General features: G+C 53.3%; 6 protein-coding genes across 18 annotated transcripts; 4 read left to right on the forward strand and 2 right to left on the reverse strand.

Moving 5' to 3' along the window:
• Positions 1–525: 525 nt before the first annotated feature.
• Positions 526–41,768, forward strand: LSS (lanosterol synthase). 5 transcript variants are annotated; one of them, XR_008297442.1, is made up of 23 exons: positions 526–665; positions 964–1,132; positions 1,785–1,923; positions 4,541–4,649; positions 5,692–5,813; positions 7,192–7,288; positions 9,438–9,573; positions 9,891–9,999; positions 10,564–10,682; positions 12,482–12,579; positions 13,048–13,075; positions 15,057–15,113; positions 15,794–15,865; positions 16,194–16,244; positions 16,885–17,034; positions 17,651–17,747; positions 18,615–18,720; positions 25,426–25,491; positions 26,019–26,099; positions 26,637–26,807; positions 27,792–27,870; positions 28,434–31,622; positions 32,199–33,271. XR_008297442.1 is itself a non-coding variant. In XM_027041364.2 (23 exons), exons 1-22 carry the CDS (start codon positions 652–654, stop codon positions 28,563–28,565), a joined length of 2,202 nt encoding a protein of 733 aa, XP_026897165.1. In that variant the 5' UTR covers positions 526–651; the 3' UTR covers positions 28,566–28,582; positions 41,644–41,768. The 5 variants fall into 5 exon arrangements, 4 of the variants coding, with proteins under 4 accessions (XP_026897165.1, XP_026897163.1, XP_026897162.1 ...); XM_027041364.2 differs by lacking the exon at positions 32,199–33,271 and adding an exon at positions 41,644–41,768 and having other exon boundaries at positions 28,434–28,582; XM_027041362.2 differs by having other exon boundaries at positions 28,434–28,582.
• Positions 33,700–37,798, reverse strand: LOC128315074 (uncharacterized). Of its 2 annotated transcripts, XR_008297449.1 has the most exons (4): positions 37,717–37,798; positions 36,781–36,996; positions 34,684–34,943; positions 33,700–33,809 (listed from the first exon to the last, which is right to left on the reverse strand). XR_008297449.1 is itself a non-coding variant. In XM_053220417.1 (3 exons), the coding sequence occupies exons 1-3, from the start codon at positions 37,489–37,491 to the stop codon at positions 34,534–34,536; spliced, it is 648 nt and encodes a 215-aa protein (XP_053076392.1). In that variant the 5' UTR covers positions 37,492–37,697; the 3' UTR covers positions 34,436–34,533. The 2 variants fall into 2 exon arrangements, 1 of the variants encoding a protein (XP_053076392.1); XM_053220417.1 differs by lacking the exons at positions 33,700–33,809; positions 37,717–37,798 and adding an exon at positions 37,470–37,697 and having other exon boundaries at positions 34,436–34,943.
• On the forward strand, positions 35,828–50,770 carry SPATC1L (spermatogenesis and centriole associated 1 like). Of its 2 annotated transcripts, XM_027041370.2 has the most exons (5): positions 35,828–37,212; positions 41,644–41,783; positions 41,874–41,994; positions 49,994–50,145; positions 50,276–50,770. In XM_027041370.2, the coding sequence occupies exons 1-5, from the start codon at positions 37,011–37,013 to the stop codon at positions 50,600–50,602; spliced, it is 942 nt and encodes a 313-aa protein (XP_026897171.1). In that variant the 5' UTR covers positions 35,828–37,010; the 3' UTR covers positions 50,603–50,770. The 2 variants fall into 2 exon arrangements, with proteins under 2 accessions (XP_026897171.1, XP_026897169.1); XM_027041368.2 differs by having other exon boundaries at positions 41,644–41,994.
• A 2,521-nt stretch (positions 50,771–53,291) lies between these two features.
• On the forward strand, positions 53,292–73,747 carry FTCD (formimidoyltransferase cyclodeaminase). 6 transcript variants are annotated; one of them, XM_027041375.2, is made up of 15 exons: positions 53,322–53,447; positions 53,926–54,035; positions 54,209–54,392; positions 55,216–55,344; positions 57,474–57,562; positions 57,682–57,861; positions 59,020–59,157; positions 59,413–59,544; positions 65,061–65,122; positions 65,576–65,705; positions 65,799–65,960; positions 69,566–69,609; positions 69,813–69,951; positions 71,160–71,255; positions 72,232–72,458. In XM_027041375.2, exons 3-15 carry the CDS (start codon positions 54,377–54,379, stop codon positions 72,316–72,318), a joined length of 1,404 nt encoding a protein of 467 aa, XP_026897176.1. In that variant the 5' UTR covers positions 53,322–53,447; positions 53,926–54,035; positions 54,209–54,376; the 3' UTR covers positions 72,319–72,458. The 6 variants fall into 6 exon arrangements, 5 of the variants coding, with proteins under 5 accessions (XP_026897179.1, XP_026897174.1, XP_053076380.1 ...); XR_008297443.1 differs by lacking the exons at positions 53,926–54,035; positions 72,232–72,458 and adding an exon at positions 66,691–66,755 and having other exon boundaries at positions 53,292–53,447; XM_027041378.2 differs by lacking the exon at positions 53,926–54,035 and having other exon boundaries at positions 53,292–53,447; positions 72,252–73,747.
• LOC106987514 (small nuclear ribonucleoprotein G-like) lies at positions 55,356–56,060 on the forward strand. The gene has a single exon (XM_053220418.1). It carries the CDS (start codon positions 55,690–55,692, stop codon positions 55,918–55,920), a length of 231 nt encoding a protein of 76 aa, XP_053076393.1. The 5' UTR covers positions 55,356–55,689; the 3' UTR covers positions 55,921–56,060.
• A 2,017-nt stretch (positions 73,748–75,764) lies between the features above and the next one.
• On the reverse strand, positions 75,765–108,216 carry COL6A2 (collagen type VI alpha 2 chain). Of its 2 annotated transcripts, none has more exons than XM_027041371.2 (28): positions 108,064–108,216; positions 93,052–93,191; positions 92,334–92,932; positions 92,053–92,073; positions 91,285–91,350; positions 90,461–90,514; positions 90,334–90,378; positions 90,069–90,095; positions 89,825–89,851; positions 89,697–89,741; positions 89,125–89,178; positions 88,671–88,733; positions 87,816–87,878; positions 87,512–87,601; positions 86,749–86,811; positions 86,090–86,152; positions 85,830–85,892; positions 85,382–85,444; positions 85,046–85,096; positions 84,705–84,740; positions 84,328–84,390; positions 83,992–84,054; positions 83,772–83,807; positions 83,589–83,634; positions 83,216–83,368; positions 82,537–82,989; positions 82,329–82,367; positions 75,765–76,995 (listed from the first exon to the last, which is right to left on the reverse strand). In XM_027041371.2, exons 2-28 carry the CDS (start codon positions 93,176–93,178, stop codon positions 76,397–76,399), a joined length of 3,072 nt encoding a protein of 1,023 aa, XP_026897172.1. In that variant the 5' UTR covers positions 93,179–93,191; positions 108,064–108,216; the 3' UTR covers positions 75,765–76,396. The 2 variants fall into 2 exon arrangements, with proteins under 2 accessions (XP_026897172.1, XP_026897173.1); XM_027041372.2 differs by lacking the exon at positions 75,765–76,995 and adding an exon at positions 78,692–79,343.
• Positions 108,217–137,634: the final 29,418 nt, after the last annotated feature.

Genomic DNA, 137,634 nt, shown 5'->3' on the forward strand with positions numbered 1-137,634 from the left:
GAGCGTCACCTGACGCCCCCGCTTGGCCCTCCCGGCCCCTGGGCCCGGGGTGGGGGGCGGGGGCGGTGGGGGGGGGGCGGAGGCTCGCCTCACCAGGCCCATCCCCATCAGGGCAGCTCGGGGGCTCAGCCTCCCCCGGGTCCCTACCACCTCCCTCCTCCGCCGAGGAGGCTTCCCACCTCATCGCCTGGAGGCCCAACCTCGAGGCTTCCGTCTTCCCCTCAAGCACTCACCTCCAGCTAGCCGGCCTCTCCCTCAAGGGCAGGAGCTCTTCCCTGCCTGTGACCTCAGCCTGAGCCTCTCTCCCAGATCGCTCCCGCCAGTCCGCCCTCCTCCGGCGCACCGGGACCCTCCCCACGCGGCTCTAAGCCTCAGGCACTCCTCCTCACCCTCCACGCAGCTCGCCACCTGGAGCTCCGGACCTGACTGCAGGCCCCGCTCCGCCCAGGCCACGCCCTCATCGCGCTGGGGCGTCTGGCTCTCCACCACTGAGGCGGCCGGGCGCGCCCTGGGCCCACCCTCGCGGCGTTCTGATTGGCTGCACGGACATCGGCCCACCGCGCTCCACACGTCGCCCGAGGCGCGAGTCTATGTATTGAGCGCGCGCGGACCCGCGCCGGGGCGCGGGTAGGGGACGTCGCGGCCGTCTTCATGACGGAGGGCACGTGAGTCTCTGCTTCCCGGGACCCCTGCGCGGCCCTAGCACGCCCGCTGGACGAGGCCGGGACCCCCGAGAAGGGAGGGAGCGGTCCGGAGCGCGGCCGAGGGGCCGCGGGGGCGGGGGCTTCGGGGAGAAATCCGGCGGCGGGGGCGTAGTGGCCCAGCTGGCGCGGAGAGTTCTCATTTTGTGAGCTGAGGAAAACGGTGGCCTGTGGGCTGCCGGAAGGGACGGCCGCGGCCTCCGGGCTCCGACTTGGGAAGAAGGGGCAGGACGGCCTCTCACCGGAGCGCGACCATTTTCAGGTGTCTGCGTCGTAGAGGGGGCCCCTATCGCACCGAGCCCGCCACCGACCTCAGCCGCTGGCGCCTCCGAAATGAGAGGGGAAGGCAGACGTGGACGTATTTCCAGGAGGGGGAGGATCCTGGCCGCGGGCAGACCCGGCTGGAGGCGCACTCCCTGGGACTGGACCCGGTAGGTGCCCGCGCCGGGCGCCGCGGGCAGGTGGGCGGAAGCCGGTGCGCAGCCCCTGCCTTAGCGGGGAGCGCCGGGCCCGGCGGGGGTGGGGCGTGCGGACCAAGATGTCCCCTAAAGGTGGGCCGGGCTCCTCTGCTTCAGTCCCTTTAGCACCAAGTGACGCGGAGGAAACCGCTGTCCTTTTGAGAAACACGTTTTTGATCCAGGAAATTGCATGTGAGCGATTCGGCTGGTGGAAGGAGTGTGCGGCGTCGGGCGGTGGGGCTTCTCCCTGGGGCCCTGTCTGCCGCTGCCACCTGCCGTGCCGTTCAGTCCAGTCCCGTCCCGTTGGCGGCCCTTCCCGAGAGAGGCGGGGGGAGGGGGGCAGGCCCGGGGCAGCACTGCACCCCTCCCGCGCGCCTGGACATCTGTCTTATTGATTTAAGACGTCCCAGAGAAGTTATGAAGAAATTTGAAAATAGTGACTGGAAAGCAGGAGAACGTAGAACCTTCCTTTTGCCTCTTGAGGTGGCAGTGCTTTCGAAGAGTTGTAGACTTTTGATCCGAACAGTTGAAACTTGGAAAGTAATTTTGGCCTGGCTGTAGGTGCTGAGGGTTCCTCTGGCCTGGCCACAGACCCCTCATCTCTCCTCTCTTTTGTCTTCTGCAGACCGGTTACTTTAAGGACTTGCCCAAAGCCTGCACAGCCCACGAAGGGGCTCTGAATGGGATGACATTTTATGTGGGGCTGCAGGCTGAGGATGGGCACTGGGCAGGTGATTATGGCGGCCCACTCTTCCTCCTGCCAGGTAGGTGGGTGCTGCCCCAGCTTGTGGGTGAGGCCGTCCTGGGGTCCTGGTCAGGCCTGGTTCAGGCCCTTGGTGAATGCAGCGTGTATGAATGAGTGAACAGGTGAAAACCCAGGAGCTTACTTGGAAGATGTCTCTGGAGGGTTGCCTTGTGCCTGTGTTGTCCTGGTGTTGGTGCTGGGGAATGGGAGTGCCATCCCCAGTGTTCACTGCCAGCCCAGTGTTTCCGTAAGGGAAGCAAGGGGTACTCTTGTGGGGACAGAGGAGGAGTGGCTCTTGAGTCCCAGTACAGAGTGGTAGGGACACTCCAAGGGGGAGGACCTAGCCTATGTAAAGGTGCTAGCTAGAGTGGGCAGGTGAAGGGTGGGACCTTTTTAATTTTTTTTAAGTTTATTTTTAATCTCTACACCCAACATGGGGCTTGAACTTACAACCCCTGGATCAGGAGTTGTGTGCTCTACCAACTGAGCCAGCCAGGTGCCCTGATGGGTGGGATCTTTAAGGCTTCTTTGGGCAGGTGGGGGGAGGCCAGACAGCTTGGGTGTGTGAACTTGACCTTGAAGGGGTGACTGAGGGAGCCAGGGCAGGGAAACTGCAGGTTCAGTTGGTTGAGTCCTAGGAGGATTGCACTTGGGCCTCCTGGGTACTGAACTGGTTTGGCTAGGTAAGGCCATTGTGTTCTGAGAGTGTTTCACTGAAGAAATACTTGGCCATGTAATGTGAGAAATCTCTTTTGAATTTATGTAGAAGAACACTTTTCTCCTAGTGGGAGGAGCATTGGGAATCCATTGTGTTCTTGTCTCTCCTGGGCTGTACGTCATTATATCTTCTTATCCAGGAACCCACGGGCATATCTTTAGGGGCAAGTCAAGGGCCTTTTTCTTCCCTTGGCCCCACTAGGAGCCTGTTGAGACTATTCCAGAGGTTTTCGTAGGGAAGTAGTGGCACATGATCCCACTGGTCTGCTTTGATCCTGGGCAGAGTGACAGGACTTCACTGTGTCTCAGCCACCTCATCTGTGACATGAAGATGATGAGAATCAGGTTAGGTCATACACGTACAAAACCAGACATGCAGGGAGCTCTTGGTCCTGCGTTATTTTAGGCTTGCTGCTGCAGCTCTGGGCTCATCCAGCTGGGGCTTCTGCTCTGTGCAGGCTGCAGGTTGGGGCTTTTCCTGGGCTTCCCCTTTTTGGACTCTGGATAGACCTTCTTCCTCAGGTTGATGCTGTTCTGTTCAGAAGTACCATTCCAGCGTTCTTCCGTGGCTGAGTGAGCTTTGGTCCTTCCTTTATCTGCTTTAATTTGGAAAATGCTCCTGGTGGGGGGGGGGGGGCGATTCTGTATAGACAGTTCCTGACTGAGTGTGGTTCATGTGGCATTGACTATTCCCAGGGGTCTTTATGGGGAAGCAATGACATGGCACTGGCTTGCTGTGACCCTGGGTAAGGTGACAGGACTTCACTGTGCCTTGGCTGCCTCATATGTGATATGGGGAGTTGGATTAAGTCATACATATACATATATGCATCGCTGTGGTGAGCCCTGATTCTAGGGTCCAACCCCCTGGGTTCCCGCCCCAATCCCACCACTTGGGCCCCCTGCCTCAGTTTCCTTGCCTGTAAGATGAGGGAGACACTGGTTCTGTTTTTTGCCCACGTATGTTTCTTTGTCTTGACAGCATTGTAACTGATGAAAAGAGATGGGCTTGATTTGGGATGACTTTTTTCTGTGAACCTCTGTAGCATCTCCAGACCTAGCTGTCCCTTCTTCCAGGCTGTGTCTGTGTGTGGCCATGTCTTCCAGGGCTTCTGATGCCTCTGATCTAGAGCCAGGCATGTATCTCATGGTGCATTTTGGCTAAGGCCTACCCTAAGACACCTCTCCCCTTGTAGGGTGCTATAGCATGTGACTGATGGAGCCAATGCTGGGGGAGATAAGAGTGGGGTTGAAGATGGCTTGGGAGCACCATGTTGAGGAGGGCTAGGCTGGGTAATGTTTATTGTCCTTCTCCCACATTTGCAAAGTGAAATATGCTAGTAAAAAACGTATAGGGGCGCCTGGGTGGCTCAGTCAGTTGAGCATCTGACTCCTGATTTCAACTCAGGTCATGATCCAGGGTCGTGGGATCAAGCTCTGCATCCGGCTCTGCACTGAGGTTGGAGGCTGCTTAAGATTCTCTCTTCCTCTGCCCCCTCCCCCTCTTGACTCTCTCTCTCTCTCTCTCTCTCTCTCTCTCTCTCAAAAAAAAAAAAAAAAATTCCTACGTGTGGTTGAAAAAAAAAAACGTATAAAACAGAGAAACATAAGCAATAAATATTCTGTCCAGGGGTGACCCATTTGGTATTTCTTTTCCAGCAGGTATGGACAGTATTGCAGAACCCTGAACTTGGCTGGGTGGGCTCTGCACACCCTATGTAAGGAGTGTCCTGTGTTGTGGCTGCTCCCCGGGCCCTCACTCCCAAAGTCCCTCATGAGGCCAGGAGGAATAGCCTTCTCTGGCTTGTTTCCATGCAAAGGAGACCCAGCTCCCTGTTGGGTTGAGAGGAAAGGGGCCTAGGCTTGGCAGTACTGAGTGTTCCTCCTCCCAGGAAAGGAACGTCCTTTCTGCCACACAGGTCTCTTGATCACATGCTATGTGGCGCAAATCCATCTGCCAGCCGGATATAAAGAAGAGATAGTGCGGTACCTGCGGTCAGTGCAGCTCCCTGATGGCGGCTGGGGCCTGTGAGTCATTTTGTTACTGCACACATGTGCTTACTTGTGCACACATGTTCATATGTAGGAGATATACCTGTCAAGGGTGGGGTGACTAGCTCTGGACCTGGGTGGGTCGGGGGGAGAACCTAGGAGGAGGGAGGTTGGCTGGATGCTGTGTGCTGAACTCTGGTTTCCCAAGGGTCTTACAATAGGTGGCTACTTGCTTTCTGGGCGTTGGTTTCATAGCTTATGTTGTACCTGGACTTTATGACTGGTTGAGAGGCTCTTGAGACCCACACCCCACAGAAAGCCACCTGGCTGTTATTGCTAAGGCAAAAGGAAATTGTTCTGGGCCCTGGGATGGCAGCAGGTGGAACCAGGGGGGCCAGGTAACCCTCCCCAGGTCTCAGTGTGCCTTTCTGACACTTAGCACACTCTGGGAGCATGGTCTTCCCCCAGGATGGTCAGCTGCCTGCCCACCTTGGTCATGGGCTCTGCTGCCCTTTGTTCTACACCCAGAGATGGGGTTCTTTCTGGCAGGCTGAATCCACACCACAGGGATTCTCCATTACAATTCTTGAAGGACAGCCCAGCCTCTCTTCATCCTTTGACAGAGTTGTGGGCCTCAAGCTTAAGGCCTTGGCTCTCGGGCCTGCAGGTCCCAGGGCATCTTGGTGGATGTTGAAATCTCACTAGTGCCCTTGGACAGGCACAGGGTCTTGGCCTTACCTGCCATGTTGCCTCTGATGCTTGTTCTGTGTGCTGTAGTGACAAAGGAGCCTTAGTTGGATTTGCACCCTGGGACTGGTCATGTTGATTCAGGCATGGGAAGTAAGCCGAAGAGGCAGGCAAGTCCTGCACAGGCACTTTTGGAACTGTTCAATTATGGGAGGCACGTGAATTCTTACTGGAAAATTGCTGTTCTGTGTTTTATTATGTTGTCATGTTGTATCAGTGTAAGGTAATTTAGTATTTTTGATTTTCTGAGGAAATTTTGCTGAAAACCTTGCTTAATTCCTTACAAGTAATGAAACATGGCATTCTCTCACTCTGTCCTTTGCTCCCCTAGGCACATGGAGGACAAGTCCACAGTGTTTGGGACTGCACTCAACTATGTATCTCTGAGAATTCTGGGTGTTGGCCCTGACGATCCTGACTTGGTACGAGCCCGGAACATTCTTCACAAGAAAGGTACCCCTGGCACAGCGTGCATTGGGTTTAGAGTCCATATCACCTGGGCATAATGAGCTCTAGCAAATGAGAACTAGAAAGATCAGCCTCCATTTGAAATCCTGGGTGAAATATGTGAAAAGGGATCCATCAAAGCAGAAAGAGATGGACACATTCCAACCTCACTGGTATTGTTTCAAAAGGGAATTAAGATAAGTACATAATCCCGTTTGTCTCACACAATGGCAAAGACTCAGCCAGTAGTCCGCCAGTGTGCTGCTGGCAGGGCTATCCCTGGAGTGGCTTTTCTGGAGGCAGCTGGCTCTGCTCAGCCCCACAGTCACCCTCCCACACACCCCGTGGGGCTTCCAGCAGCTGGCGCCTCTCCCTCCCTCCCCTCTGGACTCTGAAGGTGACAGATTATAGCTCTGGGGGGCGTCTTGGCTCCTGCTGCTCTACAGGTTGGGCAAGGTCTCTCCCATTTGTGTGTCACAGACGTTCTATGATATGCCTGTCCTCCTCGTTCTCGGTGCTCACACAGAGGCCTCCCGTCAGCTCCTTGAGGCCCCTTCCTACCTTGGGCCCTGTATGTGGTACTTCCTCTGCCTAGAGCCTCCTGACCCACTCCCACCCTGCTGCCCGGGAACTTCTACTTAGCCTTCATCCAGCACTGTGGTTGTCACTTCTGTGGGAGCCCTTCCTGACCCACCAGGCTAGATTAAGCCTCTTGGTGGACATTCTAATAGATCCTGCGTTCTTCACAGGTTTTGTTCTGATGGTGAACTCGTTGTTAGCCTCAAGGCTGCTTTCTGGTTCCTTGCGTGGTGAAGGAGTTTCCTAGTAGCTTTGTGGGTGTTTGACTTTACACACCTGGGTTTGGGGTGAGGCCTTGTTGGGAAGCATGTCCTGGACAGTGTTTCTGTGCCTAGGCCTGGTGCTTCTGGAAGTGGCCCCAATTTGGCGTCTTGTGTGTCTCTGAACGCCATGTTGGGGCATGGACATGTCTGCCAAGTAGGGACTCCCAGATGAGGAACAGTTAGGTATGGTCCCCCGAAGAGAGAAAGCTGAGTGTATGCTCATTTCCCCTCATCACCTTCTCTAGGCCTGAGGCTGCTGCGTGCATCTGGGCCCCTCGCCTGCCCAGGTAGCTGCCTTCCTGCAGGTGGAGGCTATGAATGTCTCTCTTGGGGCTGGACACACTTATTCTGGGGAAGCAGCTGGTTCCACTCAGCAACTGTGCTGTTGGGTGGTTCTGAGCAGCTCTGGAACCTGCTGCTCATCTGGGGTTGGAGGATCCTTAGCACTGTCTTCAGTTCATGTGAGAAGAGGCACACGTGATTTCTGAGGAGCTAATCTTCATAGTAAGAGGCAGATGATCTGGGCCTTTTCTCTTCTGCAGGTGGTGCTGTGGCCATCCCCTCCTGGGGGAAGTTCTGGTTGGCTGTCCTGAATGTTTATAGCTGGGAAGGCCTCAACACTCTGTTCCCGGAGATGTGGTATGTTTGTCCTTCTGAGGTTGATGTGTGGCTGGGTTGCCAGTGCCTTGCTGAGTTGTGTGACGGGCCCTGGATCGCTTGCTGCCTGTTCCCCAGATGAAGAGGCGGTCCATTCTGTGGAGTGAGGCTGTGTTAGGCTCCTGGTGGAGGCCTGCTTGGCTGAATCCTGCAGACAGATGGAAGGGGTTCCCACTTGGGCAGGACGGAGGGAGGTACCGTGGGGGTGGGCCATGTGGCAGGTGGGTGGGGCCCTGCAGGGCTGGGAGAACCAGTGCTGTCCTGTGTCTTGTTAGGGATGTTTTGAGCATCTGTAGAAGTGGAGACAAGAAGGCAGTAGGCTATGCAGCCCTTGCCAGCCTCAGCACTGGAGTGTGCTGTGCTGTTTGTTCTGTTCCCTTAGCTTTCTGCTGGTGAATGTGAAAGTTAATCCCAGACATCATACTTTATCTGTGAACACTTCAGTGTGTATCTTTAAAAGAGAAGAATTTCCATGTTACAACAGAACCACAATGCTTTTTAAATACTCAGTAAAATCGGGGCACCTGGGTGGCTCAGTAGGTTGATTATCTGACTCTTGATTTCAGCTCAAGTCGTGATCTCACTGTTCAGTTTGTGAGATTGAGCCCCATGTCAGGCTCGGCGCTGATAGCACGGAGCCTACTTGGAGTTCTTGCTCTCTCTCTCTCTCTCTCTCTCTCCCTCTCTCCCTCTCTCCCTCTCTCCCTCCTATCCCTGTCCCTCCCCTGCTCGTGCACATGCCCTCCTCCTCTCTCTAAATAAATAAATAAATAAATAAATAAATAAATAAATATTTAGTCAAATCAACACTAATGTGATACTTCTAATCAATGATATTCACATTTTGTGAATATCTACTGAAAGCTATGGGCGTCTTCCCAGAGAACATTCACGTGTGTGTAGATCCCCCAGAGTCCCCGTCAGGAGGTGAGCCCCCTGCTAGAGCCCCTGCTGGCTCCTGGGAGCACACCAGTGATGTTGCAGCCCCCCAGAAAGCTATCAGGGAGGTTGGAGGGCTTCTGTGTTAGATGACTTTGGTAGAGGAGAGGCATCGGGTGAAAGATCCTGATGAAAGTGCTGAGGACCAAGCCTTTGCAGCCTTGAGGGGCAGTGAGGAGGCAGTGGGAGGGGGTCTGTTACCCAAGGCCTACACTTGGGAGGAGTCCGGGAGGCATTCTGGGGCTATCCCAATGGTGCTCACTGGCTGCCTGCTGGCTGCACCCTGGACCTGCCTGGTGTGTAAGGAATGGGCAGAGTGCCAGGAGGGTGTGTGGGTGTCAGAGCACTGTTTGTTGTCTGTGTCCCTACATGGTGGATCTGGCAGTCAGTGCTAGGCTGTGAGGGCACTGCCAGTCTTTCCTGGAGTGGTTTTGAAGGGATGGGTAGAAGATGAAAGGAATGTGTGTAGGAGGGGGACCAGAGATCCTGGACCACCAGCTACAGAGAGATTGTAAAATACCTCCCTTTAAAGTGAGTAGACAAGCCCTTGAGGGTGAGGGAAGTGGCCTGAGGACAGGGTTGGGAGAGGCGGGAGCCTGCCCAGCTCGTGACTGGCATGCCCATGCCTCTCACACACGAGAATAGGAGGCTTGAAGGGAAAGCGTGGGGAAAATACTCTGGGTACCCACCTACGTGGGAAGCTGGTGGAACTGTGTATGCTGAGGTCAGGCTAACTGGGCAAAAACGTGTTGGTGGTGATAACTCTCCAAGCCTCAGTCCTTGGGAAGATGTGCCAGTTCTAAAGGGTTTTAGGTAAACTTTTTATTTTGGAACAGTTTTCAATTTCCAAAGAAGTTGCAAAGATAGTCCAGAATGTTCCTGTAGACCCTTCACCCTGTTTCTGTTATTAACAGTTTATATTACTGTGGTAACTTTGTCTCAGCTGAACCCACAGACAGTCCTGAAAGTTTAAGAGTTAAGTCTCCTGGTTTTAGGATGTGCCCAGCTGAACTGAGAGGAGTGGTTGTCACTCTTGCAGACTATGCTCCTTGGCACCCCATAGGAACGTGGCTGTGACATGCCGACTTGGGCTGAGCATAGCCATCTACCCCAACTCCACCCTTGGAAGGGCCTGGGATGTACTGGTGGTGATGGCGGGGCCAGATCTCCTGCTGACATGCCGTCTCCCCAGGCTGTTTCCTGACTGGATGCCTGCACATCCCTCCACACTCTGGTGCCACTGCCGACAGGTCTATCTGCCCATGAGCTACTGCTATGCCATCCGGCTGAGCGCTAAGGAGGACCCACTGGTCCAGAGCCTCCGTCAGGTAAGAATTCCTGGGCAGGGACCCCAGGTGAGGGGTTACCCTTGAGTCCCGACTGTACACGCCTGCTTGCCGGAGACCCTGCAGGGCTGAGTTCTATGAAGTGGGGGTGAATCCTGCACCTCCCCATATCATAAGTGACTTCCCAAAAGGTCTTGCACGGTGGGATGGCCTCAGGGCACCTGTGAGCAGAGTCCTGGCCTGCACTGTGTCGTGGGGAAGGAGGTACTGAGATGGGGCTAGGGGTGCAGATGTTCCTTGGGCGTGCCCTCGGGAAGGGAGTGGGCAGAGGAGGGTGCTGAGGTGCTGCTGCCCCCCAGGAGCTCTACGTGGAGGACTACGCTAGCATCGACTGGCCGGCGCAGAGGAACAACGTGTGCCCTGATGATCTGTACACGCCGCACAGCTGGCTGCTCCGTGTGGTATACGGTGGGTGCTTTCTGAGGGGCTGGTGGGCCTCCTACACCTAAAACGATGCTGACTCTCCTCCTCTTCCTCACCGCCTGTCGTTTGGGTCCTGTGGTGACCAGGGCTACCGTGTGCGCCACGTGTCCAGTAGGCCTGCCCTATCTTCACCTCTGGAGCAAGCCTGTGGCTGGGGCTCCTGGACAAGAGGATTGGAGGCTGCAGGCCTGGAGGGCACGCTTGTTCCTTCCTTAGGGGAGAAGGGGCAGGACCCTGTGGGGCCCAGCTCAGACCCATCTTCCTGCGAGAACCCTGGTGGCTCGGGGGCCAGCATGGGGTGCCGCGTGTGAGTCATGTTCCCTTGATCACATGTCGTCTTGCTCACGTCTTCTGTGCTGAGCCCTGGGGTGGGAGCTGGGTCTTTGCCCCAGTCAGTGCTGAGATGCACCCGGGCTGGAGTTCCACTCGGGGGAGTGGACCCTGAACATGGCATGAGGGACAGGGCAGGGCGCCATACCAGGATGTCCAGGAGGGTCATGGGGAAGGCCCCAGGTGCTGCCCTGTGCTGACACCCTTGACTCCCCGCAGTGTTACTCAACCTGTACGAGGGCCACCACAGCACCAGCTTGCGGGAGCGGGCCATCCAGAAGCTGTACGAGCACATCGTGGCCGATGACTGCTTCTCCAAGTACATTAGCATTGGCCCGGTCAGTGATCCCACTGCTGGGTGTCTGGGCCTGGGGTGGGCACCCAACTGCAGCCCATGTGGGGGGAGGAGCTGGGGCAGAAGACTGTCTCGAGGCCAGTCTCTGGAGCTGGGAGTGGGGGTCTTCCCGGAGGTGAAGCCTCCCACGAGAGCCTGGCAGAGAGAACCCCCATCTGTCCCCTGTGTCTTGCACTTAGTACTCCCTTCCCTTCCTGTCACCTGGTGAGTGTGTAGTGCTGCTCCTGGGGCTGCCTCTCAAGATCTCTCTGGCTGCTGGGAGGGATGCTTGGCCTCTCTTGAGTGTCTTCCCTAGAACTCATTTTCTGCCCTTGTCCTGTGGGGTTTGGAGTGCCGGGGCTCTCGGGTTCCAGTCCTGGTTCCTGCCGCACCTGGTGACTTGGAGCTCTCTTCTCCGAGCCTCCAGGCTCCTGACCTGGCTTTGCATCGTGAGGCTGTGGAGCTTGACAGAGGCCGGGTGTGGACACGCATGCAGAGGCGGGTGTACCCCAGCCGGTGCAGGGTTGGGGGGCTGCCTTACGGCCGTGGGGTGACAGCTGCGGGGGACGTTGTTGTTTTGGGCCCCTGGTGGGCCGTGCCGCGGCCTCTCTGGGGAAGTCCAGTTGGTGTGGCATCCCGCGGCTCCGCTCTGCAGCCTGCTCCCTGGTGTTCTGTGGGGCCTCTGACAGCCTGGTGGGTTGTCCTGCCTCGACGGAGCAGTGGAGCAGTGAGTCGTGTTCCCTTAACAGCAGTGTGATTTTCATGGGCTTTCGGCTCAGAACTGAGTAAAGCATGGCTGACCTACATGAGAACAGCACTTAACTGCTTATGAGAAGCCAGAGTCGGAGGTTTGGGCCTTTAGAACGTTCTGTCCAGGGATGCCTGCCTGCCTCAGTCAGTTGAGCATCTAACTTCGGCTCAGGTCATGATCTCATGGTTCGTGAGTTTGAGCCCCGCATTGGGCTCTGTGCTGTCAGTGTGGAGCCTGCTTTGGATGCTCTGTCCCCTTCTCTCTCTGCCCTTCCCCGATGCTCGCGCACGTGCTTTCTCTCCCTCTCATTCTCAAAAACAAACATTAAAAAAATGTATCAAGGGGCGCCTGGGTGGCTCAGTCGGTTAAGTGTCCGACTTCGGCTCAGGTCATGATCTCGTGGTTCACAAGTTCGAGCCCCGCGTTGGGCTCTGTGCTGACAGCTCGGAGCCTGGAGCCTGGAGCCTGCTTCCGATTCTGTGTCTCCCTCTCTCTCTGACCCTCCCCCCATTCATGCTCTGTCTCTCTCTGTCTCAAAAATAAATAAACGTTAAAAAAAAAAATTAAAAAAAAAGTATCAAATCATTTCTTAAAAAAAAAAACAAAAAACCCAACATTCTGTCGTGAGCAAGCAGTCCATGCCACACAGGTCTTGTCTCTCTGTCTCTCCCCTGCCCCTCCTGCCATCCTGTTCTGCGTCTCTGAGTTATTCAAGGCACACCCTGCATGCCCATGTGGGGGACCCCCAGCCCTCATGGCGGTTGTGCTTGCTTGCCAGTTGCCTCGGCTCACGTTGTTTCTCACAGGATGCTCTGTCTTCTGTCTATGCACGTGCCCCAGGCCGTTCCCATCTCCCTTTCTGGCGGCACAACTTGGCTAGGTCTCTGGCTCTCGGGGCTTGGTGAGCAGTGAGTTGCTCCGCTTAGAGTCGAAGGCCTTGTCTGGCCCGGAGCGAGGCTGTGCTGGGGGCCCAGTGTTTGGGCTGTGGTCCTCATGCTTGGGAGCCACTACAGGTCTGGAGCAAGGTCCTGACTCAGCTGTGTCTCCTGCAGATCTCAAAAACCATCAACATGCTTGTGCGCTGGTACGTGGACGGGCCAGACTCCTCTGCCTTCCAGGAGCACATCTCCAGGATTCCTGATTACCTCTGGTGAGTGCAGCTGGAAGGGCCTGTGGCTGGTCAGCATCACACTTGGTCCCTGACGCACATGGCTGAGAGCCAAGGGCAGACGTGCGTGGGGGCCTCCCCAGCACAGTGGCAGGCGTGGAGATCACGTATGTGTATAGTGACATTTGGAACCAGGAATTTCAGGGGTTGTGTGGAAGATGGTGAGGGTTATCTCTGAGTTGAAAGATTTGTTATGTGGCAAGAACTTCTGGTGGTTTGGGAAGGTAGAGCTAGGAAGCCTGGGGGTGCGTGGGGCAGGTTCTGGTGAACGTCAGAAAGGCCTCGCCGACAAGAGTAATGGGTCAGTCACTGATTGCAGTTGGGACCATGGTGGGTGGGTCTGCCAGGTGGGTCTGCTGACAGCAGTGGGGTGAGCCGGGCTCTGGGTGGCCGCCTGACTTCAGCTCTTTGCCCTCTGCTTCCTGACCTGGGCTTTTCTTGTCCTCACAGGCTGGGTCTCGATGGCATGAAAATGCAGGTAAAGGCTATAAAGCCATGGCCGTTTGCTTCCTTTTCAACCATTCCTGCTCTTTAGGTTTGTTAAGATTCAATAAGTCCTCACAGTGAGTTCTGGCAGCACGTGCTGAGCGGCCGCTGGTATCCCAAGTCCTGAGTCTGAGGGGACAGCCGGGGTGCTTCCTGGGCGTGTGCCGTGTGACAGCGATGCCGACAGGCCCCAAAGGCTGCGGGAAGGCTGAGAGTCTGCAACTCCCCCATGGGAGGTGGGCGTCAGGCAGGAAGGAGGGGAGCCTGTGCTTCATGCCCCCAGCCTCGTGTCCTCGTACCCCTGGCTGAGATGTGCTCCCCTGTGGCCCTTCTCTGTGTCCGCTGCTCTGCTTTTTGTGCCATTTATCATAAATGGTGTTCTGCCACCACCTCCCTCCCTGGCTCATTTCCTGTGTGTGACCCTGGGGGTGGAGGTGTCTGGTCACACTGTGGCTAGGGCTGACCTGACAGCGGTCAGCCTGGGAACCGTTGCATCACCCTGTGGGAGTTTTGGTGACAATGTGTACTGTCACCCACCTGGCTAAGTGTGGAAACACAGAGCCTCTGGCAGTGTTCTTGGGTCAGATAGGCCACTGGCCCTTGGGACAGATACACATGGACCCTGCACTGCCCAGTACAGAGCTCACCTCGGCGTCCTTGCCTTACTCCCAGCTCCCTGACTCTTACATGCCAAGTGGAGGCAGGTCACAAACCCCTGTGTGGGCTCTCCATCCCCTCTGACACTCCTTGAGCACCCCAGCTTATTTGTTCTTGCAAAATCACACTGCTTTTGCCTTATGGGGTTGATGACAGTCCCTAGTTTGGTTTTGTGGCAGGTTTGTTGGCATCAGGGTTTGAGCCAGGTGACTGGTCCTCGAAGCCACTTTTGCCCAGTGGTCTTCTGGGTGCTTGCCCTTCCTTCCTGGATGACTGATTGGTTCCCAGGGCATCCCCCTTCTGGATCTGACTGGTTGTTTCCTCTGTGCCCTGTATTTCCTGCAACTGGCATTTAGACCCTCAGGCTTGATCCAGTTCAGGTTTCTTTTGGCCAGGAGGCTTTCCTGGTGGCAGGTGTCCTTCCTATATATTGTCCTGCAAGGCCATGGTTTTTGTTGCTCTCTCAGTGCCGCCAATTGGTCTGGGCTCTGGCATTGCCATCCCTGTCCCTATTATCCAAGTGTCTGTCACCGTCTATCTTAGTGTCACTGGGATTTGGCCACTGGCATTCTGGTGGGACCAGAGTGTTGACCAATGAACTAGGCTCCCAGGGTGGGATTTGAAGGGGGCCTTCTCAGCTCTGTTGAGGCTTCAGCCAGGCCCCACAACCTCCAGGTGTACTCAGAAGTGAGGGGGTGTTTTTGGTCATCACTGTGATTGGGGCAAAAGCCTGTTGTTGGGTATTGGGACAGTGGAGGTCACGGGCAGTGGTTGTCCAGATACCGGAAGTGCCCTGAGAGGGTTCTGTCCCAACTGGTGGCCTGGTGAAGGCAGGTGGAGCTGCCTGACTCTCATCTGCCTGCAGAGACGTCCCCTTTCTGGCCCTCAGGGGCATTGAGGGGTGCACAGAACATGGAGCCTAGGTCAGGAGTTGGCTAGGCTCCCACCACTTTGCGGGAGCTGTTGTGAGCCCCCAGACTCCTCCTCGGCCCTTGAGGTGCCCTCGATCCCCGAGGATCCTGGGCAGTGGTGGGTGGGTAGAGGGAGCTGCAGCTGCTGTTCTAAAAAAATTTTTTTTTAATGTTTATTTTTGAGAGAGAGAGAAAGAGAGAGAGAGACAGAACATGAGTGGGGGAGGGGCAGAGAGAGATGGAGACACAGAATCTGAAGCAGGCTCCAGGCTCTGAGCTGTCAACACAGAGCCCGATGCAGGGCTCGAACTCACAAGCCACGAGAATCATGACCTGAGCTGAAGTCGGATGCTCAACTGACTGAGCCACCCAAGTGCTGTTCTAATGGCTTGTTCTTGTGTGCAGGGCACCAACGGCTCACAGGTGTGGGACACCTCATTTGCCATCCAGGCTCTGCTAGAGGTATGTGGCTCTGCCTCCTTGTTTTTTAGCCTCCCGTGGCTCCAATTGACTTTCCTGGGTGTCCACCCCTGCACCCAATGTGGACGTGGCACTTGCTAGCCCTGACTCTTTGTCCACCTGGACTCCGAGGCCTCTGGCGATGGTCTTGCTGAGGCAGTGATCTTGCCCAGAAGTTTTGGCAGTGATCTTGCCAGCTGGGAGGCTTCAGGAGTAGGGAGCGTATAAGGTCTATTCCTGGGGAGACAGGGCAGGAAGCTTCTAGCAGGGAGAGTGGGCTCTAGGCTTTTCTCAACATTCAAATTGCTCATTATGGGTACCTCTGAGCACATGCTGGAGGGAAACCAGAATGTGTTTTTGTGCTGGTAGGATTGAGAGTGGTGACATTCTGGAGAACCTTGAAGAGTGGTCAGGGCCACGTATGGTCTGCCTTAGATGGGGCAGGGATCCTCTGGACATGGGCTGGGCTGGGCTCCACTGGATGTGGTGTGGACTGTCTCTTTTGCCTACTTTATTTCTCTGTTACATCTTTCTGACTTGTCAGCAGAATCCAGAGCCTGAGACTCTGGTGAGTTTGCTCCTGTTTCCCAGTGGTGGCAAGACGTCACCAGGATTGTCTGGGAACCACTTCATCTGTGCAGGCTTGTGTCAGCGAGCAGCTTAGCCTCTGTTGTCTCTTCCAGGCGGGGGCACAGCACAGGCCCGAGTTTTTGTCTTCCCTGCAGGAGGCACATGAGTTTATCCGGATCTCACAGGTGAGGTCGGATCTGACCTGAGGGTGGTGGGGCTTCTGCACGCAGAGGTACCGCCTTCTCACCTCTGCCTTGACACCCTGGTCTGCCCTCTCTGGTACCGCGTGGTGCCTTGGTCATGTTTCCCCAGCAGTGGATGGGGGTGGCAGGCCTTGGGCCACGGGGTGATGCTTTAAAGGGTGCCTTTGGCCCCGATGGTTGAGAGGGCAGTAGGCCAGTGGCTCTTGGTCCTTGTGTATTTTGCACCAGCCCTTACTGGCTCTGGTGTCTGCATCTGATGGTGACATGGGCCTTCTCTGTTTTCTGCATGTGCCATGTGGATGCCGCCTAGGTGCTAGACAGCCCCCCTGACTACCAGAAGTACTACCGCCAGATGAGCAAGGTACCACGGCCATCCCTGTTTGCCCCAAGTCCTACGCCCTGCGCTCCAAAAGAGACCACCACAGTTAGCTATGCCTTACTAGTTGAGAGGGCTCTTTCCTCAGTCTCCTGTGGCTTCCTGCTCTGATAGACACACGGTGTGGGGTTTCACCAACACACTCAAGGTTTCCCTGACTGGGGAGTTGTGTGCGTGAGTTAGTGAGCCGTGTGGGGCTTCCTCATGCTGCCACGACAAGTGTTTTGTGCACGCACACACCCCCACACCCACACCCACACACACCCACACCCACACACACACACACACACACACACACACACACACCTGTGCCTCAGAGATGCTATTAGACAGCAGTACATGCAGATACCAGATACGCTGTCGGAATGTGGTTTAGGGTGATGAGGGAGCTGCAGAGGGTGGAGGGCAGCTCCTCTGGGCGTGTGGGAGCGTGGATGCAGTGCACACCTTCTCACATCAGGTTGGGAGGCTGTCCACATGTGTGTGGTGTGGGGCTGCGGCTGCACCTTTATGGTGGCCAGGGCTCTACCTGGGTGAGGGAGGTACCATCACCTCGGGTGGTCCTAAAGATCAGGGTACGGGCTCGGCCCTCTGCCCTGGCCATGACTGGCCCCACACTTTCCAGGGTGGCTTCCCCTTCAGCACGCTGGATTGTGGCTGGATTGTTACTGACTGCACAGCTGAGGCCTTGAAGTCCATCCTTCTCCTGCAAGAACAGTGTCCCTTTGTCACCAAGCATGTCACACGAGAGCAGATCTATGATGCTGTTGCTGTGGTAAGGCTGCTGGGCACGAGGGAGACCCGGCTGCCCCGCCGCCAACCCTTGGGTCCACTTCATGCTGCGTAGGAGCTGCACTTCCCGTGGCTTTTGTGTCCACAAATCCCCAGGGCCAGATTGAAAGCCCAGAGGGGCATGTCCTCTGACAGCGTCTGTGTTTGGGAAGCCGTGAGCCCTGTGTTGGAGGCTTGCATATCTGGCTGCTCCCAGGGGCTGCCTTCAGGAAGGCTGGTATTCTCCACGGGGTATCTGCAGAAAGATGAGAACTTCTGTTTGTTTTTGTGTAAAACCCTTTCAGTACACCCACTCTGTGCGTGTTTTACAATGGAGATCGTGTGGCTTGGCAGCACACATGTAACTTATGAATGGATAAGCAGGTGCATGTCAGGGTCCCAGATGGTCACTCGTAGAGCACCTGAGTGATAAAGTTGTGGCCCACTCCTCCAGACACTGAAGGTCTCAGTTTAATATGAGAACTGGCCCCCCATTCCCCATCCCTGCCCCTTTCGTTTTAGCCTTGGGTGTTTCTAGAATGGTCTGCCACAACCTGTGGGCTCTCCCGCCTGCTTAACCACATGAGTGAACTCTCAGGATGCCCTCTCTCTGGTTTTAGTTGCTGGACATGAGAAATCCTGATGGAGGGTTTGCCACCTATGAGACTAAGCGTGGGGGCTACTTGCTGGAGCTGTTGAACCCCTCGGAGGTCTTTGGTGAGTGGTTGGCCAGCCAGGTGGTACGCAGACCCAGGGGCCCTGCATGCCCTGAGATGGATTTGCCAACCAGAGCCCGGAGTTCCTCCCCCAGGGTGGGAGCAGTGCCAACAAAGGTGTTGGCAGATGATGGTGGATCCTTTAAGGAGCACTCCCTAAACACTGGAATGTTCTGTGCTCCTTGGCCTCTGAAGGTGGCCATAGTGCCTGTGGTTGTGGATGGAAAAGCTGTGGTTTTGTTTCTCGGAGGTTGGCAGAGGAGTCACCTGGCTTTCTGGCTCGAGCCTGGGCTGGCTCCTGCTCTGTTTTCCATCCTCCGTGGAGACCACCCTGTGTCCTGCGTGCTCTTCATGGAGCTCAGGCACCTGGCAGGAGGGTGTCGGTAGGGACCCCCTAGCCCTGTGTCCTCCCTGCTGTGCGCATGGTTCCGGTCTGTAAGGGCAGCTGCTTTACCTGAGTGCCTTCACCTGAGTTTCTCCTTGCAAACCTTGCAAATGCTCCTATACCCTGCTTGCAGGTCTCTGTCTCGCTTCTGTAACTGTTAAATGTGGTCTAGTTGGAGTGGCTCTGCCCTGTACCCCTCTCCTTTCCCCTCCCACTGGCTTAGCTCTTCTGTAGCCAGATGGGCCTCCAGGTCACTGTGTATGTGCCGGCCACTCTCCCCCCCCCCCCCCCCCCAAGTGGCTGTGTCTCCTGGGCCAGTCACTGGGGTCTCTTGCCTTGTTCCTCTGGAGGACCTTCAGGCTCTGGATGTTCCATGTAGGTCTGCATGTTATGCTCTTTGCATTCTTCATGGTGTGGTCTGAGCTGCCAAATTGGGCAACAAGGTGAAGCTGATAGGCATCGATTCTTCCTTCCCTCTTCCAGGGGACATCATGATTGACTACACATATGTGGAGTGCACCTCAGCTGTGATGCAGGCACTGAAACTTTTCCATGAGCGTTTCCCGGACCACAGGGCCAGGGAGATCCGGTAAGGGTGGTCTTGGCACAGGGATGTTTGGTCACTGAGCCACGGGTGTCATCAGCTCAGGAGCCAAGAGCTGAGATGCTGCCACACAGGACACAGAGCGTGTTGTTGCTGGGGTGGGTGGCTCACTGCAGGAAGGGGACTCTGTGGATTAAAACTCAATAACAGAAGGGATTTCCGGTGTTCCTGAGTCTAGTTGTATGCCCTAAAGTACAGTTGACCCTTGAACTGAACAACTTTGGAGTTAGGGTTGCCAAACCCCTGTGCAGTTGTAAATCTGTGTGTAACTTAAAAAAAAATTTTTTTTTTGCCGGGGGGTGGAGGGCGCCTGGGTGGCTCAGTTGGTTAAGTGTCCGACTTTGGCTCAGGTCATGATCTCAGTGTTCGTGGATTCGAATCCCGTGTCAGCTCTGTGCTGACAGCTCAGAGCCTGGAGCCTACGTTGGATTCTGTGTCTCCCTCTGTCTCTGCCCCTTCCTGCTCACGCTCTGTCTCTGTCTCTCAAAAATTAGTAAATATTAAAAAAATTTGAAAAAAATTTTTTTTAATGTTTAGTTTTGAGAGAGGCAGAGAGCAAGCAAGCAGGGGAGGGGCAGAGAGGGAGACACAGAATGAATCCAAGGCAGTCTCGAGGCTCCATGCTGTCAGCAACAGAGCCTGATATGGGGCTCGAACTCACGACCCTCAAGATCATGACCTGAGCTGAATTTGGATGCTCAGTCGACTGATAGAACCACCCAGGCGCCCCATAAATTTGCATACAACTTTTGATTACCCAAAAACTTTACTGATAGTCTTGTGTTGACTAGAAACCTTACTGATAACATAAGTAGTTGATTAACATGTATTTTGTAGGTTATGTGTTATATATACTGTAATAAAGTAAGCTAAAGAAAAGAAAACATTAAAATAATAAGAGGAAATATATTTACAGTACAGTATGATATTTATCGAGAAAAATCTGCGTAAAAGTGGAATCCATGTTCTGAAGTCAGTTCTACATCAAATATGTGTATTGAGGGCTCAGAGTGGCAGAGCTGTAACGCAAAAATGAGTTACTTTTCACATCTCTTAATGAAGGTCAGAAAGATCTGTACCCCCAACTCCAGCTGTGTCCCCATAAACGGTAGTTTTTAAATAAGCCTGTCCTGTTGACATCTGACACATATGCAGAGAGGTGTACAGATCTCCTATGTGTGGTGCCTAATGAATTATCACCAAGTGGGCACATAGATGTAACCAGAAGCTGCCCTCCTGGTTCTCAGGCTGCTCTGATCCTACACTTAGGGAATCAGTCCCACAGCCAGACTCGTGGGTCTGGCTTCTTTCACTCGGCTCGGTGCTCGGTGAGGCCGTGGTTGCGGAGCAGCAGCCCACCCTCTTTGCTGGTGGCATTTCTGTTTGGCGCAGATGCCACACTTTGTTTATCCATTGGTTTGTTTTGGATCCTTGGGAGCCTTTCAGTGGGTTCCTGTGAATTATCCTGCTGGGAACACTCTGTACTTGCCCAGGGCACCCCTTTCTTGAGGACACGCGCTTAGGAGTGTACTCTCTGTGTTGTGGGGTACGTTCATTCACTTTTGTAGATAAGCCTTCATCCAGTGTGATCTCATTGTTTCATGCTTCACAGCAAACCTGGTATAGACTCAAGTTTGGTCGTGGTGTGCTTTCTTTTTTGGATATCGCTGGATCTAGTTAGAAAAGTACTTTTGAAAGGATTTTTACCACTGTGGTTATAGAGAAACAAGTCTGCTCTTTCCCTTCAATGTCTTTGTCAGGCTCTCCCAAGAAGGTAACGCAGAACTTGTAAGAGGAGTTGGAAAGTATATTTTCTTTTTAGATTTTCTGGAAGAGTTTGTGAGGTTTGTGCTATATCTGCCTCAAGTGTTTAGAGGTTCCGTTTGGCCCTGGAGTTCCCTTTGACGGAAGGGGTTAAATTTTTATTTACAGGTTCAGTTTCTTTACTTGTTATAGAACTGTACAGATTTCCTTTTGTTTGTGTTTCTATCAGTTTTGGGGATTTTCCTGTTTAGCTCCATTTTCTGTGGATCAGCACAGAGCTTGCCCACGGTGCTCAACAGCTCCCTTGCCACTGATAGCCTCATTTCCTTCCTGATGTTGGCAGCTTGGACCTCTTCTCCACCAGCAGCTTATCAATCTCACCAGTCTTTTCACAGAAACCATCTTTAGTCTTTGATTCTGTCTAGCTATGTTTATGTTTTTGATGTTTGTTTTTGGTTTCACCAATTTTTGCTCTTTATTATTTTCTTTCTACTTTCTTTTTCTAACTTAGATGGATACTAAAATGATTTTCAGGCTTTTTAAATGTGCACTTAAGATACAGTAAGTCTTGGTGTATCATTCGGTTAAAATTATTTCTGTTGTGAGTTCTTCTCTGGCCAGGAGTTGTTCAGGAGTATGAGGCTTCATTTCCAAAAAAAATGGAGGATTTTCTAGTTGTGATTTGCTGGTTTTCTTCTGTCCTGGCAGGTGGTACAGCTGCTGGGGGGTTGCTGTGTCTGTCTAGTCGTGATATTGTCACCTTGTCTCGTCGTGATTTTGTCACCTCGGCCTGGGGGTCCATGAACCATGCACTGCGCTGAAGGGTGATCTCTGGTCCCTTCCTCCGGGTACAGCTTGTTCTCAGTGACACTCTCATGTAATTGACCTTTTTTAATGGATCATCTTTTTAGGAAGTATTAAAAAAAAAAAAGTAAAGTGTGCCCTTTGGAGGAATCTTGGAGAATGCAGAAGCAAGCAGCTCATCATTGCTGGGAGGAATCTGTGAGGACTGCTTGATCTCCACGTTTCCATGGGTCCTATAGAGCAGGCTCAGTTGGTGCTGGCGAGGAGTCTGAGAGCAGGGGATGACTTTCCATGTCAGGAAGTCCCGTTCTCCTCCTGCAGGAGTTGTGATGGTTGTAGGCATTTCATTGTTTTAGTGGCCCAGTAGTGTCTTGGGTATTTCTAAGTTTTCATTGTCATTTTTCAGCTTTTCCCCATTTTAACCTTAATTAGTGTCCTCTTGCTAAATCTTCATCCAGAACCATTACTTTTCCCTAGATCCACATGATTTTAGGGTCAGCCTGTGTGGGGAGATTCCCCCCCCCTCCACCCTTGCCCTTTCCTGGTAGTGTTGTCCTGGTCCCAGTCACTTCCCCTGTCGGCCTGGACTCCCCGACCCAAGGGGAATAGTGGGATGGGTGGGGGCAACAGTTCGGGAAGCACAGAGTGACTGTTGTTAACTGTGTTAAAGCTCTAGACCATTTTTATCTCTTGCCAGTTTGAACAGAAGCATTTAAATAAATGTATTAATTTATTATATTAAAATTTTAAATTTATCTGGGTGAGTTTTAGAGATATAGTTTGAGGTAGCCAGGTACTGTGACGCTACATATATGGAACATTCCATTTTTACTACCTTGACTTGAAATTCTCTCTTAATTTCAAGCTTACAGGAAAGTTATACTAGTAGTACAAAGCTTTCCTCTTTATCTTTTACCAAGATTCTTCAGCTGTTAACATTTCACATTTGCTTCATTGTGTTCCTTCAACGTATATTTTTTCCAAAATCATTTTAGGGTAAATTGCAAATGTGATGTGCCTTAATCCCTAAAATCTTTAGCATTTCTTTTTAAAAAAATTTTTTTAAGTTTATTTTTGAGAGAAGGAGAGTGGGGGAGGGGCGCAGAGAGAGAGAGAGAGAGAGAGAGAGAGAATCCCAAGCAGGGTGAAGAGCAAGATGTGGGCCTTGATCTCAGAACTGTGAGATCATGACTTGAATCACAATCAAGAGTCAGATGCTTAACCGACTGAGGCACCCAGATGCCCCAGTACTTTAGCCTTTCTTAACAAGGATATTCTCTTATGGAAATACAAGTCACAGTATTAACACTGTATAATATTAATGTCGATATAATCCTATTGTTTATTCTACAGAATTCATTTAAATTGCCCAAGTTGCTTTTATAGCAAAATCTTCCCTCATGATTTAACCCAGGGTCACTGAACTGAGCTGCCAGCTGTTAGTCTCCCCCTGGAACAATCCTTTAGTGTCTCCTTGGGGTTGACGACTGACATTTTTAAGGTTCGTGACAAGTTTTTGTAGAATATCCTCAACATGTGTTTTTCTGGTGTTTCCCCATGATTAGATTCAGGTTATGAAATTACGCATTTATGTCAGGAAGATTACAAAAGTGATGGGGACTTCTTAGTGCATGACACCAGATGTGCACGTCAACATGGACCCTGTGATTAAGGTGATGACCACTTGTTTTCTCCACTGTGAAGTTACTGTTTTTTTCTTGTGGGAGAAAGTGTTAGATTATGTAAGTGACCTGTTTCTCATCAAACTTCTACCTGTTAGTTTTCTCATCTGATGATGATTTTTGCCTGAATCATTATTTATATGATGGCTACAAAACTGTCATTTTTTCCATATGTGTTAGTTGGTGTTCTACTGTTTGCTTTTCCCGTTTGTTTATTAATGTGGAGTCATGGGTTCTTATGCTGTTGACTTTTTCTTTTTTTTTATTGTGTTAAAATATACCTAATGTGAAATTTATCACCTTAATCATTTTTATTTTTGTCTTTTTTAAATTATTTTTTTTTTCAACGTTTATTTATTTTTGGGACAGAGAGAGACAGAGCATGAACGGGGGAGGGGCAGAGAGAGAGGGAGACACAGAATCGGAAACAGGCTCCAGGCTCTGAGCCATCAGCCCAGAGCCTGACGCGGGGCTCGAACTCCCGGACCGCGAGATCGTGACCTGGCTGAAGACGGACGCTTAACCGACTGCGCCACCCAGGCGCCCCTTAAATTATTTTTTTAATGTTTATTTATTTTTGAAGGAGAGAAGACAGAGCCCAAGAAGGGAAGGGACAGAAAGAGAGGGAGACACAGAATCGGAAGCAGGCTCCAGGCTCTGAGCCATCAGCCCAGAGCCCGACGCGGGGCTCGAACTCACTAACCGTGAGATCGTGACCTGAGCCGAAGTCGGACGCCCAACCGACTGAGCCACCCAGGCGCCCCGACAAAGTTCTTTTTAATGCTACTTTGTTAAGTTGTTTTTTCCCTCTGTTGTGAATGGGTGTTGTATTTTAGGAAATAATTTTTCTATCTCTGTAAGGATGATAAACATAATCTCTTTTATATGTTAATGTTATAGATGATTACTATAGATCTTCCTAGTGTTAAAACCCCTCTGTTTCTGGAGGTGTTTTATGCCAACTTAGTATTGCATATGTCCAGCTTAGTATTGGCATATATCTATGCTGTATTCAGTTTCTTAATATTTAGATTTGAATTTTGCATCTATGTTCATTAATCAATAGCCTGAAAATTGTGCTTTGCTACATCACTTTTATATGGTCTGTTGGATTTGCAGAATAACAAGGGGTGTTCCTTCCTCTTGTGTTTTCTGAAAGAGTTTGTGTAACATTAGAAGGATCATTGTTGGTGAGTTAGTAGAACTTACCTTTTAAACTTTTAGGCCTGGACTTCTTTTTCTGGGCAAAGTGAGTCCTGTCTTTAGTAGTTGTAGAACCATCCAGGCTCCCTCTCTGCTTGAGGTGGTTTTGAGAAGCTACTTTTCCAGTAGTTTGTGCGTTCTGAGTTTTCCCATATGCTGCCGAAAGTTTTTTTTATTTTCTCTTAACCTTTTAGTTTGCACTATACTTGTGGTCACATCACTCTTTGGTTGCTAGTGTTACTTATTTGTCCCTTCATCCTTTGTTATCTCTTGCTGAGTCACAACATTACTAAGACTTGGTGGCTTCAAACAGCACATGTCTGTTGCCTCACAGTTTCTGTGGGTCGGGAACCTAGGCACAGCCTAACCAGGTGCTCTGCTGCAGGTTCCATGGGGCTGCAGCCAGGATGCCGGCCAGGACTGGGATCTCATCTGAGCAGCGGCTAAGGGAGGGTCTTATGGCATTCATGTAGTTGCTGGCAGGTTTCCATTCCTTGCAAAATATCAGCCTCAGGGTCTCATTTCTTCTCTGACTGTTGTCTGGAGCCACCCTCAGTTTCTTGCCATCTGGGCACCTCTGTGGTGTCTCATGAAGCTGGGAAGGGCCAGGGAGTCTGCTTGTGAGACAGAAGCTAGACTTCCCTGTGCCCGAGTCACGGAAGTGATGTCCCATCAGCTTTGCTGCAATTTGTTGTTTGGGAACAAGTCTTAGGTGCCGTCCACACCCAAGGGATGGGATGACATGGGTGTGGGTACCTGTTGGTGAAGGTCACGGGGGTCACCTTGGAGGGTGTATTTGTATCTTCACTCTGGCCTTTTCAGGGAACCAGTTATTGTCCTAAAGTACCAGTTAGACTTAGGATGGATCTCTGCCCTCAAAATCTATTATTTTCTAATTTTTCATTTCTTTTTAAAATTTCATTCTGTATATTTACTGAAACTCGCGTCAGTGACATTGCGGTGAAACAGAGTTTGTCTGTATCTGTAGCTGCTTGTAATACGGGTTCATCGCTGACATTTTACTTCCCTCCTGCATTTCTTTTCACTGTCAGTTTGCTTCTCCCTCCTCTGCCCTCTCATCCCTTCTTCTCTGACCTTTGCATTTCTTCTCTCAATTGTTGGTTTATTTTTACCTATTTTTGTAAGGGAGACCTTGCTCATTCTTCTGAGGCCGTGGGACGGGTGAACTCCGGGTGGGTGGATTGCTCTGTTGGTTAGCCATCCTTCTGTGTTCCAGGGAGACGCTTGAGCAGGGCCTGGAGTTCTGTCGGCAGAAGCAGCGGGCTGACGGCTCCTGGGAAGGGTAAGTGAGCTCCCGGTTGTGTGCGTGGGATGGGAGGGCTCTGCTCTTTTGTGCTCCTGTGATGCTCAGTCGTGTGCTCCGGGAGTGAGCTGCCAGCAACAGATTTCTGGTGGGCCTTGTTCAGTTTTGAACACTTGGCCTCACCCTGGCGGTGCTTGCTCAGCTCACTGTTAAAGCGGTTTGGCCAAGTGTGTTGGAAGGGCTCGGTGGCCTGGTGCCTGGTTTGTTGTGTCTGTGATTACTCCTTCCTCTGGGTGTGCATCAGTTCTTACACTGCTTTGTGGCGGCAGCAGCTGGAGCCATCTTGTGAGGGCCGGGGATGGCAGGTGTGTTTTCCTTGGCCTGAGAGCCTGGGGGCACTAGTCAGTTGCTTGCTGAAGGCTATGTGGATGGGTTTCTTGCAAATCACCCCAGCTTCCTTGATTCCGTGATGGAGGGTGTTCCCAAAGTCCGGCAGAATTCCTGTTGTTTTACACGCCTTCTGAATGAGACTGCAAGGCTGAGGTCCTCCTCTGTCTCCCCTCCAGCTCCTGGGGAGTTTGCTTCACCTACGGCACCTGGTTTGGGCTGGAGGCTTTCGCCTGCATGGGGCAGACTTACAGCAGCGGGTGAGTATGGGCATTTGTCCCTGCTGGAGTGAGGCTCTTTTCAGCAGGACATTCTGTTGGGGGTGTCTTTTCCTTTGAAGTATTTTGTATTTTTCTAAGCTCATGAGCCAACAGCACCCTTTCTAGTAAAGACACTGCTCTGGGAAGTTTCTGGCTTGTGTGTGGAGGGGCACCTTGGGCTTGCGTGGCCCCCACGCCCAGTGGGATACCCTCTGGGCTGGGCTGAGAGAAGGGAGGCGGCTCAGATCTGAGCTGTCTCCAGCCACCTCACCCAGCTCTGTTTTGTGGTGTTTCGGGGTGGTCATACCTGTGCGGCATCTGCAGCCAGAGAGCTTTACAGTTTATCTTCCCAGCATACCTAGGAGGCAGGTGTCTCTGTGCCCTTCACTTCACATAGTGGGTGGGACTGGGGTGCAGACTGCCTCCCTCCCCCCCACCATTCTCCTCCCCTTACCCCTGGGGAGGCCTGGCCAGTGGGCCATCGGGCCTGGGACCTCCCTGGAGTGACAGCATCTCCTGTCTTGCTGGTCTCTACAGGGCTGTGTGTGCGGCGGTCTCCCAGGCCTGTGACTTCCTGCTATCCCAGCAGATGGTGGATGGGGGCTGGGGGGAAGACTTTGAGTCCTGCGAGCAGCGGCGTTACATACAGAGTGCCACGTCCCAGATCCACAACACATCCTGGGCCTTGATGGGGCTCATGGCCGTCAGGTGGGGGCTGCGAGACCCATCCCCAAGTAGTGGGGTTGGGAGGAGTGGGGTGTGGGTGGCTGACCTGTGAGCAGGCGTGGGAGGAGGTGAGGCCTGCAGGGCGAGGGCATATGTCTGGCCAAACACAGGGCTTCCTGCAGAGAGGCTTGCCTTTTAGAAGACCACCCAAAGTGACAAGGGAGACAAGAGGCCTGTGTCAACAGCGTAGGGTGAGGCAAGTCCCTGTAGCTGCTGTCTTTGGGCCCTCCTACCTCCATGTGTGTGTGTAAGCACAGACACATGCACATGTGTGCACGTGTGCATACATGCACACAGACACGCGTAGTGTCCCAGCCTGTGCGGTCTTGTTGGTTTTGAGGCCATTTGGGGAATCTTCCTAAAACTCCCTCAAAATTAGGCCAGATCAGTGTGAGCAGGAGCAGCAGTCTGTGGGGGGACCTCTAGGGAAGGGGGCTCAGGGACCAACTCCCAATCTGCCTACCACAGCCAAGCTCAGTCCTGCACCCTCCGTCCTGGGGTGTCATCCCTTTCCATGATGAGTGAGGATTAGCACATGTGGCGTGTGCGGCCCTCAGAGGGTCCTGAGGACCAGTGGGCCAGACAGCCATGAGGTTTCACCTCATTCTGTCCAAAAGAGCAGCATCTTGTGGCAGGGCCCTGGGGCAGGTCTGGAGCAGGCGGGGCCATCAGCCAGCCACAAGTGTGGGGCTGCCCACCTGGCCGGCTCACCTCCACATTGGCTGCCTTTTGCATTTTTCTGGGATTCTGGGTAGAAAACGTGCAGCGGTAGCCTGCGGCGTGCTAACTCTCATGGTGGGTTCTGGTTCCTTGTGTGCGTCAGCGCCAGTTCAGTCACCATGCAGGATTTCCCATCTGCCTTGTGCCAGTAGCGCAAGGGTGCGGGTGCAGGTTGGGCTGTAGCCAGAGGCGCTTCCCCCAGAGAGTGGTGGCAGGTGCACTCAGTGCCTCCTCTTCCCCCCCCAGGCATCCCTGCGTAGAGGCCCTGGAGAAGGGAGTCCGGTGTCTGCTTAGAAAACAGCTCCCCAATGGCGACTGGCCCCAGGTATGCTGAGGAGGTCTGAAGAACTCAAGGCCCAGCACCGACCTCGATTTGCACGAATGTTTTCACAGCCCTACGCTGTCCCTGTGTCCCTGGTGACCTCCTCGCGGGCGGGGTCTCAGCTTTGGGGATTTGAGATTAGTGAACACCGCCAATGAGAGCCTGTGGTGGAAGCAGGTCTACAATGAAGCCCTGGCTCGGAGGCAGGGCTGGTGGTGCTGGGGCAGAGGACGCTGGATAGCCTCAGACTCTGCCTCAGCATGGAGTGCAGGAGCACCTTCACCTGTCTCCTCTGATGTGGGGTCATGAGGTCACACGAGGCTGACCCCCTCCCTTGGATGAGTCCAGGGTTGACAGCTGTGAGGGGCTGGTAACTCAGGCCAGAGGGTTTGCTGCAGGGTGAGGGGTCCAGAGCTAGGGTGGTAGCAGGGGGATGGCCTGCAGAGGTTCCCTCGGAAACCCCCCTGCCTCTGGGAGCCTGCCAGCTCTCTGGCTAGGGTCTCTGTTCAGGGACCCCCTTAGCCACCTGCTAGAGCCTTTGTGTTTATTTCTCTGTGTTCTTTCAGGAGAACATCCCTGGCGTCTTCAACAAGTCATGTGTCATCAACTACAGCAGCTACAGGAACATCTTCCCCATCTGGGCCCTTGGCCGCTTCTCCCACCTGTACCCTGAGAGTGCCCTTGCTGGCCGCCCTTGAGGGTGCCTGGCAGGCAGGTGGGTGGTGGGCACTGTCGTCCGGGAGGGCGGGGCAGGAAGGGGGCATCATCTCCGGTGAGCTGCAGGATCCCCTGCCCAGGGGTCCAGTGCCCCTCACAAACCCCTTCCCCAGGGTGGGACCAGGCCTGGGGCAGGGGTGGGGCCGGTGGCTTTAGGTACTTGATTTTCAGGGTAGGTTTAGTTCTTAGAAGAGCTCGTGGAGCTCAGGTGAGGAAAGGAACAAGATGAGCCATGATCCTGGCACAGTGTGTTCTGCAGCACCTAGCCAGGGTGTGCGGCCTTGCTTTGGGGCTGGGAGGGCTTTCTCCACCAGTACTTCAGTTCTTGGGAGAGGGGAGTGCGGCCTCCCCTCTTCCTGCCCGGTGCTGCCCAGGAGCCAGCCCGACTGGGCTTGCCCCTAGGCTGGCTCTTCCTATTTCTTCTGTCTGTGGGGCTGAGGGACGTGATCTGTTCACCGTGGCGGCCCCGGGCACGGCAAGGGACAGGGACCGGACTCGCCGAGTGTCTGTGGCTGTGTGGAGGGGAGTCAGATGTGGCTGCTGGCCGTGCCCTACACCCTAGGTTCACCCACACTGCATCGTGGTCACCAGTTGTGAGCGCCAGTATCGCTCTCTCCCGAGTTTGTAGCCTGCAGTGTCTCGTGCTGACAGGCGCAGGCAGGAGACTAAGTGTGACGAGGGACAAGTGCTCGTGATGGTTCAGTGGTTACCACCATGGGGCACCACGTGTGCCAGGCACAGCGGAGCAGTCAGCGCTGCTGGCTGGACGGGCCTGATGCTGTAGGGTGCCCTCTTGGCCGCCGCCAATGCTCGTGTCCTGGTTTGTGCTCTGAGGGGAAGTGAGGGCTGGAATTCCAGGGTGGTGCCTCTTAGGAGCTAAACCTTTCAATTCCCTTCTGGCTCTATGTCTGGTTTGGTGTGCATGGATTTGGGGGCCAGGATGGAAAAACCTGGGCTCTGGATTTGCCTTTGACCTATGAGGACAAGTGGGTCATGTGCTCAGGGCTTCTCTAGGAGTGTGGCTGTGAGGAGTCACCAAGAGCTTTGAAGAGAATAAAATCCAGGCCTGGTGTTGCCCCTAGGGCCCTGCTCTGGTTGGCCACCCTAGTGCCTCTCTGCCTGTTCTTCTGTGCCACCTCCTGGATTGGTAGCCGCCCCTGACTGTGCTCCCTTGGCAGACCGTCCTCCCTCGGACAGCCAGATGTCTGAGTGTTCCTCTGCTCCTGCCGTTCTCTGCCCAGATCCCTCCAGGGCCATTGCTGAGACTTTACACCATATGGCCTTGACCCTGCAGCTCTCTTGGCCTTGAGTGCCATCCCTGACTCTGCTTGGGGCTTGCCTGCTTTGGGCTTGAGCTGTTCCTTCACTAACTTCTCTTGCCCCAGGGTGGTGCTTCTGCTATGAGCCCTGCAGGGCTGGGTTTTGTGTACACGTAGATGGCCCCATCGGCTCTACTGGCTGCCACACTGTGTGGCATGTAGTGGGTGTTCAGTGGATACCTGTTGACATCAACACTTCTCCCCAGACATTTTTAAACTCGGGTTTATTTTGGCTGGAGGAACTGTTGGGATCCATTTGAAATCATCAGGTTTGCTCTTGCACTTCTTTTCGTGGCCCCTGTTCTCCCCAGCTGGGGTAATAGCAACATAGGTGGTGATTGACCACAGTCTGCTCCTTGAAGTGGCTGCTGTCCCTGGTAGGCTCCCAGCCATGGCCAGATCATAGGGTTAATGAAAATCTGCTTTTATACTGCAAATGTTGTCACTTCTGTGGGCAGCTACCTTAATAAATTGACATGTGATTCCCTTAGAAGCATGTCACACTTGTGTTTTGTCTCGTCTTGGAAAGAGTCACAGATCTGGGGTTTTCAGAGACTCACTTGGATACCATGTTGGACACTGGGCCACCACCTCATCAGTTTCAGGGGATAAGAGTAACTGCTTAAAGATGAGCAGGTGCATGTTGTTTTGAATGGAAATTATGCGCTTCAGCCTAATTAAAAATCAAGTTCTCAACAAAACAGAACAGAAATAGACAGAATGGACTCATGAATATAGAACAAACTGGTGCTTGCCAGAGGGGAGAGGATGGGGGATGAGTGAAATAGGAGAAGGGGCATAAGAACACAAACTTCCAGTTATAAAATATGTAAGTCAAATGATAGAAAGTACAGCATGAAACATATAGCTGATGATACAGCAGTCCCGTTGGGTGGTGACTGCACTTACTTTGGGGGTACTGAGCATGTACACAGTTGAATCAGTGTGGTGCACCTGAAACTAACACAACCTTGCGTGTCAGTTGTACTTGAGATTAAAAAAGAATCAGGCTCTCTTTCCTGGGCAAATCATCAAAGATGCTTGAATTCAAATTATTTTTGGTTATTGGGAGCAGATTCTGAGTATTTACTGGGAAGTTTTTGCTGGAGCCATATTAGGTTTTCTGCATTCACCAGATGTAAACTTTAAACCTTTCCTTTGAGGAATTCTCTAACTATAAATCCTTAACTCACAGTGGAAATTCGACTCTAAGAAAATACTTTTCCTTACTGAACCCAATCAATATGCTACATATATTTAAATTTTATTTAGGCAATAAAATGTTATAAAAAGTAATGCTATTTACTGTTGCTTCTTTATCCTTTTCTTATCTCAGCAGTTATGCTAATTATAGGTTAATTGGTCAGCTTGATTTATCTTTGTCTCCATCTGCAATATAAATTTTTATTCACGATTCACTTTGTTTAAAAAGGAATTGAGGGTAGAAACAGTCAGAGGAAAGTCGATAGGACATGAGGCATGGGTCGGGGTCAGATTGGTTTGTTCTTATGACCTCAGTTTTGGTGCTTAGCTTTCTAGGAGGTGGCTGGAGCTTACACACAACAGCCCCAGTAGTTGGGGAGATGCTGGTCTCACCGGTTGTGGATGGGTCACAGCTAGGGCGTCTGCTCGTGGTGGGATCCCACCATAGTCACCCACATAGGTGGCAATGGAAGGAGGCTGAGGATGCTGCTCTGGAGAGCACCGGGCCACTCTGTGGTATGAACTTCATGCCTGGCATTTTCACCTGGGGTTTTGGGTGCTGTCTCAAAGACTCCCTTTCATCACTCAGGAGGATATAAGGGTGATATGGATAACTTAAGGTTACCTGTTTTCTTCAGTGAAAACGATTCACCCATCAGTTTCTCCATGATGACTACTGGTGGGTGATTTCCAACCTTCCTCTGGGGACAGTGATGGCCCAGGGAGTGTCTGAAACCCATGCTTGAGACAAGTGGAGAACAGCTAGTTTGCATGGCTTCAGGTGGCCTCAGATACCTTCCCCACAACCAGGCCTTTTGTGGGAGTGAGACGCAGTGGGCTGGAGACCCTGTGTCTTTGATGCCCTCTCTGGTTCTTGGGAGGGGGTAGAGAAGTGGGGACTATTCTTGGACCATCCAGGAACAGGTGAGCACTGAAACAGCCCATGGTGGCCAGAATACTTAAAAAAAAAAAGTGCCAGTGACCTGTTGGATGATCTTGTGTGGTCCAACATGCATATGATTGGAGTCTCACAGAATGGGGTGGGAGGGAGGCAGAAAAACGTCTGAGTAATCATGGCTGAAATTTTTCCAGATATGGAATATATAAACCCATAGATCTGTGATGCTCAGCAGACACAGAACAATCACACAGACGAAACATGCCAAAACCAAAACCTCCTCCAGAGCACATCATGAGTTGATGAAAACCAGTGATGAATAAAGGCTTAAAAGCAATCAAAAACAGACATGTTATATACAGGTGAACAAAGGGAAGGACAGCTGACTTCTCATCAGGTAAAATGCAAACCAGAAGGCAGTGCTGCATGACGTCTTTATAAAGTATTAAAAGGGAAAAACTGGTCAGCTTAAAATTCTCTATTCACAGAAAATGAAAGTGAAGGCAAAGTAGACCCTTGCCAGACAAACCAAAACTGAAGGAATTCTCCAGCAGCCTTGCCCTACAAGAAACGTTGTTTGGGCCCAAGGATAGTGATAACCAGGTGGAAACTGATCTGCACCAAAGAATGAGGCCCAGAAATGTTACGTGTAGAAGGCTTTTTCCCCTTTGTTAAAAACAAGCATACAAACAAAAACCTCTTTAAAATAGAATTAACTTTTGAAGGCAAAAACAAGAATGTGAACACGGACAAGAGATGTGCTGGAGGACAACGGCAGATGCTCAGATGCTGCCGAGAGGGCTCCCCTTGTGTGTCAAGTGCTGCGTCCCCAAGTGACAGTATTTCCCGGGACACAGGTTGTTGTAAGTAAAAGGAACCTATTGTGAACCCAGAGTAAACCACTAAAAAAAAGGAAGGGGGTATAGCTAGAAAACTGATAAAGGGGACAAAATAATCCCGAAGGAGACAGGAAGAAAGAACAGACAGGACGATAGAAAATGTGATAAACCTAACTCTTGTGGACTGGATTGTGTCTCCCAACATTCATTTGGAAGAAAAGGACCTAAATTTGGGTATGGGGCCTTTCAGAAGATAATAAGGTTAAATGAAGTCACAGGGTGGCTCTGATCTGATAGGACTGGTGTCCTAAGAAGAGATGAGGGGACACACAGGAACGACCACGTGAGGACAGAACTCTGCCCACACCTGATTCTCAGGTTTTGTGCTTTCAGAACTGTAAGAAAATAAATTTCTGTTGTTAAAGCCACCCAGTCTGCTGTTTTGTTAGGTAGCCCTAGAAAACTGCCGCACCAACCATTTAAGTAATTTTACTAATTGAAGGGCCAAGTGCTCTAGTTAAAAGCAGAAACTGTCACATTGAATGAAAAAGCATGACTCGTGTGTTGTCCGTGAGAAATCTTAAATGCAAAAATACAGGATAAAAGGACTAGTTTAGAAAACTATATGAAAAAACATTAATCATAAGGAAAAGTACTCTGTTAATATAAGGTAGGTTTCAGGAAAAGGAATGGTACTAGAAGCGAAGAGTCATTTAATAACAGTAATGCGTATGCCCTAATAACAGCTTCAGAATATGAAAAACGAAAATGGGCAGAGGGAGAGGGAATCCGATAAAGTGGGAGATTTTAACATCGTCTCAGCAGGAACAATCCTGAGTAGACAAAATCTTGAGCCAACACTTCACCTAACATTCTTTTTCAAGAGCTTATGACCCATCATTCACTAATACCACATGCGGGGTGAGGAAATTTGGAAGGATTGAAGCCATACAGTGGATTCTCCAACTGTAATGGAATGAAATTAAAAATCAGCGACAAAAAGAATACTTGGCAGGGGAGCTACCATTGCACTCCGAATGTGCTGACCCCTGCGATTTCCCCAAATGTAGGAAACTTGACTGCATAATTTGTGATGGGGGAAAAAAAGAGAAAATCCCAAATATCTGGAAATTAAGCATTATACTTCTAAATAGCCAATGATCAATAAATGAAAGTACAAGGGAAATAAAATATTTCAAGCTAAGTGAAAAAAATGACATCGAAATTTGTGGGATGTATCTAAAGCAGTGGTCATAGAAATGGTTCCAGGCTGAAATATTAACACTATATAAGGTTTCAAATCTGTGATTTAAATGTCCACCTTAAGAATTTTAAAACCAGGGGCACCTGGGTGGCTCAGTTGGTTAAGCGTCCAACTTTGGCTCAGGTCATGATCTCCAGTTCATGGGTTTGAGCCCTGCGTCAGACTGTCTTGACAGCTCAGAGCCTGGAGCATGCTTCAGATTGTGCTTCCCTCTCTCTCTGCCCCTCCCCTGCTCATGCTCTCTCTCTCTCTCTCTCTCTCTCTCTCTCTCTCTCTCCTCTCTCTCTGTGCCCCTCCCTGACTCACACTCTCTCTCTCTCTCAAAAATAAAAAAAATTAAAAACTTAAAACCAGAGTAAGTAGAAGGAAGGAAATACCAGATAAAAGAGCACAAGTCAAATGCTGTAAGAAACATAACAGAGGAGATCAGTGAAGTTGATGCTTGGAGAAACTTAACAAGTCTCTGGTCTGATCCAGAAAGAAAGGACACCTACAGCAGGCATTAAAAAGGTGCATTGCCACAGGTCCCGCAGACAGCAGGCAGTATCCAGCCTGGTTACCCCCAGGCCTACTGACCTGGCGTGGTCCGCTCGAGCTCACCGTGCTGCTGCCTCTCTGCATCCCACTGCTCGCACTGCCTGGCTTGCTGTGCCTGGCTTGCTGATCCTTATGTCCTGCTGCACACACCTGCTGGCGCTGCTGCTCCACGTTCACGTTAGGTTTTCTGCTGTGGCCGTGCGGTCTGTCCTCAGAGGCATGAGACCACAGAGTACAATGAGAGAATGTCATGGGGTGCTCAGTGCCAGTGTTCCACAGCGCAGACATGGAAAAATCCCCTGAAAGACACGGTTATTATATAGGTGTTCCTGAGAAGAAGTGGGAAATTTAAATCACCCTGTATCTACTTTAGAAATTAATTTGAAATTTAAAACTTTCCTAGAAGAAAGCTCTAGTCTCAGATGGCTTCCTGGTGAGTTTTGTCAATCATTTAAGACAGAAATAACAATCTAACACAAATACCCAGACATTCGAGGAGGAGAGAACATTTTGCGACTCCTTTGAGAGGGTGTGACCTTGATAGAAAACCAGATCAAGACATTACTGGAAAAGGAAATACAGATCAACTTCCCCACACAAATACAGAAAATATTTAACAGACTACTAGCAAGTTGAACCCAGTGATAAAAGAATGGTGCATCATGATCAGAAAATTGGCAGAGGGTGATGGTCCAGTGGCTGGAGGGGATATGATTTCCATAGGGTTTTCTAGGGGTCGTAAGAAATGGCATTTTAAATGCCATGGTGTAGGGGGACATGCTTTCATGTCCCAGGGCCTTGCTCTTAGGGGTTTTGAGGGGAGACATCCATCCTCCATCCTGGGAACTCCTGCACACCCTTGCTTAGTGGGCACTACCCATGTCCCCGCTGTCCTTGTCTGATGTGAGAGGCTGTGGGTCCAGACACTGGGCCTGTTTCAGGTTGCATGAGGTACGTTTGGGACTTAGAAATCCTCTTTCCCAGGGGTGCCTGGGTTAAGCGTCCGGCTTTGGCTCATGATCTCACGGTTTGTGAGTTTGAGCCCTGCATCACACTCTGTGCTGACAGTTCAGAGCCTGGAGCCTGCTTTGGATTCTGTGTCTCCCTCTCTCTCTCTGCCCTTCTACTACTCACACTCTCTTTCTCTCAAAAATAAGCATTTAAAAAAGTTAAAAAAAAAAAATCTTTCCACAAAACCCGACTCAAGGCTTTCTCTCCTTGAAGGAACCTTATGCTAACTTGGCAGTCTGGGGAAAATAATGGCTTTGTTCTACCTGTACCCCGAGTGCCCTTGATGTGGCATGGGGAACCCTGGATGTTGGGGCTGAAGGATGGAGGATATGCTGGTTCCTTGTTTGGACTCTATCCCTTCCCAAGAGGATCAGGACACGACCTCTCTGGTGCCTCAACGGCTGCCAAGAAGCACGACCAAGAACTCCAGAGCCAGGAAACAGTGCTGAGTGCATTTATTGCCCTCAGTAGTTAGTTGGAAGAGCGGGTGTTGGGGTGGCTTTGTGGTGGTCCCACTACCCGAGGACCAAAATCTGCACCCTGGCAGGACTCCACAAGCACAGGTCTGTGTGTGATTGGTCCGCACAGCCCTTGTGCCCGGTCGGGGGGAGTCTTCAGTTAGGTCCAGTAACAGTCAGTGTTCCGGTCGCTCAGGGCTCACAGTCCAGCCCTTCTTACGAGGGAAGTGGTCAGCAGGCTGCCTCCAACTGCCAGCCCCTTCAGATCAGAGCCCTCCTGGAGTCCACAGGGCTTGTGGGCTGTTGGGGGCACCCGAGCTCCCCTCCCTCTGCCCCACTGCCCCTTTTTCTTAAAGTGTGTGTCCCAGGTGCGCACCCTAATACGTGTCTGCACACCAGACACCGGCCTCGGTTCTGGGGGATCCCGCTTACCCCCCGGAATGGGGAGCCACTCATGGGCAGAGACACCATGAGTCAGGCGGAGTAAAGGCAGAATCCCCCTGAGGTCTGCACATGCCACACGGTGTGGATGGCCTGATGCTCCCCTCAGCCCAGTGCTCTGGCTGTTGCTAGAAGGTGCCGGAACATTCCTCTCTTGAGCTGGCTGCCCTCCCCTCAAGACCCGTCCTCATCCCTCCTGTCTGTTCCCTGTGTTCTCGGCACTCACTCTTGGTGGGAGGTGTTGCTCTGTGGGCACCGGCACAGGCGAGGTCTGTGGGTGCAGCAGGTGGGACGGGCGACGGCCGGGGTGGCACTGGCTCTTTAAGGGCGACATCACAAGGCTGCGGAAGGCCAGGCAGTGGTGGAACTCCAGGGCTGTTTCTGGAGTGTCTACGGCACTGGATTTCCACCTCCATGGGGCTGCAAGCCCATACGTGAGCACCTAAAGGCGTGGCCATGGCCGAGGGGAGTGAGCTGATGAACAGGCTCATGAGTGAGAATGCAGACCTGAAGAAGCAGGTGCGCCTCATGAAGGAGAACCAGATGCTGAAGCGTCTGCTCAGCGAGAGCTGCCAGGAGCGCGGTGGCCTTGGGGGCCGGGACCTGCTCTTCCCCAAGGCACCCGCCTACCCCGAGGACAGCTCCCCCGGGAGCGCAGGTGAGGCTACAGGCAGGACAGCAGGGCCCAGCTGGCTGCTGGGCTCCAGGAGCCGTGGTGAGGCCGTTGTGCCCCGGCAGGGGCCTTGTTCGGTGATGCCGGTGGTCTCGGGCCCCTTCCCATCCCTGAGGTCTGAGTAAACCAAGACCCAGTTCCCCATTCTCCTGTGTGTCCTCAGGTAAGGCCCTCTGGGCCACGAAGCCACATCTAGAAAATGGGGTGGGGGTTAGCCCCCCACCTCACTAGCGGCTACTCACCAGCCCCCTGCACAGAGCTCATGGATGCAAAGCCCCTTGGGCAAACATGTCCTTGGGGTCCTTCAGCCTCAAGGAGGACCTTGAAGAGGGAGCTTGGACAAGCAGAGGGTGGGGGTGGAGGATGGCAGAAAGAGGACAATGACGCCCCAAGGGGCAGCTGAGAAAACCCTATCCCCACCAGTTCTGAATTCCCACCAGAGGCCAAGGCACATGCTTGTCACCAGAAACTTGCTGAAGAGGGACTGACCTCCCAGGACTTGTCACCTGTGTGACATCCCACAGAGGGTCAGTGCTGCCTTCTTGGGCCACCAGGGATGCATTGTGCAGTGGCTGCAAAAGGCACTTGTCACCAAGCCTCATAGGTGCTGTGATTACTGCCAAGAATCAAACCCAGTGTGACTTCATTGTCCTTTGTCCTGGGAACTGGGTCAGGCTGGGGCCACCTCTGAGGGCTCAGAGCCACCCCTGTGTGAGTACTGGCAGGGATGCTGGGGCCCTCCCTCTCTCACCTTCCCTCCCATGCCTGGTTAGTAGAGGTGCGGACTCACAAGGGTCGGGCTGCTCCTGGAGAGACCCTGGTCAGGGCTTCGGTCAGGGCAGAGTCTCTGGGACCACAACCAGCACCCCTGCCTGTGGGTCACCCCTAGCAATCCCAGACTTTTGCCAGACACCAGTCTTAGCAGGAGCTCCAGTCCCCTGGGCCAGCCCAACACCACCAAGCCTTCCACACGGAGGCCTGGAGCCCTTGCTGCAGGGCGTGGGCCAACGTCAGCATGGCTGATCATCCTCAGGGAGGGGCCACCCCCATGCCCGGGGCTCTGGGACACTGCCTTCGGGCCTGGCCACAACCCTCAGCCTTCTTTGGGGACTGGAGTTTGGAACGACTCTTAACACAGCAGCAGACATTTGTGAACAGAAGGGAACTGCCACCAGCAATGGCTCATGTTTCCCACGGGCCCTTAACGTCTGCCTTCAACGCAGGATGTGCTTTAAAAACCTGCTTTCTTCATTCAACAACAGGAGCTCCTGGCAAACTTATAAATAACCCAAGAGGATGTAACATACAAGGCCAAGCTCGTGCTCCTGGCCCTGCTCCCAAAGGGAGCCACTGTCAACATTTTCTTGGGTTTCTGTCTGAAATTTGTGGTGGATATTCATGTGCACATCGGGGGATCTTCTGGGTTCCCCTAAACACGGTTGAACTGTTCTATACTTTGCCCCTTCCATCCACCTTACTTTTGTCACCTGGAGGTCCTCTTTTCTAGATCCAGGGCCTGCACTCCAGCGCTGGAGCGACTCTCGGGGTGGAGGGCAGGGGTTCCCCACAACAGCAGCCCGGCGCCAGGCCAGGCGGTGCCCTCCAGCCCCCTGCCACCTGCCATTGGGGTAACAGCCGGGAAATCCTTGGGTCAAAGGCCCTGTGCTGTTGAAATAGATGCTGCTGTGTCCTCTGCACCCTTCCAGTGCCCTCCTGACCCACAGGACCACGCACAGTGGCTAGGCTCGCACACCAGCTTCTTCCTCAGCTGCCTGTGTGCCCTGTGTGCTATGCTTGTTAGTTTGGTCTGTTTTCTGAGTCTACAACCGCACTGTGTGCAAATGATTTAAATGAGATCGACAGTGTGTATACTTGTTAATTTTGCCTTTGTCTTTGCCCTTGGTATTCCCAGAACCCTGGCTCTGGTGGCAGTTGGGCCTGGGGGTGGAGGGGCATGCAGGCTAGGTGCTGGGAGGACCCTTCTAGTCCTTCTTTTTAAAGAACAAGAAAAATTGAGAAACAGCTTGTTTTGTTCAGTTTCCATGACCTTGTTTGGCCTTGGTAGGGTGCCCTCAGCTCCTGCCCTTGGCCTGCTCCATCGGGAGGCCCCGGGCTCCTGTTGTCTGTCCTGGTGTTCGCTAGGATGGGTCTTTGCTCAGGATCTGGGGACTCTGTTCCTACCTGGATCTGGGCTTTGGTCTTCTTTCTGTGGGATCTCTGGGGATTTGATACCAGACTTGTGACCAGTTATAATCTCAATCAAGAAGCATCTTTTAATTTTTTTCAGTGTTCTAACCTTATTTATGTAATATAGGGATTCAGAATCATTTGGAGCCTGAAAGAATTTATCACTAGGCCCCCAGGCCTGCAGCCCTCAGAGCATAATTGTTTTATAACTTGTAGATTTTTCTTCTTTGCTTACTGGTCCATTTAGTTTTTCTACTTCTTACTGAGTCATTTAAAAATAATTTCCCGCAAGAGTTCTCCTGTTACTGAAATCTTAGTGACGATGCAGTTGTGTATAATGGTTGCTTGTAACTCAGACCTCTTCCTGGTCTTTCTTATGTTGCTTTTCTCATTTCCAATTTTATTTCTTCATGTTTTCTGTTTCCCTAAGGTAGTTTTCCAGTTTCATGGTCTTGTAGACTTTCACAGAACTGTCTGCGGTGTATTTCGCGGTCGTGTTCATTGTTTTCTTAAGAGCTCCTCTTCATATCTTGATTTGAATGTTTAATTTTGAGATGATTTTTATTTATTTATTTATTTATTTATTTATTTATTTATTTATTTTTTAACGTTTATTTATTTTTGAGACAGAGAGAGACAGAGCATGAACGGGGGAGGGTCAGAGAGAGAGAGGGAGACACAGAATCTGAAACAGGCTCCAGGCTCTGAGCTGTCAGCACAGAGCCTGACGCGGGGCTCGAACTCACGGACCGCGAGATCATGACCTGAGCCGAAGTCGGACGCCCAACCGACTGAGCCACCCAGGCGCCCCGAGATGATTTTTAAAAAGTAATTGAAGCATTTAAATTACTAATTTCAATCCAAATACAGTCTTAAACGTACTGATGTCTTAATATATAATGTTCTGATTTTCATTATCAATAATGATTGTTTTTTATTATTATTTCTTCCTCGATGTGATCGTTACTTGGGAGAATGCTTTTACTTCTGAGGAAATACAATTTTCTCCTGGCCACATGGGCAACAGGAGGCAAGACACATCCTAATGGATGTCTTTTTTTGAACATTTTTTTCTGAGAAATCATTGCTGGAGATAGATCAGTTGGTTCCTGAGGAGGCACCTTTTAGGATATAATTTTTCATGATAGCTCTTAAAACACACTATTTCTCAAGTATATATTTAGCTTATTGCCAGGAGAACAAGATTATAACATGAGGGTAAGAAAGGATTTTATAAATCAAAAAGAATCGATAAGTTAAAGTTGACTACATTATAATTTAAAACTTCTGCATGAGAGTCAGTATAAAAGAGATTCAGACCTAAGCAAGGCACCCACCGGAAGACACAACACTTTTCATCAACAAGGAATTAGTATGCAGGAGACAAAAAAAGCTGTTACAAATAATTTTAAAGACCACCCCTCCCCCCAAAAAAACAAGCAGAGAAAAGGCAAAGAAAATTCACAGAAAGGAAACCTGAGGGGCCGATGAGCACATGAAATGATGTTCACTATCACTGGGGATTAGGGAAAAGCCATGTGTTGTTTTCTGCCGGGGGACCACTGATGTAGAATACAGAGGAGGTTAAACAGCACACACCTGAGCCCAGTGTAGACAGTATAAACAGCACGCACCTTGCCCACTGTGAGCAAGGAGGCACATTAAGGAATGCTGATTATAGCTTTGCTTTTTCAAGGAAAACAGGAATCATCCCCATGCTTATCAACAGGGCAGTGGATATGAAAATTGCTGTGTGTGTGTGTGTGCACGCGCGCGTGCACACTCACATGCGTGCATGCATGCATGCCCATGTGTGCCAAAAAATGGTTAAATGTATCAGGTAAGCTACCCAATGATTCAATATGGATGAATTCCCAAAAAAATGCAGCAAAAAGGTATTTTGCAGGATAAAACATGTATAGGATGATACCATTTATGTACATTTAAAAGCATAAGCAAGTCCCTCTGTATTGTGTGTGGGTTCCCAGGTGGGTGGGAAGCGCACGGGGGCACGTGTGCTTGCCGTGCCCATAAACTTGAGGCTGGTGGTTTCCTCAGGTGGGCTGGGCACCCACAGTGTCATATTCTCTAGAGGGAGGAGGAGGGCTCTGAAACACGGGGTGGGGTGTCACAGATTGAGGCTGGGTATGTGGATGTTCTTCTGTATTCTCTCCCTCCTTAGGGATGTCTCAGGAACACAGCCTGACCTGCCCTCCCTCCCCATCCCAGGTGCAGACTTTGGAAGGTTCAGTGGCATCCCTGATGCACCCTCCCAGCTGCAGACGTCCTCCCTGGAGGACCTGCTGTGCTCACATGCCCCCATCTCCAGTGAGGATGACGCCTCCCCTGGCTGTGCCACCTCCTCCCAGGTGCCCTTCAAGGCTTTCCTCAGCCCCCCAGAGCTGCGTGCACCCCGAGGCACTGACAGGAAGCTGTCCCCGCTCCTGAACCCCTTGCAGGACCCGCTGGCAGACAAGACCCTGCTGGAGCCCAGGGAGATGGTCCGGCCCAAGAAAGTGTGCTTCTCAGAGAGCAGCCTGCCGTCTGGGGACAGGACGAGAAGGAGCTACTACCTTAACGGTATGGCCCAGGCAGGGGCGGGCACCAGGGTGCAGTAGTCTGGGTGACCAGCTGGGCACAGCTTCTCCATTTTCCTGCAGAGGGAGGAGAGTGTGGCTGGGAGGCCAGGGTCTGGGGCTGCTTCTGTGGACATTTTTTGCCTATTAAAAAAAATGGACTTGCTTATCTTATGATCGAGTTGTCAGAGTTCTACATATATTCTGGATACAAATCCTTTTCTGGGTGTGTGTCTTGCAAATGTTGTCTCCCACTCTCTGGCCTTTCAGTTGCATAAGTGTTCTTTAAAGAGCAAAACTGTTTAATTTGATAAAGTCCAGTTTATTGATTTTTTTTTGTTTTATACAATTCATGTTTTTTGTGTCCTATTTAAGAAATCTTTGTCAAACTCATGGTCACAAAGATTGTTTCCTATGTGTTCTTCTAGAAGTATTATGGCTTTAGATTTTACATTTAGGTTTCTGATCAATTTCAAGTCAATTTTTGTGCATGGTATGAGATTTGCATTTGTTGGCTTCTTCCAACACCAGTGTTTAGAAAGATTATTTTTTCTTCATTGAATTGCCTTGACCCTTTTGTCAAAAATCAACTGTTCATATATGTATAAGTTTATCTCTGGACACCTTCCCCCCGCCATGCTGTGTTATTTGTCTGTGTTGATTCCAGTACATATGGTTTCTATTACTGTAGCTTTAAAGTAAGATCGTCATTCATATAATGTCTTGTTCTCCATTTTCAAAGTTGCCCTGGCTATTGTAGGTCCTTTGCATTTCCACATGAGTTTTAGAATCAACTTGTCCAACTTCGCACAAAAGCTTGCAAGGAGTTTGATTGGGATTGCTCTGGATCTATAGATTGATTAGGTCAGTTTTCAGGGAAATTAACAATTTATTAATAATAACAATATTCAACCTTTGGGTCCGTAAATGCTGTGTGTCTCTCCATTTATGTAGTTCTTTAAACATTTCTTTCAACAGTGTTTATAGTCTTCTATGTATAGATCTTGCACATTTTGATAAATTAATTCTTAGTATTTTCGCATTTTTGATACTATAGGAAATAGTATTGCCTTTATCATTATCAATTTCTGATTGCTCATTTCTAGTATATAGTAACACAGTTGATTTTTGTGTATTTACTCCTGTGATCCTTAATTTTATTTGTCGACTTGACTGGGCCATGAAAAGAACTACCCAGATAATTGGTCAAACATTCTGGGTGTTTCTGTGAGAGTGTTTCTGGATGAGTTGAACATTTAATAGACTGAGTAAGCACATTGCCCTCTCAGTGTGGGTGGGCTTCATCCCATCACTTCAAGGCCTGAATAGGACAAAAAGTTTGATCCTACCCCAAGGAAGAGAAAATTCCTCCTGCCTGGTTGCCTTTGGACCTGAAACATGCCTTGAACTGAAACATGTTCTTGAGTTTCAAGCCTTCAGTGCTCTGGACTGAAACCACACCATTGGTTCTCTTGGTTCTCAGACCTTTAAAGGCAGGCTAGAACAACATTTTCAGTCTCCCTGGATCTCTAGCTTGCTAACTCACCTTGCAGATCTTGAGACTTGTTAGTCTCCATAATCATGTGGGCCAATTTCCTACGCGCGTGCGCGCGCGTGCACACACACACACACACACACACACACACACACACACACACACCCTGTTGGTTCTGTTTCTATTTCTCTGGAGAACCCTGAAAAATAAAAATGTTGTATCTTGCAACCTTACTGAACTCACTTATTTTTTAAAATGTTTTTATTTATTATTTTTGAGGCAGAGTGTCAGGGAGCAGGGAGAAGAGGGAGGCAGACAGAGAATCTGTGCTGTCAGTGCAGAGCCCAATATTGGGCATGAATCATGAAATGTGAGATCATGACCTGAGTTGAAGTCAGAGGCTTAATCTATTGAGCCATCCAGGCGCCTCCTGAACTCATTTGTTCTAGTAGATTTCTTTAAGTTTATTTATTTTGAGAGAGACAGAGCTTACAAATTTGGGAGGGGCAGAGAAAGAGAGAGAGAGAGAGAGAGAGAGAGAGAGAGAGAGAGAGAGAGAGAGAGAATCCCAAGCAGGCTCCACACTGCCAGTGCAGAGCTTGATGCGGAGCCTGAACTCACAAGCCAGCAGATCATGACCTGTGCCAAAGTTGGACGCTAACTGACTGAGTCACCCAGGCACCACTGTTCTAGTAGCTTTTTGTAGATTCCTTAGGATATATGATTGTGTCATTTGCAAATAAAGACAAATTTATTTTTTCATTTCTAGTTTGTATTCCTTTTATTTTTCTTATCTTATTGCATTGGCAAGAAATGGTGACAGTGGACTTTTTCTTTTTTTCTTTTCCTAATTTAGGAAGCATTCAGTCTGTTATTGTTAAGTATGATGTTAGCTCAGGTCTTTGTAGATGAATTTTATCAGGTTGAGGAAGTTCCCTTTAATTCCTAGTTTTCTTATAATGAATGGATATTGGATTTTGTGAAATGCTTTTTCTGCATCTACTGAGATGAGCATTTGGTTTTTATTTGTAGTCTGTTTCAGCTAATATGGTTAATTACATTGATTGATTTTTGAATTGTAAACCAACCTCACATTCCTGAGATAAACCTTACTTGGTCGTGACGTATTATACTTTTTTGTATTGTTGGATTTAATTTCCTAAATTTTGTTGAGAATTTTTGCTGTCTATGATATTGGTCTATAGTTTTCTTTTCATGTCATTTTCTGGTTTTGGTACCAGGTTAATGTTGACTTCGGTGAATGAGGTGGAAAGTACTCCATTCTCTTTAACTATGTAGAGGAGTTTATGTAGAATTGGTATCATTTATTCCTTAGATGTTTGGTAAAAGTCACCACTGAATCCACCCAAGTCTTTAATTGTCTTTGTAGGAATATTTCCCCTGCCACAAGTTCAGTTTCCTTGTCGATATACAGCTATTCAAATGATCTATTTCTTCTTAGGGAGCTTTGGCAATTCACTCACGATAGTGAGCTTCTGTGTTTTTTAAGGAATTAATCCATTTCATCTAAGCTGTCAAATTTATTAGCATAAAATTGTTTCTAGTATTCCATTATTATCCTTTTAACATCTGTAGGATCTGCGGTGAGACCATCTCTAATTTCTGATAGTGGTAATTTTTGTCCTCTTTCTCTTTTCCCCTAATATGTCTGGCTACAGGTTTATCAATATTGTTGACTTTTTTCTGTGAAGAATAGATTTTGGCTGAATCTTGGAAGGCCAAGTTTGGACTAGAAATGATTGCTAGAACATCTCAGGTATATATCACTTCTTCCATCCAATTTATGCTTTAAAGACAGAACAGGATGGTAAGCGAGACTGATTCCTGATTAGAGAAGTGTATGAATATAGAAGGGGAAATTTGCACTCTGAGCTTCATGGCTCTCATCTGCCCTGACAAACTGCTGTGCAGTCAATCTGGTTTTCAGCTTGAACTCTTGGGTACTTATGCAGCCTCGCAAAGTGATTAGGGAAGGAGAACACTAAAGACTACAGTGCACTGTGGCAATAAAATAAAGAAGGCCTGAATAAGTGGAAAAACATCTCATGTTCGGGGACCAGAAGGCTTTACATCATTACGATGGCAGCACTCCCCAAGTTGACGTGCAGATTCAACGTGATTCCCATCACAATCCCAGCTGGCTTCCCTGCATAAATTGACAAACTCCTCCTGAAATTCAGGTGGAAATGTAAGGGACCCAGAACAGGCAACACAATCTTGAGAAAGGAGAGCAAAATTGGAGGACTTACACTTCGCAATTCCAAAACTTACTGTAAAGCTACAGGAATCCAGGCAGTGTGGTGGTCATAAGACAGACGTACAGAGATCAGCAAAGTAGAATTGAGGTTCCAGAAATAAGCCCAGGCATTTACAGGTTTAATGTGCAACATGGACACCAAGACTTGTTCAGCAGAGAGAGACTTGTCTTTGCAACAAATGATGTTGGGACAAGTGGACAAACATGTACAAGAATGAGCTGGACCTCACACCCCATGTGAAAATTAACTCAAAATGTATCAAAGACCTAAAAAAATCTAAAAGAGCTAAAGCCATATAACACTTAGAAGAAAACACAGAGAAAAATCTCATGACCTCGGATTTGGCAATAGATTTTCAGATGTGACACCAAAAGCATTAGCAACAAAAGGAAAAGTATATGTATTGGGTTGTATCAAAAGTAAAAATTTTTGTATTTATTGATTTTTTATTTTAGAAAGAGAGAAAGTCCATGAACAGGGGAGAGGGGCGGAAGGAGAATCTTTTTTTTTTTTTTAATGTTTATTTATTTTTGAGAGAGGTAGTGAACGAGCAGGGGAGGAGCAGAGGGAGAGGGAGAGGGACAGAGGATCTGAAGCAGTCTCTGAGCTGTTAGCACAGAGCCCGACACGGGGCTCAAACTCATGAACCATGAGATCATGACTTAAGCTGAATTTGAATGCTCAACCAACTGAGCCACCCAGGCGCCCCAAAACTTTTGTATTTCAGAGGAACACATTTCAAGAAAGTGAACTGAGCCTACAGAGTGGGAGAAAATATTTGTCAATCAGATGATAAGGGGCTAGTATCCAGGATATATAAGAACTCTCTACAACTCCACAGTAAAAAGACAATCTAATTAAAAATGGGCAAAACACAATGAATATTTCCCCAAAGAAGACGTATAGATGACAAATAAGCACATGAAAAGATGCTCCAAATCCTCAGTCATCAGCCAAACACTGATGAAACCACAATGAGAAACCACTTCACGTCTACTAGGATGGCTATAAAAAAATGAGGGACCGGCACAAGTGTTGGAGAGGATGTGGAGACAATCGGAACCCATGTACATTGTCGCTGTGGAAAGCAGTTTGGCATTTCATCAAAAGTTACACATAGAATTACCAATGATTCCATTCCTGGGCATATGTATCTAAAAGAACTGAAAACATTTGTCCACACAAAATTAAAAAAAAATTTTTTTTGATGTTTTTATTTATTTTTGAGACAGAGACAAAGCACGAACTGGGGAGGGGCAGAGAGAGAGGGAGACAGGAACTGAAGTGGGCTCTGCCTGACAGCAGAGAGCCCAATGTGGGGCTCGAACTCACAAGTGATGAGATAGATCATGACCTGAGCTGAAGTCAGACACTTGGCTGACTGAGCGCCCCCACACAAAAATTTTTATATGAATGTTCATAGCAACGTTGTCCATGATAGCGCAAAGGCCTCTCAACGGACGAAGGGATGAACAGAATGTGGTCCATCCATGCAACGGGATTGGTTCTGCCCCAGATAGGAATGCTGTGCTGACACCTGCTGGAGTGTGGAGGCACCTCGGAAACAGCTGAGAGAAAGCCAGCCCAGCCTGAGGATCACCTGCTGCGTGGCTACACTTGCATGAAATGTCCAGAATAGATACATCCATAAGGACAGGAAGTAGTTTGGTAGCTGCGGGGCTGCGGGGAGAGCGCTGTGTGACTGATAGTGGGTACAGGGTATCGCTTTGGTGATGAAAATATTTTGGAATTTGATTGCGGTGATGGCTGTACAACTGTGAATATAGAAAAACATCTGAACTGCGTACTTTGAGAGACTCAGTTTTATAGGATGTGAATTGTATCTGAATAAAAAACATTTTTAAATGATCGGGGAAGCATTGGGCCCCATATGCCTCAGTTCCTTTGTCTGTAAGTGGGGTCTGAGGCCCCTTTGGGATCATGGTGAGGATGAATGAAGTCCCAGAGGCACCAGAAAACGCTCCTGGGGAAAGAAAGCGGATGCCGCCCCCCAGGATGCCTCGGAGGGCTCCGAATCCCCATCAGGTGGTGCTCCTGGGAGGGGGCGTCTTGCCAGGAACCTCCCTCACCCGCTCACCTCCTGAGGTCCAGAGCTGTGTGGGGAGCCACTGTCCCTCTTGCCACTCCAGCTGCTTGAGTGACACCAGATCACTTTCTGACACCCTCTGTGGCCCGTTTCCCCGGCATTCCACCCCAGCATTTCTCCTGGGCCCTTGGAGCCCTGCACCGTCTCAGCTCATATCCGACTTTCCCCACCCGGTGATCCTTTGGCTCCAGGGCCCCACAGCTCCGAGGCCTTCCTCGCTGGGTCTGCTGGGGGACATGTGGCTCTGGGCCATCTGCATCCACACCCTTGTGGCTCCTCCTTCTCCCCACCCCCGCCTGCAGAGCCACATGGACTGTGCCCCGTGCGCCTCGGTCACGGACTCCTCGCTCAGTGCCTGCAGGTGCGGCTGAGGGAGTGGAAGCACAGTCCCCTACCCCCTCGGCCTGTCCTCTCTGGCTGTCCAGCCTGTCCTGGAAGGAGCTGATAAGCCCGTGCTGACTGGCTGTTATGTGCTGGGAGGGGCTACCGTGTTCCTGTGGTGGGAGTGACCTGGCAGCTTTCTGGGACTAGCGGTTATGTGGACACAGTCACAGGAGGGGGCCAACTGTACGGGTCACAGGTATGGCTGGTCCTGGGGCTCCGCAGCACTCACGGCTCAGATGGCCACACGGGAGGCTCCCCTGGGCTGGTGTGGGGTGTCCTGAGTGTTGGAGCCTGAGCCTCCGGAGGGTGCAGTTGTGTGCGGGTCACAGGACCCAGTCTGTGCGTGCGCTGTCCGCCTGCTGGGTGGGCCCCGTGGGCTGCACCCGGTTGATGCCCTGGAGGGTCTGCGTCGCGGTCAGGTTTGGAAAAGCCACAGGGGCTCTAGGAAAGGCTCTACGGATGGCTCTGTTATTAAGTGTCTCTCGTGGGGATGAAAGAGCAGAGTGTGGAAGCGGCAGGGGTCTGGGGGCCCCGGTCAGGTGGAGGGTCCCCAGCGCAGAGGCTCTGCCTGACTCTGACGCAGGCCTCCTCACTTTGGGTCTCTCCATGTCAGATTCATCCAACGGTAGTAACTGGCAGGGTGTTTTTCAGAGAGCACAGGGTTTTGAAGGCGTGGCCGCCTATCTGCTGCACAATGAACAGAGGCTGCTGTAGGAGGGCAGATTTGGAAGCAGGTGTTGGGGGGGGAGGGTGGCTGCTGGGCCTGGAAACATCAGGAAGACAGTTAGACAGGATCTCCTGCCCACCCAGCAATCCTCTCCACAAACTCAGGGAAGAGTTTTATTATCAAGTAAACATTAAACCAGCCTGTGATGCAGAGGCTTCCAAGACAGCCAGGCGGACAGGACCCGTTACATGGGGCACACACGTGTTGTCGAGCCACATGGGCCACACGTGTTGTCGAGTCACATAGGTCACGCGTGTTGTCGAGTCACATGGATCACACATGTTGTCGAGTCACATGGGGCACACGTGTTGTCGAGTCACATGGGTCAGCGTGTTGCCGAGTCACATGGATCACGTGTGTTGAGTCACATGGGGCACACGTGTTGTCGAGTCACACGGGGCACACACATGTTGAATCACATGGGTCACACACGTGTTGTCGAGTCAACCTGCACCCTGCCCTCAGGAGATGAGGGGACATGCCTACCTAGCCTCTCCCGACGCACCTGGTCAGAGGGGTGGGCCTTCTGGTAGGGCTTACTCTTGACCCAGGTGCCTGGCCAGAATCCCCTGGGGGAGGGGCAATACAAATAGTCCTGGGCTGTAAAACAAGCTCTTAAAGACATTTCTGTCCATCTCAAAGGGACAGAGAGAGGACTCAGGATCACAGCTTTCTCAGGTTGCTCTAAGAGGGAAAAGAGAATAGGTCTCTCTCTCCTTTTTGGTGACAGAAAAGTCAAGGTTTTCTTTTCCATTTGTATTTGCCCTCGCAGTGGAGGGCAGGGGATGCAGCAGTGGGGAGGAGCAGGCCATGCGCCTTCATCATGCTTGGGCCCCTTTGGGAAGCCCCGCCCAGGCCCCAGTGGCTTCACCCCAAACTTACAGCAGTTGCGTTTAGGTTGGTCCTTTTCTCAAAGTAGATCCTGGGGCACGGGCAGGAGGAAGGCGGGTGGCCCCTGACCGTCCGTGTCCTGGAGCCCCCAGCCTGGCTCACTGCCCCCGCTGCTCACAGAGATCCAGGGCTTCTCCAGCGCTGCGAAGGACGGGCGCATCGTCGGGGAGATCGCCTTCCAGCTGGACCGGCGCATCCTGGCCTATGTCTTCCCAGGAGTGACCAGGCTGTATGGCTTCACCGTGTCCAACATCCCTGAGAAGATCAAGCAGGTGTGCCTCTCCGCCCCAGGGTCCCCTCCCTGTCCTGGAGTCCCCTCCCTGCTGTGAGGACCCCTCCCTGCCCTGGGGCCCCTGTCGCCCCCACCCACGCCCGCGCTGTGCCCACCCCCACCACCCCCAGACGTCCATCAAGTCCCTGGACGGGTCGGTGGACGAGAAGAAGCTTCGTGAGCTGACACACCGCTACCTGATGCTGACCGCGCGCCTGGAGAGGCTGGGTTACAACCGTGAGGTGCACCCGGTGTTCAGCGAGTTCCTCATCAACACCTACGGCATCCTGAAGCAGCGGCCCGACCTGCGCGCCGACCCGCTGCACAGCAGCCCGGCCGCGCTGCGCAAGCTGGTCATCGACGTGGTGCCCCCCAAGTTCCTGGGCGACGCGCTGCTGCTGCTCACCTGCCTGTGTGAGCTCTCCAAGGAGGACCGCAAGCCGCTCTTCGCCTGGTGAGCCCGTCCGCACCCGCCGTGCCTTGCCTGCAATAAACATGTTTGCTCCAAACCCGGGGGCCACGTGCCTCCTGCGTGTCCCCTCCGGCCCGGGGCAGGGGCCCAGTCTGCCGACAGGGCGCCCGGGGCCACAGGCGCCTCTCACCAACCGGGCCGCCCGCCGCCCACCCCTGCGCGGCACTGTGGCACTTTATTAAAATCATCTGTTTTCCTGTGTACCTTTACCTTTGGCTCTTTGAAGGCGTGGAGGGCGTAGCAGGAGGTGCCTGCTGGTATTTGTGGAAAGAAGCCAGGACCGAGCCTCCAGGGCAGGGGGCTGTGGCTCTGGCCAGGCTCCCAGACCCTCCGGCCCTCAGGGCCTTCCCCATGACCCCATTACCATCCTCTGAGGTCTGTCTCCTCCCGTGAAACGGCCAGTGGCTGGTTTCCCCAAACGGAGAGGCTGAGGCAAGGATCCGGATGCTGGGGGGACAGCGATAGAATCTGCAGAGCTCTGTGAAAAGTGAAAACACAGGTCTCTTGTTCAAAAGTAGGAATTTCAAGAAGGTGACAGCAGCGTGTTGGATAGAGAATAAGGCCCATGCAGCTGTGAGGATTCCTGGGAGGCTATTTATTTGGGATGATTTGATGTACCCCACCCCTTGACCCCTGCTGGAGCCATCAGTTCCCTGTCTCTCCTGGGGTCTTAAGGACAGGTGACCTTCTGGGCCCACGTGAGGACCAGGGCCTGGTGCTGGCACCTTCCTGGCCTTGACTGTGAGTAGAGGGTCTCTGGTCACTTCTCTGCTGGTGGTGTGAGGACCGTCCCTCGGTCCTCACAGCCTCTGGTGTCCCAGGTGTCCAGCACCTTAGGGCACAGCTTGGGCAACTGTAACGAGCACCACAGACCAGGGGCGTTCGGACAACACACATTTATTTCCTCCTCGTGCTGGAGGCTGGACACCTGAGGTCCAGGTGGTGGCAGGGCTGGTCCCTCCTGAGGCCTTTCCTGGCCGTGTGGGTGCAGCCTTCTCCCTGGGTCCTCACATGCTTGTCCCCTTGCATGTCTGTGTCCTGATTTCCTCTTCAGGACAGCGGTCAGAGGGGATTAGGGTCATCCTATGACAGACATAATTTTAGCTTTATTACCTCTTTCAAGACCCTGTCTCCAAATACAGCTAATTCTGAGGTGCTGGGGAGTCGGGGATTCTACCTATGATTTTGGGGGTGGGCACAATTCAGTCCACAACCGACGCCATCCTCCCCTTCCAGCCACGGGACGCCGACCCCCAGCTGAGGGACTCTCTGACTTTGGGGGTCTCTGCAGGGCACACACAGGTCTGGCACCTGGGCTGTTGGAGGAGGGACTGGTGGTGGGCACTTCTGGGATGCAGGCTCTCTCTGGGTGAGCCTTGGCGTTAGGAGCCGGGTTCGGAGGAATGTTTCTATTGGGTCTTTGCTGTCTGCCGGGTGCTGCTGGGGCTCCCCTGTGACCGTGCTGGACCCGGGAGTGGAGCAGCCGTCGTCTGCGTCCACCCGGGGGAGTCGTGGCTGGAGGTGGTCTGGCCCGCCCCCAGCCTCCGGGGTCTCTGGGCTCGCCTGGCTGCTCCAGGGCTGACGCTGGAGGGGTGGGGTCCCGCAGCCCACACAGCTGGGGATCCACGAGATCTGGGCATCTCCTCACCTGGGCCCTGTGGCTACCCTGCACTGCCACGGCTGTGTGGGTGCCTGTGCCCGGGAAGAAGGCAGATGGGGTATGGTCTGCCTTTGGGGGGGTCCCTGCAGGGGGATTGAGAGTGCCCTGAGAGGCGGGGCAGAGGTGAACCTCAGGTTTGAGGTATCTGTACACTGCTGGAGTGGCCACGAGAGGTGGCTTTGCAGACTGGAAGTGCCCACCCCATTCAAGATGGCACTGACTCCAGCTGGGCCCTCTGGGTGCAGGGCCCTGGGCTGCTGGCCTGAGCACATCACTTCTTTGTGGGGAGCCTCTGGCCTCGGGGGACAGCAGCCAGCGGCTGGGAGAGCCGGAACGTCGTCGTGAGCACTTGCTCCCCAAGGGCATCCACACATGTGCGCACACTCGATCTCTCCCTGCCCTTCTCCTGCCTGGCCAGGCTGAGCTGCCCTCCACCAAGAGCCTCGTCCACTCGTGGCGTCTCACACACGATCCCTCTCATCTGCTTGCTGCCTGAGGCTGACGAGTTGACGTGAAGAAATCGGGGCTCAGTAGGTCACCTGGAGGGCCACGTGGAGGGTCGCGTGAAGGGTCACCTGGAGGGCCACATGGAGGGTCACGCAAAAGGTCGCTTAGAGGATGAAATGGAGGGTCACCTGAAGGGTCACATGGAGGGTCGCGTGGAGGGTCACGTGGAGGGCCATGTGGAGGGTCACGTGGACGGTCACTTAGAGGATCAAATGGAGGGTCCCCTGGAGGGCCACGTGGAGGGTCGCGTGGAGGCTCACGCGGAGGACCACACAGACAGTCCTCAGGAGCGCTGGGACGAGCTGGGATTGGAGCCTGGACTGGCCTGAGTCCACTGCCTGGAGAGGGTTTACTCCCCACCCCTGCTGAGGTCCTGCTCTTGGCTGGGTATGGGGATCCCTCCCTTCCATTGTCTGGCTCACAGGGGTCCTGCTCCTTTCCCAGCCGCTCTGCGTTTGCACAGGGACCACAGTCTGTGGTTAATAAGCAGCCCGGCCCCCATGGGAGGGCCCCGCCAGGTGGATAAAGGCCCCGCCAGGCACTGCAGAGCACCGTCCCTCCTTCCCTCGGTCTGCCCTGTGAGAGGAGTACCGGGATCGAGGCCCAGACCATGTCCCAGCTGGTGGAATGTGTTCCCAACTTCTCCGAGGGGAACAAGCAGGAGGTGAGGTGCCGGGGGGGGGGGGGGGGTGGCTAAGCAAGTGGCCCGGGGCAAGGAGAAAGGGGCGTGCTTGGTTCCCGAAACAGAACCACTTCTTGTCAGCCCCACAGGGATGGGTCCCATGAGCACTGGGACAGAGAAGTGGCTGACGGGTGAGGAGGAGACTGTGGGATGGGCAGTCAGGCAGGGGTCCTGGACCTGGGTCTGCGTCACAGGGAAGTTGGAAGGTCTCCAAACCTTATCAGGTGGGCTCTGACATTATCCCCATGTCAGCCACAAGGAAACTGAGGCACAGAGAGTTGGTGCAGGCCACTGAGGGCCACGGAACAATTTAGGCCCTGAGCCCCTGCTCCCAACCACTGGGCTGTCCTGCTGCCTCAGAAGGTTCTGGGCTGTTCATGGCCCTCCCCTAGTGCAAATGCTCCCACTAGGGGCTGTGTGGGGAAGCTAGGGCCCTGACCTCTGTGACCTTGGCCTATAGGTCACCTTCTGGGAGCCCCAGCAAGCCCTCCATCCGGATTCTGACTCCTGCCTCGGTTTCTCTTGGAGGGTGCCGCCTGTTGCCCCCTTCTTGGCAACCATAGCTCGGTGGTAGGCCTCTCTGGGCTTGTACTCTGAGGAATTCCCAAATGCTCGGCACCAGCTCCTTAGGCCCATGTTTGGGTGGTGGTTGGGGTGGCAGGAAAGGCATGCCTACCTCTGAAGCTCCTGTTCTCTCTTCCAAGTGGGGAAACTGAGGCACAGTGTCGGACTTTCATCCCCAGGTGATTGACGCCATCTCCCGAGCCGTGGCGCAGACCCCGGGCTGTGTGCTGCTAGATGTGGACGCGGGCCCCTCCACCAACCGCACCGTCTACACCTTTGTAGGGCAACCCAAGGACGTGGTGGAGGGGGCCCTCAATGCTGCGCGGGCTGCCTTCCGGCTCATCGACATGAGCCAGCACAAAGGTGAGGGGCCAGAGCACCAGGCTGTCTGTCCTCACCCACAGGGTTTGGCTCAGGGCATAGGGGCCGAATGGCCTGTGAGCTTACCCTTGGGGGACCCCCGGGACACAGAATGTGTTGTGCCGGGCAAAGGTCCGTGGCACCTCCACCCATGTTTTGGGGGTTCCCTGTGCGTGAGTGGCGGTAAGACTGTGGCATTCTGTTCAGGCCTAGGGGCCTTGGGGGGCAGGGAGGCAAAGACTCGGAAACCGGCCTGTCAACAGCCTGCAAAAGCAAACACATTTACTGTGGCAGGCAGGGTCAAAGGTTGGTGGACACAGGGAGCTGGTCAAAAGGGCAGGGTCTCTGGCCACTCACAGTGGGGGGAGGTGAGGCCCCACTTGAAGGGAATCCACAAGTGATCCCAACTGGTAAAGTTAGAAAGCTTATCTCAAAGCCAGGAGCTCCCTGAGGGGGGTGGGGGAACGTGGCGGGTGAGGGGGCTCATCATCTTGGGGGGCTGCTGACCACAGCTTGTCTGACCCACAGTGGGGGTTCTGGTTTTGAAAAGGATGCTCTGCTAGCTGCCCGGGGGGGGGGGGGGTGGCGGGGAGGGCTGGGCGGCAAGACCAGCCAGGCAGGACTCTGAATGCTCAGCCTGGCAGCCCCGGGCAGTGACCTTTGTGGCTTTCAGGAGAGGGAGGGGTTTACACAAAGATGCTGCTTCCCCGTGGGGCAGCGTGACCAGCTGGGTGTGTGGATGGAGGGCAGGTTGGGGGCAGAAAGTGCGGGGTCCAGGAGCCACCCACCCCTGGCCTCCCCTTCCTCAGCCCCCATCTCTCTGCAGGGGAGCACCCTCGGATGGGAGCCCTGGACGTGTGCCCCTTCATCCCGGTGAGGGGCGTCACCATGGATGAGTGTGTGCTCTGTGCCCAGGCCTTTGGCCAGCGACTGGCGGAGGAACTGGGTGTGCCGGGTGAGTGCTCATGTCTGGGGTTCCCCCTGCTGGTCCCTCACTGCACTTCAGCACCCTCAAGGTTCTCTGCTCTTAGCTCCTTAAAAATGCAGTTTAACACAAAAAAGTCTGCAAACTGACCTCCAGGGAAATGTCCTGCTTCTTCCATAACGAGATAAACACAAATAGAAACCATGACCAAGTGCATCCGGGGTCAGGGAGCCAGTGGCCCTCACGTGCTGCCCGGCAGCGGACACTGCTTAGCTGTTGGTGAAGTCCAGTCCGGGCTTGCTAATAGAATCGTCTCACTTTGGGGAACTCACCCAAGTCTTTGAGTGGCATGTCTGAGCTCACCAAGTAGATGCCATGAGCAAAGCTCCCCCCACCGGGCTGGACAAATTTATGGACAAGAAATTATTATTGAAATTAAATGGTGGCAGACACTCCCAAGGAAACTGTGGGGGGGTTGATCCCTTCATGAATCTTGTGATAGATGAACGTGTGGTGATGGCAACTAGTGGGCGACAGAACGACATTAGAATGGCGGTAATTCCAGAAAGTCATGTCATCGTGTTAGGAGCCTTGGAACGAGCATAAACAGTGGGTGTGCTCAAGGGAAGAAACTAGCGGCTTCCACACACCCCCTCTCTATGGCACCTGTTTTCCTACAATGTAAAAATCAGATCGCGCATTTTCATATTGAACTTTTTTGTTAAACAAACTTTTGTAGTTGAAAATGCTTTCTCAGACATTCTGAACCTAGAAAATTGAACTTTAGGCTCTTATTCTAATTTTTTCTAATATGAACTATTTCTCGTCAAGAACGACTTGTTCCAAACCTTTTATGCATTGATATAGAAGAATCTGATTAAATGTGAAGCATGGCTGGGGCACCTGGGTGGCTCAGTGGGTTGAGCATCCAACATCAGCTCAGGTCATGATCTCACAGTTCGTGGGTTCCAGCCCTGTATCGGGCTCTGGACAGCGCAGAGCCTGGAGCCTGGTTCGGATTCTGTGTCTCCCTCTCTGTCTGTGCTCCTCACCTCCTTGTGCTCTCTCTGTGTCTCTCTCTCAAAAATAAATAAACACTAAAATTAAAAAATTGTGAAGCATGGCTAGGATGGCTTTTTTCCATCTTTTTTTAAGTTTATTTATGTATTTATTTTGAGAGAGAGAGAGAGAGAGAGAGAGAGAGAGAGAGAGAGAGAGACAGCAAGCAGGGGAGGGGCAGAGAGAGAGGAAGAGAGAATCCCAAGCAGGCTCCACACTGTCAGTGCACAGCCTGATGCAGGGCTGAAACTCACAAACAGTGAGAGCATGACCTGAGCTGAAGTCAGACGCTCAACTGACTGAGCCACCCAAGAATCCCGGCTTTTTTCCTCCTTTTAATGTAAAGATGAAGAACATGCAAACCTGGGTGGATTTCTTCTGAAACATTAATTGTAATTTTCAAAACTCTTGTCGCTTTGATGTACTCTGACTTTTCCAGGTACACCTACATTCCAAGTATAGTGCAGTTGAAGTAAAACACAGGAGGTAACGGATACGGTTATTCTGAATACAAGAATAGAAATAGAACTCTAGAGAAAAAACAAAACAAAACAAGAAATTAACCTAGAACAAGTGTAGATGAGTTGGAAACAGAGTGCAGGCCCAGCACAGGTCTGCAGACCGTGTCCAATGGGCAGATGGACGCGGGAGTGCAGGGCCCCAAATCCAACCCCATGCAGATATGGGCCAGTGCGCTCCATGCTGTCACAGTTGTGGTATGGATCTTGGGAGTTTGTGGTGACTTTTGTTTTCCTTTCTTTATGATTCTTACTTTGTGGTCATATTTATGGTACAATGAAAATACATTTTAGAAAGAAACGTGAACATCCATCCCGCACATCTACTTCTCTTATAATCTCTGTGATGGTTTTTTGGGGGGGGACATCTGTGCAGTGGGGAGCAGCAGGGGAGGGGTCTTGGCCCAAACTGAGTGTCCATCAGTGAGCACTCACACCCATGAGGCACAAAGAGAGGGGAATCGAGGGAGGTTGGTCTTCCGGGCTGAGGCTGGCAGGAGCGGCCCACCTCATTACTCCTCTGGAAGTGGGGGTTCTGGGCTGCCCCTGGCTGGGAGCCTGACCAGCCAGTCTCCCTCACAGTGTACCTCTATGGGGAGGCGGCACAGACAGCTGGTCGTCGGACCCTGCCAGCCATCCGGGCCGGGGAGTATGAGGCCCTCCCTGAGAAGGTGCGTGTCTCCTCTCCAGGGTGGGCAGGGATGATTCCCCTCCTCCTTCCCCTTCCTCGACCCTGGCGGGGCGCCTCTCCCATGGGGGACACCGCAGCCTAGGCAGAGTCTTCCCACAGCTCAAGCAGGCCGAGTGGGTGCCTGACTTCGGTCCCAGCTCCTTCGTTCCCAGCTGGGGAGCCACTGTCACAGGGGCACGGAAGTTCCTCATCGCGTTCAACATCAACCTGCTCAGCACCAAGGAGCAGGCCCACCGCATCGCCCTCAACCTCCGGGAGCAAGGGCGCGGGAAGGACAAGGTGAGCAGCCTGCTGTCCCCACAGAGGCCCAGCACCGTCCCCGGGGAATCCTGAAGGGCTCCTGGGAGAGAGCCAGGGTAGGGTGGTGCCGTGGCATGGACCTGCTGAGAGCCCAGCCTTGGTGTCCCCAACAAGTGGGACGGGGCAGGCGGGGGTTCCAGTGTTTGACGTTGGGGAACACTTGCCTTAAAAGACATTTCCATGGAATCAGTCAGGGGTATAGCTATTGTTAAAATATTGCAGCATTTCTAGTAGGAGACGCTTCTGAGCCCCAGGTGCCCCCACAGGCCTCTAGGTGTCCCAGCTACTCCCAGGTACCCCCACATGCCTTCAAGATCCATAGGTACTCCCAGGTACTGCAGGTGCCCCAGCTACCCCCAGGTGCGCCAGGTAATTCCAGGTGTCCCCGCATACCTCCAGGTGTCCCAGGTGTCCTGACCCACAATGTCTGCCACAGCAACTGTCTCCTAGTTTGAGCTTTGATCTAGCAGAAAGTGTGAGTTGGACACACAGACACAGCGACCCTTGGTGAAGGAGGTGGAGGATGACATCCTGCTTGCTTGTCAGCCCCCAACCTCCAGAGACCTGGGTCCCGCCAGACAGCTGAGGCCCCAGGAGCCCAGCTTCCCAGCCTGCAGATGCAGTACGGAAGCACAACACACACAGCAAACCCCAAATCCTTCTTTCTGCTCCTGCTGAATTCAGAGGTCAAAGGTCCTTCTTAGGTGGACTGAGCCACCCCAAGAAGTGAGGAGCAGAGAGCCAGTCTCTGGGGTGAGGGTGGGATGGCAGGAAGGGACTAAACACAGGAGTTAGGGGTTGGGTGGGGGTGACCCCAGGCAGGTCCCCAGCACGTGGTAGGGACCTCAAACACAGTTCTCACCACACGGTCCACACCACACAGTTCTCACCACACGGTCCACACCACACAGTTCTCACCACACAGTTTTCACCACACAGTTCTCAGCACACAGTCTTCCCCACACAGTCCTCACCACAGTCCTCACACACATTCCACACTACACAGTTTGTAAGCCATGGTATCAGTGGAGGGAGGGAGCCCTCCAACCAGCAGGGAGTGCAGGTACAAGGGGCTTTCAGCACAGGTTCCAGAGGAGGACAGGCAGGGCCTGTGCTGGGAAAGTCTTTTCTTTGTAGCCAGGACGCCTGAAAAAGGTTCAGGGCATTGGCTGGTACTTGGATGAGAAGAACCTGGCCCAAGTATCCACAAACCTCCTGGACTTTGAGGTCACAGCACTGCATACGGTCTATGAGGAGACCTGCAGAGAGGCCCAGGTGAGCAGGACGCGTGTCCCCTGCTGGCCGTGGGGGCCCCTCTAGGTGAGTGGGTCAGGTGTCCTCCGCTGGCTGGGGTGAAGTCTCTCCAGGTGAGCAGAGCGGGCATCCCCTGCTGGCCGCGAGAGCCCCTCCAGGTGAGCGGGGTGGGCGTCCCCTGGTGGCTGGGGTGACGTCCCTCCAGCTGAGCAGGGCAGGTCCCGGGACGTCTCGAGTCTGGCTCCTCTGAGCGTTGACCCTGCTGGACCTCTGCAGGAGCTGAGCCTTCCGGTGGTGGGCTCACAGCTGGTGGGCTTGGTGCCTCTGAAGGCCCTTCTGGATGCCGCTGCCTTCTACTGCAAGAAGGAGAATCTCTTCATCCTGGAGGAGGAGCATCGCATCAGGCTGGTGGGCTGCGCTCCCGAGCGAGGGGCTGGTGGGGGGATGGGAGCGAGCTTGATGCTCTCAGAGCAGGCCTGGGTGCTGGAAGCACCTGCACCCGGGCCTGGAGCCCTGTCTGCGAGGCAGGGCCCCGCTCCTCCTCTTCTGCTGTTTTAGTGTCTGGGCTTAGATGAGATCATGCTGTTATCATTTTGGGGAAAAGAAACTGCAGAAGTTTTCTTTGTGACCGAGAAGACATTCAGTCTTGTAAAAATTCCTCAGAGAGGATGCACATCACTTCCCCCCCGCCCCTTCTGGTGTCTGTCCTGGGGGCGCCTCGCTCTGGGGAAGGTGGGAGCCCTCACTTCCGCGTCAGCCCTGTGCCCACAGCACTCCGGGATGCACCCACGAACATTGCCAGGTTATTTAGAAGCTGGTGCCATTGTCCCAAGTGATACCTTTACTTGAATTTCTCCACAATGAGCACATGAGTGCTCTGACACACTCTGAAAGTCTTTGTCTTTTCATAGTTGAGTTTATCCCTTTGCATTTCCTGATTCAGCAAATATGTCTGGACTCTTGTCCCATTTTCAGGCATGTGGGAGTGTTGGATGTGGTTCCTTCCAGTTTTATGGAAGAGTCTATTTTTTAGGTATTCTGGTGTTTACCTTTACAACTTAATATACTTCTGTTTTTGATTTATCGGTTTAAAAATGTTATCCAAATTTTCAAATATATAATTTGATTTGTCAGTTTCTATCACTACACTGACAGCCTGCTATGGAGGTGAGAAAATAAACTTACTTAGCTTCTAGTCACATCTTTTCTTTCTTCTCTGTTTCCTGAATTTTTTGAGTTATAGTAGTTTTTAGTGGCAGGTGGGAGTTCTTCTGGTGGTTAAACTTTTTTCAATTTTTCTTTTCTTTTTTTTAAAAGTTTATTTATTTATTTTGAGAGAGAGGGAGAGAGAATCTCAAGCAGGCTCCACGCTGTCAGCACAGGGTCCGACTTGAGACTTGAACTCACGAATTGTGAGATCATGACCTGAGCCGAAATGAAGAATCAGACGCTTAACTGAAGGAGCCACCCAGGCGCCCCTCAACTTTTTCTTTTGTAGTAAAGTACTCATAACATACAATTGGCATCTTAACCATCTTTAAGTATACAGTTGGTGATATTAAGTACATCATAATGTTATGCAGCCATCATAACCCAGGATGGGTTTTTTGTGTCTGCAAAAAACACCATTAGAGTTCTGATAAGGACTGCACTGATTCTGTGCATTGCTTTGGGGAGTGCGGACATCTTAACAATAGGAAGTGTTCCCATCCATGAACAGGGGCTTTCCATTTATTTATGCTTTCTTTAATATCTTCTGGCAATGTTTTGTAGTTTTTTTTGTACAAGTGCTTTACCTCCTTGGTTAAGTTAATTAATTCCTACTTATTTTATTCTTTTTGATGCTATTGTAAATGGAATTGTTTTTGCAAGTTCTTTTTAAGATCGCTCATTGTTAGTGTATAGAAATGCAACTGACTTTTCTTTGTTGACTTTGTACCCTGCTTCCTTGTTGAATTCATTTATTAGTTCTAGGTTGTTAAATTATTAAGTTTAAATAATATGCTTAATCCTTTCTCTCTTTATCAATGTTAGACAGTGTTTGTTGATGTTTGTTTGGTGAAGAAAGACAAGAATATTAGCGCACTTGTGCAACTGGTCATCTGTACTCTAAATTGTTATGTTGCTGTTTTTACATTGTCAAATCTATAACATGTACCTTCTGTAACTGGTCCACATGTATTAAATAGCCACAGATATTTAACCTTCACTCTATTCATAGATGAGGTCATCTCTCTTCTTACTTATCTGTTGTTTGTTGCCTGGATCTCACAATCAAGGAGATTTCCCCCCGTCCCTGACCCCTCGCAAGCAGATTTTGTAAACCGAGACTCATGGTGCTTTTCCTTGTGGGATCTGGCATGCTTGACAATGTCTTTCTGTGAATTTTTTCTTGCAAGACAGTTGGAAAGCCAAAATCCCAAGTCACTTGTTTTCCCTGAGAATATTGCAAACCTATCTTTACAATCTTCTGTAATTACATGTCCCGTGGGGAGGTCTCAGACTGCCTGGTTATCTCCCCGATCTCCAGGGACGTGTTTTTGTCCGTGATACCTGCAGAACACCTTCTCTGTCCTCAAAGTTCAATAAGCCATACACATCTCGGTCAATTATTCTACATCATTTTCTTCTCTGGATTAATGTTCCTTGTGATTTACAGATTCCATTCTTGCTTGGTTTTAGGAATATTTTCCTCTGTTATACTTTTGGTCCTGTTATTTTGTTCTTTTACTTTCAGGATGCCAGTCACATTGCAGTGGCATATTTCTGTCTTTTCTTGACTTTATTTCTACTTCTTCCCCTTTGTGTTCACTGTGGTTTTCTCGAACCTAGCCTCTAAGGTACTGATACAGTTTATGGCCAGGTCTGTTACAAATTTTGTGTATTTTTATGTCCATATAATTCCCTGCTCACAGGAAAGATGTGGGAACGACACAAGGACCTCCCTTACATACTCCAACTTCACCAGTATTTCGCATCTGCCCTCTTTGCTTTATTATTCTCTCTCTGTATTCACACATAGTCGTGTTGTGTTTTTTTGGACCACCCGAGAGTAGGTTAAAGACTGTACTATTTTACCTAGAATGTTTTCAGGTTTCATTTCTTAAGAACAAGGACGTTCTCTGACACAACCTCAGTACAATGAGGAAAATCAGGAATTGAACGTCAATACAATTATAGTATCTAGTCTGCAGACCATCATCGCACGACACCGATGTCCCCGTCATTCCTATTACAGTGCTTTCTGCTCCCACCCATGGAGCAATCCGGATGACAGTCATTTATTGCCTTTAATCCAGAACCGTTCCTTGTGCTCTTGCCCTTCATTGACCTTGACATACTTTGAAAGTACAGGATGCTGTTTCGTACCACGTCTCATGACTGCCATGGCTGTATGCTGGCGGCGGGAGCAGTGCAGATGTGATGTGCTGTCCTCAGAGTGCCGGGTCAGGCGCCCATCATCTGGGCCTGGGGTCCTGGGGTCAAGGTGCCGTTATCCGCTGCAATGTTTCTGTTTTTCCTTCTGTGGTGAGCGCGCTGTGGGACGTACTTTAAGGATATGTAAGTACCCTGTTCCTCCTAAAATTCCAGCCATAGGTTTTAGCAGCCAGTAATGGTTTTCTAATTTTACCCTTTTTCTGTAAGAAAATGCTTTCACCTCTCCCACATTTATTTATTCCTTATCAATGTGTTCGATGCTCTCCTGTATCTTTTAACACATTATTTTTTATTCTTTATCTGAAAGCTCTAATATCTGCAGTCTTTGAAGGTCTGATTTGCACATTGCCATATCAGCGGACTTTCTCACAGTGACGTGCTTTGTGTGTTTTGTGATTTTTGATTACGAGTGCATGTTCTTTGCAACTTTATCTGTGGTAATTCTTGGACACCTGGGTTAAAGTCCGGATTTGCCTACATAAGTTCTCGGGGACATGATCACACAGGGCCCCCCAGATTCAGTCTTTTGCTTGGAGCTTTGGGACCCCACATGTAGAGAGTTCTTTGTGAACCGTCGCCCACATCCCCACCAGGGAGGCCTGTGGTTAGAATTCCCATGAAGGCGTCTTCCTGCATCCCCAGAGGGAAGGCAGAGTGTGAAAAGTATCCCGATGACATCCTCAGTGGACTTCTCCCCAACCCCGCTCATCCCTGGAGATGTCCCCTTTCAGGGGCCTCCAGGCTGACCCCCACTCCTCAGGACTTGACGCCTGCCTTGCTCATGAGCGGCTTCCAGAGGCTCTCAGATGTCCCTGGGGCACCCAGCTTCAGGGCCGGCAGGCCTGCCTGGTTCCCTTTCTGGTCATCTCTGGCCTTGAATGAGCTCCTTTACTTTCTGCCCACTTAGCCAGGCATGTGAATTCCTTTTTAAAGTTCTGTTTTTCTTTCTGAGGTCTTGTGTGCCAGGAGAGCTTTGCCTTATTGCTTGTTGAGGACTGTCTGGCGGGCTCCCAAGAGGCACTCCTTCTTTTTTCAGTGTTTATTTATTTTAAGGGGGGGGGTGGCTATTGCTAATGGGGGATGGGCAGAGAGAGAGGGAGACGGAGGCTCCAAAGCAGCCTCCATTCTGACAGCACAGAGCCCGATGCGGGGCTTGAACTCACAAGCTGAGAGATCATGACGTGAGCCGAAGTTGGACGCTCAGCCAACTGACCCCTCCAGATGCCCCTCGAGTCCCTCTTACCCATTTCCATGTCCTTGGGGAGACCCCCCCCCCTTGCTAGCTGGTTTCTCTCAAGCATTTCTCACTTTCTAGTTTTGTGGAAAGTTTTGCCAAAGGACACAGGAGTGCTGATGCATAGGGGCACTTGTACCCCAATGTTTATAGCAGCACTCTCAACAATAGCCAAATTATGGAAAGAACCTAAATGTCCATCAACTGACAAATGCATAAAGAAGTTGTGGTTTATATACACAATGGAATACTACGTGGCAATGAGAAAGAAAGAAATATGGCCTTTTGTAGCAACGTGGATGGAACTGGAGAGTGTGATGCTAAGTGAAATAAGTCATACAGAGAAAGACACATACCATATGTTTTCACTCTTATGTGGATCCTGAGAAACTTAACAGAAGTCCATGGGGGAGGGGAAGGAAAAAAAAAAGGTTAGACAGGGAGGGAGCCAAAACATAAGAGACCCTTAAAAACTGAGAACAAACTGAGGGTTGATGGGGGGTGGGAGGGAGGGGAGGGTGGGTGATGGGTACTGAGGAGGGCATCTGTTGAGATGAGCACTGGGTGTTGTATGGAAACCAATTTGACAATAAATTTCATATTAAAAAAAAGATTAAAAAAAAGAAAGTTTTGTAGAAAGTGTCAGCCTCATTGGCTCAAGAACGCACCGGGATGTGCCACTGGCATATACACCATAAAGTCTTTTGAATATTTTTTGGTGAAAAGAATTCTGATCTTAAATGGAGATTATTCCAATTTTATTTTGAATTCAGGTAAAGTCTATTTTTCCTCACAAAACAAGTCTTATGTGTAGGTGAGTCAGGAAGCTCCTGGGGTTTAAAAGTTGTGAGGACACCGTGTGTGACACCCAAAGAATTAAAATCTTTCCCAAAGGGACAGTTTTGTTGGCCCCTTTCAGTGACAGGCTCATGTGTGGCATTTTCTGTGGGACGCATGTGGCTTAGAATGAGGGGCTTCCTCTCTCTGAGCCTCAGTTTCCCTGTGGGATAAGAAGTGTGGGCGGGTGTGTCAGGAGGTCTGTGGGCCCTGCTCTGGGCTGGGGGCTCTCCCAGGAGCCCGTGGTAAGCAAGCTCCTGGCAAGCGGGCATGCAGCCAGCTCTGCCTGGCCCCCGCCACAGAGGCAGATGGGAGCAAGGATGCCATCGCGGACTCAGGTGGGACCCCATTATTCAGTAGCCTGCCTCATGTGTGGGGGGCTGAGGTGGGTCCTCATCACCAGCCCTTTTTCCAGGTGGTGAACCGGCTGGGCCTGGACTCTCTATCCCCTTTCAACCCCAAGGAGAGGATCATCGAGTAAGCACAGCCCTCACCCCCGCAGACACCTGCCTCAGTCCTTCCAGAGCCTTCCAGTTGGCCACTCATCCATCGGCAAATGCCAGGGTGCCCGTGCCAGCCATGAGGCCGGAGGCTGGTTGAGGGGACACAGTGAGGTCCCAACAGGGTCCCACTGTGTCCTCACGAGGGCTTCTGCGTGGGCATGGCCACTCTGCAAACTGGGACTGTGTCCCCTCCCCTGTGTTGGTGAGGGGGTGTGTGGGAGGGGCCTGGAGTCAGGGATCAGGGTCTGAGCCAGCCCTGCCCTCACAGCCTGGCAGTAGTGACCCTGGATCCTGTCTTCCATTCCCCTGTCCCCGAAAGCCCCATCCCCCATCCCTGGCCCTGTGTGACGGAGGACACATCCCCTGTCCCTGCCCCTAGCTCTTCCCTCCCCTCTCTGAGCTTTGCTGAGCTGACCCTTCCCCACAGGTACCTGGTCCCCAACAGTGGGCCTGAGCAGAGCCTGGTGAGCAAGTCTCTGTGTGCCTTCGTCCGTGAGGTGGGCGCCCGCTCGGCGGCCCCGGGGGGTGGCTCGGTGGCAGCGGCCAGTGCAGCCATGGTGAGTGCGAGGCAAGGGGCGAGGGACGAGGACAGGGCCCGGGGCGCCTGGCCTGGGGTCCCGAGTCTCACGCGTGGCTCATGCCTCGCCTAGGGTGCTGCGCTGGCCTCCATGGCCGGCCTGATGACCTATGGGCGGCGCCAGTTTGAACACCTGGATGCCACCATGCGGCGCCTGATCCCGCCCTTCCACGCGGCCTCTGCTGAGCTGACCGCCCTGGTGGACGCGGACGCCCGGGCCTTCCAGGCCTACCTGGTGAGTGCTCAGAGAGGGGGTCAGCTCATGATGGGGGGCGCGCTGGGGAGAGAAAGCTCCTGCGGGGTCACAGAGAACTTGCAGGAGGGGGAAGGGCTGTTGCAGGCTCGGGTGTCTGGGCACCAGGGGAGGTTGGAGCCCCCGCCTTGAGCGTGAAAGGCTGCTTCAGGGGCTCTGAGGGTTTGGCGCAGGCGTGACCCCACGCTCACATCCACGGCGGCGGTGGGGTGGGGTGGGAAGTTCAGTCCAGGCTCAGCACCTGCCCCCCAGCTGCCCCTGAGTCTTACAGTTGGGTTGGCACCCAGACCCGCAGACGCTGCAGGAAGGTGTCAAACAGGGTGGGTGGGCAGTGAAAATCCTAGAAGAGCCGGTGACCAATGGTCCGAGAGAGACTGGAGAAGACGTTTCAGCCCCAAGGTAGAGAGAGGACCACAGGGAGAGCTGGCGGGTCAGATCAGAACCCGCTCGCTCACGGGCAAGAGGCAGCTGGTGTGCCGGGTGGTGGGTGACAGAGAAGGAGCTCAGAACCCAGGGCAGAGGACGGAGGAGTCCAGGACAAAAGCCTGGCCGTGCATCTGTGTCTGAGAGCAGTTCCTGGTGGAAGGTCCCCGGAGAGGCATGAGCTCGCAGCTGCCAGCCGCCCCAGAGCCACCTCGTGGGCAGAGCTGGGGTGAAGGGCAGTCTGGGGAGCAGGCGGGCCCGCACTCTGATGACCGCTGGTGACCTCCAGGGCACCCCGTGCACCCCCAGAGTGAAGGCCATATGCAGACAGGGAAGAATCAGAGTCTCATCTAAATAAGTCACCATCTGGAACTCAAGTTCATGTCCTCTGGGAGGGAGGTGTAGAGACAGATCTCCTTTTCCCATTTGTGTTTTTATGTTTAAATTTCATTTGTTTGCTTTTGAAAGTAGGTAAAAGCTTCAGGGGGTTCAGAATTCACAAGGGCAGGAGAGTAGCAGATGAGAAGACCCGATGCCCTGCCTCCCCCTGCCCACACGCCCTAAACAGGTGCAAGTTCTAGGGCATGTGTCCTGGGATGGTTATCTATATTCTCGTAGATGCAGCTTTTTTTTTCTCTCCTTTCTCACACAAATGGCATCATACGTGTTCTTAGTTCGCCTCTTGCATTTCTAACTTGGTGTTCTGTCAGATCTTTCTATACTGGCGCATGGAGACCACACCCCTCGCTGCCAGCACAGATCTTCCCCAACTTCCCAGGGGGTCACATCCAAAAGCCCATCATAGATTGGAAACAGCGTAAGGCGAAAATGCATTTGTTGCATGTAACTTACGCACATCACACTTAGCTGGTCTGCCTCACACGTGCTCAGAACACTTCCGTTAGCCTGCGGACGGGCACAGCCGCCTGGCCCACAGCCTGTTTTACAAGGAGGGTGGACGTCTCGAGTAGTTGACCGAATACCGTACTGAAGTGACAGGCAGACCGTGTGGGCCCAGAACGGTCATCGGTGTGCGGGGACCGCGTGGCCGCCCAGCCCCGGGGTGACACGGCGTGTGGAAACTCCAGGCACCGTGTTTACTGCACGCACATCCTTTGGCACCGCTTACAGTCGAAAATCCTAAGCCGAACCCTTGTAAGTTGGGGACTGTCTGTATCCTGCAGACGTCTGGGTCACAGCGCGGTTGGCCAGCCCCACTGGGGGATTTAGGCCCTTTAGTCGGCACCCGGGCGGTTGCTGTGGACACCTCTGGCGTCCGTCACTGGGGGCGGTGGGCAGCCTGTGGGAATGATTCGCAGAAGGACTTGCTGCCCAAGGTGGGTGCGCTTCTTTGAAGGACACTGCCAAGTGGCCCTTGCGGGGCTGCACGGATGGGGCTCTGCCTGAGGGGTCTGAGGGCTCCTCCCCGGGACCCCCGCCGTCGGACTTGTAGTCACCCTGTGGTTTGTCTCCTGGAGTGGCCCTGGCGTGTGCTGCTCAATGTGTGTGGCAAGGAGCGTTTCTTGTATTTCTCACGGCGGTGTTGTGTCCCTTCTGGAGAGGAAAGGCACTTTCCTGCTGGCTAGGACCCTCTTGCACACTTGGGACTCGCTCTGTGGTTTGCCGCTGGCCGTTTGCTTCTGGTGGTGCTCGTGCTGCTTCCTGCCCGGGAGCTTTGTAGGCTGCATGGGTTTTCGTCCCTGAGCTTGGAGTCTGCCGTTTGTTCTTTCCTGTCACGGTTCACAGGGCCTCCTGGCCGTGCTTGCTGGGCTTCTTCCTGGTTCTTCCCAGACTCCTGTGCTCTGAGAGGCGGTTAGGGAGAAGCATCAGTTTAAATATAGATACAAACATTTAGGGCTAACCACCAGCGATTAGAAATAAGGTGAATGAATAGAAAACAACGGGAGGGAGGTAGAAAAATGAAAATCTAATCAGAAGGCAGGGAAGAAAAGAAAGATAATCAGCAAGGGTGTGTGATTTAGAGAGCGCACCGTCGGAAGTCACACACGCGAGAGCGAGAGCAGTGTGCCACGCTCCCTGGAAGCAGGTGGAGTTCTGGGGAAAAAAAGGGACATTCTTGTCTTGTGCCAAATGCGCAAGTAATTTTCAGGTGGGGTTAAATAAAGTTCACAGTAAGCCTAACTCCAAGTGGGTGGCGTCCTCGCCTGGACACAGATGTGACCGCGTGAAGGACAGGCTTCACTGACATCAGCCCCGATTGGCCCAGTGGAGACTCAGAGCACCCAGCCTGGCGGCCTCACGGTGACAGCCGGGGTCAGTACCCCACGTGTGTGAGGACTGCTGTGGAGACTGGGGGGAGGCAGCCCCGGGAGACTCAGGAGACGCTGGGGCGGTGACTCGGTGGGTTCTGTGCGGGGCCAGGGCTCACTTGCCATCAGGCCTGCTGACACCAGCATCGACTTTTGGGTGGAGATTTATCCAAATCTTCAACAGGCACATTCCCCACCTGGCAAGGCCCTCAGGCCCTGGGCCCTTGCAGTGGGCAGGGTGGGATTTCGGTGTGTGAGGGAGAGGCCTGGGCAGACGGGGGTGCACAGATGGGGAGCTGATGTAGTCACCGGCGTAGGGTGAGCGTGGCCAGTCCCGGAGGAGGGCCCGAGCCAGTACCGGTGGGGGACACACCCGTGAGGTCTAGACTCGAGTGGTACAGTTGCCTGTGTTTTTTTTTAAATTTATTTTTAATTTTTTAATGTTTATTTATTTTTGAGAGACAGAGACAGAGCGCCAGCAGGGGAGGGGCAGAGAGAGAGGGAGACACAGAATCCGAAGCAGGCTCCAGGCTCTGACCTGTCAGCACAGAGCCCGATGTGGGACTTGAACCCAAGAACCACGAGATCATGACCTGAGCTGAAGTTGGACACTTAACCTACTGAACCCCCCAGGTGCTCCCAGTTGCCTGTGTTAACGCACAAGCAGTGACTGGAGTCCATGCTGTGTGAGGGGACACCTGGTCCCTGAGGGCGTCCCCAATCCCTGAGTGCCTGGAACCTGGCAGAAGTGCTCCCAGTGCATCCATGCCCGCAGAAATGCCAGCCCTGGGGGTGCTGGTGTGGACACTGCCCCTTGACCTGCCCAGACTCTCCGTGTGGCCCCAGGCTATGGCCACTGCTCACCCCACTCGCTTGTGTGTTCTGTTCTGGCAGGAGGCAACGAAGCTGCCCAAGGACACACCTGAGGACAGGGACAGGTGAGTCGTGGGGCAGTGCCGCCCCGGGCCATGAACACCCAGGTGCCTTGATCTCGGAGACATTTAATCCACCCGCTGGGGCTGTGTTGTGATTGGGGAATGACTTCCCTGTTGGCCCCACCCTGGTTCTGTGTGCTGGCGGGGCGCTGTGGGTGGGGTCCGGGCGGCCCCTGGGCTCTCACCATGGACCCCCTTGGTTTTAGGCGTGCGGCTGCCCTGCAGGAGGGGCTGAGGCAGGCGGTGGCCGTGCCCCTGGCGCTAGCAGAGAAGGTGGCCTCGCTGTGGCCCCCGCTGCAGGAGCTGGCACAGTGTGGAAACCTGGCCTGCCGGTCCGACCTGCAGGTGCTTGGGACTCAGCCTCCCATTGTAGGGGAGCAGCGGGGAGGGTCGTTGGGTACTTACTGAGCCAGGCCCCGGGCAGGAGCACTTCCCATGGGGTCCTGGCTGGTCTTAGCCCGCAGAGCACATTGGTTCGTCCTGTTTTAAAAGTGGGAAGTAAGGATTTTATTTAAGCCTGCATGGCAGAGGGGCTGAAAGTCTAATGTATCTCCAGAGTCCACCCCTGACCATAGCCCACAGACCGTCCCGGGGACCCCATCTCCTACCCTGCCTCATCCTCTCCCCTTCCCTCCTTCTCACGGCTGCTATTCTGGAAAATGCCTAAGCCCCCTCGCAGATGTGCACAGGTCACCCTGTGCCCTGCCGGTGCGTGGAAGGCTCAGGGTGTGGGAGCATCAGAATGGGCTCTGTGATTTCCACAGTCTGTCCTGAGGTCCAGTGTGTGGGGTCTCTACAAGAGAGACACCTGTTTTCAGTGGTCCTGGGGCCTTGGAGAAGCCTCTCTTCATCCCCTTGGGGGCAGCCATATGCCATCTGGGCCAAGTGGCTCGGCGGTTCTGGGTTCTGGATTCATCCCCAGGCCGTGCTCTGACCTGCTCTCCGCTGGTGGCTGGCAGGTGGGAAGCAGGGATGGGACTCAGGAGCGCCGGCCATAGTCAGAGCCTGAAGCTGGCAGGCCAGCAGGCCACACCTTGCTCAGACCCGAGGGGGCCTCTTTTTCTTTCTTTTTAGAAAAATTTTTTAAATCTTTATTTATTTTCAGAGAGAGACAGAGTGTGAGCAGGGGAGGAGCTGAGGGGAGGGAGACGCAGAATCAGAAGCGGGCTCCAGGCCCCGAGCTGTCAGCACAGAGCCCGATGCGGGGCTCGAACTCACGAACCGTGAGATCGTGACCTGAGCCGAAGTCGGATGCTTAACCGACTGAGCCACCCAGGCGCCGAGGGGACCTCATTTTCTCCGCTCCGGCTGTGGTTGTCATCTGTTTCTGGAGGGGCCAGGCCAGAGCCCCCCCTGCTGTGCGTGGAGCCCCATAGCCTCCTCAGACAGGCCAACCCTGTGTCTCATGGGGACCCCCGGGGCGCTCAGTTTGCCATCTTTACTGATGGGGCGTGAGAGCCCCCAGTCGTGGCCCTGTGTAGCAGAGTGGGTAGAGCGGGCCTGCCATCTGCAGGGTCACGGACCGCCGGCCCCATGCCTGGCGCCTGTTGCAGGTGGCGGCCAAAGCCCTGGAGACAGGCGTGTTTGGGGCATATTTCAACGTGCTCATCAACCTGAAGGATGTCACCGACAGCGCGTTTAAGGAGCAGGTGAGCGGGAAGGCGTGGGGGCTGGGCCCCGTGGCGGGACCTGGAGGTCGCCCTCAGGGCTGTGGTTCCAAGATGCGGGCCTGGGGGAAGTGTCCACCTGTGGAGATGTTCCTCTGGCCTCCTGTGGTGGCCGTTGTCCTCTCTGGGGTTTCTGGGGTGGCAGGTGGCCAGGCCTCATCAGCTGGGCGGGGGGCTGGGGGGCTGCTCGGTGGGAAGCCCCCATGCCCTCTATGGGGCCATCCTGAGCCGCCTTCCACACTCACCTGCCTGGTGGGGCCGCCAAGGCTGGGGTCCCCACGGTCGGCACCATAGCACTGGCGCACGCCATCTCAAAGAACAGTCACCAACCTACGATGCGATCTTAGCTTCGGCCTCTGTGAAAATTTCGTTGTGATCGCTGTTGAGGTCAATTGGAGGAATATACTGTTCACCATTTTAAAGTGTGCAACTCAGCGCATTCTGCACATGTGTGACCACCACCTCTATCAAGTTCCAGAGCATTCTCATCACTCCAAAGGGAGCCCCCCCCCCCCCCCATTGTAAGATCCCTTTTCCTCAGCCCATAGCCCCTGACACCACTCGTCTGTCTCTGTGATTTTGCAATAATCTTTAAAAAGTGACCTTCCAGCTTGGGACGAAAGCCTTTTCAGGGGCTGAGCTTGGCCTCTGAGGGAAGTCGCTGTCCACCACGTGCCCACGTGGCTGTGGACTGAAGGATGGGCGTGGGGACACAGCCTTACCCTCTGCAGTGGTGGCTAAAGTGGGAAAAACAGGAGGGTGGGGGCCTGGGCCCGGCAGTCCTTACATCTCAAGAGAGACATGAGAGGAATTGGGGTTCCCCAGGTGGGGGGCTCGGGACCACCCCAGAGAGGATGGGTCAGGGAGCATGGCCAGAGGGCGCAGAGAGGTGGCAGGGACTGTGGGCCGGCGGGGACGGGCTGCGGGTGCAGGGTGACACCTGGCCTTTGTCTGGCAGACCCGCCAGCACATCTCCAGCCTCCTGCAGGAAGCCAAGACCCAGGCAGCGCTGGTGCTGGACCGCTTGGAGGCCCGGCAGGAGTGAGGACGCCGGAGACCTCGTGGGCTCTGCACCCCTCAGTGCCCCTCCCCCTTCCCAGAAGGGTCCCGTCTCGCCCGACAGCACAGGACAGCCTCCAGTCACCACCCCTGTGGGGCCCGGGGTGGGCTGGGTGGGGCCAGGGCTCTGTTCGGGGTGGCAGAACCACCTCCCGCCATCTCTTGTGGCTTCTAGTAAAGTCACGGCATACCGATAGTGTAGTGTGTTTGGGGCTGGAGTGTGTTTGGGGCTGGAAGTGTGTTTGGGGGAAGAAGGGAAAGGTCGAGCTACGTGGGCGGGGATGGGGGGCTCATGACGAGTGCGCATGGGGGCAGGTGGTCAGAGGAAGTGTGGGCACAGCACGAGGTGACACACTGGTTCCAGGATTCCATGGATGGGTGTGAGATGCCACTGGGGCCTGAGCCACAGGTCGCTGGGAGCACCCGGGGCTCACTGAAGGGTGCCTGGGCTAGGTGGCCCTGGGGTCATGCACGGGACAGAAGTGCCCCAGATAGTAGGGCCCCTCCATCACATCTCAGGGAGGGGGTGTGGCCGGTGTCCGGTGCTGTGGGGGTGGCCAGGTCCAGATGCTGGGGCGGGTGAGGAGAAAAAGGAACAGCATGCCGGGAATTCGTGGGTCAGGTGATGAGTTCCCCTGACCTGGCTGGGAGGGGACAAACCATCAGACCCGGGGGTCCCAGGAGGGCAGTTCGCCCATCTCCCAGCCCACAGCCCCTCTACCTTTTGTTGCGTCCCCCTGCAGGATCTAGGGAGAGGTGTCGTGGAGGTTCCCCAGGGCTTCTGTAGGAGCGCAGGCTGGGCCCACGAGGCCCTCCCGCCTGGCAGGCAGCCCCAGATTCAGGTGTTGCCGGGCCAGGGATGACAGCGGTGACTGAGGGGGGTGCGAGGGGCTCTGGGTGGGAGCTCCAAGTAGAGGAAGACAGCAGGTGTGCAGCGGCCCTAGTGAGGGGTGCTGGTGAGGCTCGGCACAGGTGGCTGCGTTCCCCAGCGGGATGCCACCCTGGGGGCTCCGAGCCTTGACTGGGCGAGGGTGGGCTCTGCCACAGGAGGCCACGCCATCCCCAGCTGCAGGCTGAGCTTTTCCTAGTTTCATCTTTCAAAAGACGCAACGTGTTACGCGCTCAAAAACCGAAGCGACGCAGAGGTTGCGTGAAGCCTCGTTACCCCGTCCCCGTCAGCCCCCCACGCCCTCTTCAGGGTTCACTGCTTCTGTGTTTCGTGCCCACATAGCATCTAGTGAAGCGTGAACATAGATTCTCAATTCTTGCTTCACTGTGTAAGGAGAGCAGATTACATGCTGGATTTTGATTCTACTTCCCGAGAGCCCCGAAGGACTTTCGTATTGGTATTTAGAGAATGTGTTTTATTCACTCATCCTTTCCCCGTAGTTTCTTAACCATTTCACTGTGAAATATAAGACACATTCAGAAACCACGACCAGTAGCTCAAGGGTTTGTGCCCATGTCCTGGGTGACCCTCTCGTGTCACAGAATCCCCCGACCCCCACAACCCTGCACTAAGATGACTGGACCCGTTTCCTCTTGGCCTGTCAGGCAGGTGCAAGCTTGACAGTTCGGATGTCCCTGTTGGAACATTTGAGAGGGGATGTCAGTGACAGGTCGCTGGTGAGGAGATCTTAGCGAGGGGACGTTGGGGAGGGACACAAATGAGGGGATGTTATTGAAGAGATGTTAACGAGGGGACGTTGTTAAGGGGACATTGATGTGGGCCTTACTGTGGGGACATCATTCATGAGGGATGCTGGTGTGTGGACACTGGTAAGGAGACGGGTTAGCATATGGTTAGTATATGTTTGGGATGTTAGGGCATGCTGCTGAGGGAACCTTGGCGAGGAGACGTTAATGTGGGGATATTACAGGGCATGTGTTGCTCTGAGTCAGGAGGAGTGTTGCTGGTGTGGGCCCCTCATCGAGATTGTGAGGGTCTAGATCATTCTAGTCCAGGTCTGTCCTTCCTCCAGAGCAGAATTCATAGGACATTCACTCAGGATGAGAGACCCCTTCAAACACATTGTTGCAGAGGTCACAGAGTACACGTGTTGTTTCTGGGTAAGGGGACCCATGGCCTTGGGCACATTAAAATTTTTTTTAAATGTTTATTTATTTTTGAGAGAGAGAAAACAGAGTGTGAGCAGGGAAGGGCAGAGAGAAAGACCCAGAATCCAAAGCAGGCTCCAGGCTCTGAACTGTCAGCACAGAGCCCAATACAGGGCTCAAACCCACAAATGGTGAGATCATGACCGGAGCCGAAGTCGGATGCTTAACTGACTGAGCCACCCAGGCGCCCCAACTTATGCACATTTTTTCAACGTTTATTTATTTTTGGGACAGAGAGAGACAGAGCATGAACGGGGGAGGGGCAGAGAGAGAGGGAGACACAGAATCGGAAGCAGGCTCCAGGCTCTGAGCCATCAGCCCAGAGCCCAACGCGGGGCTCGAACTCCCGGACCGCGAGATCGTGACCTGGCTGAAGTCGGACGCTTAACCGACTGCGCCACCCAGGCGCCCCTATGCACATTTTTGAGGCCTGGGGAGTCCACTGAGCTCCCACAGGGAGCTAGGACCCCCACTTTTGGGCGTGGCATGCTGGTGATGCCTCGTGGCTGGCACCTCTCACCGTCCTGGGTGGGTTCTGTAACCACTGTGCTGTGTGCTTTGGTTTCAGACTTCTGGCCTCCAGGTTGGGGGACAATCAATTTCTGTTGTTTAAGCCACCCAGTTAGTGGTGGCTTGTTGAGGCAGCCCGAGCAAACAACAAACAGGAAGGTTAGAGGGTGTACCTGTGGGAGCCGGTGGCTTGGTGTGGTCCTCCAGGCAGCACTTCCCGGATGGTGAGTTTAAAAGACCAGGGAGTCTGAACAAAAAGTCACTTAGAATCTATCTACCCAAATGGCCTCATGCAAACCAACAAACTTTTTTTTTTTTTTTTTTTTTGAGAGACAGAGACAGAGTGAGGGAACAGGGGAGGGGCAGAGAGAGAGGGAGAGAGAACCTCAAGCAGGCCCCGTGCCCACAGCTCTGTGCTCATGACTTGGGGCTTGAACTCAAACAGTGAGATCAAGAGTCAGACGCTTAACTGACTGAGCCACCCAGATGCCCTACAACAAACATTTTTAAAGCACTTTGGCTTGGTTTGGGGATAGAGAGGGACTTCCCTGAGCAAGTAGCATTCTTTTCAGCTCAGTGCCGGCAAGACAGGCGTGGATTCCATGGAATCCATGGTTGAAGCTGTCCAGTCTATACATTGGGGTGGTGTGGACAGTCAGTGCCCGGAGACAGCACCTGCCCCCAGGAGAGGAGGCCAGCTGGGGTACCATGATCAGTCCTGGTGGCATGTGAACGGTCTGAATGTCTCCATGGCCACTGCTAGGGTCCTTGGTGGGCGCACACATAAGGAGGCGGAGAGCAGGGGGCAGTTCAAAGCCTTTATTGTATGGGGGTGAGTGCATACAGGAATGTGCAGGGATGCTGTCACAGCTCAGTCTGGGACAGGTGACCTCCAAAGGCCAGGCGGACACTTTGGAGCAAGCCCAGTGGAGTTGGTGGGGCCCACAGAGACCCTCTGGAGCATACCGGAGGGGCTGAGGAGCCCAGGGCTGAGGCTGGGTGGGGGGCGGACAGCGAGGGGCCTGTCCGAGCAGGCTCTGGAGCACTGGCCACCAGGGTGCACCCCGGGAAGCCTCTAGGGTCCAGAGAGGGCATGGAGAGCAGGCGTGGGCAGGAGGGGTGTAGGGCTGTGGGACCCTCTGGAGGAGCTGGGCGTGGGTGGGGATCCTCCTTTCCTGACCTCACACCCACACCTGGAGAGACCGAGTCCCCAGCATGCGGGGCCTCTGGGTGGGGTCTGAGTAGCACCAAGGATGGGAGGACGGCACCTGCGGGACCGGGGAGCTGGGGGTGCCAGGCTGAGGGCGCAGGGCAGGGCGGGGCTGGGGCCGGGGCAGGGGCGGGTGTGGCCTTGGGGGCTGGGAGTTCGAGATGCTGGCTGGAAGCTGGGGCCGGGGGCGCAGGGCAGGGGACGTCGGGGCGGGGGCTGGGGGCCGCTAGCAGATCCAGCGGATGAACCTGTCGAAGAAGCCGGGCTGTGCCAGGCTGTCGTAGTCCTTCTCGCGGAAGACGGCGGCCGCGTCGCCCAGGCTGATCTTGGACAGCACGTCCGCGTCCACGTCGCCGCCCACGGCCACCACGGTGGGCACCACGTTCTGCTTGCGCATGGAGTGCACCGCCTCCTCCAGGCTGTCGTTGCCCGTGACGCCGTCGGTGAGGAACACGAAGGCCAGCTCAGCGTGGCGGCGCGCGCCCGGGCGCGCACCGCGCACCACGTGGTTGATGGCGTGCACTATGCCCGCGCCCACGTGCGAGAAGGAGTTGAGGTAGCGCGCGCCCTCCAGCGCCTCGTGGATGACCGTCAGGTTGGACGTGAGCGGGAAGGCCACCTGCTGCTCGCCCGGGCCCCCGAACTGCAGCAGGGCCACGCGCGCGTTGAGCGGGTCGTCGTCCCTGCGCGCCAGTGTCAGCCGCCGGGACACCTCCTCCACGAAGCGCCGCGCCTTGTGGAAGTTCTGCTCGCCCAGCCGCTCGGAGCCGTCCAGCAGGAAGACGATGTCCACAGGCCGCTGCGTGCACTGGGCCACGTACAGCTCTGGGGGCAAAACGGGGTGGTGGGCGGGCGACCCGGCTACCTGTCCCGGCCGCCGCAGGCCCTGGCGCAGCCTGGCGCCCCGCCTGGCCATGCCCTGTGCCCATCTATATACACCGCCCCCCACTGGAGCCCTAAGAGCCACCAGGGTTGTGGGGTGGCGTCCAAAGTCACCCATCATCGGGAACCCCTACCATAGTGGCCCCAGGCGAGGATGGGGGCTCCTGCCCCATGTCCTCGGAACCTGTCACCATCTTTTCTGGTTTTGCTCTCACCAGGAAATGTCCCCCAACGTGAGGGCCGAGAGGCTTATTTCTACCCTCCAAGCACCGTCTCTCCAGGCCTTCCTGGGCAGGAAGGGGACCCCTGAAATGGCCACAGCCCACAGTACGGGTGGGAGAGAGGGTCAGGGAGGCTGTTTTCGAATTTGTAATCACGTAAAAAGATCTCATAAAGACTTCCAGCCCTGAAGACCTCCAGGTTGCAGGGACGCATCTCTGGCCGTAACCCCCTCAGTCCCTGTTGCCCCAAAGCTGCCAATGCTGGCTGGGCCACACCTCTCCCAGTTTTGGGGGCACAGGCAAGGGGAGCCGGTGTCCTCTCTGACTGGACACCTGTCTGGTAGGCAGTAGGCACAGGCGCACCCAGACCCCTGCAGCAGCCTGGGCGACTCTGTTACCTGAAGAGGGCCCTGCTGGTGTCTGGGTGGTCACCAGCCCTGGACACGCCAGACAGTGTGGGGGCGAGGACACGCCTCTGCGGGATGCGGACGCCACAGCACAGCCTGAAAACCCACTCCTCACATACATGTGGCCCTCCCTCCACAGACATGTGGCCAGGCCCCCCTGCTGCGGCCTTGCTGGAGACTTCAACCAGAGCCACAGTCGGGGCTGGGTGGCCGGTCCTGCTTGCATTCAGCTCCTGAGCCCTACGGGCCCCCCTCTGGGACGTGGGTCCAGGTTTGCTGACCCCTGGGGCCAGGAGCGTGGGGATCCCATCAAGGAGGTTCTAACTCCTGGCACCAACGACCAGGGCCTCAGCCCAGGACCCAGGTTTGGGGCGGCTCTGCGGGCACCGGGCACCCGCCTGCACAGGGGGCTGCTTCAGTCCAGCCCCCAGCCAGCGGCATGTCGCCCCAGCACATCACTTGCACAGCAACGTGTTCACATTCTTTTTCAGCTTTTATAGAATGTTTAAGATGTGATCACAACATCTGAAGGATGCTCCCCTGGGTGCGTCACCATGCAGCGTGGATGCCAGGCCACCAGCAGATGGAGCAACGATTGCAGGATTCTTTTTAAAGGAGCTTCTATTAATGACATAGCTTATTTTGGGGGCAGTGCGGACGAAAAGCAGCTTCTGCTTTAAATCCACACAGCCAGGACTTGCTGAAAACGTCTAGCAAGTAGTCTAGGTCCCCCGCGCTCCCAAGTCACTCCCAGCAGAGACACACGTGGGGGGAGGGGAGTTTTCCCCCAGGCATCAACCAGGGAGGTTGACAAAAATGCACAAGGGGTGACCACAGGCAGAAGCTGGAGGGGAAGCTAGGAGTTCTGGGCTTATTTACGAGGCTCTGCTCCTTTCTCTCAATTTTTGGCTAAATAATGGCTCCCCCAAAGATGTCCACATCCTAATCCTGGAGCCTGTGAACATGACCTTATATGGCCCAAAACAAAAACAAAAAACAAAACCAAAAAACCACCGCAGATGGAATTAAATTATGACCTTGAAACTATTCTGGATTCTCCAGTGGGCCCTAAGTGCCACCACAAGCTCCTTACAAGAGGGAGACGGGGCAGTCAGGCTACAAAAGGGACAGGCTCTGTGACAATGGAGGCAGACAGGAACTGGAGGAGGCAGGAAGGATCTTCCCTGGAGCCCCCGGAGGGAGCGTGGCTCTGCCACAGCAGGGTCTTGGATTTTCGGCCTCCAGGCTGAGCGAGAATAGATTTCTGTTGTTTTAAGCCCCTTAGCATGTGGTGGCAGCCACCGGGAGCTAACGCAGCTGGGCCGGGCAGCTCTGGCCAGCCCTGCATGTGGGCAGCCCCTGCGGCTTCAGCAGAGGGCCAGTGCGGTCTCAGGGTCCCCCACAATGTCCCTGTGCACCAGCTTAAACGTGTCAATGAACAGTTCCATCCAGTCCTGCCGCTCGTTGCCTGTGGCGAACTTGGCTCGCTCTGCGGTGTAGACCAGCACGGCCACCAGCCTGGAGTAGGCGGCCGGGTCCTGCGTGAACTCCGTGGCGTTTAGCAACTGTTGGATCAGGGGGATGGTCCTGGGGAAGGAGGCATCCGGGCCCTCTTCCGTGCGGAGGAAGGTGACCGGGGGCTCGCCGCCAGGCCGCGGTCCATCTGCAGGGGCATCCAGAGAAGGCAAGGGGGTGGGATGAGGAGGCGGGAGGCTGCAGCTCCCCCACTGTCAGCACGGGTGCCAGAGCTCGCAGGGGGTTTGGGGGCCAGCAGCAAAGCGCATTGCCGGGGAGACGGGAGCAGAAGCACCTTCGGGGTCGCTACAGACCTGGAGACCTGCAAGACTCTTGTACACAAGGTGGCACTGAGGCTTGACCGGTCTCGGGTTGGCTTCTAGCGGCTTGAGGCTGTGCCCCCGGAGGACCCCAGCCCCACTTACAACACCTGACTGAGAAAAGCCAGTGCGGCCAGGAGAGTTTAGTTGGTTCCAGCCCCCACCTGGCGATCGGCAGGGGGGCCCCGGACCCCCTCTCAGAAGAGCTACCAGAAACCTTGCTGTGATAAATCCTCCTTCCTGTGTTGAGGCGCCCATCTTCCACTGCCCAGAACTGTCCCCTCACGGACCCGGGGGCTCCGACACGGACACTCGCGGCGTCAGGGCCTAATCTTGTGGACGCCCTTCTCCAGGTGCGTGCACCATGGCCTCCTGTCCTAATGTTCCAGGAGTTTCTGTGTCCTCTGGGCAGGTGCCGGGTAGCAAACCCAGGCGGCCTGGTCCCGTGGAGCCCACACCCCCGACACACACACTGCCTCCCGTGCCTGAACCCCTGCACGCCCAGCCCTAGAGAGTCTCCTGCCTCTGGCCCAGGCAAGTTGGGCTCAGGTCGCCCTGGGGCTCCCGCCCCTCCAGCAGCCGCCCAGACCAAGCTCAGTCTGCACCTCAGCTGGTGTCCAGCTCTGTTTCTCTTTGAAGCTCTCGTGGTTCCCACCCAACCAAGCAAGCTGCTCCCTGGCCTAGGGGTGGCTAGGCCTCTGGGTGGATGGAGCCATTTGGCCCAGAAGGTCAGGGTCAAGCCACAGCCAAAAGCATCCACCTAACATCCTGTTTTCGGCCTGGAAATGCCCAGAGGCACACCCGGCCCTCAGGGTGCCAGGGGATGGTTCGCGAGATCTTATCCCATAGTTACATCTGCTTTCTTCCTCTCTGGTCACCGTGTCTAGTATGCTTGGAAATTTTGGTCGCTTTAAAGGATGAGCTTATGACTTTAGCAGAAAAGGTAGGAGAAGATGGAAAAGGGTCTCCCAGGGGGACCACCCCCTTTTACTGCAGGGTCTTGGAGGCTCGGGGGAAGCAAGGTCAGCATCCCAGTGGCCAGTGTTACTCTAACAGCAAAACCAGAGACCTCACAAGAAAGGAAATCGCAGCCTGATACTGCTCATGAACACAGATGCAAAAGTCCCCAATGAATTGTTAGCAAACCAAATGCCACAATATATAAAACAATTTGTACACCACGACCAGATGGGATTTATCCCAGGTCTGCAAGTTTGGCTCACCATCTGAAAATCCATGCCCTCCATCACATTAACATGCTAAAGAAGGTAAGTCACACGATCCTATCCAAACATAAAGAAAAAGCACATGACAAAGCCTTCGTACTGGTTCATGATGGAATCCTCGGTGACAAGGAACAGAGGGACCTTCTCAGCTTGACAAAGAACCTCTACAAAGAACCTCAGCTAACTTCGTACTCAGTGCTGAAAAACTCGAAGCTTCCCTGCCACGGCTGGGGCACGGCGAGAGTGTTGGGCCCTGGCACCAGGGGTGAGGCTCTGGGTTCTGGCCTTCAAGGGGCCAGCCTGATGGGGGGCCCCACCCCAGGACGGGCAGGGCAGGGACACAGTGGGGGGGGGGGGGGACGGTCGGCAGCTCCGTGTGGCCTCAGGTCTCAGACAGCTGTGGGTACTGCCTCCAGCCATCGCCAGCTGACTCTGGGGACCCCAGGCCCAGGCGGCGTCCAGAGTGATCCCAGAACTCACATAGCCGTGGTGTGGCCAGAGGTACAACCGTGATGGCCACTTTCTGGGATGTTCTCTGTGAGGGGAAGTGTGGGGACTCCTGCCCTCAACCCAAGACAGTTCCTTCCCTCGGGTTGCCTTTGCGCCTTCAGTCCTGCCCCTGAGGGGTATACACGCAAGCCCAGAAATGCTGATTTTGCACGGCAGACGTGGACGTGGGTGCAGGCCACGCGTTTCCTAGCTGTGTCCTCTGCTGGACCCGGCAGCACAGCCTCACGTGCCCCCACGGTGGCCCCCACCTCCCCGGGCTGGGTCATGGGAGGATACGGGCCCGGTGCCTGCGGCCCGGCCAGAAGGCACGGGGCTGGTTCCAGAACCCAGGCTGGTGGGGAGGTCTCCACCACACCCAGGGCGCCTCCGTGGGCCCCCTGGCCTCAGTCACTGCACAGCTGAGCCTCGGAGGTAGCATCTAGATGCTAGGGGAGCGCGGACGATGCCGTCCTGCCCCTTCCCTGGCCCCAAGGGACCCCAGGGACAGCCTCTCTGTGCACCCAGCACTTCAACCTCAAATGCAGCGCGACCGTATCAGGCGAGGGCACAGGCCCCGAACACAAGCGGGCGCCTGCTTCCAGAGGCAGTGGCTCAGGGCTGTTGGGGTGGAGGCAAGCGGACGAGCCGGCGCCGTGTGGCGCTTCGTGCGTTCACCTCCCGGAGGTGAATCAGCCACTTTGTGGACCGGATCCAGGGCTTCCGCCTGTGGGAGCTGAGATGGCCCTGGGGTGTCTGCTCCTCCCGGAGGGTGGGGACCACAAGGTGACGAGGCTGTGAGTCTGCGCTGGAGACCAGTAGGCTGCCAGCCAAGCGCAGGCCGGGACAGAGCACCTCCCTAACATGTGCTGAGTGGGGGTGGGGAGGGGTGAGGTGGTGACCGAAGGGCTCCAGATGTCAACCCCCACCCCAGCCCCTCCTCAGACGTGCCGGGGTCCTGGGGCCTCGAAACCACCGGTGTGGGCTGAGACGCCAACCTGCAGGTGTTTTTCCAGGGAGGGGTCCCGCAGTGGCCCCTCCTGCCCAGCACCCGGTTGCTTGCTAGTCTAGGGCAGGGGGCTTGGCAGCGCCCCGAGTTACCTGTTTGGCAGGGAAGGTCCGGGCACACGATCTGAGGGTCTGGGAGCAAGGAAAGGGGCCGAGGGTCCCGGTCAGTCTCTGCTGGGGCCGGCGGGGGCTGGGCTCCCCCACTGCCCGTGGATGCCCCAGCCCCCTCCCCCCTGCCGCGGGTCCCCCTCCCCACCGGACGGACCGGCCCAGGGAAGCGTGTGGTCTGTCTGCCGCTCACCCGGGCACAGGACATCTTCCATGTCATCGATGAACTTCTCGGCCACCAGGTCAGAGAAGAGGGTCATGTTTCGCACCTGCTGCGGCTTGTCGCAGGCGATGGAGTACAGGTTCTCGCTCTCGTGCCTCTCGTGGAACATGTCACCAATGCCGATGGCTGTCACTGTGACGTCATGGTTGCACAGCGCCCGCAGGTTGAGGTCGTCGTCCCGGGGGTCGTGGCGGCCGTCCGTGATGACCACCGCGAACACGCGGGTCTTCTGGCGCCGGCTCTCCTTGATGAGCTTGTTGTAGGCGAATTTGAGGGCCGAGGGCGTCCAGGTGCCCCCGGCGATCCACTCCAGGTTCTTGACGGCCTCCTTGAAGCTGGACAGGGAGTCGATGCGTTCGTCATCCAGCTGGATGGCTTCGAAGGTGCCCTCGTGGCTGTACTGCACCACGCCCACGCGGGTTCCTGCGGCGGCCAGACACAGGCATGAAGGTGTCACCGCCTTGCATCGGTCGCCACCCTCAAGCGGAAACTTGGGGCCCCTGGGCAGAGCTGAGACCCCCTCCCTTGAATTTCTGTCTGTCCACCGACTCTCGTGACGGGACCTCAGGACTTCCGGCCTGCCTGGCCTCCCTGCCCGTGAGTGGGACCTCCTGACTCCCCACCCGCCCCAACCGCGGGCGCAGCTGACCGGTCTCTGACTTGGGGTCCTTGGCAATGGCCCCCAGCCTGTTGACCACGTTGATGACAAAGTTCTTTTCCAGGGTGAAGTTGGTGTAGCCGATGCTCTCGGAGCTGTCGATGACGAACACCACGTCCAGGGCCCCACACCGCTTCTCGCAGTCTGGGAGTCGGGGGCAGGGTCAGTGGGAGAGGCAGGTGGCTGTGTGCACTGACCCCAGGCCCTGGGAGACACGCCCACGGTGCACGGCCAGGCGCACAGGGGGACACAGTGACCCTGAGGGGGAGGGCGCGACCCAGACAGATGACCCTGACCCCTGGACGAGGGCCCCCCAGGGACACGAGTAGCCTAGCTCCTCCGCCGCGTGGGGGCCAAGACTCACCGCAGCACCCGCATGTCTCCCTCACGTAGGTCATGACGTCGCACTCCTGCGACACAGGGGGGTCAGCCCCGGCCCAAGAAAGCAAGTGCTTGCTGACCTCGGCCTCTGACCTCATCCCCGCCGCCCTTGCTTTCCCATTTCAGGAGAGAGGGGAACACCATTCCATCTCCACCTGACACTTACCGTGAGGCCGGGATCTCCAGGGGGGCCGGGCTCTCCCTGGAGGAGGAAGGATGACAGTGAGGGGTGGTCCCTGTCTGGGCCGAGGCTGGGCAGCCCCCCACACCCTGTGCACCGACCGCACGGGTCTGCCACCGGCACAGCCCTGAGGTCTGGGGTGCACGCTGGCTGGGCTGGCCCAGGGCTGTGGCCTGAGCGCTGGAGGGACCAGCCACTGACCTACCTCGGGTCCTGGGGCTCCTTTTGGCCCCCGCAGGCCGGGCTCACCAGGGGGACCGGGATCCGCCTGAGGAGGGAGAAGGGCAGGTGGGTGGCAGCCTTGACCTTGGCAGGCCTACAGCCCCTGCACCCCCTGTCCCTGTAGTCCCCGTGCACTCTCAGCCCCTGTACCCCTCTGTACCCCCAGCACCCCCCTGTAGCCCCCGGCACCTCCCCTGAATCCTCCTGCACTCCTGGCCCTTGTAGGCCCCGGAAGCCCCCTGCACTCTCAGTCCCTGCAGCCCCCTGCACCCCCTGCACCCCCCGGCACCTCCCTGCACCCCTGGCCCTGAGTACTTACAGGCTCACCCTTCTCGCCCTTCCTCCCGGGCTCTCCTTTGGCACCAAAGTCACCTCTGCTCCCCTGAGACACGGGACACTGGTCAGCCAGGGGTGGGGAGCTGGGCACTGCCTCCACCCCCAGCCAAGACCTCCAGGGCGTCTGCGGGGGTGCAGCCTGCTTTTGTCAGGAAGAGCCTGTGCCTGGCAGTCGGGTTTGCTGCTGGGCCACTACACATGGCATCTCAGGAGAGATGCGGTTTTCCGTCTGACGGAGACTAGCACGTGGCAGTTTCCACCATGCAGAGCTCAGCACGGGAAGCTGGTTGGTGGCCGAGTGGGAGGGGAGGGGCACGCAGGCCACCCCACGGTGGGTGCGGAGCGGGCCTCGGTACGTACCTCAGGGCCGCGAGGACCAGGCTCGCCTTTGTCTCCCTGGGAAGCAAGCACAGGTCATGGTCACGGAGCCTGAAGGGCTGTCCCTCGGGCGGGCGGCTGGCTTTCCCGGGGACCCAGAGATGTTTGGAAGCCCCCCCCCCCACGCCTTATGGTCTCAGGTGTCACAACCTGTATAAAGCCATGGGGCTGAAGGTGAGTGCCACGGCAGCTGCACCGGGTCTGGGACGATTCTGGGGGCCCTGCCCCTGCCAGGTGACCCTGTGCCCACTCCCCTCACCTTATCCCCTGGAGGGAGGCCCTCGCAGGAACTAGCGGGCCCCCAAACCCATGCCAAGACTTACGGGCGTTCCTCGGGGTCCTGGGTAGCTGAATCCAGGCCTGCCGGGGTCTCCCTGCGGGACGGGGAGGCCGGTCAGGGAGGGTCCAGTGGGAAAGGAAGAGACCGGGCTGGCAGGGACCGAGGACGAGGGCGGAGGGGGCGGGGCTGCTGGCCTGGTGGGGGGCAGCCACGCGTGCAGGGCCCCGCCTGGGGAAGGACGTGCTACCCCCCAGGGTGAGAACAGGGGGGCTGCCCGGCCCCCTCATGTCCCCCGCGCCAAGGGGGCCGGGACTGGCACGCTCCCGGCCGCCTCGCTCCAAGCTGAGGCTGGTCCTGTCCAGCAGGGTATGGGGGATACCTTGGGACCAGGCTGTCCTGACTCTCCACGGGGGCCGGCGTCACCGGGGTCTCCCCGAGATCCCTGAGGGCAGAGAGAAAGTGGAGTCAGCACAGATGGGGACTGATCAGCTCCAGCAACACTGCCCTTCTCCCCTGCTGCCCTGGGGGGACCGGGCGCCCTGAGCTTTAAGGCCCGCCTCTTCTTCCATGTGCCGCAGCCTGGCCCCCAGACTCCACACCCTGTCTCCCCCTTGCCGCCTCCCAAATGATAAAGCTGGACGCCTCAGGGCAGGGCGTCCGTGTGAGGTGCACAGTGGCTCTCATCCCCCCACTGTGCTGCTGTCCGAGTGGGTCATGGAGACAGTGTCCTGCCTGGGAACAGTGTCCTGAGGACAGGAGGACCCAAGTGGCGTTACAGGGTGGGGGCCCCAGAACCTCAGGGCCCTCCCGGGTGTCCTGCTGCTGACCTTCTTCCCGGGCTCTCCGAGAGCCCCCTGAGGGCCTCTGGGTCCAGGCAAGCCTCGGTCTCCCTGAAAAGAAATCGGATGAGGGCGCCTCAGAGACCCCGCTGTTGATCACTGCAGATTAGGCAGGGATCGTGGGGGGGGGGGGGGTTCCTCCTGCTCTCCAAGAGGCCCTGGGCAGAAGAAGGACAGGGGGTCCAAGTTCCCCCCCTCCAGCCGGGGAGCTGGGTGCCTGCGCTGGGAGGATGAGTGGCCTCACTTACCTTGGCTCCTTTGTTGCCAACCTCTCCAGCCAGACCCCGGGGCCCCTCAGGGCCAGGGTCTCCCTGTTGGAAGAGAGGCCCAGTTAGCCTGGGCATGTGGAGGGGCAGGGGAGAAGAGGGGATCATTTAACTTCCTGGAGGGGAGGATGCCAGATTATGGCAGGTTTCGCTGGAACAGCAGCCCTGCTCATGCAGGTTCATGCACCAGGAGAGGGACTACCACCCATTTCCCAGAGGAGGAAGCCCCTCCTTCAAGCCCTTGACCCAGGTCTTGTGGGATACGGTCAGCCCTCAGATTTTACCACAAAGACAAAGACATCCTGAGTTAGCTACAGGAGTGTGTGTGTCTGCAATCGAAAGCTGCGGGGTGGAGCAGTGCGAAGCCTGCACAGCTGTGCATGTCACTCATGAAACTGGCTTTATCCTGTCCACGTTCCTCGGCAGGGCTTGTGGGTGGGGATGACCTGCCTCCTGTTTTCTGAGAACCTGTAGGAGGTGCCTCTGCCCCCACCAATGGCCAGGACCCAGGGGTCACTTTTGTTTTCCTGGGTGAACCATGGTGGGGGGATGTTGGTTGTCCGTTGTCCCATGGCCCTGTCAACACCACGGTGAGACACTGGTGCAGACTCAGCCAACAGCTGCCCTTCTCAGACACTCACCTTCTCACCCTTGGGGCCGTCACCGCCCGGGCTGCCCTTGGCTCCTGGGTCCCCTCTGCGCCCCTGCAGAGAACAGGGGAGGCCTTGGTGGTAGGGCCATGTGGGGCCTCCACGCTCTGCTCTCCACACTTGGACATGGACTTTGGGGGAGGGGCCTTGGTCATCTGTTGGGTAAGTTTTGTTGTACCCAAGGATTTAGGAAATGAGGAGTTCCTGATCAGCTCGTAAGACCTAGTCAATTAGGAGTTTTAGTTGATGTGACTGGGGCCCAGCTTGGACCAGCCATCAGCACGGTCACTCTGTTCACTTCTGGGCGAGGCCAGTCCTCGGGATGTGTCCCCTCTGAGGGTCAGGCTGGGACCAGGTCCCATTTGACCTGCAGTAGACATGAGGGGACAGCTGGGCGGGGTCACCGTGAGGGACCCACAGGGTGCACGCCTGCGTGTAGGTTCAGCCCTCGGAGTGTCTCGCTGGGAGGGCACTGTGGGGACACCAGGTCCGTTCCCAGGCAGCGGAGCCTGGCCAGCAGGGGTCTGGCCCTGCCTGAGTGCTGCCGCAGGCGGTCTGTTGCGCCAGGGGGCAAGGGGCACACGAGGAGCAGCTGGAGGATGCAGGGCGCAAAGAGGCCCCAAGCAGGGTGTGGGGGGTGCCCCTGCAGGCGGGGCTGGGTGGGCAGGCCGGACCCAGAGGGAACAGCTCACACCGGCCGGCCACCACTGACCTCTGGGCCCCAGGGGTCTGTGGGGGAGGAGCGTGAACTCACAGGCTCGCCTTTGGGTCCTCGGGGTCCAGGCCCGCCCTTGGCTCCTTTCACACCGGGACTTCCGGGGGCCCCGTTGTTGCCTTGATACCCCTGCGGAGAGGAGACATGTGAGCCACGGCAGGGAACGGCCCCGCTGAGCGTCCTCACTCCACAGCCCGGCCGCCGTCGGGTGGGTGTGGGGGGCCCCGGTCACCCGGCAGCGTGCGCAGAGCACAGGGCCTTCCTGCGCTCCCTGCTCTGTGCCGGCGGGCGCGGCTGTTGTCTGGCTGCAGCGGGAGAGCGGGGACCCGCCAGGGGCACTTGCCTTGCTGCCTTTGGCCCCGTTGTCTCCTGGGGGTCCTCTGCGTCCTGGGCGGCCAGCATCTCCCTGGCAAAGTTTGGAAAGATCAGTTTCCCATCCCTCGGACGCTGGCAACAGGGCAGGACCCTGCTCTCGAGGGGTGGGCCCCGCACGGCCGCGCGGGCGAGTTCGCCAGACAGGGGCCCGGCGAAGGGCTGTCCTTCCTGCTCCTCCGGCGGCCTGGGCAGCCAGGAGGGTGGACGCAGAACACCCGAGGGAGCTGAGAGCTTTCCAGAGGGGGCCCGGAGAGGTCTGGGAGGGGACTGGGCTTGTTGCTGTGGCCATCGGGGCACCGCAGAGCTGAGCCAGGATACACGGTCCTAAGCTGGCCATGGACTGCTACCGTTTCGGGCAGGCCACTCTGTGGCTCCCTGTGTGAGAGCACTGCCAGGGCGTGGGTGTCCCATGACCCCCTGGGCGTGGGCACCCGCAACCCTCCTGAGTGCAAGCACCCCATAACTCCCCTGAGTGTGAGTACCCCACAGCCCCAGGGCGTGGGTACCCCGTGATCCCCTCCCGAGTGTGAGTACCTCTGACTCCCAGTGTGAGCACCATACACCCCATGGACATGGGCACCCCTTGACCCCTCTGGAGGCGGGCACCCCGTGACCCTCTTGAGTGTGAGCGCCCCACACCCCCTGGACATGGGCACCCTGTGACCCCTCAGGCAGGGTACTCCCAGGCCTCCTGCCTGACAGCCGGTTTGCAGGGACAGGCCCTCTCGGCCAGGCTGCCTCTCCCCGGGGCCTGGTGCTGCAGGTGGGGAGAGGGCCACTGGGTCTGTCGTGGAGGGCCTGCCACCTTGGCCAGGCAGCCTACCTTGGTGCCCTGGTCCCCTTGCTCCCCAGGGCTGCCGGCATCGCCTGCGTATCCATCGGGGCCCTGCAAGACAGGATGATAGGGCTGTCCTGGCTCCTGCCCCGAGCGGTGCCGGGGTTTCCCGGTCAGCTCGGGGCTGGCTGGGGGAGGGCGGCAAACACCCCACTGTCTGGATTGAGTGCTCCGCCTGGGTCTCTGCTGCCAGAACCCTCCATCAGGACTCTGAGAAGTAGCCGCCCTTGACCTCCCCCAGAATTCCCTGAGGTTATTCCCTCCTGTGTGACCACGGCCCCAGCTGAACCCTGGGTGGGAGTCAGGTACAGGCAGGAGAGGGGCTGAAGGAAGGGTCCGAGCTTCCTTGCTGCAGCTCGAGGGGCTGGCCACCACCCTGCCCACCCCGCCGGGTACCCAGAGCCAGGGGCTTAACCGGAGGAGGAACACAAGCTGGGCTTACCCGACTCCCGGGGTCTCCCTTGCAGCCAGGAGGCCCAATGCGCCCCAGTTTGCCCTGGAGGAGAGGAGGGGAGGGGAAGGGAGGGGAGGGGCAGGGTGCGTCAGGGAGGTGTACCAATCATGGGTGTATGCACAGGTGCGGTCTGTGCGGCTTCCACACCCACGGGCACACAGCTGTGTTTCAGCGGCTCGACTGCATGGGGGCATTTCTGTGGGGTGACGGTGAGTCCCCGGGCCGTAGCCAGAACAGAGGGTCCGAGTGCCTCTCCCCGTGCCCACACGTGTGCATGTGCGCAGCCTGCCAGGTGGGCCAGATCTGGAGCACAGGGTGGGCCCTCGGGAACAAATGTCCACTGGCTCTGTCGGTGTTATTTGTCCCGTGTCCACTGGATAGGTGCCACTGGGACCCATCAAGCTACAGGCTGTGGGCAGTGGCCGGTGGGGCCCAGAAGTCTGGCCCTAGGTAAGAACCTGAGGGTCTCCTGGAGGCTCGCTTACCCCCATACGTCGGAAACACCGATATGCACCTGCACTCCCGCCCAGCCCAGGGAGGGTGCCCAAGATGCACTCTACCTTCTGTCCATCCGTCCCGTTCTTGCCAGCCAGGCCAGGGGCCCCCTGGAGGGAGAGGTGTGATCGTCAACCCGGGAGCAGCAGGAGGGTGGGGCACCCGGCCCGCCCGGCCTGCACAGCCAGCTTACCTTCCGCCCGTCAGCTCCAAATTCACCCTGTGCAGGAGGAAAGTGAGGTGGGTCAGTTAGGCGCCTTCAGCATCGCAGACACTGCTGCCTCAGGGGCCCAGGTCTGCCTTGGACCAAAGAGGCCAGAAGGGCCCCCAAGAGGGCCGCTCGTGGCATGACGACAGGTCCCGTGCCCTGATGGGGGCCACAGGCTCGCTGACGGATGCTGCTGGGGGCTGGGGCCGTGGCTGTGTCAGAGTCTCACCTTCTCTCCTTTGAAACCAGGAACACCCTGAGGTTGGAAGGAAAAAAGAGCAGCGTTACTGTGGGGTGTGAGCTGCACCCACGGGCTCAGGGGAACAGCGGCTGGGTGTCAGCCTCAGGCGGGGTGCTCGATTCGGGGACGACTTCCAAAATAATCGAGATGCTTCACTTCTTGCGTTGGGGGTGGAGAGGGTGGCCAGCCCCACCTGACCCAGGCTTGTCCCCACGTCCCACCGGCCATGGGGGCAGAGCGGGCAGCAACTTGCCTTGGGTCCCGGGAATCCAATGGGGCCTTCGATGCCTGGATCTCCCTGTGGAAGAACAGAGGCCACAGCTATAACCCCAGTCCTGGAGAAGCACGGCCGACGGGGCAGGGGTGGGGAGGACACTCACCTGTCGTCCTTTCTGCCCAGGCTCTCCTGGCTCACCCATGTTGCCCTTGGCACCCTAAAAGCAGATGATGGAAAAAGGGGTAAACTAAGGCAGAAAGAGGACAAGAGACTGCAGAAAGCAAGAGGGCAGAGGCTTCTGTACTGCTGTGTCCTGTTTTGGGGCTCCTCTGTGGCCCCACAGAGGCCAGCTGTGGTCCCTGAGGCAACTTCCAGCGACCCGCACCTGGGAGGACCACGGCGGCCAGAGCTGTGGCCACATCCACGCCTGGGCACCACCACCCAGGAGAGAGGGCAGTGGGAGTGTTTAGCCGGAGGCCTGGTGGACGTGTGTCTACATCTCTACTGGTTTAAGCAGCTCCCTTAGAAAAGGCGAAAACCTGAGGCTACGTGGTAACAACTTCCCCATAACTGTCTCTGGGTGGGGGGCGCTCAGCCCCCCGAGGCCTCCCTCCCTCCTCGGCCTTTATCTATAACCTTTGACGTGAACTAGTGGTATTTCTGATACCCTGGTAGTCAGTGTTGTAAGAAAAATGGAAACCTGCCTATTTGACAGACGGCAAAAGTGGGTGCTTTGCATGAATTAGCAACCGCATCACTACAGAAACCTGCTTCCGGTTTCGCTGACGTGCTCGAGCAGGCTGCTTTACCAACCTCAGTACTAACAGAACTGTTCCTACTTTTCTCAAAACGCCATTTAAAAGGACGTAGATAAAAACTGAATTTTGGTACTTCTAAGGTCCGAAGCATTGAGGCCATTCAAGGTGTGGTTGGTCCTAAATTTGGAGCTGACGAGGCCAGGCCCGGGGGGCCGTGCAGGCGTCTTACCTTCTGTCCGCGGTAGCCCTTGGGGCCGGGAGGCCCGGGGATCTCCAGGCAGCTCACCTTGTAGCACTGAAACAAGAAGCAAGCGGCGTCCAGTAAGGCCCGGGTGGGAGGCCCACTGGGGGGTGGGGTGTGGCGAGCACGGGCTGGAGGCAGGAGCGGACTCAGGAGGTGCCTGGGAAGCCCAAGCCCACACACACTCTGGTCACGTTTGGGAAAACCGAGGCTGGGTTAAACAATGTCTGATCGTAGCCACTTATGCCTGCGTGTCAAACCACCGTGTTTGTGAGCAGCTGTTCTGGGAAGGGGCGTGTTTGCGGGAACCTCGCAGAGTGGGAAGCGACCGTTCCGGGCTGTGAGCTGGCGCTGAGGACGCACAGGGACAGGGAAGTGTCAGAGCTGAAGGTCCTGAGCCACACGGCACACGAGCCCCCTGCCCGTCCTGCTGGCCTGGCTCAGGTGGACAGAGCCCACCAGCGCGGAGGGCGACCCTGAGCCTTGGTCCTCGTGGTGTGTGCTTGGTGGTGACCCTAATGCCCACCCCCGGGTTTAAACAGCCTGGTTTTGGGCAGGAGCCCTTCATGCAGACTTAAGAGTCTCAGGCCCAAACGTGGAGCAGAGGGGCCTTGCTGCCTGGCCTCCGCTTGTCTGTCCTAGACGCCGGGGAGCACCAGGGGGCTGGCACGGGGGTAGTCCTTCCTGGGTCAGCGCCTCAGAGGCCCAGCGAGCAGCACCGGGCCAGGGCTGGCAGGAACGGTAAATGTCTCTCACCTCTCCATAGGCTTCATGTTTCTGCAGGAAAGACAGAGAAACCCTGCTTAGCTGAAGCTGCAGGTGGGGCAGCATCGCATCTGGGTGGGAACACAGCACACTGGGGCAGGGGGAGACCCTGCCCGGGGCTTACCCTCTCCGGATGCCTCCCTCACAGATGGGTAAACTGAGGCCCGGAGCAGTGTACGGCCCGCCGCCGTCCCGGGTGAGTGGGTCCCGGGGCTCTGGTCCCCACCGTCCCCTCCTGGTGCCCCGCGGGTTAGGGTCAGGGAGCAGCTCACCATGACCTTGATGATGCGGTTGATGGTGTCCTGGTCGATCTCCGAGTCGGGCCGCATCGTGGCGTAGTTGTTGCGGTAGAGCTCCAAGGGCATGCTGGCGATGTCCCGAAGGCCCTGCTCGTTCAGCAGGTTCTGCCTGGGGGCCACGGCGAAGAGCCGGATGCCCTCCTCGCGGGCCCTCTCGGCCTGCAGCTTGATGCCCCCGCACGGGCTGCCGGTGACGTGGCCGTCGGTGATGACCACCGCGAAGTTGACCGCGCCCTTGCTCTTGTGCTGCCGGATCTCCTGGGTCATGTTGGCCAGCGCGCAGTCGGTGAAGGTGCCCCTGCGGAAGGACTGGATGCCCTGCAGGCTCCTGGTGAAGGAGGCCCGGTCGCCGTCGGGCGGGCTGAACACCTCCACCAGGTCGGAGAAGTGCAGGCCGCCGTAGCGCCAGCTCAGGACCACCTGGTCCAGGTAGGCCTCGTCCTGCAGCTGGCTGGTGAACTGCTTCACGAACTGCCGCATGTGGTCGAGCAGGCTGTCGGTGGGCGACTGCATGGCGATGCTCTCCGACGTGTCCAGCACGAAGTACACGTTGACGGGGCAGTCGGCCTTCTCTGGGGGGCGGGGCACGCGTCACCGGCCGGCGCCCGCGGCTCCGGGCTCTGCCCCCACGGCGGCCCCCTGCTGCCCGCCCCGGGCCCCGGGCCCCGCCCCCGGCCCCCGCGGCCAGTACCTGGGCAGCGGTTTCCGTCAGAGGTGCTGGGGCTGATGAGCTCCTGCTGCTGGGCACGGGGGGTCCCCAGGAGCCCCCAGAACAGGAGGGCGGCGCAGGGGCCCCGGAGCATCTTGGCAGCACCCATGCACTCTGGTGTCCTGCAACAGGGAGGAGCGGCCACTGCAGACGGCGCTCGCGGCTCCTGCCGCGGCACCCCTGCGGGCCCCTGGGGCCCTCCTCCCCAGGCGGTGGGAGCGGGCGGTTCGTGGGCTCAGGGAGACGCCCTCTTCCCTCGCCCTAGGCGGGGGGGGGCAGGCCGCACACATTTAGTGGGCTAAGAGACTGCGAGCTTTGGGCTTGATTCTGGGTGGATTCAGACGCTCCTGTCTCTGCCCTGCGGGGCTGGGTGCACTAGGCGGATGACGCGTTCTCGGAAACTGACGTGCCAGTGGCAGGCGTTGGTGACAACGAGCACGGTGCAGGGGGCCTGGGGGCGGGCAGGGCAGAGGGGTCAGTTGGGGTGACTGGGAGGAGGGGTAGCAGGGGAGGGGAGGAGAGGCCCAGGCTGGGGCAGGGTGGCCTTGGCAGTCGATGCCAGCCATCCAGCTGACCCCATGCTGACAGACCAGGGGGAGCGGCCTTGGGATGGGGTGGGGGGGATGAGAGGCAGACAGGCCCGGGGGGCTGGCAGGCGGTGAGTGCCAGGGTCCTGCTCTGTTGGGGGGACAGCGGCGCTGGATGGCGGGGGGTCCTTCCCCAGTGCGGCTCACCGTGTCCTGTCATGTCTTCGTGGGGACCGAGGCTTCCCTGCTGCTCGCTGCCCCTTGCAACCAGACAGATGGGGAGAGGGCCTAGGGCATGGGTGGGTGGCTGGGTGGCCTCTGGGGACCAGGAGGGAGAGGAAGGGGCTGGTTCTGGCGGGATTCGCACAACCCGGGTCACATAAACGCCTCGCTGCCTTTCAGAGCCCCCACAGCAGAGAATGCTGCCCCAGCAGGGACTCCTGGCCTGCCAGTGGGGAGCACTGGTGGGCTGGGCCCTGGGGGCAGTTGGTGTAGTTTCCCTGGTGATGCCCCTCAGTGCATCACCTCTTTTGAGAGGAGGTGGATTTGGGCGGGGGGCAAGTTTAAGGTTCAAGGTCGCTTGGGTTGACGGTAAGAGGGGCTGGTCCTGGTAAAGTTAGGGGTGAACAGGACATGGCCCTGCCTCCCCAGCAAAGGTCATGGTCAGGTCAAGAGGCCATGACCCTGCAGGCAGAGGCTGTGACCCAGCAGGGCGGTGACGATTGCCCAGACTAAAGCAAGCCCAGTGGGTGTGCCAGGGAATCCAGGGGAGCTTCCTGCATGGGGTGCTGGATGTGCCCAGACGGAGGGGACTGGCTGGAGGAAGGCGAGCTCCTGGCTGAGGGAAGGCTCATTCAGGGAGGGCTGGGGGCAGCCCTTGGCTGAGGCGCGGGTCGGAAAGGTGGCGTGAGGGGCAAGCGAGGGGCTTCCCGAAGAACCTGGAAGCCGGAGGAAGTCAGGCTGCATCAGTCAGAGCAAAGAGGTCCAGAGCCATCAACCACTGGTGACGGCCGCTGTGGTCGCTGTGGGACCTTGGCAGGGCAGGGTGGGGTCTGGGCAGGGCTGAGCACTGGGATGTGGGTGCAGCTCTGTCCTCTACGGCCCTCGCCCTGCTGCCCCCAACCGGGGAGCCTTGAGTCCCATCCTGTCCTGTCTGCTATGGGAGGCGAGGGGTTGCTGAAGGACCGGGGGTTCTGTGCCCCGCTCGGCCCCGCTCTCCATGGGTGCACACACACTGCACAAACCACACATATCACACACACCCACACACGTGCTACTGCACACACAATCAATTAAAAGAGGCGCCCATAATAAGCTGTTCTGGTGAAAAATCTTACTCTCAAATGAAATGAAGGATTAAAAAAGTCATCTACACAGGAGAAAACACAATAGCAGCAACAAAATATGTAAAGGACCTAAAGGGAAGAGTTATTTTGGTGTGTGGTGGGCAGCCTCCAGGGGGGCCTGATGCCTCCTGCCTCCTGGATCTCACGCCCTTCTGAAATCCTCACGCACTCAGCTGTCACTGGCCTGTGTGAGCTGTGGACAGTGTGTGACTTCCAAGATGAACTCACAGAAGGCATCACGGCTGGTGCCTGGCCCTCTCCCGGGTCGCCCACTGGAAGGACGCCAACCGCCATAACATGAAGACGCTCACGCGGCCTCTGCAGAAGCCCACGAGGGAGAACCGAGGCCTCCAGCCAACAGCCAGGTGAGCGAGCCACTGCAGAAACACATCCTCAGCCCAGTCAAGGCTTCATGTGAGCGGAGCCCCGGCCAATTCCCTGACTGTGACTGCAGCTCGTCAGGGACCTTGGGCTAGAATCACCTGGCCAAGCCACTCCTGCATTCCTGACCCAAACAAACTATGACATAGCAAACGCTCACTGTTTTAAAGCCCTAAGTTTGGAGGTAATTTATTACACAGCAACAGATAACTAATTAAGGCATCAAACTTTTCCTCCACAATATTATAGACAGAAAAACAATGAGACCGTAACTGCAGAATTTTGTGAAGAAACTAAAATGAACCAAAGATGTCTGTCTAGTCAACCTAGCTTTATGTAAAAGATAAAAGTTTCAGATGTGCAGGGGCTCACCTACATACCATTTCTAAAAAAATTCTGCAGACAACAGAGAAATGAGTAAGAGTAAGTGAGAGAGCAAAGAAACCTGAGAAATACAGTAAAATATAAAAAATGAAGGAAAAAAGGGCCAGAAAGCACAATTAAATGCCAGAAACATCACCTGGGCCAGTTGGGACAATATATGTGGATGCTTTAAATTCTTCCGTTAAAGACAAATATTCCCACACACCCTATGTTTACAAGAGCAGGATCAACAATGACCAAACTATAGAAAGAGCACAGGTGCCCACTGGCTGATGGGTGGATAAAACAGATGTGGTTTCTGTACACAATGGAATATTACTGAGCCATCAAAAAGAATGAGATCTTGCCATTTGCAACAACACGGAAGGAGCTAGAGAGTGTTACGCTAAGTGAAATAAGTCAGGCAGAGAAAGACAAATATCATATGACTTCACTCATATGTGGAATTTAAGAAACAAAACAAACAAAGGGAGTAAAAAAGAGATAAACCTAAAAACAGGCTCTTAATATAGAGAGCAAACCGATGGGTACCAGAAGGCAGGTGGATGGGGGATGGGTGAAATAGGTGATGGGGATGAAGAGGTACAAACTTCCAGTTATAAAATAAATGAGTCATGGGGACGGACAGCGCAGCATGCACTTCCATGATAACGTCGCGTGGTGACAGGTGGTGACCACGCTAACGGTGGGGGGGGGGATACAGCTGAATGTATAGAATTGTCGAATCACTAGGCCGTACACCTGAAAGTAATCTAGTATTACGTGTCAATTATACTTCAATAAAAAAAGAGAGAAAGAAAAGAAAAATATTCCTAAATTGGATCAAACAATGAAACCTGTCTGATGAGGTTTACACGGGAGTGACACTAGATAGACTGTCACAGATGGTGCAGAGAAACTTAGGGCAGGTGAGCACAGAGAGGAAGACGGTGGGGCCAATCTAAATTGGGACAAGGGTGAGGGATGGCGCCAAGAAAAAGATAAAGGCTGCTATCTGATAATGAGTCTATCGGGTTTCGTAGCACAAAATTATATACACCAAAAGTGGTGAAAAATCAAAGAAAAAGCTGACAAGCCAATTATTAATAGAAGACTTTAACTCAGCTTTCAAAGTTCTTGATAGATCACATAAACAATAACAAAAAAGAGGATCTGAATGTCATGTTTTGTAAAACTCTGGTAGTAACAAGTATGGAATATGTATTTTCTAAACATTAGGATTTGGATAATGTGGATAGAACAGACACACACGTACCTAGATCTATCTTTGAAACCTACAAGTAGGGAATGTATGTTCTTTTAAAAATTTTAGAAAATTCATTTCTAGAGCGACCACAAATCAGCTTTAATTAATTTAAAAAACAATTAGAAATTGTAAGGATCAAATTCTCTGAACCACAATGCAAAACCAGTCACTAGTAAGACACACACACAAAAATATTAAAGCATCTGGAAATTTAAAAAATTCTCTCTTGCTAAAACGACATAGGAATTAGTGACAACAGTGTTATGTATCAAAACAAATATTAAAAGGTCAAAGCTGTAACTGCAGGACAATATGTAGCTTTAGATGCTTTATGTTGTAAGATGGAAAATTAGTGTAACAAATTAGACAGTTAAAGAAGCTAAGGGCAAAAGTAAATTAACAAAATGAATCTCAAGAAAATAAGAGAAAGACAATAATAAGAAATAAACCAATTGATTACAAAACAACAGTAGAACTATAAATACACCTAAGAGCTGGTTCTTTGGAAAAGTCAATAAGGTAGAAAAATTTAATCAAAAATAAAAATGATGAGGCACGAATATAGTAATACAAGAATTTAGGAATGAGTAAAATAATGTAGTGATGGATGAAGAAGGTTTTGAAGGAGCATACCACGTGCAGCTCTAAGCTAACAGTATGAAAGACCATGCTCTGGAAGAGTCTGAGGAGAGGTGCGGAACTGATGGGACTCGGCCCCAGAAGGGGACACGCCCCTAGGGTTCTGGCCCACATGGATTTGGGTCTTCAAGGACAAATGCTTCTCTGCCTGTTCCAAAACATAAAAAGATAAGCTTTTCAATTCATTTTTAAACTTGGAAAAGCCAGAGGCCAAAAATTGATCAAGGAAGTCCCTAAAGGAACTCTATAGGCAAATCTCACTTTTAAACACAGTTGCAAAAATCCTAATAGAGACTAGACAATAAAGCCCAGTAGCACGTTAAGGACGACTGTACCAAAGCTAGACGAAGTTAGTTTAGAAATACGATGATGCGACACTACAAAGCATATTAACATGAAGCACATTAATATAAAAAGAAAATCATGTAACTGCTTTAAGGAGCCCAGAAACATCCATTTCTGACTGAAAAAAAAAAAAAAAAGGCAAACTTCATAAGAAATTTAGGAGTTGAATTAACATTACAAAGCATATAAATTTAAAATCAACAAACAATAACGTATTTTATACAGAAACTAAAATAGGCGTCCTTATCTTTGTAGGGCACAGATTCTGTCAAGAATCTGGACCATTCCATGTGACACAAATGCACAGATGCCCATGTACAGAAATCACACCTTTCATGAACTCAGGGAGTCCATCCATGGACCTGACCCCAGATTAAAAATTCCTGCACTCAGGGGTGCCTGGGGGCGCTCAGTCGGTTGAGTGTCCAACTTCAGTTCAGGTCAGGATCTCGTGGTTCGTGAGTTCGAGCCCCACGTCGGGCTCTGTGCTGACAGCTTGGAGCCTGGAGCCTGCTTCGGATTCTGCGTCTCCCTGTCTCTCTGCCCCTCCCCCACTAGTTCTCTCTGTCTCTCAAAAATAAATAAACGTTAAAACAACAACAGCGACCACAACAAAAACTTCCCGCGCTCAAACAACATCCGCAGACAAACAGACAAGACAAAAACCTCTCTGGTTTTCAGTGTTGTGTTGGAAGCCAATGCAATAGGACCATAAGAAGAAATAAAGTATAAATCTTGGAAACGGAAGAGATGGAAAGTGCCCTCACTAAAGACGGGACTGTCCACCCAGAAAACCCAATAAAATCAATTGTAAAAAGTTTACGGGAAGGCAGGGGAGGTTCAGTGAGGCAGTTATAAGAAAAATATATACGAAAGGCTGTCAATTTTCTTCTGTTGGCAACAACTAGTGAGGAAATCCAATGGAAAAAGCACTATTTACATTAGCAAGAAAAGCAATGTAAATCTAAGGAGTGAACTTCAGAATCTAAGAATGTGCAGGACTCATTAAACAAACTCAAAAAAAATTTCTAAGGAACACACAGGAGAGACAAACCTTGTTTCTGGATGAGATACACAGTATTTAAGAATATCAGTTCTTTTTTTATTTTTTAAATTATTTTTAAAATATAATGTATTGTTAAGTGGGCTAACATACAGTGTGTACGGTGTGCTCTTGGGTTTGGGGGTAGATCCCGGTGCTTCATCACTTACACACAACCCGGCGCTCATCCCAAACAGCGCCCTCCTCAGTGCCCATCACCCATTTTCCCCTCTCCCCCACACCCCCATCAACCCTCAGTTTGTGCTCTGTATTTAAGAGTCTCTAATGGTTTAAGAATATCAGTTATTTCCAACCGGATCTACAGCTGAATGTAATTTTGACTAGAATCTCCAGGAAACATTTTTGCTTCGTGCCTGCCGACATGTTGACAAAAAGAACCCGAGGCAGAAAGAATAAAGGGTGGCTGAGAGCAACAAAAGACACAGGGTAACGAGGAGAGTTGTGCTATCAAGGGCTCGTGCCACAATAAGACCGCAGCGATCCGGCACTTATGGTTTGGTGGTGGACTGCGCCAACAGGCCACCCGGCAAGCAACGGGCCACGCCGCACGGAACTGGGCTGAGACTGGCCGTTCCGCGCAGCGACGGGGTCCTGGGCCAGGGCTCCCCGACGTAATGAGAAACGGGCGTAGTCTGGCCTGGACCCAGATAAATTCCAGAGGTGAGTGCAAAACAGACTAAGAAGGCTTTGGGGAAAACATGGAAAGAATGAGACGACGAGGGAATAATATCTCCTACGATCGCCGTGCACCAGACACCACGCTACCTCTCCTCACGCAACACGACCGCCCTCGGGCACTGGTACCCTGACGGTCCCTGCCTCCCAGGGAGGAGACGGAGACCAAGTGGAGGCAACTTGTCCAGGATGCTCAGCCAAGAGCTGAGGTCCAAAGCCAGGCGGCACGGCTTGGGGTCCACTCTCTTGATAACTGGACTCCCACAGGGGACCTTCCTCACAGCACAAATGTGAGCAGCCCTGGGACAGACCAAGAGCCAGACAACAGTCTTTCCAAGATTCCATATTTTTCTGAAGTTTACTTACTTATGTATGTATTTATTTATTTAAGAGTGAGGGAACACATGTCAGTGGGGGAGGGGCAGAGAGAGAGAGAGAGAGAGAGAGAGAGAGAATCCCAAGCAGGCTCCATGCTGACAGCATGGAGCCCAATGAGGGGCTCGATCCCACAAATCATGAGATCATGACCTGAGCCCAAACCAAGAGTCAGATGCTTAACCGACTGAGTCACCCAGGTGCCCCAAGATTTCATATTTTTAAGGTTTAAAAATTTTGATGGCCTGCTATTAGGTGTGCAATGTTTATAACTATTACAGTTTCTTGCTCTATTGAAATTTTTATTAACATATAATGTCTTTTGTCTCTTGTAACTGTTTTTGACTTAAAGTCCATTTTACCAGACATTAATACAGCCACCCTGCTCTCTTTTGGTTCCGAATTGCATGGAATAACTTTTCCATCCTTTCACTTTTTTTTTAATGGTTATTTATTTTTGAGACAGTGAGGGTGAGAGGGGGAGGGGCAGACAGAGAGGGAGACAGAGGATCTGAAGCTGGGTCTGCGCTGACAGCACAGAGCCCAATGCGGGGCTCAGACTCATGAACTGTGAGATCATGGCCTGAACCAAAGTCGGACGCTTAACCAACTGAGCCACCCAGGAGCCTCCTCCATCCTTTGACTTTTAACCTCCTTGTGTCCCTGGATGTAATGTGAGTCTCTTTTACACAGCTGACCCTTGAAAAGTGCGAGGGTCAGGGACGCCAACCCCCCGCTCCCCACACTGTGTAAAACTTTCGACTCCCCCAGACTTAACTGCTAATAGCCTACTGTTGGCTGGAAGCCTTATTGATAATAGAGAGTCGATTAACACTTACCGTGTATGTTATACGTATTACAGATTCTAATGCTACAGTAAGCTAGAGAAAAAAATGTTAAGAAAATCATATGGAAGAGAAAATACCTTTATAGTACCGTAGTGCAGAAAATCTGCACGTAAGTAGGCCTGCACAGTTCAAACTCAGGTTCAAGGGTCGGCTGCAGTTGGATCGTGTTTGTTTATAATCCATTCTGCCAGTCTCTGTCTTTTGATTGGAGAGTGTAATCTGTTTACAATTAATGTAACTACTGATAAGGAGAGACCCACTTCCATCCTTTTGCTATTTGTTTTCTATATACCTTATAGCTTTTTGTTTCTCATTTTCTGCATTATGACTTTTTCTGTGTTTAGTTGATTTTTGTAGTGAAACATTTACATTCTTTCCTCATTTCTCTTTGTGTGTATTCTTTAGGTATCTATGGTTACCAGGGGGATTACATTTAACATCCTAAAGTTCCAACATGCTAATTTGAATTTATATCAGCTTTACTTCAGTATTATACAAAACCTCTGCTCCTTTACAAGCTCTACCCCTATCGCTTTCAGTTACTGATGTCAAAAAACTACGTTTTTATACATTGTGTGTTCAAAACATAACAAAATATTATTTTTAATGCATTAGTTTCTTAAGTTATGTAGAAAGCAAAATGTGGAATTACTGTTGCTACTATAACATTAACTTTTATAATTGCTCATGTGTTTATCTTCACTGAGATCTTTATTTCTCCATCTGGCTTCAAGTTACTGTCTAGAGTCCTTCCATTTCACCCTGGAGGACTCCCTTGGGTGTTTCTTGAAGGTCAGGTCCAGTAGTAACAAATTCCCTCAGCTTCTGTTTATCTGAGAATGTTTTAATTTTCCCCTCACTTTTGGAGGACAGTTTTGCTAGATATAGAATTTTTAGGTGACAGTTTTTTTTTTCTTTTAGCATTTTGAATATCATCAGCCCACTGCCTCTGGTCTCCCAAGTTTCTGATGAGAAATCTGTGGGTAATCTTATTGAGGACACGCGGATATCATGAGTCACGTCTCCTGCTTATTTCAAAAATTTCTTTGTCTTGGTTTTTTGATAGTTTGATGACAATGAGTCTCAGTGTGAGTCTCTTTGAATTTATCCTACCTGGAGTTCATGGAGCTTCTTGGATTTTATGTTCATGTCTTTATCAAAGTTGGAAGTTTTGAGCCATTATTTCTTCAAATACTTTTCCTGCCTGCTTCTCTCTCTCCTCTCCTTCTGGGACTCCCACACTGTGCATGCTGGTCCTTTAGGCTCGTTCACTTTTCTTTGATCTTTTTTATTTATGTTCCTCAGACTCAATAGTTTGCACTGTCCTATCTCCAACTTCCCTGGCTCTTTCTTCTGTCTTCTCAAGTCTGCCTTTAAATTCTTCTAAGGAAGTTTTCATTTTAGTTATTGTACTTTTCAGCTCCTTTATTTCTTTTTGAATTCTATATAGATATCTCTTTATTGGTATTTCCTTTTTTTTCAGACATTGTTTTCTTGATTTCTTTAATGCTTTCCTCTAGTTTTTTTGAGCGTTTTTAAGATGGTTGTGTTTAGGTCTGCCTAGTAGATCCACCATCAGGTCTTTTTCAGGGGTAGTTTCTGTTGGTCTATGTTTTTTTTTTCCCCTTTGAACAGGCCATACTTTCCTGTTTCTTTGTATGATTTGTGATTTTTTTTTGTTGTTGTTGAAAACTGGACATTTGTATCTAATGATGTGATATGTCTGGAAATCAGATTCTCCTTCCCCAGGGCTTGCTGTTTGTTTGGTTTTGATTGTTATAGGCCGTCTTCATGCCAAGGATCAGCCTGAAGTGTAAGTAAGAGGTATTCTCAGGTGTTTCCTGACCACACACCTTCCCTGAACAGGTTCACTGCCCACCTAATTCCCCTCTATATGCAGCTGCATTCTAATGCCCTACTCTTCAATGTCTGGCTCCCCCAGAAAGAAAGAGAAAAGTGAACAGGGAAAAAAAAGTGGCAATACTTTAAATCCCCTGTAAGTAAATTCAGCCAGAGAAGGAAGGGATGGGGACTTGCAATGATGGGAGGAAAGGAAACAACAATGGCAGCCTCAATGGTTTAAGAAGAAAATATCACAGAAAGTAGCTTCTCTGTACACCAACAAATTGGATAGCCTTGGGGAAATGGACAAATTCCTAGAAACACAAAACCTACAAACCATGAAGAAACAGAAATTCCGAACAGATCTATAACTAGTACCGACATTGAATAAGGAACTGAAAATCTGACAAAGAAAAGCCCTGAACCTGATGGCTTCGCTGGTGAGTTCTACCAAACGTTAAAGAAGAACTAACACCAGCACTTCTTAAACTTTTCAAAAAAAGTTGAAGAGGAGGGAATATTCTCTTACTCATTCTATGACATCAGCATTATGCTGATGCCAAAGTCAGACAAAGATACTACAAGAAAAGAAAATACAGACCAGTAATCCTATTGAACAATGACACAAAAATCCTCCACAAAGTATTACCAAACAGAATTCAATAGGATAGTAAAAGGATTAAATACCATGAGCAAGTGGGATTCATTCCTGCAATGCAAGTATAGTTCAACATCTGAAAATTGACCAGTGTAATATAACCCACATGATATCTCAATGCAGAAAAATCTTTTGATAAAATTTAATATCCTTTCATGATAGAAACACCCCAAAACTAGGAATAGAAAGAACCCATCTCAATATAACAAAAGCCATATATGAAAATTGACTTGGATGTACATGTTCATGGATTGGAAGACAATATTAAGTTGAGTGGTATTGATGTCAGTACCACTCAAAGTGATTTATAAATTTAATTCAATCTCTATCAAAATCCAAATGATGATTTTTGCAGAAATAGAAAAAAAATTCTAAATCCATAAGAAACCTCAAGGGACCCTGAATAACATAAACAATCTTAAAAGAGAAGACCAAAGCTGGAGGACTCACGCTTCCTCATTTCAAAACTTACTACAAAGCTATAGTAATGAAAACAGTGTGGTACTGGCATAAAGACAGACATATAGACCTGTGGAATAGAGTAGAGTCCAGAAGTAATCCTTGCATACATATTCAAGTACTTTTCAACAAAGATGTCATGACCATTCAGTGGGGTTAAAGAGAGTTCTTTTCAACAAATGGTGCTGGTGCAGTGAAAAATGAGTATCCACAAGCAAAAGAATGAAGTTGGGCCCTTACCTAACACCAGACACAAAAATTAACTCAAAGTGAATCCATGATCTAGATATAAGACCTAAATCTATAAAACTTAGAAGAAACGTGGGGCAAAACCTCACAACATTGCAGTTGGCAATGATTTCTTGGCTGTGACACCAAAAGCATAAGCCACTTAAGAAAAAATAGACAAACTGAATTTTCTGGAAAATAAAACATTTTGTGTATGAAAAGATACTATCCACAGAGTCAAAAGGCAACCCTACAGAATGGGAAAAAGTCTTTGCAAATTGTACATGTGGTAAGGGATTAAAGTCCCGAATAGATAGAGAACTTCTAAAACTCAACAACAAAAAAACCAAACAACTTGACTCAAAAATGGATGAAGGACTTGAATAGAAATTTCTCCAAAGAAGATATACAAATGGCCAATGAGCACATGAAAAGATGCTCAACGTCATGAATTATTTAGAGAAGCACATACCAAAATTCTGAGGATATCACCTCATACTCATTAGGATGGCTAAGATTTAAAAAACCCCAGGAAATAACACATGTTGGAGGATGGAGAAATTGGAATTATTGGCTGGAATGTAAAACAGTAGAGGCTCTGTGGACAACGGTACAGTGGTTCCTCAAAAAAAAAAAAAAAAAAGATAAAATTACAATATGATCCAGCAATTCCATTTCTGGCTATATACCACCCCCCAAATCAAAAGCCGGGTCTCAAAGAGATATTTGTACACCCATCTTCATTGTTCACGTTAGTGGTTACTCCCAATAGCTAAAACATGAAAACAACCCAAGTGTCCACTTGCATCACTTGAATGGATAACTACAGTGCAAGCACAGAATATAGTGCAGTATATTCACACAGTGCAGTAATATTCAGCCTTAAAGAGAAAGGAAATTCTGTCACCTGCCACAACATGGATGAACCTTGAGGATACAGTATGTTCAGTGAAATACGCCAGTGACAAAAAAACAAATACTGTAAGATTTCAATTATATGAGGGACTTAGAATATTGAAAAAATCACAGACAGAAAGTAGAATGGTGGCTGCCAGGGACTGGGGATGGGAAAGGGGAGTTAGTGTTTAATGGGTACAGGGTTTCAGTTTTTCGAGAGGAAAGGAATTTCAGAGACGGATGGAGGTGATCATGTACCTAATACCACTGAGCTCTACACTTAAAAATGGTTACGACAATAAGCTTTATGTTATGTGTATTTTACCATAGTTTTTAAAAACTGGGGGGAAAAGTTCTTACAAACTAGTAAAACTGAGCACCCATTAGGAACACGGGGAAACCACAACCAGCCAAATGGTCAGTAATCAAAAGCTGTCGAAGGCACAGGAATCGAGGCCCTACAGACAGACCAACAGTGCGCCGCTCCTCACCCATGAAACCGGCATGTGAGAAAACCAAAACAAACCAAACAGCAATCCTGCCCGTTGTGGAGAATGCCAGCGTCCTTCCCCACTTTCCTGGTGTGTATCTGATGGGAAGCCTGAAAGCCTTGACACTTGTCAGAGCTTTTGACCCAGAGCCACTCTCCCAGCAGCAGGGGCCCCTCACCACTGGATCCCCACCTCCACCTGCTTATTACAGCGGCTGCAATGGGCCACCACGAGGCTCACACACTGTGTGGCGTGGAGCGTTGACATGTTTTAGGTCACCCGGGAGGGTGTGTGTACCGTCTGTGGAGAATGTCGCTTTATGACATGGCCCAATGCCAGCCCTCGCCCCTCGGGTGGGGGTTGGGCTCCCCCAGGTGCTGCTCAATGAGCAGCATCCCATGATCCTTGCTTCTTTGCAGGTGCACCCCACACCAGGGTCCCCCCTTCACTTTGCACAAATGTGTGAAAGAAGCCAGAGAAGGGACTGATCCACTGAAATGTGGAAAGAATCAAACTATTTGTGGTTTTCTTAATCATAAGAACTAAGTTCTTCCAGCATCACAAAGCATTCTGTAGGTGCAAACGTGGTCTTCCCACACTATGCACCCGGAGACCCTTGGCAGCCCTGGCAGTGAAGAGGGCAGGTACTATTAAGCCCAGCCTGGTCCTACAGATGAGAAGATGCTGGCTGGGGAGGAGGGTGGGCTGGCCCACAGCCGCTGCCGAGGCCCCAGCTCCTTCTCCTCGGCACTGGCCGTCCCTCCTCCGACCTGGCCCATCCCAGGGTGCTCATCTGAAGGCCCCCCTGCTGCCCACAGCTCGCGGAAACACAGAGCCACCCTTCTGGCCAGTGACGCCGAGTCCGCTGCGTGTCATATGCACTGGCCGGGGCCGGGGCCCGGGCAGTGCCCAACCTGGTGGCCCAGTGGCAGGAGCCCTCCCTACTCTGTCCCTGCACGGTGCCTTCCCTAACCACTGTGCCCAACGACAGTCCCCGCCCTGCTGCGGACTTTGTCAGCCTCCCGGGTTTCTTTCATTAGCACATGGTGGCAGCGTCACGGTGGCCAGCAGGGCCCAGCGGCGCATCGATTCCTGAGTCTGCCAATGGGCCACACCTGGGACTCTTGTGCCCACCTCCTCCAGCCTGGCCTGGGAGACTCCAGGTCACATATGCCCGGGGCTCCTGCCTCTGAATAACGTCAGGAAGGCAGACAGTGTCCCTCCTCAGAGCCCCAAAGGCCTGTCCTGCCTCCTGGCCTGGTGAGATGAGGCTGGGAATAAACCCCAAAAGGCTTTCTTGTTGTTGTTAAACAAATGTAAGATTATCCCCGGGCCAGAACTCCTTTATTGAAAGAAAAAAACCCGCGAATCTGTGGATCTCCAGCTTCCTTCTTCTTGGGCATTAATCTAAAAATGAGGTTCCTTTTCTTGGGGACAGCTGGGTAGACAGAAGGTATGGGTGCTGGAGCTGGTGATTTTCTCCCTGGGTACGGGGGGGGGGGGGGTGGGGGTGGTGGTGGTGGTGGTGGTGGTGGTGGTGATATGCCCTGTGGGCACACCTGAGGCACCACGCCCTGCTGGTTTTTGTGTTGTTAGTATCAGAGACCTCCCAGTTGACCCCCCCACCCCTACCCTAAAGCCTTGCTCTAAGGGTGCTGGGACCCCAGGGCCCTATTAAACTGGATGAGGAGTCCTGGGAGGGTGTGGGGTTGGCCCAGCAAGGGGGCCGCCACAGGCGCCATCAGCCAGGACTCCTACTTCTGCAGCCCCCTGCTTAGTCTCACCCGGCAGACTTTGGTGGGCAGCGGGGCTGGAGAATGCGGGTGGGCCACCTCCAGCCTCAGAGGAATGGGGGGCAGGCTAGGCTCTTGTTGATTCTAGAGTGAGGGTGGGGGGGTGACCTGTCCTCTCCACTAGAGTATCAGGGACCCTTTGTCACCTGAAGAGTGCCTGGGGGGCCCTGGAGAGCTCATTCTGGACCTGGCAGCTCCTTCCAGAAGGAGGAGGAACAGGCTCTCCCTCTTGAGCCCAGAGGAGAGGGACCAGCCCCGATGGAGACCCGGTGCGGGTTCCAAGTCAGAGGGGCTGGTCTTCCCGTGGGGGTGACTTGGGCTCCTCAGCCCTCTGAATGTGATCTCTAGGCCAGAGATAAAACCAAACTCCCAGGAAGCAGCCAGGGGTCCGCCTGCACACGCTGAGCCCCTGGGGGCTATTTGGTGAGGAGGTGACCGCGAGGTCTCCCCCGCTGTCCCAGCAGCCAAGCCCGGAAGCCGCAGAGTCTTAGCACCGAGCCCGGAAATGGAGGAATCCCTCCCAAACCCCTCAGCTCTGCCCCAGAAGGTGCCAAAGAGGGGGCGGCCAGACGAGTCCCTCTCCCGGTCCCCACCGCGTCCTAAGCAGCGGGCGTGGGGAGCTCGGAGGGAGGGCAAGCAGCTGGAACGGGGGTCGCCAGGCCTGCGCGCCCCCGGCCCCCCGGACCCCCCGGAGGAGCTCGCTCGCCACCGGGGAGGCCAGCCGGCCGGCGGGTCCCAAGGCGCCCGCGCGCGGCCGCGGCTCCAGGCGGGTGCCGGGTCGGCCGAGCGGCGCTTACCTGACCTCGGAGCGCGCGGGGCGCCCTCGCCGGACACGTCTCGAGGAGCTCCGGGTGCTGGCGGCCGCGACGCGGGCTCCGAGCGGGCAAGAGGGAGGGGTCCGCGGCGGGGGCCGCCCACTTTATACGCCTCCCGCCGCCCGCCAGGGCCGCGCCCCGACGCCCCGACAGCGCGGACAGCGGGAGGCGCTGCGGCCCCGCGGATGGCGGGGGACCAGGGGTGGGAAGTGAGGGCCCTGGAGTGGGGGCATGTAGGGTCGGAGGGGTGGACTGGGGGGCGGGAAGTGAAGAGGGCGCGGTGGGGAGGAAGGGACAGGGGTGCAGTGTGGCGGGGGGACCGAGGGGGGCCGGGAGGACGAAGGGTTGGAGGGGGACACGGGGGGGGGGCACTGCTGGAAACAGGGCGTGGCCGGGGCGCGGGCGCTGCCACCTCTCCTTGAACTGGTCCGAAGCCCCCGCCCCAGCGGTCCTCACAGCCCTCCGCGCCGCCCAGTCCACACCCGTCCACACCTGGACCTCACTGAGGCAGCTGCTTGGACTTCACGCCCGGCCTGGCTGCCTGCTGCCGCTGCCGGATTTCCAGGCCGAGCTGACCTGGGAGATGGGGAGCCGCGCCCTGCACCTGGAGTGGTGGGAGGCACCGGGGACTCGCCCCTGGACGGCGCCAAGGGGTCCCCATTCTCCGTGTCCCCCTTGCTCAGGCTTAGCCTGACCTAGCCTGGTCTGGGAACACGCAGTTCCTGCGACCCTGCGAGTCAGAATGTGTTTCTGCGCCGTGGCCTCCCGCCCCCCTCCAGTGCCCGAGAGCCTCCCGGTCAGATGGGAGGGGACTGGCTGGGAAAGGGCAGGGGTTCCAGGACAGGGGGAGCCTCAGGAGCTGCAGGGGCGGGGCGGGTGGAGCCTGCAGGTGCACTTTCCCTGGAGAACTCGGCAGGTGGGCTTGGTGCTGGGCCCAGAGGCCGCCGTGATGTCCGAAGTCCACCCGTGAGCAGAGTCTGGGGGTCCCTGGCAGAGCTGTTGTGGGAGTCCCTGCTCCCCACTCTGGAGTGGCAGACCCCCACTGGGGTGCAGGCAGGGCTGGGCAGAGGTCCTGGGGGTCTGGGGCCGGGCTGGATCACTGCCTTGCAGGGAGGGGGCTGCGGCTCCAGCTTCCGTTTGGCAAATCTCTGATTTAGCACCCTCCCCTTAAGAGGAGAGACGTGCGCTGCTTCTTGGTCACCTATATGTGCCCCGGGGGCATGCCCTATGGTCTTCCTAACCACTTCTTTCCATCTGCAGCCTGATTCTGGTGCACCGGGGTCCCACCGACTGGCCAGATGAGGGCAGGGTTCTAAGGAGGCATCTTCGTGTTTTCAGGGAGCCCCGTGCAGACCCAGATTGTTCAGGCAGAGGGGAGTAATGTCTCCCGTGAGGAGGGACAGGCCACCCCTGCAGCTGTGCCACAGGACGCCCCTACTTTGATGTCCAAAGGGCCTTTGAGGTGTGCCCTGGCCCCAGCACGTGGCCTCCCACCTGCTCCTGGCTCCCAGATCACCCCTCTGCCTGGGCCACTCTCAGTGCCCACTCTCTGCCCACCATCCCCGGGAGGCACCAGTCACTCCTCTGGTCCGGCACCGTGTTTCTCTGTGTGCGTCAGGTGCCCTGAGTGAGGGGCACCGAGGGAGGCAGGTGTGTGAGAGTGTGTCTGTGCCTGTCTTCCCCTAAAGAGCCCTACAGCATTCACTTGGGTGACTGGATTCACACCCAGAGCGTCATCATGGCCTCCCTGTTGGAGGGAGGTTTATGGGGCCAGGTAATAAAAGGAATCTTGGCTAAAGTGTTGGTCACAGCGGGTCCCCTAGTCAACAGACCACCCAGGGGTCGTTTCCCTGGTTCCCAAGGGTGTCATTGTCACTCCCATACTTGGCCATTGGAATAACTGGGTTCTGGCCGGTGTGGTTGTGGACACGGCAGGGGGAAGTCCAGGGGAAACTCGGACACTGCCCACCCCACTCCACCCCCCACCCCCTATCCCCCACGGCCCAGAGAGCAAACTGCAAACAATATCGTGTCCCTGGAGGTTGAGACCTGTAAGAAGCAGGGGTGGTGGGCCCCACCGAGCCCGGAGACCAACGAGAGAGGCTGCAGGCCATTGAGGCTTAACCACGGGGCCGCCCAACCTCCTCTGCTGTGTGGGCCTTGGAATTCCGGCAGAATTCTGGCGATAGCAGATTAATGGGGCTGTGGATTTACAATTGCATTATTTTCCATCCTAATTAGGAAAGACAGGAACAGTTTGCATTCACATGGGAGGGATGATAGATAATATGCATTTGTGGTTTGGCCTCAGGGTCACGTTAATCCTCCCCTCTGTCCTAACGTGGTCTGGGAAGCTAGGTGCCCCGGACATCCCCCAGGGGCAGGACACCGTGCTGACCGGGAAGGTCAAGGGAGAGGAGGCTCGTGTGCCGGAGGCCTTCGGACACATGTGCCCCAGAGGGTGGGAGATGAGCTCCTGTGAACATCCAGAGGTCTGCACTTCAGGGAAGGCTTTAGGGGTCTGGTGGTCAAGGGCATGCTGGGATATCCCCCTGAAATTAAAAGACAAATAGCCTCCTGTTGTATCCTCTGCTTCAGAGAAGAAAGTACAGGCCTGGTGGGACTTGTGGGCTCTGAAGACTACATTCCACCCTTGGGAATATTACTCTGACCCATATCTCAGGTGACACGGAGGCAGTCAGCTTTAAGGAGAGCCTAGGAGCAGGACATGTCTCTGCAGCAGGCCCCGGCTGGGACCATGCGGTGCTGGAGATGTCCCTGTGGGAAAAGACACCCAGTGGAGGGCTCTTGGGGCTCCTGCTGGTTCACTTCCTACCCACTTCCTTCTGTGCAAGGGTCCTGCCGTAAGGACCACCAGCGAGTGGCCTCACCTTGTTGAGTTTCAGTTTGTCTCTCCAAGCGGTAATGAGAGTGGTAATCATGCCATCGCTTCGTGCCTCCTGAGGAGCACGTCACATGCCAGACCCTGCGTGTGCAGCTCAAGGACCCCCCCCCCCCCACTGCCCTCAGCTGAGAGGAAATAGGCCAGAGCTGAAGAAAGCTTCCCCAGAAGGCCCAGCCTGCTGGCAGAGGGCAGGCCCCTGGGCAAGGACTCGCCTTGTGTCTCCACATCTGCAGGGAAGGACCCAGAGCTGAGCGGCCCCTGCAGGGAGCTGTGAGTCAGTAGGTCCTGGAGCCTCTGAAATGCAGTCTCCTTGGGGCCCCGTGGTTCTGGAGATTCACAAGGGGGCTGAGAGCCTGAGAATCGCCCTCTGGGGTCAAGCAGTGCCCCAGGCCACCATTAAAACCAATAGGGCCTCCCAGTGGCTTTGCTGAACAGCCCCGGAGGGCGTGAATGTCGGTCTCAGTGTCTCTTGGGCCTGAGGAACCCTCCCCTTGTCTGCCACAGGTTTGTTTTCCTTGATTTGCTGACATTCTAGAACCACCGGTGGGCTGGGTCAGCTCCCTCAGCGGGCCTGGCTGGCCCACCAGACTCTCTGTCCGGAGAGCTTTGAGCGTCACCACACCAGCGCCCACACCGTCGCCTTGTTCCTGCCTGAGTGTTCCCGCGGCCAGAGGCGGAATAGCTGGGACAGTGTGAGGGGCAGAGGGGCGTGGGGGTGCTCGGGTGTCCCGAATCTGGGGGCTGTCTGTGCGGAGGCCGGCGCTGGATGCTCACAGCGCCCCATGTGGTTTGTGCGACTGCGTTTCCAGAGAGGAAGCCCATCCAAGGTCGTGAGACCGTGCCGCTCTGACCCTGTTTGTGCGGTGACAGCAGATGAGCGGCGTAGATGCCAGTGCTCAGGAGAACGACTGTAACAGGAGAAGCCTCGTGGGAGCCGTCAGGGAAGGGATTTGTCATCTGGGCACACTGGGCCTGAGGGACGGTCAAGGAATGCCGTTTCTGTGTCTGCCCACATGTTCTCAGGCCCAGGGATGCCTGAGGGGTTCTGAGTGGACAGGCCCCCCGAGGCTTTCTCATGCTCTGCACGTCTCGTGGGACGGTTCTGGGCGGCAGGGCTCTGCTCTATGGCCTTAGAAACGCATTTCGGAAGACATTTGTTTTCCTTTGCGCGCTCATGGGGTTGAAGGGTAAGGTTCCCCTCCCCCGCCCCAACCGCTCTCAACTTTCTCCAGAGACCTGAAAACGTTACAAAACCCACCATCCACGGGCAACACGGGGGAGTCAGCACATCGTGGTGTGTGTTCCAGTTGGTGAGCGAGAGGTGGCTTCTATTCATTTAAGCCAAAGCTACCCCGTTAGTCCTGGTAATCCCTCTAGGTCTTGGGCATCTGGTATGTCAGCCTTCTAACTCTATGACGACACTTGGGCGGAGAACTTGTCCGCATCTCCAGGGAGCCAGGACAGAGCCAGGCACGCGGGGAGGGCGTGTAGGGGCGAAGGTGCCAGGTGGCAGGGAGGTCTGGGGACAAGTGCTGGTGGATGGGAGCTGCCCCCTGGGTGGAGAGGGGCTGTGTCTCCCAATGGACTTGGTCCACACATGGCGGTGCTCCCAAGGGGTCCCCACTTGCTCTGGCCTCTGGCCTTGGATGTACGGTCATTTCTTGGAAAGTGAAGCCAGCCTGAGACCACAGCATGCCAGTGGGACGCCTAGAAAGCTCCCCTCACATGCCTGACCTGATCAGATCCTGCTCGTGGCGTCTCACAGGCAGGACACGGGGTCTCCCGGGGGAATGTGCGGGGGGAAGAACTTTTGGTCCAAGGGTGGTGGTCTTTCCCCTTTGCCCCCTCCAAGCGTATGTAAACTTCATGAAACTGGTTTATAAAATGCTTCAAAATATTTATGCCTCATTAAAAGCTCCTCGTCACCAGCTGTGCTTCCCTGAGGTGACAGGGTCACCAGAACGTCACGTGCCTCGGCTCCCTGCTGGCCCGGGAGGGCCTCTCCAAAACACACTCCAGGGGCTGGCCAACCCGAGTGGGCCAACACTGGGAGCCCTACCCCAGGGCTTCTCCTCAGGAGTCAGGGTGGGGAGGCAGGGTCACCACAGCCCCAGAGTCTGAGCCAAACCTTGTCTATGTGCGTCTCCTGGCAAGGGGGCCAGATGTCATTGGATTCTCAAAGGTGCAGGTGGTTCCAGAAGCATTACACATACTCGGTGAACTGGGACACAACAAAATACACAAAATCATGCTGTTTAATCTTTCTGGATGATTTAGGAGGTCTGGAGCTGTCCTCCTCCTCATGACCACGACCCCTGCCGTCACCTCCCCACCATCATCTATTTCTCCATAACAAAGCATCCCTGCACTTACTGGACTAAACAATAATCATCTCCTTTGCTCAGTTTCGGTGGGTTGACGTTTTGGGCTGGGGTCAGCGGAGCAGTTCACCTGATGGTTTCATCTCAGCTTGTCCAGGCTGTGGCAGTCAGGAAGGCCTGCCGGGGGAGGACAATCTAGGTTGGCATTACTCACAAGTCTCTTGCTCTCCTCACTGTGGCCTCCCTGGAAGGACAACTCAGATCCGTTTATGTGGTGGCCGCGTGCAGCGGAATGGCGGCAGAAGCCACGCAGACTCTTGAGATCCGGGCTCAGGGGTCATAACCAATCGTGTTGCCACAATTTGTTGGTCAAAGCGAGACACAGGGCCAACCGTGACTCGGGGAGTGGAGACAAGGGCTCCAGCTCTTGCCGGGAAGAGCGCCACTGTCGGCCTATTCCGCCACCACCGCCACCACCTACCCACTGCTGCGACCGTCAGCTTTGCCTCCCCCACCGTCCTCTCCACAGGCAGGCACTGACGATTGCAGGGGGTTGGATCTTAGAAAGATACAGCCTCTGTCCTCAGAGGTCTTGTCGTGTGGGTGAAGATAAGAGACAAGTTCATGATGGACGGACAGTGGCGTTGTAAAGGCTCACTTACGCTTGAGAAGCCTTGAGGGAGTCAGAGGGCACAGGTCCCGTGGTCTGGAACTCTTCCATCTTGAGGCAGGTGGGGAGGCCTCTGTCTGGTGCATGACCAGATTGTGCCCTTTGTCAGTTGGGCTTATTTTTCTTTGTCTTTGAATTTTTTTTTTTTTTTTAACAATTTTAAAATGTTACTAATGGTTGGTGTTAAACTTTTGTAATATTATTTATTTATTTTGGAGCAGATAATGCATGTTCATTGTCCCAGATTCATAAGGTACAACAGGGCATGGGGTGAAAGGCGGCCTTCCCTCTCAGAGAACCTTGCGAGGTCTGCCTGGGGAGAATCATCTCCAAGCTCACTCACGGGGCCGTGGCAGGTCTCGGCCCCCAACGCACGGCAGCACGGCAGCTCACTTCCCCCCCAGTGGGAGCTGAGAGAGAGACAGAGACACAAAGAGACAGAGCGTCAGTGAGAGAAAACAAGAGGAGACAGGTCTGTCAAGAGAGAAGCCAACATCTTTTTGTAAACTGACCTCAGGATTGACCTCCTATCACTTTCACCATGATCTCTGCTTGTTGGAAATGAGTCTTGGGGCCCAGCCCACACTCCAGGGAACAGGATTATACTCTGTCATGAGTACCAGGAGGCAGGGTCATGAAAGCCATTTTAGAGACAGCTTGCCACCATCCCCTTTATCATTTTGGTTAGTGCGCGTCTGCAGGCAGCATAGTTTTCAGGATTTACCTGTGTCACCAACTTTTATTGTACCTTCAGTTTTGAAGGCTATTTCTCTGGGTGAGAATTCCATCTTAGCGGCTATTTCCTTGTGATTCTCTAAAGACGACATTACATTGTCTTCTGGTGTCCAGATTTGTGGGAAATCTGTCTCTCTGTTGTTCCTCTGAGGATAACCTGCCTCCCTTCTCCGGCTGCTTCTAAGACGCCCCGTTATCTCTGGCTCACAGCGCTTTCGCGGTGACGTACTACTCACATGTGGCGCTCTGCATCTGTCTGGCACGTGGATTTCTCTTCTGAATCTTTGGAAAGATATCTCTTATCAGTTTTAGAAAATCCTTTAGAAAATCTCTTCAAATACTGCCTCTGCGCCATTCTGTCTGTATTTTCCACTTGGGCTTTAAATTTCACATATGTTAGACATTTTCATCAGGCCTCATGTCGTATGCTCTTTTCTGTATTTTATATCTGTTTTTAATTTGTCTTTCGGTCTTGCCCATTTTCTCCTGAGCTCTTCCAATTAACTTACTCTCACTTCTGCTTTGTTTAATCTGCCGGTAACCCCAATCCATTGAATTTTAACTATCAAATACTGCATTTTTTTATTTTTAGAATTTGCATTTTCTCTTCAACTTACAGATTACAGTCTTCTTATCCAGTTGTCTGTCTCACATTCCACTTTCTTGAGATAGTAATTACATTTACTTTAAATTTTTTAATGTTTATTTACTTTTGAGAGAGAGAGAGAGAGAGAGAGAGAGAGAGAGAGAGATTGAGAGTGAGCGAGCAGGGGAGGGGCAGAGAGAGAGATACAGAATCCAAAGCAGGTTCCAGGCTCCGAGCTGTCGGCACAGAGCCCGATGCAGGGCTTGAACTCACGAACCATGACCCGAGCCAAAGTTGGACACTTAACCGACTGAGCCACCCAGGCGCCCCTTAGTCACATTTAGTTTAAAGTCCATATATGATAACTCCAAAAATCAGGGCCACCTGTGGGTCTGTTTCTCTTGTTTGTTTTTCCCCATAGAGTCATGTGGTCCCATCTCTTGACCTGCCTGGTGATTTTTTATTAAATGCTGGACATTATGTGTGAAGGATTGTAGGGGTCCTGCATAGTATTATCTTCTTTGTTTAGAATTGGATTTAATTTTATTTTGGTGGGCAGTTAGTGTAGGGAAGATTCCCTTTATATGATTCAAATCTGGGTTTATCTCTCTATGAAGACCGGGGTGTTATCACTCCTTCCTTCCTCCTGGAACATAACTTTCTAAGGGCCCCGTTGAGAGCCTGGGGTATTTATGTCTAACCGAGGGTCCTGTCCCTTTGAGGGTCCTGAATTCTAGGTATTGTCTCCCTATCAAAGAGATGGCAAAGGCTATTTTATGCTTTTTTAAAAACAGGCCTGTTGAGGTATGTTTTGCATAACAAAATTCATCCTATTCAGGTGTGCAATTCCACAAGTTTTGGTAAATTGAAGGGTATGGCCATAGATCAGTTTTAGAACTTTTTCCCACCCCGTAAGACTCCTCATGCCTCTTACCCACCCTCCACCCCGGAAACTACTAGTCTATGTTCTGTCTTCATATATTTGCTTTTTGCATGTTTCGTGTAGAATTCTCCACATTAGCATTCAAGAATCAAAACTAAAACAAACATCAGACCCAAGGTTCTTTCCGGTATAATTCTCATTGTGTTGATGGTTTGGTGAGTTTGCTGAGGCTTCTTTCTTCTCTCATCAACTCAGTAAGAAATATGATGATCAACTTTATGCCAGTACATTGAGACAACTTAGATAAAAGAAACAATTTTGGGGGGACTACACAGATTATCTGACTAGCCCAAGAAGAATTAGCCCTATATTTTGTCAGGGCATTGAATTCATTATCTGAGAGGGCTTCACTGGAGAATTCTAGCAAACATTTAGGAAAGAAGTAACACCCATCCTGTATAAACTTCTTGAAAATGTAGAGGAGAAGGGAACATTTCACAACTCGTTTTATGAGGCCAGGATTACCCTGATACCCAAACCAGACCACGATGTCTCTGCCTGACTTCCCTGTGTGGCTAGGCCTGTCTCTGTCTGGGATGATGACCAGGCCAGTCTGTCTGTGGAGGTGAGAGCCTCCGGTGGGTCCATGACGACGGTGGTCAAGATGATGCAGCCAAGGCACACAAGTGACCAGCTGTGAAGGGCACGGCCCCAGGCTCAGAACTGTGCTCTGTGATGCTGGCCAGGGTTCATGGCACGTTGTCAGGTGACATGTTCTGCGTCAGTAACTTTGCAGGCTTCTAGGGTCGGGATGATGCGCTTTGTGTCTCGACCTCTCTGGCATCTACCAGCTCCCTGGCAGGTATCAGCACCACCAGGTGCACCTGCGTGTTGTCTGGTGTGTTCATGTACTCACTCCAGCTGAACCCAGGGAGGCACATCTACGTGTCCCACGTGGAGAGAAGAGGAGAAAACCTGTCACTGGTTAAAGAGAGGCCAAAATTGCCTTCAAAAACACCTAATACCCGTTTCTGCTGGACCTTATTCTCACATTAGTAGGCATGTACACTCACGCTCAGTAGCAAAATCTGGGCTGCTTTCCTGTATGTTCCTCATTTTCCCAGCTCCCTCCTGGTGTGGGACGTGTCCCCACCTCTACTCTTCTAACTGAATCTGTGACCCTCCCTAGTTCTACTGTGTTATCCACAGGCTCAGAGCCTCATCGGTTTGGCAGTCACATGCCCCCACTCCTCCAGCGTGGCTTTGACCTGGCCCCCAGGATGGCAGAGACGTGCAAACGCAGAGTGCTGGGAACACGGGAGCATACCACCTCCCTCGAGAAGTCCTGGGGCGGGCAGGTAACAGGCTGCACGGGGGTGGTGGGGTACTAGGACATCTGGGCTTTGTTCCAGCCTCAGAGGGCAGGGGACATCACAGGGCTTGGGACGGGGCACCGGGTCATCTTTCGGAGCTGGAGTTGGAGGCCTGGGGCTGGAGGTGACCTGGCGTGTGTTCAGCCCCAGAGACTGGACAGCGAGTCCGGTTGTTGCCGCTGAGATGCCAATACTGGGGAAGGGCCGGGAAGCAGAAGGGACCCCTGGGGACCAGAAGCAGTGTGCACACGGCCGAGCGTCAGAAATGGAACACATCCCGGGAATGAGGAGAGCCCCCGGAAGCGACCTTTGGGATCACCTGAGGAGGCACGCTCGTCTCACAGCCCGACCCCCTGAGCCTGGCCAGGACTCTGGGACTTGTGCGGCTCCCTGCAGTCAGGAGGGGCGTGGGGCCACAGCAGCCAGCCTTGTGCCCTGCTGTGTTTCTTCAGGAGCCTGCCCTCCTCACACGGGCCCAGACCCCTCCCCTGGTTTGCACCCACTTTGCCTGCGGCCTCTCCCTTCTCCGCGCGGGCTGCCTCCGGGAGGGAGACGCAGTGACATCAGCCAGAGAAGGATCGCTTCCCTTTGATGGACCCACTCTCTGGCAGGAAAAAACATTTAAATTGTCTGACAAATTAAGCCCTAAACAGAACCAGCTTGTCTGAGGATTAACGGTCTTGAGACCCAGAACAAACGAGAGCATGGGTGAATTCCCACAGATCTACATTCAGGGGGCCAGCCGGCGCTGTGGGCGGTGACTGGAACGGATTTGTGAGTTGGAAGGGACTTCAAGAGAGCCCTGATTCCAGGGCTCAGGGTAATCATGGGTGTGGGATTTTCTGAAAAGCCACGGAGCCCTATCAGTTTCTCCTCGGGATCGGGGACTCCCAGGGCCAGGAGGGATTCACGGGTGCAGCTGTCGCCTGCCCTCTGCTCTTGTGTGACCTGTGGTGAGGCCCGGCATGGCTGTGGGTGCCCTGCCTCGTCATGCGCACCGGGCCACCGTGGACGTGGTCGAGGTGAGGCCAGCAGCGTGTTGCTCCACCCACTGGTATTCCACACACTTAACCCTCCACGGGTGTAGACGTGGCGGCACGTGCCGGAGGGACACGGCAGTCCCTGCTTCCCTCTGCGGGTGAGGCGGGCGCTGTCCAGGGGCTCATGGGCGAACAGGCTCAAACGGGGGCAGCGCCTCTACAAAGAGCAAGCCTGTGTCGACCCGGACTCCCTGAGCCGGAAGCCCAGTGGCCTTCAGGTCACTGTCTCCAAGCTCGGGTGTGTGTCGAAGGGGTCTGGCCGTGCTCAAGTCCCTGCCTGTGTGCTCCCTGGGCCCCAAAGGAGTCTGGACTGTGGGCTTGGCACCAAGGCCTGTGACCATCACTGAGCCTGAGCCTGGGCCATGGCAAAGCCCCCACTCCGGCCGGCTCTTCCTGGAGCACATCTTCCACCAACTCAGAGACCCCTCTTCTCAGGGAACCCTGGCCACCCTTCCCTGCCCTAGGTCCCCGCCAGCCTGTCATCTCACTTGGCCTATGTCTGGTGACCTGGTCTCCCCATTCTGAGTGGAAGTGGAAGCGGAGGCCGTCTTGGAGGAGGCACCAGCCAGCGTGGTCCTCCTGAGCCTTCTCTCCCTGCTGGTCCACGAGGTGCCCCTGCGGCTGGCAGTCCCAGGCTCAGCTTTGGACCTGGGGCCCAAGGTGAGAGGATGGCTTTGCCCGCGATCCTGGCCTACGGGGCTGGGCGGAGCTGGAGTGTCTCTGGGGAGCTGACTGGCCTGGGCTGGGGGTCCGATGAGGGGGGGGGGGCAGGCAGCCGATGGTGGCCGTGGAGGACGTGACACCCTGCCGTGGCGGTCAGCCCTCGGCCTCATCGTTCGAGCCCCGGCTGACGCAGGGTGAGGCGCTGCGGGGCTTGCCGGGCCCACGAAGCACAGAGATGTCCATCTGCAGCCCTCCTGCTCCACCCTCCTGGCCTGGCCTCGGGGCTGCCTCCAGGGCTGGGCTCCCGCACTGCCTATAGACGCGAAGCCCAGCCTCTCGGGGCCCAGCGGCGCAGCCTGCCCGAGGGATGGTGTCTCAGGGTCTGGGTGCCTGCACTGTAGGTGGGGGCCTCTGTCCACCTCTCGGAGGGTCTCTCCACCCCTAGGCCCCCAGTCCAGTCTCGGTACGTGCACCCTCTGATCTCTGCTCACGCGTGGCACCGACCAGAAGCCAGGTGGTCAGAGCCCCACTCGCCGCTGTGCTCCCTGAGGCCAGCCACTCGCGCCCTGGTTGCCTCAGTTTCCCCACCTGTAAGGTGGGCGTCTGCGTCATCTGAGACGGTCTGTGAGACAGAGCAGGTGGCTGTCCGCTCCCTGTTAAGAGAACAAGTGAACCACCCGCGTCCCTGCTCGAGACGCTGCTGGCCGGAGGCCCCCAGGTCTGGTCAGGCTAAATCCGTCAGCCCCTGAGGTCGGGGTGTGCGAGCTGCTTGCGGGCACGGGCGTCCCCACTGTCTGGGGCTGGGAGGACTGGGGGCTCAGAGCTAGCTGCTGTTGGCCCAGTGGCACGGGGCAGGGGGAGCCCTGCAGAGACCCAAGGCCGGGCTCTCCTCCTTCCTGCTCTGGGCCCGCCCCTCAGGTCCTGTTGCTGGGGACTTGGTGGGGTCTGTGGGGCCGGGAGGAAGCTTCACATCCATCCCTCGCCCGCTGTGGGGGGAGACGTGGCCACAGTCCCTCCCCCGGGGCAGCTATACTGGCCGCTGTGGCTCCGGTGATGACACACTTTCCAGAATCCGGGCAGTTGGGCTGTATTAGTCACTCAGGGAAAATGTTCCGAAGGTGGTCAGGTCCAGGTGGATGTGTCACAGCGAATTTATCAGAAAGAGATGTGGCTGTTTGTGAGTAACCGTGGAAACACACATCACACTGGCTGCCCAACAGGCCCTCTGTGTCGGGTCCCCGGTGGAGCCCGAGCATCAGCTGGCGTCTGGGAGTCTCCGCTTCCGCCCGTGGTCCTGCAGAAGCCGCTTCAGGCCCCAGGAGGTCCTTGTGGGCGGCGGCGAGCACAGCACTGCTGCCTCCTGTCCCTCCTGTGGCCGCCGAGTCACGCCTGCAGGTGCGATGAAGCTGGTCAACCAGCTGACCTCAGGAGGAGGTGACCTGGGCAGGCCCGACCAGGTCACACTGCCCTCGGGGAGCGGTTTTCCCCTGCTGGGGGCAGAAGAGGAAGCCCGAGGGACGGGGAGCCCCGAGGAATTGGGTGTGAGGGAGGTGGGGGTTCTCGTGGTGGGGTACAGAGGTCGCGTGGAAGGAGCCGAGAGCTGCCCCCCCCCCCCCCCCCCGCTGACAGCCGGCCGGATGCCCTAGTCCCACAGCTGCGGGGAACTAGGTTTGGCCAGTGGCCAGGATGCGCTTGGGAGAGGGTTTCCTCACAGCTTCTGACCGGACCCCAGCCCTTGGCGTCAGCCTGTGAGGACCCGCTGGCCCCTGGGCTTCTTACCTACAGAGCATGGGCTGAGAGTGGGTGTGGCGCAGAGTCTGTGGGAAACTAACACGGTCCCGGGGGTCCCCTCCTGCCAAGCCCAGGGGCCTCTAACCCCCTGCAAGGTTGGCAGCCTCTCTGCGTTGGCCCCGCCGGTTTAGTGGCACTTTTACGACCCCACTGGACAGTGCCCCGGGGGCCTCGCCAGCTTGCGGGCTGGCATCTGCCTGACACTCACGGAATGTGCTCCTGGCTCCTCGCCGGTCGGCTGGTGGTGGGTGAGGGGAAGCCAGATGTTGGGGGGGGGTGTGGGCAGGTCCCATCTGGATCACCCTCTAGGGATCGAGATCAGGTAACCGGAAGATAGAGTATAAGAGGTGAAGGTGCCTGGGCTGATGAGGCGAGGCCGGGACCAGGTGGCGCGTGTCCTCCATCAAGGTGTACCCCCGAGACACAGCCCATGGTGCACACACTCCATGGCACACACACCCCATGGGGCATGCCCCGTGGCACACACCCCATAGCATACACACCCTTGCACACCCACGAAGCAGGGACTGATTTGCCGTGAGTTCAGGGGCTACTTTTCAGTGGGGGTGAGGGAGTCTTGTGACTGTAGGAGAGACTCAGTGCCCCTCCCACCCCTCCCATCCCCAGTGGAGACTCCTGTTCTCTGCTGCATTTTCCTGAAGTAGAGGCCCTGGAGAGGGGCCTGAGGCAGAGTATCAGGAGCCCTGCATGGTTGCTTCAGTGTGCCAGGATCCCATGTCCTTGAGGAGCTGTGGCTATGTGGATATGTATGTGTGCATGCATGTTTATGAATATGAATATGGTATATGTCTGCATGTGTACATGGGTGTGTGCCTACATGTGCACGTGCGCGTGTGTATACGTGTCTCCGTGTGTATGTGCACACACATGTGCACATACATGTATATGTGTATATACGGGTATATAAATGTATATGTATGTAGCCAGGTGCCCTTGGCAGGGATGAGGCATTGTGGTGACCACTCTCCTGGAGTCAGGAGAGACATGCTTGGGAGCAGAACCTTCCAGAACACCCTGGCTGGATGAGATCAGCTGTGTGGCCAACACATGTTAGCCAGATGGAGCCGGGAGCTCACAGGAAGTGAACCCCCCTGTTAAAAAGCCTGTGTGAGTTGTTGGGGGAGGGTGGTGCCGGCTTCCTCTGAGTCACACACAGGTCTGTTTCCAATTATGTGTCCCACTGGCAGAGAGACCGCTGTGTGTGGAAGCTGGAATCAGAGCAGCTATATTCAGCCTCATGTACTCTTTGGACCCTGTGGGGGACTGTGTCCTCATCTATGCTGGGCCACTGAGAGCCCTGGGGGCATGGTCAGGGACGTGACCACATCAGCACTTCTGACCCACATCTGGAACCACTTGACTCGAATCCTTGGGTTTTGAAGACAAGTTGGCAGCTTGGTGGTCTGGGGTCCCTCCTGAGAGTCCCCAGCTGGGGGTCCTGGGACCGCTTCTCCAGCCTGGCAGGGCCTGGGTGTCTCCAAGGTGCCTCTGTGGCACTTTGTGGGACACGCTCAGTGGCGCTGGGACACTAGATCCCTTATCTCCCCGTAACCCTGCTCAGTGGCTAATCAGCCTCCACGGCCCTGGAACCATGTGTGTTCAACCCCTGTCATGGGGGATTTTCTGGCCCCGTCCCAGAGAATCCTAGGAGGCTCCTGTGGCTCGAGGCATCGGGGCACAGTGGGTGCCCACCCTGGGGCCAGCAGCATCCCCTGCCTCAGCCCTCAGGCCCAGCAGTCACCTCATGTTCGCAGGGTCTGCAGACAGCCCTTCTCCTCTGGCTCTGTGCTCTGTGGGCCTGGCGGCCCCGCCCCATCCTGGAGGCCCTTGCTTCTGTGCCCTCCACACTTCCCACACAAAGGTTGCCTTCCCCAGGCTCAGCCTGTGATGCAGGATCTTCTGGAATCTTCCACTCTCCCTGAGGTCCTTCTAGTCCCCCTAGTCCCCCTCAGGGACTAGGATTTTGAAACACGAACATAGGAATAGACCCATTTTCTGTGCCTTCTGTGTTAACTGGAGTCAAGAGGGCCAGGAAGTACATCCAACCGGGGAGCCAGCCACACACAGGAATCCAATGGCAGCCCCCAGCGGGGGTTGGGGGGAAACGCAGGAAGCATCAGGAAGAACACTGAGGGCCTTTGCCTGTTACTGGCTCTGCATTTCTAGTCTGTGGGGCAAGAGTATTAGTCAAAGGGTCTCCAGAGAAACAGAACCAATAAAATATCTATCTATAAAAATATCTGTCTATCTATCTATCTATCTGAGGACACTTATTAGAGGAATTTGCTCCCTGGGTTATGGAGGCCAGCGGCCTCGCAATCCGAGTCTGGAAGCTGGAGGCCCAGGAAAGCTGGTGGTGTTGGTCAGTCCTGCCGTCCAAAGGCCCGAGAACCGGGAGCTCCACTGTCTGAGGCAGGAGAAGACGGATGTCCCAGCTCAATAGGGAAAGAGAATCCGTCCTTTCCCACTTTTTTTTTTTTTTTTTTTGAGAGGAGGGGAGGGGCAGAGGGAGAGAATCCCAAGCAGGCTCCATGCCCAGCATGAGCCCAATCCCACGACCCTGGCATCATGACCTGAGCTGAAATCAAGAGTCAGAGGCTTGGGGCGCCTGGGTGGCGCAGTCGATTAAGCGTCCGACTTCAGCCAGGTCACGATCTCGCGGTCCGGGAGTTCGAGCCCTGCGTCGGGCTCTGGGCTGATGGCTCAGAGCCTGGAGCCTGTTTCCGATTCTGTGTCTCCCTCTCTCTCTGCCCCTCCCCCATTCATGCTCTGTCTCTCTCTGTCCCAAAAATAAATAAACGTTGAAAAAAAAAATAAAAATAAAAAAATAAAAAAAAAGAGAGGCTCAACCGACTGAGCCCCCCAGGTGTCCCCTTCCTCCACCTTTTTATTTTACCAGGCCCTGAATGGATTGGACAAGGCCCACTCACCTTGGGGAGGGTGATCTACTTTATTCTGTCTACCAATCGAAATGCTAATATCTTCTGGAGACATCACACGGACACACCCAGAAATAATGTTTTACTGGCTATCTGGGCGCCCTTAGCCCTATCAGGTTGACACATAAAATTAACATCACAAGTCCACTTCTTGTTAACTTGGCATCCATACACATATCCTTAAACCATATTTAATCTCCAAATAAAGGCAATAAAATGTCATACATAATTTTGCCTAACATGAAACAACCATCCTGCATACAGGTGAAATTGCATTAACTCCTTCCCCAGAAGAGGAGGTAAAGACCTTGGATGATTCTTACAGTCTTCTGCCTGATATCCCATAGCTTAAATACTATGATGGAAAATTAACAATACTTAATACTGGTATGAAGTCAATACATTTTGTATTACATACGAAGGGAATAAGAGAGGAAAGAAAACAAAGACGTTTGTTTAATACACACACACTCACACACACAAATATATCTATTACAAAATAAGGAGGAAATACTTACGGGAATTACAGCCATGTTACTGGTCACATGGTAATAGTTGGCATTTATAGCTATATTCTACTCATTCTGTACTCCTTTGCTGCAGCAAGCACCTCGGCTAGTCATGGTTCTGACCACCACCCGTTGGGGTGGCCCAAACCTTCATTCCTGAAGGGTCTGTGGGTCATTAGTGGTCCTGCCTGGATTGGGTTGTTGTGGCTTTCCACTGACCTTAATTCCAGGGCATGCTAATACTAAGAGATGCCCTAAAGGATCTCCAGTGATCAGACACACTCTTCCTCGCCCCCACCGTGGAGGAGTAGTGAGATCTCCCTTTGGAAGTTGGGATCAATCGCCCAGCTAGCACAAGAACTCCCTTCCTTGCCTTTGATTCACAGGCAGGGGATCTGGAAGTGACTGGGCAGCAGTCTTAACTTCCAATTCAGTGGAATCCTTGTAGCTCCTGGTGGGAGCACTCCTCTCTCAAGAACTAAGGCTGCCAGGCCAGCAGAGCATAAAGTCACAGGAATAGGAAGCAAAAATATTCCTACTGGGTTGCTAGGGGTGATAGTGAGTAGTATCTCTCTCATTTCCACCCCTTGATTCCGGGACGCGTGAATCCCGACTACGGGGAGAGACAGCACCATACACGGGACGCTGGTTCAGAGCATGTGCAGCCTTCTGGAGAACCACCTAGCTGCCACTGTAATTGAGTCTTCAAAGGGCCGTGTCACCATTTGAGCAAAACACTTAGTTCCTTCAGGATGGTGGAGAACATGGTAAGACCAACGAATTCTGTGAGGATGGGCCCATTGCTGTGGTGAAATGGGTTCCTTGATTGGAAGCAGTACTGTGAGAATGCCATGATGGTGGAGGAGGCATTCTCTAAGTCCAGGGACGGGCAGAAGCATTACGTGCAGGAAAAGCAAATCCATATCCCGATTGTCTTCTCCAGGAAGGACAAAATCCTGCCCCTTCTTTGATGTAATCAACTGCCACCAGGTGGCTGGCTGATCACCCAAGAAATGGTGCCACATGGGGGCTCAGTGTTGGTCTCTACTGCTGGCAGCTTAGGCATGCCATGGTGGCCATAGCCAGCACAGCCTTGGTGAGTGAAGTCCCTGTTGCTGAACCCATGCTTAACCTCCATCCCTGCCACCATGGCCACTTTGCTCATGAGCCCATTGGATGATGACAGGGGTGGCTGGAGAAAGAGGCTGACTGGTATCCACAGAACAGTTCATCCCATCTACTTGAGTATTAAAATCCTCCTCTAAGGTCACACCTTGGTGAGTAGTCACATGGGATACACAGGTCTTCACTTTTGAAGGTAGAAGGCTTTCCACAAATCTCTTCCCCAAATTTGTCAACAATTTTCTAATCATGTCCTAATCTAATCAAAGTCCTTGCCAGTCCAGCCAAACAATTGGCCAGGGCTCATTAATTGGCATATAACCACATGTGAGGCCATTTCTCCTTCCAAGCAAAGTCAACAACCGGGTGCTGGGCCTGGAGTTCTGCCCACTGGGGAGGATTTCCCATCTCCACTGTCCTTCAGGGACAGGCTGTAGTGTGGCTGCTGTCCACTCTGAGTGGTGTCTCTATATTGTGAAAACCAGGCTGAAGTTTCTCTTCCTCTGTCAACTAATCATGGGGCGCTCCCCATGAGGCCACAGGTGCAGGCTGGGGGACAGAAGGCAGTGGAGCAGGAGCGGGGGCCAGGAGCATTTGGACTACTTCATGTAACGTACTTGTGCCTTTAGGGCCTGCTTGGGTCTGATCATGTGTACATCGCTTCCATGTGATGATGGAGTGTTGCTGTGCACGCCCAACGCTATGGCTTTTTGAGATCGATGGGCTGCTCACGTCACATGGTAACTTAGTGGTCCGGGGTCAGTGTAGATCATTTTGGAGAGTTTTATTTTAACGTTATGGTGTTTTTTGACTCATAAACATGGTATACCTCTCCACTTATTTAGGTCTTAATTCTCTCAGCAATGTTGTATAGTTTTAGGAGTACATGTCTCAAACTGATTTTCTTAAATTTATGCCTGAGCAAGTCTTTTTTTTTTTTTAATTTTATGCTGTTATAAATTATATTTTAAAAATCACAACTTTCAGTTGTTTGTTGGCAGAATCTAGAAATACAATGAATTTTTTAAAGGTGTATCGATCTTGTATTCTGTGACTTTGTTAAATTCGTATGTCAGTTCTAGTAGCTTTTTAGTAGATTACTGAAGATTTTTTTGGGTATGCAATCATATTGTCTGTGCAAAAAGACAATTTTACTGTTTTCTTTCCAATCGGTATGCCTTTTATGTCTTTATTTTTGAAAGGAGGGCTTATGGTAAGGCTAGGTCTTAGGTGAGTCCTATGAGTACAATGTTGAATAGAAGCTGTGTTTCTCCTGTGTCTTGTATTAATATACGATTTCATTCTTGCCTTGTTCCTTTTCTTAAGAAGGATACGTTTAGCCTTTTACATTAAATTGATATTAGCTATAAGATTTTTTTCCTGTGAATGTCCCTTATCAGGGTGAGGAAATTTCCTACTATTCCCGGTATTTAAGAGTTTTGATTTCCTTATAGGAGTCGACTTTTGGCAAATGCTTTTTTCTACATCTATTAAGACAATCATATTGGTTTTTTTAAATTATTCTATTAATATGGTGACTTGAATTGTTTGATTTGTTGATATTAAATGAATCTAGTACTTCTGGGCTGCTATTTGATCATGATACATTTAAAAATGTTCTTGGATTTGATTTTTTTGAGGACTTTTTCATCTATACTCATAAGGGATAGTGGCCTGTAGTTTTCATTCCTTATAATGTCTTTCTTTTGGATGCAAGGGTAATACTGGCATCAAAAAATGAGGTGGTAATTTTAATTTGTGTCTTTCAATAAATTTTTCCATTTCTTCTAAGTTGTCAATTTTGGTGGAGATAAAGGTCTTCGTAATAGCCTCCTACCCTTTTAATGCTTTGGACTCGTGTTTTACTCCTAATATTGATAATTTGAGGTTTTTCTTCTTTATCTTAATCAGTTTATCTGGATGTTTACCAATTTGATTGATAGTTTCAGTAAACCAGGTTTGTTTTCATTGATTTTTTTTTCTATTTTGTTTCTGTTTTTTATCTCATTGATACCACTCTTTTCCTTTTAATTTTCTTCTTTCTATTTACCTTTTAATTTTTCTAGCTTCTGAATATAAAAAAACTAGATCTTTCATTTTAGGTCTTTTTCTTGATATAAGCACTTCATGTATACATTTTCCCCTAGACACGGCTTTCGCTATACCACCTATTTTGATGTATTGGGTTTTCATTTTCACTCAGTACGAAATATTTTCTAAGTTTCTTTTGACCTCTTTTTTGACTAAATCTTCATGTGTAAGAATTTTGTTTAAATTTAGAATACTTGGGGATTTTCCAGATATCTTTTGTTATTGACTCCTAGATTCATTCCATTGTGGTCATAGAACATGTTCTGTATGATTTCATTCATTTAAAATTTATTGAGACTCATTTTATGGCCCAGTATGTGGTCTATTTTATAGAACATCTCACACATACCTGAAAAGTATGCTTATTCCACCGTTGTTAAATGTACACTTCTATAAACGTCAATTAGGTACATTCGTTAACTGAGTCTCTTATAGCTCTCCTGACTTTTTTGCCTGTGTTCTGTTGGTCATGGAGAGCAGTGCTGAAGTCCCCACTGCAATTGTGGGGTTGCCAGTTCTGTCTGTTCTTAATTCATGTATTTTGAAGGTTCTTTTATTAGATGAATACCCATTAATTTTTTTTAAAGTTTATTTATTTATTTTGAGCAAGAAAGAGAGACAGAGAGTGCAAACAGGAGCTGGGGAGGGGAAGATACTGAGGGAGAGATAGAGAGACGGAGAGAATCCGAAGCAGGCTCCTTGCTGCCAGCACAGAGCCCAACGCAGGGCGTGATCTCTGGAACCACGAGTTCATGACCTGAGCCTAAATCAAGAATCAGATGCTTAACTGCTGAGCCACATGGGCGCCGCTAGATGAATAACCACTTAGATTGTCTTCTTGATGAATTGGCCATCTTATCATTATGTAACACTCCTCTCTATTTTTCATAATATTGCTTATCCTGAGTCTCATTTGTCTGATTTAATATAACCACTCCAAGATAAGCATTTAAATGGCTTATCTTTTTTATCCTTCTATTTTTACCTCTTTGTGTCTTTGTATTTAAAATGTGTTTCTTTGGGGCGCCTGGGTGGCGCAGTTGGTTAAGTGTCTGACTTCAGCCAGGTCACGATCTCGCGGTCCGGGAGTTCGAGCCCCGCGTCGGGCTCTGGGCTGATGGCTCAGAGCCTGGAGCCTGTTTCCGATTCTGTGTCTCCCTCTCTCTCTGCCCCTCCCCCGTTCATGCTCTGTCTCTCTCTGTCCCAAAAATAAATAAACGTTGAAAAAAAAATAAAAAAAAATGTGTTTCTTTAATGTAAAAAATTTTTAAAAATATTTACTTATTTTTGAGAGAGAGAGAGAGAGAGAGAGAGAGAAAGAGGGGGGAGAGAGAGAGAGAGAGAGAGAGAGAGAACCAGCAGGGGAGGGGCAGAGAGTGAGGGAGACACAGAATCCAAAGCAGGCTTCAGACTCTGAGCAGAGCCTGTTGCAGGGCTCAAACTGTGAGATCATGACCTCAGCCGAAGTTTGGCACTCAACCAACTGAGCCTGTTTCTTTAATTTTTTTAAAAGTTTATTTATTTTTAAGTAATCTCTACACACATCATGAGTCTTGAACTCAAGACCCTGAGATCAAGACTTGCATGCTCTACTGGCTGAGCCAGTCAAGTGCCCCTAAAGTATGTTTCTCTAAATACTGTTGGATCTTGCATTTTTGTGCATTCCGACATCTCTGCCTTTTATTAAGGGTGTTTTGACCATTTCTATTTAATGTAGTTATCGATATATTTGGCATTAAATATATCAATTTGTTGATTATTTTTATTTGCCCCATCTAGTTTTTATTCCTTTCCCCCTCTTTTTTTGCCATAGTCTGGATCGAGTATTTTTTAATATTCTATTTTACCTCCTCTATTTGTTTATTAGCTCTACCTCTTTGTTTTATTTTTTTCAGTGGTTGCTCTAGAGCTTACAGTATACATCTTTTACTTTCTTCAAATATCCCACTTCTCACGTATTGTAATAAACTTACAGCAGTGAATGTCTGTGTCTCCTCTCCCATCCTTTGTGCTATTGCTGTTATACATTTTACTTATACATAAGTTATAAGCTCCAAACTATGTTGGTATTATTTTTGTTTTAAATAGCCAATTATCTTATAAAATAATTTTAAAGTGAGAAAAATTCTTATATACCTGTCTACAGTACTCCTTATTATTTTATGTAGGCTTGAGTTTCTATCTGGTATAACTTTCCTTCCTTCTGAAGAACTTCCTGTATCATTTCTTGTAGGTGCAATTCTGCCAGAAAAAATTCTCTTAGCTGTTGTTTATTTGAAAATGTCTTTACTCCGCTTTTTAAAAAAATTTTTTTTTTAATGTTTATTTATTTTTGGGACAGAGAGAGACAGAGCATGAATGGGGGAGGGGCAGAGAGAGAGGGAGACACAGAATCGGAAGCAGGCTCCAGGCTCTGAGCCATCAGCCCAGAGCCTGACGCGAGGCTCGAACTCACAGACCGCGAGATGGTGACCTGAGCTGAAGTCGGACGTTTAACCGACTGAGCCACCCAGGCGCCCCCGCTTTCGTTTTTTAAGGCTGCTTTGCTGATTACACACTTGTAGGCTGTTCTTTCTTTCAGTACTCCCAATAGGTTGTCCCATCATCAGTGGCTTGCAAGGTTGCTGCCAAGAAGTCTCCTTCCCTACATGTAAGATGTCTCCCCCAGCCCTTGACATTACTGTCTTGTTTTCTATGACTGTTTTAAAGATTTTCTCTTTACCACTGCTTTAAAGCAATTTTATTATGATGCTCCCAGTGTTCATCTCCTTTGTTTATACTGTTTGGTGCTTGTTGAGTTTCTTGTATCTGTGGCTTCATAGTTTTTATCAAATTAGAAAAAATCAATTATTTCATCAAATATTCTTCTGATTCCCTCAGCCCGGAATTCTAGTTACAACCACGTATGATCAGTTGATATTGTCCCTTAAGTCCTTGACACTCTGCTCTTTGCTTCATTACCTTTTCCTCTTTTACCTTTCAGCTTGTAGTTTCCCTTTCTGTTTTTGCTGGCTCATTGACCTTTTCATCTCTAGTGTCCAATCTATTGAAAAACCAGCTGGTTATCATTTGTATCAGATACATTATTTGTGGCTCTAGCTATTCCATTTATTTCTTGTAAAATGTAATGAGCATTCCTCTCCTCATTACGTTCACAGACTCTTAAACGGTGGACTGTGGCCAGAGCCCAGCACTTCTCATTCTGGTTCCAGGACGCTCTTAACTTCATTAGCGTTCCTTTGCGTAACTGGAGCAGCTATGAGACCAGATGCTCCGGGTTTCAGGGCCTCATGCAGAGCCCCACAGCCTGGCTCTTACTTCATTGCACTCGCCACTGTCTTCCGCGAGCCCATCTCCAACCACTTGACTCCTGCTTTCTTGATTCCTTGGAACTTTGCTACCACGCTCAGCCCGCTCACTGCAATCCTAGGCCTGCTATCCTAGGTATTAGGCCTTCCATGTCCCTTGTTAATGTGATATAATGGAGAAGAGCGTCACTCCACCCAGAAAACAGATGCCCGTGTTATCAGTGCCTTAGGCCCCAAGAAGGATTCCCAGTGAGGATGATGGGTCTCAGGCACATGTCAGGCAGGGCAGGTGACCTCTGGCTGAGTCCCAGAGCACACTCTGAGGCCTGGTCAGCCTGCATGGCCCTGGTACCTCCTCGCACCCAAACCTATAGTCCTTTAATAAAACGCAAACTCATCTGGCCCTCAGAGTGTTAACCTCCCACCAATAGTTCTATCTTAAAGAGGAAGGACAGAGCCAACTTAAGGATACATGACCATAAACGACCCCTTTGAAGAATGATTGGAGACTGCTTTCAAAGAAGTTGGCAATTAGCAAGCAAGCTTCTGTTGCAAATGCAAGGATGTCAGGGACTTCTGGATGTACTGAGAGCTCATGTGAGTGGCCAAGAGAAAGTCAGAGCTTTGAAGGAACCCTTACTAACAGTTTTGGGTATTATTCAGTCAAGTTGCTGGATCATTCTTTAGCCAGTATTTTTGATACTTAAAACTATATCCTAAACTGTCACCCATCTCCCTACATGCAGAGGCCCAACAAGTCCTGTGAATTTTCCAGTCATTCACTTGTTTATGAATAATATTTATTGATCTATTTATTATGTTTATTTATTACACATTCAAAAGATAATTACTGAGTGCCTGCTCTGGGCCAGGGCCCGTGTCAGGCCCTGGAGACATACCGATGAACAACACGGACAAGACTCCTGCGCCTCCAAGCTCATCTGTAACTTCCTTGGCCTTTTTGTCCACACTGCCTCTCCTCGGGACCCCACATTCTACTAACTGCCGCCATAGCTCCATAGGTGAGTCAAGCACCTTTGGCTGCAATGATAGCCTCACCAGTCACGAAGATAGTTGCAGCCTGGCCCTGGTGGTTAAGTGCTGCTATCTGGTCTCTATTTTGGGGGGGCCTCATCATCCCCTGGATACTAACAAGCCGAGCTCCGTGGCCATATTTCCTAACTGGCTCAGAGAAGGGAGCCACTACTGGATTCCTGAGTGATGCAAGTGTCCCCTCATTGGTGCAGTCATGGTGGCCTTGGTGGATGTCGTGGTCTCTGGGTCATCCTGTGGGACATAAGCCTGGTCCATTTTCTGGGTAAATTTCTTTCTCACAGGGTACAGCTTAGCAATTCTGACCGTGCTTTATGTGCATATTAGGATTGAACAAGTAATTAAGTGATGATGGCTGGTGGAAGCCAGGTTTCTCACCGTTGGGATGGAAGTTATAGATAAGTCAGAAAGGGAAACTAGGAGGACCCTGGAGTGCTGGATTGGAGTTGCAGACATCAGTATGAAGTCACGTTTAGCCACACACACACACACACGCGTGTGCACACACACGCATGCACACATGCACACATGCGCACACACACACCCACGTGCACACACAGACAGATGAATGGGCAGAAAGTTGCCCACAGCCATTTCCTTAGGTGACTGGGGAAAATAAAAGGCTCAGAGAGTTTGAGGACAATTGGGCACAGAGTCTCAGCTGACCCTGTTACTCAGAGACCTAAAATGTGATTATGGCCCCTATTAAAGGGAGGGCTTGCAGGTAATAGAATTGTGGCTAATGTCCAGCTCGCCATAGGTTCGCTGGGCTACCAATCCGCCCAGTGTTATGCTCTTACTCTTAGAGTGGAGACGTGCAATCCATACACTTGGCAATGGGGTAAGCGTTCCGTTGGGTTCTTGACCTGTGGGTTATGAGCTATAATAATGGGAAGGCCACATGGAAATTTCTGAAATTGCTCCCCACTTGCAGTCGAGACAGTAAATCAGAAACAATATCATATTCCAGAGGGGATAACAGAGAGTAGTGCCACCATTAAAGGCCTGAAATACGTAGGCTCCTCACAGCTCTGTTTACATTCACCCTGTCAGCAATTGGATCTGTCCCGGAGTGACTATAATCTCCTACAAGAGGAACCAAGTAGAAACTCAAAATGCAGCTGCTGTTCTGGTTGTGGTATCATCAACAGAGTAGATACAAGAGACCTCAGGTACATGATACGTGGCCATTCATTTGGTGAATGTGTTCTCTTCTGACTGAAAAGACTATGAGAATCAGTCTGCAGTCATGTGGGATGGACTAAAACTTTTATCTTCAGTTTAGCCTCAGGTTCTGTGAACGTTTCCGTCTTCACTCGTATAGTCCAAAGAAATTTGGACTGCCTGGACATCCCGGAGAACATGACGCTGATAAATTACATTGATGACCTCGTGTTGATCAGGCAGGATGAGAAGAAGGGGCTCTGGATCAAGCCCATGCCACAGCAGTGAGTCACATGCTGTTGGCGAAAAAACAGCTCTCGGAATGCTGCAGGGCCTTGATGGGACTGAGCACTTGACCAGGAACAACGCATGACCACATGTCTGAAACTCCCCATTTTGGGGTACAGTCTGTTGGATTCATGGGTCCAGCTGCAGGCTTTCGAAAGTCGGACAAGAGTGTGTAAGTTGCAAGCAGGCAGCTCTGACACGCACGTCACCACAGCAGTGACACCAGTGGCCTCTTCCCCAGCTCACACCTATGGCCACGTGGAGGGCTCTGTATGACCAGACAAAGAGGAGGAAAAGGCCTGAGCTTGGTTTATAGATGGGGTCAGCCGGTTATGAGAACAGGGATGGCTGCTGTCTTCCGCCCATAGTCAAGGGTATCTTGGAAGACATTGAAGGAGGAAAGCCGCCCAGTGGGCAGTGCTTTGAACACCTGGCCGCCCACTCTGTGCGGAAAGGGAAGCAGGTAGTATGCAATGGCCTGGCTGTCTGGTGAGAGAGCCAGAAGGAAAAGACCGCAAGGTCAGGGAAAAAGAATTCTGAATGTACATTCGGGAGTGGACACAAAACGTGAAGATTTGTTTTACCACTTGTTAACACCCAGCGGAAAATCTTCACCACAGAAGAGGCCCTAAACCTCCAAGAGACAAAATGTCTTGGCCAGTAGACATTCGCCGGTCTCCATGATTAACCACCCAGAACCAGCGTGATGGGCGTCTGAATGGAGTGGCCACGCTGGTAGAGCTGGGCCCAAGACTATGGACTCTCACTTTCAAGGCAGATCCGGCTAACCTCTGAATGTCCACACTCTCAGCAACAGAGACCAGCACTGAGCCCCGTTATTCCTCAAGGAGACCAGCTGCATACTTGGTGGTAAGTCAAGTACACTGGACGCCTCCTGTCCTGGAAGAGCTGGGGAGATAGATATTCCAGGCCCCGGTTTATCGTGCTCCTAGAGCCTCAGCCTGCAGGGCTATAGAATGCCTGACCCACAGGCGTGGAAGATGCATAATGTCCAACCAGGGGACCCACTTCTCAGCAAAGGAGTGTGGGCTCTACCTCATGACCATGGGGCCTGCTAGTCACACCACGTGCCGTACCACCCAGAGCCGACTGGCGTCCTGGAAAGCCAGACCCTTTTTGAAAGGCAGAGTTAAGGCACTGGCACGGGGGCAAACACTCAAGGGCAGGGTGCCTCCTTCAGGATGCTGGGCTGCACTGAATTGGAGACAGTAACATGGTGCTGTGTCCCCATCAGAAAAGATATATGGGTCCAGCAACAGAAGGGTCCCGCCTACCATCACTCCCACTCGCCCACCAAATTTTGGGCTTCATATCCCTGCAGCCCTGGGTCTATAAGGTTGAAGGTCTGGTCCTCAAAGAGTCTCATTGGACCACAAGTTCCAGCTGCCGACAATGGACTGTGGACTTGTGTGTCCGGGGAGCAGCAGACGAGAAGGAAAGTTCCCGGTTTAGTGGGGTAACGGCTCTGAGCCTCAGGAGGTGGGACAGATTTCAAGTCGTGCAGGTGGAGAAGGACACCTGTGAAACCGGGTAACGCCCCAGGAGTTCCCTTTCACACCATAACTGCGAATGGACACCTGCAGCAATGTGGCGTGAGATTTGATTGCCAGCCCACTTCTCCAGGATGAAGGTTTGAGTCACACTCTGGGGAAGCTATGGAGACCAGCTCAGGTGGTTCCCCCGCTGACCCTGGAAGAGAGGCTGTGGGGGTCACGGAGGAGAGGACCTGCACAGTGCCTGGGGGTGCTGCTGAGGGAGCAGAAGTGAATGACGGTCCCCTCCACCTCCCCGGCTCCCCTCCCCGCTGCCCCGGCACCCAGCCACCAGTCCCAGGGGTGATCCGGCCCAGTGCTCAGCCGGGGGCGCCAACGCAGGCCATCCTGCGGCACACGGGGCCGGGACTTTGGGGGGCACGCCACCCTCTGAGCCTTTCCCACCTGGGCCTGGGCCAGTCCCGTGTCCTCCCCGGTGGGCCTCTCTTCCTGGCACCTGTCCTGGTGCCCCCCCCCCGCCCCCGCCCCGCCCCATCCTTCACAGATGTTTCCACAGCACATCTCCCGCACCTCCAGGACATCCGCCTCTTGAAGGACATGAACTCTCGTCTTTTTTCTTCTAATGGTAGTATTTTTTACTAAGTCCATGATTTTCTTTATTCAGTGTTTTTGAAAGAAGTCTTTCGGTGGCTCATTGCTTGGGGTCATGTTGGGCCTGGGGCGGGCCCTGTGGAGACTGAAGCGTGCTTCCGTCAGAATTCCTTGACAGTCAGAAGAAAGGAGGAGGATTTGCCGCAAGTTTCCACGGGTAGTTTAAGATCCAGACCCGCTGGGGAGGCCCATGGCAGCAGGAGCTACAGACAGTTCTGGAAGGGATTGGAAACTGTGTGCCAGCCAGGCTGCTAGTCCGCAAACAGTCCTGGGGTCACCCTAGCTGCTGACGTGACCACGTGCCTCTGCCTCTCAGCAGAGACAGGAGAGCCTCGGTGGCATCTCTGCCCCTCAGCTGTTCCAGGTCCGTCCTCCCTGGGCCCAGGGGCCCGCGTCCCTCACGGGGGGGACAGCCTCCGCTGGTCCTGCCAGGCTGATCATTTGTACAACAGGCTGTGGGCCCAAGACTCCCGGGCAGCAGCCCGGCCTCTCCCTTGGCTTCCAGCCTGAACACATTTTTGAGGGGGGTGGGGAATTTCTAGCCCACAGATTTTAAAGGGATCTGGTTGGGAAGGTTAGATGCTGCTCTTCAGATTCCTATTTTGCTCGAAATTCTTTCCCCCAAGTTCACTGTAAGCTGTAAAGTTACATGGTACTTATCTTTGTATGAACTCTCACTGGATGTACGGTAGGTGCTCAGTAAGATCACCTTCAGCAAACGGTAAGAAGATACCCGGACGGTCTCTTGCTGTCCCCAGTCGAGCAGGCACAGAGCGGGGAGTCGTTGCCAGTGGCGGCCTGGTGCGCGGGTGGGTGGAAACGAGGGTCGCACCAAGGATTTTAAGTTTTTATAATGGGTTTCCTGTTTTGTTTCCCTTGGGTGGGACTAAGTAACGTAAGCGTTAAACTGTTTTGCTGAGAAGCCAAGACAACAGATATTCTCAGCCCGTGAAATGCTGCGGAAAGGGCGCGGATTTCCACGCACATCTCTCCTGGCCCCTGTGACCCACACGGTGCAGGCCACCTGTCCACGCCTCTGCGGTCCCTCAGGAGACCAGGCGCTCGAGGGCGGAGACCTGGTCTTTCCCTCCCCGCACGCCTGCCACACAGGGCTCTGCCCATAGCAGGCGCTGCGCAAGCCCTCGGTGAATTAATGGGTAAAAGGAACCCGACCGACATGCTTGCGTGTGCTAGAGGAGTTTCTGTTGTCAAGAGTACACATTTGAATTTCAAAAGTGGGCAGAGATGTGGAATTCCTTATTTTGAACAAAAATAGAACACGTCAGCAAGAAGAGCCTTGGTGAGGCAGCTGGCTCCTGGAACCGGGCGCCTGCTGCACCGTACGTGCAAGCCGGCCGTCGGGGCGGCGGGGGAGGGGAGGCGCCGGCCAAGCGGAGCGAAGGGTGACTGGAGCACAGGGGTGAGGGCTCCTCTTCCTGGTTTGCCACTAATTTGCTGTGTGGCTTTCTGCTTGCTCCTTGGCTGCTTCGTTTTACAATGAAACAGTTGGAATAAAGGAACACTATTTTTCTAGCAACCAGATTCTGTGATTTCTAGAGACAAGGAGTTCTCAGCTTCGGGGCACAGCCAGCCTGTCCCACCACCCAAAGCCCTGGTTGCTAGAGGGGAAGGCGAATGCCGTGAATTTTTGTTGTTCTTACATTTCAATCACGGGCAGGGTGGGAGAAAGGAGAGCAGGTGTGCCCACCGCACAGGTCTGGGAGGAGCCTGCTCTAGAGTGGAAAGCGTGGCCGTGGCCCTTTCTCCGCGGTGCCCCGGACGAGGGCGTTTGCACAGCTGGCTCTGGGCGGGGGTGAGCGCAGAGTGAAACGGGGGAGCAAGGGTTAAGTACGAGTTAGTTTGAATTTCTGGAGTCCGAGCCTTGCTGACTTTCCAGCCCTAGGTGTCTGCTGGAAAAATGTAGCT

The sequence above is a fragment of the Acinonyx jubatus genome, chromosome C2, assembly GCF_027475565.1.
Source record: "Acinonyx jubatus isolate Ajub_Pintada_27869175 chromosome C2, VMU_Ajub_asm_v1.0, whole genome shotgun sequence".
Classification (NCBI taxonomy): domain Eukaryota; kingdom Metazoa; phylum Chordata; class Mammalia; order Carnivora; family Felidae; genus Acinonyx; species Acinonyx jubatus.

Bases quoted from the DNA above. Each gene is read 5' to 3' on its own strand.
- SPATC1L (XM_027041368.2), top strand. From the start codon at position 37,011: ATGGCCGAGGGGAGTGAGCTGATGAACAGGCTCATGAGTGAGAATGCA. The intron at 41,995-49,993 runs GTATGGCCCAGG...CGCTGCTCACAG, and splicing joins AAGGAGCTACTACCTTAACG to AGATCCAGGGCTTCTCCAGC. The intron at 50,146-50,275 runs GTGTGCCTCTCC...CACCACCCCCAG, and splicing joins TCCCTGAGAAGATCAAGCAG to ACGTCCATCAAGTCCCTGGA.
- COL6A2 (XM_027041371.2), bottom strand. From the start codon at position 93,178: ATGGGTGCTGCCAAGATGCTCCGGGGCCCCTGCGCCGCCCTCCTGTTC. The intron at 89,742-89,824 runs GTAAGCTGGCTG...CTCTCCCTCCAG, and splicing joins TTGGAGCTGACGGGCGGAAG to GGGGCCCCTGGCCTGGCTGG. The intron at 84,391-84,704 runs GTACGTACCGAG...CCCGTGTCTCAG, and splicing joins CTGGTCCTCGCGGCCCTGAG to GGGAGCAGAGGTGACTTTGG.
- LSS (XM_027041364.2), top strand. The intron at 1,924-4,540 runs GTAGGTGGGTGC...TCTGCCACACAG, and splicing joins CCCACTCTTCCTCCTGCCAG to GTCTCTTGATCACATGCTAT. The intron at 25,492-26,018 runs GTAAGTGAGCTC...TCTCCCCTCCAG, and splicing joins GCTGACGGCTCCTGGGAAGG to CTCCTGGGGAGTTTGCTTCA.
- LOC106987514 (XM_053220418.1), top strand. From the start codon at position 55,690: ATGAGCAAAGCTCCCCCCACCGGGCTGGACAAATTTATGGACAAGAAA.
- FTCD (XM_027041378.2), top strand. From the start codon at position 53,394: ATGTCCCAGCTGGTGGAATGTGTTCCCAACTTCTCCGAGGGGAACAAG. The intron at 69,952-71,159 runs GTGCTTGGGACT...CGCCTGTTGCAG, and splicing joins CCTGCCGGTCCGACCTGCAG to GTGGCGGCCAAAGCCCTGGA. The intron at 71,256-72,251 runs GTGAGCGGGAAG...GCACATCTCCAG, and splicing joins ACAGCGCGTTTAAGGAGCAG to CCTCCTGCAGGAAGCCAAGA.
- LOC128315074 (XM_053220417.1), bottom strand. From the start codon at position 37,491: ATGAGCTCTGTGCAGGGGGCTG. The intron at 36,997-37,469 runs GTGAGTAGCCGC...CCACGCCTTTAG, and splicing joins GAGCTCTGTGCAGGGGGCTG to GTGCTCACGTATGGGCTTGC. The intron at 34,944-36,780 runs GTGAGTGCCGAG...CGTGTCTTTCAG, and splicing joins AGCAACACCTCCCACCAAGA to GGGATTTTTCCATGTCTGCG.